Raw genomic sequence first — 142,906 nt, 5'->3', positions numbered from 1 at the left:
ATGCTGCCAGCCAGGGACACCCAGACCTGCCCTTGGCTGCACATGAATGTAAGGGAGCAGAAGGAGTCAGAAAGAAACAGCTGTGACCTGGTGTTAACATCACAAAAGAAGAAGCAGGATCCTCACATTCATTTCTGCTTTGCTGGACAAAAGCCATCGCCCTTGGCCACTTCACCTTAGGCAGTAGTGATGCATTTTTCTAAGATCAGCTTATCTGAAATATCAAAATTTAAAAAAAAATCCTACAATGGTAAGATCCAAACCACTTACTGTCAAATGTACACTACTTTATTACCTCCACTCCTGTATTTTAGTATCCTAGAAATAATGTCAGAACACAGTTTTAAAGAAAATTTAAAAGCTGATAAATTTAGTTAACAAACCTGATAGCAAACCGATTATGATACAGGTTATTTCATACTCTCATTATTCATCCAGCTGAATACAATTATTTTTCCAAGCAGAGGGGCATGCAATTCATGCCACAACTTTTCATCTTTTATAGGTACTTCTAAAATTTTAAAATAAACAGATTAATATTAATTAGTGTATTAAGTTTTATAAAATTATTATTTTGATGCTATATTTTTACTATCTGTACAGAATGTGTAAAAAAAAATTACACATATACCATGCATGCACAGTTTACTTTATGGTGTTATTGAAAAAATGATACATTAGCAGCTCTTGAAAATGAATTTATTTCTTTTTTTTCCCCTTGAAAATACCACCCACTTAGGAATACAAACTTTATTTGACACTGTTATGTGTTGTCTTTCTCATATTCTCATTTTCTCATAGTCATAGAATCCTAGAATCATAGCATAGTTAGAGTTGGACCTTAAGGAAGGGACCTTAAAGATCACCTAGTTCCAACTCCCCTGCCATGGGCAGGGACATCCCACTAGATCAGGTTACCCAAGGTCCCATCCAACCTGGCCTTAAACACCTCCAGGGATGGGGCAGCCACAACTTCTCTGGGCAACCTGTGCCAGTGTCTCACCACTCTCATGGTGAAGAAATTCTTCCTCATGTCTGGTCTAAATCTACCCCTCTCCATTTTATACCCATTCTCCATTGTCCTATCACCACAAGCCTTTATGAATAGTCCCTCTCCACCTTTCTTGTATGCTCCTTTCAGGCACTGGAAGGTTGTTAAAAGTTGTCCTCAGAGCCTTCTCCTGTCCTGGCTGAACAACCCCAACTGTCTCAGCCTGTCCTCGTAGGGAAGGTGCTCCAGCCCTCTGATTATCTTTGTAACCCTCCTCTGGACTCATTCCAACAGCTCTATATCCTTCTTATGTTGAGGATTCCAGAACTGGGCACAATACTCCAGATAAGGTCTCACAAGAGAGGAATAGAGGGGCACGTCCTTCTGGTGTGGCAACTGCACCACACAGCTTGGTGTCATCTGCAAACTTGCTGAGGCTGCACTCAGTCTCACTGTCAATATCATTGATGAAGATACCAAACAACAACAGTCCCAGTATGGACCCCTGAGGGTCAACACTTGTCACAGATCTCCATCTGGACTTTGAGCCATTGACCACTACTCTTTGAATACAACCCTCCAATCAGTTTCTTATCCACCATGCCATCCACCCATCAAATCCATATTTCTCCAATTTAGAGAGGAGGATGTTGTGGGGGAACTGTGTCAAACGATTTACTGAAGTCCACATAGATCCCATCTGTTGGTTTACCCATGTCCACTGCTGCAGTTGCCCCATCACAGAAAGCTACTAAGCTGGTCATACAGAATTTGCCCCTGGTGAAGCCGTGCTGGCTGCCATTAATCACCTCCCTGTCCTCCATGTGCTTTAGCACAGCTTCTCGGAGGATCTGTTCCATGATCTTCCCAGGCACAGAGGTGAGGCCGACAGGTCAGTAGTTCTCAGGGTCATCTTTCCTACCCTTTTCAGAAATGGGCACAATGTTACCCTTCCTCCATGACTGCCATGACTTTTCAAATTAGTGACTCGGCTGCTGGATGAGGGGAAGGCTGTGGATGTATCTTCCTGGACTTCAGTAAAGCCTTTGACACAGTTTCTCACAGCATTCTGCTTGAGAAACTGTCAGCCTCTGGCCTGGACAGGCGCACACTCTCCTGGGTGGAAAACTGGTTGGACGGCCGGGCCCAGAGAGTGGTGGGAAATGGTGTGAAATCCAGCTGGAGGCCAGTGACAAGTGGGGTTCCCCAGGGTTCAGTGCTGGGTCCAGCCCTGTTCAATGACTTTATCAATGACCTGGATGAAGGCATCGAGTGCTCCCTTAGCAAGTTTGCGGACGACACTAAGCTGGGTGGAAGTGTCGATCTGCTGGAGGGTCGGGAGGCTCTGCAAAGGGATCTGAACAGGCTGGACCGCTGGGCAGAGTCCAATGGCATGAGGTTTAACAAGGCCAAATGCCGGGTCCTGCACTTGGGGCACAACAACCCTATGCAGTGCTGCAGACTGGGAGAAGTCTGTCTAGAAAGCTGCCTGGAGGAGAGGGACCTGGGGGTGTTGGTTGACAGCGACTGAACATGAGCCAGCAGTGGCCCAGGTGGCCAAGAAGGCCAATGGCATCTTGGCTTGTATCAGAAACAGTGTGACCAGCAGGTCCAGGGAGGTTATCCTCCCTCTGTACTCGGCACTGGTGAGACCGCTCCTCGAATCCTGTGTTCAGTTCTGGGCCCCTCACCATAAGAAGGATGTTGAGGCTCTGGAGCGAGTCCAGAGAAGAGCAACAAAGCTGGTGAGGGGGCTGGAGAACAGGCCTTATGAGGAGCGGCTAAGAGAGCTGGGGTTGTTTAGCCTGGAGAAGAGGAGGCTGAGGGGAGACCTCATTGCTCTCTACAACTACCTGAAAGGAGGTTGTAGAGAGGAGGGTGCTGGCCTCTTCTCCCAAGTGACAGGGGACAGGACAAGAGGGAATGGCCTCAAGCTCCACCAGGGGAGATTTAGGCTGGACATTAGGAAGGAATTTTTCACAGAAAGGGTCATTGGGCACTGGAACAGGCTGCCCAGGGAGGGGGTTGATTCACCTTCCCTGGAGGTGTTTAAGGCACGGGTGGACGAGGTACTAAGGGTCATGGTTTAGTGTTTGATAGGAATGGTTGGACTCGATGATCCGCTGGGTCTCTTCCAACCTGGTTATTCTATGATTCTATGATTCTATGATTCTGTGAAGAGAGATTTTGACAGGAACACCAAGGCAGCATAAATTCCTATGAAGATAATATCAATGATGTGTTTTGAGTGAGTTGTAGGGAGGGTCAAAAGCAGCAAGTCCCCAGGAACTCAGCAGGGTAGTGGAGGTAGATAGCATCTACCAAAGAAGAAAATATGTACAGAGGGATGGTTTTTACTGGATGATTGTATGTTTTTGCTAGACTTTATACTCTTCCCACTCTCTTACCAAGGTATTGGTTGCCACCCATCAGCTCTCAGTAGCCATGTCCCTCAGCAGCTTTAGTGTCCAAGCTGACCATTGCAATTAGATATGAATAAGATGTAAATCATACAACAAGGCTCTGTCAAACCTCCTTCACCTGCAGCTTGGGAGGATGATGAGACACTACACAGATAACTGAATCCTGCAAAAGAACAGAGTACCTCATGGAAACAGTACATCAGCAAGCCCTATTGCCAAATCAGACCTGTTGCCAAAGAAACATGAAAGAGCAACAAAGAATCTATTCTGCTCTATGAAATTACGAATAAGAAAAGAGTTGCCTTATTTAGAAATAAGATGTGGGATTCTCAATGGACGTAAACATCTACAGTGTGGATGCCTCCGCTAGAAATAATCCCTGTGGGCTCCCTTTAGAGCTGCAAAGAGAGACAATATGACGACAACAGGGAGAAACAGATACCTTCACATGAACATGTCCCTAAAAATACCCATTCATCTCTACTGACTACAGGAGGCATGATCCCCATCTGGATGAGTCTTAGGACTTCAGTCGCTTTTTTAGGCTTTAGTAGGCTAAAACCAGTGATGCTGAATTAGAATTAGTTTTCAGTAATATGGGCAAATTTTAAGAGAACATGAGTAATCAAATTATGTGCTGTCTGGTCCTCATTTTCTCATTTGCTAAATTGACTCAGATTAATAGAAAAGAGAATAGCAGGAAAAATGCAAGTGAGAGACGTCAGAAGTGAGACAAGAGCCAGGGTTTTCTAGATGCATGAGTAGAGAAAGACGCTTTACAGCAAACAACAGACTAAGTATAGCTGTTTCTCTGATGTAGGAGGAGAAAGTTTTGCATCAGTGATGGGATGTAAAGAAGATCTCCCCTTGGAGGAGGTTCTCCTCTTGTGAACTTATTTTCAAGCTGTTTACCACCTGTCTGTGACCTCCAACTTTCATATAATACTTTTCCTTGGACACGTAGGTGATTTACAGAATCACTGAATTGTTTAGATTGGAAAAAACCTCTAAAATCATTGAATCCAACCATAAACCTAACACTGCCAAGTTTGCCATTAAACCATGTCCTTAAGAACCACGCCCACGCACCTTTTAAATACCTTCTGGGATGGTGACTCAACTACTTCCCTGGGCAGCCTGTTCCAATGCTTAACAAACCTTTTGGTGAAGTAGTTTTTCTTAATATTCAATCTAAACCTCCCCTGGCACAACGTGGGGCCATTTCATCTTGTCCTATCAGTCATGACTTGGGAGAAGAGACCAACACCCACCTTGCTACAATCTCCTTTCAGGTAATTGTAAAGAGTGAAAAGGTCTCCCATCAGCTTCCTTTTCTCCAAACTAAACAGCTCCCATTTCCTCAGCTGCACCTCATAAGACTTGTGTTCCAGATTCTTCACCAGCTTTGTTACCCTTCTCTGGACACACTCCAGCACTTTGTTTTTCTTGTAGTGAGAGGCCCAAAATTGAAAACAGGGTTTAAGTTGTGGCCTCACCAGTTCCAGATATAGGGGGATGATCACTTCCCTAGTCCTGCTGACCACACAATTTCTGATACAAGCCAAGATGCTATTGGCCTTCTTGGTCACCTGAGCACACTGACAGCTCATATTCATCCAGCTGTCAACCAACACACCCAGGTACTTTTCCACCAGGCAGCTTTCCAGCCATTCATCCCCAGTCCTGTAGTGTTGCATGGGGTTGTTGTGGCCCAAGTGCAGGACCTGACACTTGGCCTTTTTGAACCCCACACAATTGGCCTCAGCAAATCAATTCAGCTTCTCCAGATCCCTCTGCAGAGCCTCACTCACCTCAAGCCGGTCAACACTCTCATTCAATTTCATGTCATTTGCAAACTCACTGAAGGAGCACTCAAACCCCATGTCCAGACCACTGAAAAAGATATTAAACAAAACCAGCCCCAAAACTGATCCCTGGGTAACACCATTTGAGAATGGCCACCAACTGGATTTAACACCATTCATAGAATCATAGAATCATAGAATCATAGAATAATAGAATAACCAGGTTGGAAGAGACCCACCGGATCATTGAGTCCAACCATTCCTATCAAACACTAAACCATGCCCCTCAGCACCTCATCCATCCATGCCTTAAACACCTCCAGGGAAGGTGAATCAACCACCTCCCTGGGCAGCCTCCGCCAGTGCCCAATGACCCTTTATGTGAAAAATTCTTTCCTAATGTCCAGCCTAAACCTCCCCTGGCAGAGCTTGAGGCCATTCCCTCTTGTCCTGTCCCCTGTCACTTGGGAGAAGAGGCCAGCACCCTCCTCTCCACAACCTCCTTTCAGGTAGTTGTAGAGAGCAATGAGGTCTCCCCTCAGCCTCCTCTTCTCCAGGCTAAACAACCCCAGCTCTCTCAGCCGTTCCTCATAAGGCCTGTTCTCCAGCCCCTTCACCAGCTTTGTTGCTCTTCTCTGGACTCGCTCCAGAGCCTCAACATCCTTGTGGTGAGGGGCCCAGAACTGAACACAGGATTCATGGAGCAGTCTCACCAGTGCCGAGTACAGAGGGAGAATAACCTCCCTGCACCTGCTGGTCACGCCGTTTCTGATACAAGCCAAGATGCCATTGGCCTTCTTGGCCACCTGGGCACACTGCTGGCTCATGTTCAGTCGCTGTCAACCAACACCCCCAGGTCCCTCTCCTCCAGGCACCTTTCTAGACAGACTTCTCCTAGTCTGTAGCACTGCACAGGGTTGTTGTGCCCCAAGTGCAGGACCCGGAATTTGGCCTTGTTAAACCTCATGCCATTGGACTCTGCCCAGCAGTCCAGCCTGTTCAGATCCCTGAACCACAACTGTCTGGACCTGGACATATAGTCAGTTTTCTACCCAACAAAGAGTATGCCCATCCAAGTCATATGCAGCAAGTTTTTTTCAGAATGCTGTGGGAAATGGTGTAAAAAGCTTCACTAGAGTCTAGGTAGATAACATCCACAGGTTTTCCCTGATCTACTAAGCAGGTCACCTTTTTATAGAAGGAGATCAGGTCAGTCATCCAGGACCTGTCTTTCCTAAACCCATTCTGACTGAGCCTGACCACCTGGTTATCCTGCATGTGCCATGTGATGGAACTCAAGCTGATGTGCTCTACAACCTTTCCCAGGACCAAGGTTGGCCTGGATCCTCTTTCCATCCTTTCTTATAGATACTAAAGAATACCAATTCTTTCAATTGTACTACTTCCATATTTTTTTTAGATCTCATGTTTTATGTGATTCGTTTTGAGATTTTTTTTTTTTGATCAGTAGATCCACAGGCTCCTTGAATTTCATCATCCAGAACTGTACCAAATACTACAGCTAAGACTAAGAAAAATGCTGAGGAGAAGCATAGCTGGAAGGTTGCACTTTTGTTTATGCATTTGAGTACAATTCCTGCCATTTTTACCACAGTCTGACACTACTGTCACATACTTACATTATGATCCACCACATTCAGAATTGCTACAGAGGATCCCTGCCCTTTTGCTTTACACAAAACTAATTTCAGTATTCCTTGCTGTCCACCATGCCCAAAAGAACCAAAACCACATGAAAAGTCCACTTGTCTTGTGATTTCCACCTGCGTAGGATGGTCAGTAAGCAAATCAAAATTCTTAAGAAACCAGTTGAGAAGAAACAAGCAGAGACCATGGCTAATAATGAAGAAATTGTTTTGCTCGTGTCTCATGATTGATTACGCTCTTTACACAAAGACATTCATTTCTTTTCTTCAAGGTTGTGGTAGGGACCATAATCAGCAGGAAAGAAAGTTCATGCATAAAGGACAGAGAACAGAAGCTGAAAAAGTTGGAGTATCTGCTCAGGCAGGATTGTGCAAGGGCAGCAGGGGATGGAGAGCCAGATCTGCAGCCCAGATGTGCCGGATGGAGGTGGAGGGAAGCTATGAAGAGAGCAGTTGGGACCTGCAGATAAGGCCATAGCAGACAACTCAGTTATTTCTGCTCAGGATACATGGCATCATCAGTTGACAACAGAAATCAAGACGTTGTCTCATTTGGCACTGGGACTTTACTATTTCTCAAGGTTTGACCCTGCATACTATTTTCCAGACCTCTCATGATTTTTGCTGATCTCTTCTGGACTGTGCTCAGCTGGTCGCACCTGTTTTGAACAGCATGTCAACAGAGACCTTGCCATTGCAGCATAGTACTGGAAAGATGGACGCTCTCTACTTGTTTATTTAGTTAAAAGGCCCAATTAGTTAGCAAGAGTGGGACCAGCATCTCTCTTCCTGTAGAACTGCATTTCACCAGTCCCTCTCACTGAACTCTCTTTGAAGGTAGCTGTTCTCATGTCAGTTTAACACTTTGCACCTGTGCTTATTTTAAACTCTATCTCCATCCTCTAGTGTCTTCAGCATCTCCCAGGTTGATGCCATCTATAAATCTAATAAGCAAACTATTGACTGTGCAATTCATTAGTAAAAATATTGAGTAATTCCAGTCTGAGAACAGTCTCCCGTGTAACATATCTAGATATACGCTTCTAGAATTGGATTGGGCTTTTGACATTTTTTACCATTGATTCAAATTGCAAATTAACAAAAAATAGAGACAGACATTCCCATAGTGCAGATTTACTGACAGCCAGAGACCAAATGTCAATTTACACTCACCGCAAATCTATTACTCCATCTTCAAGTAAAGATCTCTTCACGTATGAAAACTCTAGCAACTTATTCTGAAAATGCTTTGGGAGAAGATCTCAGTCTTAGCCTTAAGCACAGCCACAAGGCAGTTCTGTTCCCTGAACGTGTGTGTTGTGATATGTCCAGCATGGTGAAAGTGATCCATCCCCATGATCCACCAGAGTCATAGAATCATAGAATCACCAAGTTGGAAAAGACCCACCGGATCATCGAGCCAACCACCTCCCTGGGCAGCCTGTTCCAGTGCCCAATGACCCTTTCCGTGAAGAATTTTTTCCTAATGTCCAGCCTAAACCTCCCCTGGTGGAGCTTGAGGCCATTCCCTCTCATTCTGTCCCCTGTCACTTGGGAGAAGAGGCCAGCACCCTCCTCTCCACAACCTCCCTTCAGGTAGTTGTAGAGAGCAATGAGGTCTCCCCTCAGAATCCTCTTCTCCAGGCTAAACACCCCCAGCTCTCTCAGACGCTCCTCATAAGGCCTGTTCTCCAGCCCCTTCACCAGCTTTGTTGCTCTTCTCTGGACTCATTCCAGAGCCTCAACATCCTTCTTGTGGTGAGGGGCCCAGAACTGAACACAGGATTCGAGGAGCGGTCTCACCAGTGCCGAGTACAGAGGGAGGATAACCTCCCTGGACCTGCTGGTCACGCTGTTTCTGATTCAAGCCCAGATGCCATTGGCCTTCTTGGCCACCTGGGCCACTGCTGGCTCATGTTCAGTCGCTGTCAACCAACACCCCCAGGTCTTTCTCCTCCAGGCAGCTTTCTAGACAGACTTCTCCTAGTCTGTAAGTCCTACTCCACTGGCTGGATATACTGCATGCACACTGTTGCATACTTGAGCTTTCTGCTCCTGTAAAAACCATGTGGTTCACTTGGAGACAGACCGCCTCCAAATACAGCTTATTCTGCACTGGGATGCAGATCGATTAATACCAAGGAGTACCAGTCACCACAACTTGAATGTGGAAAGCTGTTCAGTGCCAACAGCTATGCCAGCAAGGGCTCTTCAGTCCCAGAGTGTGCCCTGCAGCAAGATGGGACCTTACAACTGCTCTTATCACTGACGCCACCTTCCTCAGACTCTTATTGGTGGATCTTGACCATCCTCCCTAGTTCCTTTCCTTGTTCTTTAACTTCCCTGTGAAAAAGGCAGCGTGTGCTGTGGGTGCATATTGGCCGTGCCTGCAGTGGCAAGGTGGATGTATGTGCTAGCTTAGTAATGCCAAGCCAAAAAGAGCAGATTGAGGTCTGCTCAGGGTTGGGGGAGGGAAGAAGGAGGAAAGGAACTGTGCACCTTTGTTTTAAAAGAAGACTTTACTAATATAAATTAAGCCAAGGGGAAGGAGAGGATAAAAAGAAAGGAGAGGGCATGACTCTGACATCAAAATGCCTAGAAGTTTTTAATAAATGTAAAGAACATTCTCCTTGTGTCAAAATTTTGTATCTTTTAAAGTGATTGAGGTGATAATAGATTTAGGCACCACTCTGAGATGCATGCTCATAAACAGAGCAGATTACACCCTGGCTTGTGCCTAGAGCCAGGAAACACCATGGTCTCTACTCACTGCATGTTTTGACAAAGAACTTTGAGACTATGACCTTAGTATGGAGACTCATGGGAGACAGACTATGTTCTTACAGAAAACTTTCATGTGGAATTACAATCCTCTTCCCCCGTTTAAGGGACAAGTGGACGAGGTGCTGAGGAACATGGTTTAGTATTTGATAGGAATGGTTGGACTCAATGATCCAATGGGTCTTTTCCAACCTGGTGATTCTATAATTCTATGACTCCACTCTGGAGCACGGCAGAAATACTTGATGGACATTGGGAGTTACCATGGAGATTTACCTCTGGCCACTGCAGCCCAGAAATTTCCACTGATTTGACAACTTAAGCAAAAGTTTTCTCAATCCCAGTTGTTCACAAACAATTGTACTGAAACAAAGAATTTACTGTGAAACAGACCCTGTTATCTACAGTGAACCATCCACCTCTGGAATTGATGCTGCAAGGTATATTGAACCAGTAAGGCCTTTAAGCACAGAATTAATCTTCTGGGCTTCATTTATATTCTTAAAGTTCAGCAAGTGCTAAAGGGCTTTGCTGTACTTGAGCTTGCTCAGACCTTCAGTTGACATCTTTCAAATCACAGTCCCAAGGCTCTCTCCACTGACCAGTAGATTGCTGACCGGAGAGGCAGCCCCGATCATGACAATGTTTCAGTTATTTGTCACAAAATGGTGTGAACCACAATGGTCCGGACCCAACAGCTTTGTTTAGGGGTCTGGATTCACACCATATGGGAGGATCTGGACTAACCAGAAGATAAATCATGCACGATCAGCAACCTTTCTGGTGAGCTATTGGTGTCTTTGTCAGGAACAGATAACTACAGGAGAAATGCCGGTCAGGCACATATTAACTTGAAGTATCCTCTACCTAGGTGTATTTCAGAGGACATCTGAATCATGAAAGCTGTTCCTTCTGAGTTATGAATAGGTATTTCTTCTATGGGTTTGAACCTGTCATCTGCTTGGCTTCAACTCTGCAAACACATTGACCTAAGCCTCCATCTATTGCCTCATCTCTTGTCATAAATGTCAGGACCAAGACATGGTCACTGCCTACAAACAATGATAGGTGTTTGGGGTATGATCTATTTATTGTTTGCACTCTGTTAAAACCCTGATCTGGAAAAGTCCAGCTATTTGCTTTGGGGTTTTGCGTAGTGTTCTTCACCAAGGTAGCCAAGGGCTCCACAAACATTAGTGTCTCTTGTGAAATTGGTGAGTGACATTTCTTCATGTAATAGTCCAGATGATGAGGTACATGGACTAAAACCAAATCCCATTCACTAACTGCCGGATTTCCTTCACTATATTTCAGGGTTTCAGGCATACAACATAATAAATTCAAGGCAGAGCTATAAGTGCTTGTAGAAAATTCTGTTCTGCGGTTGAGACTCTAATGTCTCTGTGCAAATAACTCAGAAAACAACCAGAGATTAGGAAATTATCTGTGAATAGCTGAAGTAATCTACTTGGACCACCAAGGGAGGCATAGAAGAGGTGCTCTAGGAAGAAAGGGCTCAGAATCCCATCCACAGTCATCTCAGAATGACCAGATGGAGAGGAGAGGAGAGGAGAGGAGAGGAGAGGAGAGGAGAGGAGAGGAGAGGAGAGGAGAGGAGAGGAGAGGAGAGGAGAGGAGAGGAGAGGAGAGGAGAGGAGAGGAGAGGAGAGGAGAGGAGAGGAGAGGAGAGGAGAGGAGAGGAGAGGAGAGGAGAGGAGAGGAGAGGAGAGGAGAGGAGAGGAGAGGAGAGGAGAGGAGAGGAGAGGAGAGGAGAGGAGAGGAGAGGAGAGGAGAGGAGAGGAGAGGAGAGGAGAGGAGAGGAGAGGAGAGGAGAGGAGAGGAGAGGAGAGGAGAGGAGAGGAGAGGAGAGGAGAGGAGAGGAGAGGAGAGGAGAGGAGAGGAGAGGAGAGGAGAGGAGAGGAGAGGAGAGGAGAGGAGAGGAGAGAAACTTGAAAGAGAAACTTGGGCAGTCTGGTCAGTACAGCCATTCTTCTTACCCTCTGAGTTTCCTTTGTGTCCTCTACTATTTCTGTAAGTCTCAGACAGCCTCTTTTACTTTAGCAGAGGCCACTTACCCATATAATTATGCACTATAAGCTGCACTGGACCAGTGCTGGTTTGCATCACTCCTCCTGGCTAAAGCCGATGGACAGAAGCTTCCTAATCCCCTCTTTTCCAGAATCACTGTAGAACAGAGATACACCCCAAACTAATAGGAACTTCCATAAAGAAAATTTCTACATGGGTATGAATGAAAATCACCTGTCCTGAGATCTTCTCACAGAGAGCCTAGGTGTTGTATGCATGCATTAAGAAAAGAGTTAAATGTTCCAACAAGTATAAGTGTTTTAAGTCCCCACCAAAGCCTGTCAGTGAAGCTGCCAAAGAAGCATTAACAGAGAACTGGTGACCTGAACAGGGTCTTGCCCACAGATAGTCTCCTACAGCAGCCCTACAGGAAACCCACTTAACTCTTCCCATTTGCTTCTGCATTCAAGTTTTGGACAGCCCCAAGAGATTCTTCTCATGAAAGACTCATTGTGACCATGCCAGGTTCTGCTTATTTATCTTACTGCTCTAACCTGAAAGAGTTTGCCTCTATGTACTTGCCCATCGTGCTGCTTTTGGCATGTCCTCAAAACCTTGGCACTGATGCCTCCATTCCTTCCCACAGTGTTCATCCCTTGTAACATAGTCACACTAGACATGGGGGATACCCCATGTTCAGCTCAGGAACAAAAGACTTATCAGAGAAAGTGCCTGTTGGGTGGTCTGTAGGTCCCACCATGCAGGAGCAGCTATGGAGATGTAGGAGGAAGAGTCTCAGGACCAGCAATGTGGGAGAAAAAACAGCCCTCCTTTTTCCTTTTTATGGCATCACCTCCAGGTCTAAACCCTTCCTCAGGGACTCTCCTCCCTCCTTTAGATTTGTGGGGGCTACAGCCGAAGGGCAGGTCTGGGTGCCCCTGGTTGCCATGGTGTGACCCTGCCTGAATAAACACACCTGGCACTTCAGCTACTCTCTTGGCTTCTTTCATGGTTTCTTATTTCAGGGAAAGAGGGCAAGTGCCTTGGAGAAAAATCTCCCTGTCTCAGCTATTTGCTATTCCATGGTCCCTTTTTTTGCACTCACAGAAAACTCCCACGTCCAGGTCCTCTTGGAGTCAGTCTTTGTGCCAGTCCTGCCACTCTTGGTCCCTTCAAAGCATTTTCTTGCATCACTGTGTCGAGCCCAACTTGGCCTTAGTATTAAATTAATTACGTATAAATACCAAGTCAAATGAATAATTGGTTACTCATGCTACACTAGTTCTTGAGTTTCCAATTTACCTCTTAGAGTGTCTAATTTTCTAGGTTATTTTAAAAAGGAGATGAACCTCTCAAGCAATGCACACTGTGGCATCAGTAGAATTGGAATTTGAAAATCTACTGCACAAACTTCCACCTTGTGACTGAGGATCACTGCTGTAAGAGAAATATGTTGCCATTTTTAGTTCATACATTTTTCTGTGCATCTCCTTCAAGCCATACCCTTATAATCCTTCCATAAAATCTTTTGCATTGAGTCAGGCACTGCAATCCCAAATGGAAAATGTCAACAAAAATAGTTATAGATTGAAAAAGCAACAGGCAACTAAATTCAGTCTGAAAGAAGCTAACAGTAGGAAATCTCAACCAGCGTTGCTAGCAGACCTGTACACAGCAACAATGCATATAACTCTTCCTAGAAGAAAATGTTAGCAACATGCTGGGTCCAAATATGTTCCAGTTTCTCTTAAAAACTGAAAATTATTTTGAGTGGGACCTCAAAAGAGAATTTTAGAAAAAAAAAGAAAGGTAATGTGTTCAATGAGGCCTCTAACAGGTGTCAGTGTACACAGTGTACACATAGGCATAAAGGCTGTGCATGCAACAAGGAGAGAATGCATGACAAAGTTAGGAAAAATAAGTACGCTCTATAAATTAACAAGTAAAGCCTTTTATTCATATCATTCTTCTGTCCCATGGCAGATTTAGGGTGAGGTTATGTTTAGGGTCAAGATCCCAAGATCCTCAGGGGTGGTAATGTCTGAGCATCCTGATTAGTGGAAGAGTTTAAAAAAGATGAAACACTATGATCTAGATAACCATTGCCTAGACAGGAGATAGAATAGCTGGAAATCCATGAACTTGTTGTGATATATGGTGAATTATTAGAAGCAATATTTAAAAGAAAGGTTTGAAACTAAGAAAATATATGCCTGGAACAAGTCTTAAATATTGGCCAAGACCAGTAAATTAGGCATCATATGTCCCCTACCAAAACTAGATGTGCTTCTGGGCTTGCAAAAAGTAGATGCAATTTTAACAGGGAAAAAGTGCTATCACAGGGACTGCTTAATTCTCCAAAGTGAGTAAAACGCAGGCAAGAACTGTTTACTGCAAAACTGCACTTCCTTTGGCACCAGGACCTGCCTGTGTGCACCACTCCAGGGTTTGCAACCACAGAGATGTTCCTTGGAGGAAGGTTTCATTCACCAAGTACTTCATTCTCTGTTCATTTGAGTTCACTCTACCTTTCACCACTCTCTTCATAACTGCAGGAAGCCTACCCCAGGGCTCCCCATGGGGACAGCAGGGCAGTGGGGTAAGTAGAAGAAGGCTGCTAATGGAAAACACTGATATAGGAACTGCCCAACCTTCCACAGCCTTGTCTCAGTGACAGCGAGCACGGATCAGTGACGACCTGCTCAGGCTACATGTCAAGGACCAATGACAGTGCTATCTCCAGGCTGGAGTTCAAACTCAGATATTTACCAGGTTCCTCAAGGAGGGGCTTGGTCTCTTTTTCTCCTGCTGCTTCCAGAGAGCAATAGTACAAAAACATTCTTTTGCCCTCCTTGTGCTTAATGAGGAGGTTCTTGGGGCAACTGGTGAAACCTCTACTGTTGCTTCAGTGGATACATCATTGGATTTTCACTGAAAGTTGAAGTCTTCTTCACTCACAACAGTGTCCCCTTCCCACATGTCATTAACTCCCCCTGAAAGCTCTCCTTGATCCTAGAACATGATTTTCCACAGGTACTACTGTTGCAGTGACAGCAGTACTTCAGTTTCCCAGGTTACATGCAAAAAATAATCTCCTATCTGTTTTTTCCCCTGCATGTCTACTTTTTTAGTAGTTTTAAGCATCTGGAATGTGAATTTTCTCCATTTCTTGAAAATTTATGGGCAATTCCCCAGAAAGTCTTTCACAAAAATAAGGCAACTCTGTCCATAAAGGCACGAAGCATCTTTCCTTTCCATACAAATGCCCTAGCTGTCAGTGTCTCAAACGCTCTCTTCCCTTCATAGAATCACAGAATCACAGAATAGTTTGGGTTGAAAGAGACCTTAAAGATCATCCCATGGGCAGGGACATCCCACTAGACCAGGCTGCCCAAGGCCCAAACCAACCTGGCCTTGAACGCCTTCAGGGATGGGGCAGCCACAACTTCCCTGGTTGTTTGAAGTCCATTGAACACTACCAATATTGTCTCTACATTTCACTTGAGTAACACTTGGTTTAGGTATTATCCTCAGTGTTTTGATCCTTTTGCCCTTTCCTCACCCTTGAGTACATATAGAAAGGCAAAGTCCCTGCATTTCTTGAAATAAAGGTCCGAATATCTTGGCCATAATAGCTTCATCATCAAGTCTAAGATATTCTTTTTAACTATATGCCTACATGAGATGTAGTCATACAAGATAAAGAAAAAAATAGGAAAGAGTTTATTTTTTTCTCTGTAAACTGGGACAATCCACTGTGGAAAAATACTCTGTTGAGAGTGTGCATCTCTTCTATGGCCGCATCTGCACAATTTCATCATATAATTAGACCTTGGCTCCTGCCAATGAGGGGTCTATTAGCTGAAAGCTCCTCAGACAAAGGGAAGCCGTAGTGCATAAATTAATGCAAATCAAGACTGGGCTCTCCCCTCCCATGCTGCCTGGAGCTGTTATGATCTCTGTGTTGCAGCAAGAAATGAATGTAGTGCTGGAGCTGGACAATGAGCTGATGAGAGGGGAGACAAGGGCAAGACACCTCCTTCATTTTTTTTCCAGACAAAGTCCAGGACCTCAGCTTTACAGCCTGGATGACAAGGAAATACACAGAAAATAGTCAGATTTGAGGAAGAGCATTGAATCCATGCAGTGTGTCAATTTCAATTTTAATGGAAATTTTTAAGAGGTTCATGTAAATCAAAAGATGCACAGAATTTTATCAAACCCTCCAATAAACCAGAGGTGACATATTTCTTGTCTTCCAGCCTTATCCCCCATCATTAGATCTTTGCTTCCTCCAGGGTGAAGTCTGTCAAAAGTAGAGGTTATTACATGGGTCTGAAGAGCACCTGTCTTCATGCACAGGTATCAAAGTCACTGAATCATTGCTATGAGCTGCAATTTGTTTTCTCCTCACCTGCCGTGCATCAGCTCAAACACATTCAAGGGCACTTTCATGCTAGTGGCGCCACCTCTCCGCAAAGGCGGCCAACCTTCACCTCTCCAGGGGAGGAATGGAGGTTGGGTTCTTCAAGGAAGCAATGGAGAAAAAGCAAGACAAGAGTTTACACTAGAAAATAAGTAGGTTGGATTACCAGGAGGACCAGGAATTCACTTTGTGAGCATGCTACAGGAGTGCAAGACTGAGGAAAATGGGAAAAAGTACCTAGCATAGTTCTGGGGTAAGTGGTGTTTGCCAACCGGTGCTGTCTCTCCTCCCTTACTTTAACCTCCAGCCTGAAAGACTTTGTCTGCACCACCAGGATTTATCCATGGAGGAAGCTGTTGTCTTAATGCAGCAGAAGACAGCTGCCAAGGCAGAGCTGTCAATGTACTCGGTGTTGGAAGGATGTCAAGGAAAATCATGTCTGAAGAGGCTCCAAAGAACACCTCTCGTGGGAGGTAACGCATGGCTCATACCACATCAAGAAGGCTGTGGTGCAGCACCTCATGGGATTGCTGAGGAGAAGGGAATGGGGACAGACGGGTGCAGGAGGAACATCTGACCCTTCGAGGTCAACCAGAGTATCACAGAATCGTAGAACCAATAAGTTTGGAAAAGGCTGGAAAAGACCTTCAAGATCATCAAATCCAACTGCCAGCTCAACACCTCCATACCTACCAAGCCATGTCACAAAATACCACGTCTACACTTTTTTTGAATGCCTCCAGTGATGGTGATTCCACCATTTCACTGGCCAACTTGTTCCAGTGCTTCACCACTCTTTCTGTAAAGGAATTTTTCCTAATATCCAGCCTAGACTTCCCTTGATGCAGCTTGAGGCCATTTGCTCTCCTCATATCATTAGTCACCTGGGAGAAGAGACCAATACCCTATGCAGGGTAGATGGAAACTACACATTCTACAGCATTTGGTTTCACTTGGAGATAACACAGAACTCAAATGTTAGCCCCTGAAAATACTTTCTTCAGATATGTTAAGAGTAATAAAAAATGGAAGAAGAGGGAAAGAAAGAAAAGACAAGCATGGCCACAGCCAGACTTCAACTGCTGTAATGCTTGGTCTGATACTTTAAAGAACTTGGGTTTGGAAATCTTCTTCCTGGTTTTAGAAGCACCATTTCTAGGCAGGTTGTGATAATAAACCTGGAGTTTAATAATAAACATCATCATCCTTGATTTTTATCATTTTTCAAGACATGAACATGTAATAAAACAAATCAGAGATGGCTCTAATCTCCTTAGCAGCATAGCTAAGTTCAACTAGTGCCTGTTGATATTCATCATAGCAAAAGAAGACTAGCAGGAAGAGGCAGAGCTGGGCCAGAGAAATAGATGGAGGTTTGTTGTTCTTGCTGGTGCCAAGGCAGATGGATGCTTGGAAGCATTAACTGCGGCCACACTTCTCCCCACACTAATTGTCACTTCTTCATACACAGCTGCTAGCAAAGCGATGACATAGGGCAGCACAGCTCTCCTCTTGCTGCCACAGGGGATGGGAAAGATGCAGGCAGCAACTGTGGGAAGACTTGTCCCCAGCAACGGCCACCATCCAGCCATCCCACTCTTCCCTCTGCAACAGCCACTATGCTCCCAGCTTGGTTTTCCAGACTGGGGCTACAGAAGTTTTACTCATCATGGTTTATTTTACATTTGCCTGTCATGCCATGCAACCAATTCCTGTGCAGGTAGCTATGGATAGAAACTAAATTGTTCAAAGTACTAGCAAACCCCTTGTTCTTCCCTACAAGGTCTGAAGAAGGTTTCACCTGGAGCAGCCTCACAAAATGTCCAAGTAAGCCCTCACAGTCAGTGGCAGAGGAAGGATTTTCCAGGAGGCGCTCTGTTACTTGGCACTTTCCTCACACAGTCCTAACCAGAAAATGCTGCTCCTCTGCATAGGAGAGCAGTGCCGATGAGTCAGCCAGACACTGGCACAACACTGACTGCTACTGATGCTCTGGAGACCTGCTGCCCCTGCTCCCATGCTGGTTGTCACTGCTGCTGCACCACGAGGGACCCAGAGTGGGGAGGATTCCAGTCCCACATAAAAGTGATTTTCCAGGATGCACAAGCAGTGTGAGTCCTGCTTCTTCGCTTAAATAATTACTCCAGGGTCTGCCAATGGCAGAGAAACTCAGCCTGTGTAAACCACTGTTTCTACTCCCTTCCCCTTTCCCTGTTTGACCCAAAAAGATGTCCTTGCACCCCCCATCCCTGCTTTAGAAGATGCTGGTCTAAGAGAGTGCTTCCTAATCACAACTCAAGCCAGACCTGTGCCAGAGCTCAGGCAGGCACACGTGAGCTCACTCAGCTCAGCAAACAATTCTCTAGCTAGAAGGAAGTGCCGAGTACCCCTAGAAAATTGTCTCTGTGGTATTTCTTGCATGTCTTTACTCGGCAGGATTTATTTCCTTGTTTGTTTTCTTCACTGCTACTTGGGGGATATTTACCCTACACTAAGCTCACATTCCTGGTCAGGAAAAGGACTCCTCAGACAGCAGGAATTTGATGTCCAAATGTTTCTTATCTGCAACTCTAGTCCAGTTTGTATTAATAAAATTCCAAGATTATTTAGAACTTCCATTCTTCTGGCCAGTTACAGAGGAGCTGGGAAATTCAGTATAGGCTTACGATCACAATAAAACAAAATGCATGTAATAATAAGCAATCTAATAAATATTTTCATATATTTAATCTAATTAATGCAGCACACATTGCAATGTATATATGACCCTGGTTACTTACATTCTCCATCAACAGTCTGTGTAAGAAGTTAGATCCCAGCTGTCCAACTGCCTTTGCTCATCTTCTCATTTTTTTCCCCAATTTTACCCTGAAAGTATAAAGAAAAGAAACACATTGTAATGATGCTTTTGGCAGCACCCTTCACCCATTTGCTGGCGTGAAGCTCCCATCAATGCCTGTCACTTGCCATTTCACACTCCCATCTTTGCAGCACCGATGGAGGTTTTACTCCCTGGGAGCAGCATGATGCGAGGGCCAAGGTAAGCAGCCAGGGAAAGCTGTGCCCCTAGCCAGCTTACAGACAAATATATCTATATAATACAGCTCCCAGGGGCTCTGCCTCTGCTCATCAGCTGAAGGTCAGGGTGGATTCCTTGTTTTGAACACCCGGCTTGCACAAAGAATCATTCAATTAGAGCAAACAGGGCTGGAAGGATGCTCAGGAGTTATTCTAGTGCATTCCTGCTTTATTTCTCCTCAGTCATTGCCCACTAATCATCCCAATGCACATTTTTTCAAACGTTGCCAAAAGAACTCCAGTGATGGAGATCTCCAAACCTCCCTGGGCATAACTGTTGTTACCAAGCATTGTCCAGTCTCAGTCTGCAGCAGTGCTCATCCATCTCTCTTTGTCTCAGACAGACAGAGACCAGGTTATTCCCTTTCTCTTTTCAGCAGTACCTTGCAGAGTTGCAGGCTCTTATCCTGTCCCACACCCCCGTAGTGGCCATGAGCTGTTTGTAATGCAGGACTCGTCGATCTCCTCGTTCCCTACAGACCCCAGGTAACAGCACTCCTACTATAACAACAAACTCCTCATGTCTCCCTCTTGAACATGGGTTTCTGTACAGCCACCCTAGACCCCACCCCACTGGAGTCTCCTTACAGCCCACCTTAACAGCTGCCTGCCAGCCTGGCTCTACATGGCACAGAGGCAGCCCGTCCAGGAAGGAGATGGGAAAATCTGGGATGTATTTTCTCCCCTGTGTTCCCTGTGTTTCCTCCCCACATCCTCCCACAGCAGCACTAGCTGCAGAGCCCTAATTGAACTGCTCTTCCCATGACCCCTTTTCCCCAGTCCTTCCCTCTCTCCGTTTTATGGTCCCAGCTCTCACGCTCGTTCCTCACAGGTCATGTTTTCCAGACCGCTGACCATTTTTCTTGCTTTCCGTTGGACTCAGTCCAACTGGGCCACATCCTTATGGAAGTTCCGTGCTCTCAGCTGAGGAGAGCACCCCTGCTGGGGGCTCACACATGCTGAGAAAAAAAATCACTCCATTTGTCTTGCAAGCTGTAATTTGGTTCATATATCTTGGCATGGAGACGACCTGACGCCGCTGACTCATGCCTTGCCTTTGATCCATTATGACCCCCAGAGCTTTCTCTGCAGAGTGATGTTAATGCAGGCATTTCTCCTCATGCAGCTGCTTATTTCTGTGTAAGGTGGGAGCTCATACTTGTCCCTGCAGAACCGCATCCAATTTTTCTCAAACTATTTCTCCAGTTTGACAAGACCATTTGTCAAGATCAGGCTGTGTCCTCCAAAGTACTTGCAGCCTATTTCAGCTTACTGTGGTCTGCAAAGTTAATAAGCTTATTGTTTATTTTATAGGCAACCAGTAGTAATGACTCGGCCTGGCATTCTCCTGCTATGGACTCTTTCTCCAGAAGCCACCTTGTTCATTCTTCATGAAGATTTCTGAGGAAATTTGATTTGGTCAGGACAAGAGGATTCACGATGACAACAGAATATAAAAGGTTTGATAAGAAACAAGGCAAAGCAAGAGCTACAAGGAAACAAAGATGTTTGAAAAAAGAAAAAGTTGATGAAAAAAGAAAAGCTCCCTGGCTGCAGCTTTGCTTGGCCAGATGAGGACCTACTTGACACTCAGTCCGAAGTCCACTTCTCCTATCAATGAACTTTAAGGAGTTGCCCGGCTCATTCTCAGCAAACACAGCCAGTTTTCCTGTCTTGATGCTGTACTGAGTAGTGGTTCTCCTCACCCTGACAGCTGCATTCAGAGAACACAGGAGGGAATCACCACAATGGTTATAGAGGTTGGATTAGACTATATTGTTGGAGTACAAATTCTCCCATATGTAAAGCTGGGAGTCACCTAGCAATTGCTCTTTCATTAGGCTCAGGATGAATCGTCCTCATGAAATCCTGCCTGCTCTTTTCCAGCCCTGCTCAGCACAAAGGAGCTCAACAGTGCAGCTCTGTCCCTGCTGTGCCCGTGGAGGCTCCTCGGGTAATCAAAGGATTATGCATTTTTCCTGTGCTGATGCCAAGGGATTTGCATTGACAATAGAAAACATCTCCTTTTCCATGGTCTCTCTTCTGCCCTTGTACTTTCAGAATCCAGTCTCATAAGCAGTATTCCTTCATGCTCAAGGTGTTTTCATTGTTCAAGGGCTTTTTATCTTCCCTTTCATTTGCAACCAGCAAACAGGCCCTTGGTGGATATTAGCTTAAAGAACACCTGAAACTCAGACTTCAGACCAGAGGGATATTACTAAACAATGATTTTAGAGACTTTGCAGACAATGCTTATGGGTGTTTAACTCTTCAGACGTCTAAATTTCCCAGGCAACACAAACAAATACCAGAAGGCAGTGTAAAGGAAGAGCTCACAGGACTAACTTGTGAGGCTTAGGAAAGAGAAGGAGTGAGATAGTGTTTGGAAACCAATTAAAGTAGAGAATTGTCTGTGGAAACCGGAAGGAAGTGCATAAATCGGGAAGGAAATGTGTTCAGAATTAGCTCAGAGGATAAGACTGGAGAAGAATTTTGCTGTCAATAACAGCAAACAGTCAATAACTTACATCAATAACAGTGTCGTCTATCTTAAGTTCAGTCCCAGACAACATTTCAGCAGACATGACTTCTTCACAGAACCTGAGCATCCTGCTCGAAGGATGGCCAGCTTCAAAGAAAGATCAGGTTTCTCATGTCTTATCCAACCAGGTTTTGAAGGTTTTTCCCTCAGGAAAAATTCTTTTGTCAAATACATTTTCACTCTTCAAAGTGAAGAAGAGCTGGCAGCAATACGTTGTGCCGGGATAGCTATGGCTTCTAGAAGGATCTGGTCCATGATCTTCCCTGGCACAAAGGTGAGGCTAATGAGTTGGTAGTTCCCAGGGTCCTCCTTTCTATCTTTTTTAAAAATGGATGCAGTGTTTCTCTTTTTTTCAGTCACCAGGGACTTCTCCTGACTGCCATGACTTTTCAAATGTCATGGAGAGTGGCTCAGCAACCACATCAGCCAATTCCCTCAGGACTCTGCTTTCCCCCTTCAAGTCTATTTTAAAGCTTTGTTGATGGGTCCTGCTAACTCATGAGCAAAGATCCTCTTTAAGAAAGGTGAATCCTATCTGATGCCAGCAAGCCTGGTGCCACATAGGCCATCTCATTATTTAAAAAAAAGTTGTGGTGGTGGCACCGGCCGTGGAGCCGCATATTGATAACCTAGGTCCATTTGTTTCTTCCAGTGTTGCTGCCCACAATGGGAAGGTAAGAGTTAAAAATAACCTGTGCTTCAGATTCCCTTACCAGCTGTTCTAAGCCTCTTTTGATTGCCCTTGGACTGTGCATTGTAGCTTCTTAACCACCCACATGAAAGAGCAGTAATGGATAATGGTCTGAGGGCTGTACCAGGCTAGGAAGTTTCCTAGTGTTGTCCTTAACCCAGGTCCCATGGAGGTAGGAGGCTTCTTTAAGAGGAGGGTCTGTCTGGCATATTGCAGCCTCTGTTCCCCTCTCAGAAGGGAGTTGCCTACAACAACAATCCATCTTTGCTTCCTTGTAGAAGTGGTCATGGTACAGGCGGTGGGTTTTCTGACCCTGGCGACACCTCTGGTGTAGCTGGGCCATCATCTACATCATCAGTTGACTGGCCTTCCATACCCAGAGCCTGGATATCTCTTGTATAGAGGGACTGTGAAGGCGATGTCTGCAAGGAGAGAGTTCGCCTGCTGTCCTGAAGATGGATTTACCTCCATTCTCTCTTTTCCTTTAAGCTATTTCCTCCAGCTTGGCAGAAGAAGGATGTAGAAGGATACAGGATCCTTTTGATCTTTATTTTTCAGCTAGTGGCTGTTCCTGTTTCTGTCTCGGGGAGGACAGAGCATGGTTCCACTAGTCTGCCTCTTTCTCAGAATCCCTGATGCTCCTTAATCTTTCTACTTTCTCCTGCAGCCCTGCCACCAGGCTGAGAAGATCATCCACTTGGTCACACCTCATACAGCTGCTCTCACTACTACCATCTCTGGCACTGCCTGTAGCTTGAGACCTGAATGTTTTGGTGGGAAAATTATCATTATTATTATTTATTATTTCTCACTATCATACTCTGTTATTACTTAGCAATAAATTAAATTACCTTTCCCAAGTCAAATCTCTTTTGCTCCTGACTGTAAATGGAGAGTGATCTACCTGTCCTTAGCTTGAACCATGAGCTCTCAATCTTCTGTTCTCACCCTCTGCTGCTGAGAAAGGAGAGAGAGAGAGACAGAGAGAGAGGGAGAGAGTGGCTGGGCGGACACATGGTAGCCAGCTATGGCTAACCAACCAAAAATGTGATAAGCTTGCTATCTGTTTCACATGCAACTTTTAATAATGACTAACCACTGCCAACATTTCCCTGTTATAGATTCTATACAGAAACAACCTGATTTGTCCTCACAAAGACTCTCCACAGAAACTGGATTCAGCTGAGACGAAAAGATCTATGACAAGTTATTATCATGAAATATGAAAGATATAACCTTAGGGAAAGACAAATTAGAAGGAAGATCCCAATTTCTTATTATCAGGCCTGAAAAAGCCCAGGAACTTTCTGGTTTGGTAAGCAGATGCAAGATGGGATGACCTATGGAGTCTTCCATGGCACTAGACATCTAACCCAGCAGCACAAATTCAACTGCTGAAACTTGCGGCATTTTCATTCCAATTCATTCCTTATTCCTACAACTGGGAAGATTTCTTGTAGGGGTGGAAAAAAAAAAACAAAACCAAAAAACAAACAAACCACAACTATCTTTTAGTCAAGAAGGATGTTCATCACACTGGAAGGGTTAAAAATGAATGAGAGACAAGAGAGGGAAACATAAAACTGAGATTAGTTCCTTGTTTGTTTTCTAGCTCCCCACTCTGAACTTACAGAAAAGCATACGGTGTCTGCTTTCACCCACAGGCAGAGTTAATTACTAGTGCGAATTGTTTTCACTGCTTCCTGCTGGAATATCATAGAATCACTGACCCGGTACATTTGTCTCTGGCCACCTCTTCCACAGGCACTCACAAGGGAACAACAAATAATCAGCAAATATATTTAGCAGGGTCTTTTCCCAGTCAAAATCCCCCTTTCTCCTACCTGCAGTAGCAGGACTATTGGGGCTGGAGGTCAGATTGATCAACAGAGAGGAAACAGCAAAAATTGTGTGGAAGTGGAAGACAAAGAAAGCAGACCCTGTCAATGAGAGAGTCTGAAACAGAGGAAGATTCAGCTCTGTGGGTATGACTACAAACTGTAAAATATCTCTAGTCTTCAGGCATCAGCCGGTTTGGGGCCACCTTCCACGTTGCTGCTCTTCACAGTTTCTCCTTAAGATCCCTTTTCAGTTCTAGGCTGTCTCTGCCACTACTCCACCCCAAAGCCATAACTTTCCACATATCCAGAAAGTCTCACCATGCAGTCAGCATGGTTAACGAAGGGGGATGATCATATTGTTGATTCACCAGTCTTTACTGGGTATGGATCTGGCAATGGCCCATTGCTATTGCCATGGTTGCTGCCACTCTTATGAGGAAATCCAGTCGGTTTTTGAGGAATCAACACTTCAGCTTAGACAGTCCTCGCTCACCAGGAGTGGCAAAATATCCATGAACATTCTCAAGACCAGGACCCTGACCACACAGCTTTTCACAGAATCATAGAACAACCAGGTTGGAAGAGACCCACCGGATCATCGAGTCCAACCATTCCTATCAAACACTAAACCATGCCCCTTAGCACCTCGTCCACCCGTGCGTTAAACACCTCCAGGGAAGGTGAATCAACCACCTCCCTGGGCAGCCTCTGCCAGTGCCCAATGACCCTTTCAGTGAAGAATTTTTTCCTAATGTCCAGCCTAAACCTCCCCTGGTGGAGCTTGAGGCCATTCCCTCTTCTCGTCCTGCCCCCTGTCACTTGGGAGAAGAGGCCAGCACCCTCCTTTTCATGCCTGTTGTCTTCTTTCTGCTGGGTTCCTGCTGCCTATGAGGTACAAAGACCCAAAATGACATCTTTGTCCTCATTGTCTCCAGTGGGATACTGTGAGTAACTGAGGATCTTTACAATTTTACCAAAGGGGGATCATCAGAGAATTTCAAGTGAAAGCAACTCTTCTTTCTTCATGTGTGTGAGGTGGCTGTTATAGAAGCAGGCTATTCCATTTTTCAGTAATTGAAGCCTGGAAGAACTCTTTCTCCCTGTGTTGGCTGTTTACAGCGTAGGATATACTGCTGGTATTGACATCACAGGATGACTGTCCCAGGTGGCATCAATGCTGACTTTTTAATGGGACTGTGAGCAGCTTATCCTCCTACTCTGGAACGGCTCACCGGATATTGACCTCATTGCTCTCTACAACTACCTGAAAGGAGGTTGTAGAGAGGAGGGTGCTGGCCTCTTCTCCCAAGTGACGGGGGACAGGACAAGAGGGAATGGCCTCAAGCTCCGCCAGGGGAGGTTTAGGCTGGACATTAGGAAAAAATTCTTCACATAAAGGGTCATTGGGCACTGGAACAGGCTGCTCAGGGAGGTGGTTGAGTCACCTTCCCTGGAGGTGTTTAAGGGATGGGTGGACGAGGTGCTGAGGGGCATGGTTTAGTGTTTGATAGGAATGGTTGGACTCGATGATCCAGTGGGTCTCTTCCAACCTGGTGATTCTATGATTCTATGATTCGATATCCATGAATATCAGTGTCAGCAGAGGCTACTTCTCTGACAGACCCTCTGGAGGAACAGGGCATACAACAGATACATTTGAGAGTAGAACAACAGCGAGGGTAGGAGCCTGGTTTTGTCAGAAATCTGCACACTGCCTGTATGTTCACATCTCCTGAAAATACACCTGAGCAGCTGGAGCATTGTCTGCGCAAAGAGCATGGAGTCAGAGGGATGATAGGACTGCATATGGTTTTGCTCCGGTTCCCCTGTTCCCAGTAAAAGAAAGACATGAATAAAGTGGAGTGAGTTCAGCAGAACACATGTGAGATGATGGGCAGCTAGAACACTTGCCTTGTGAGGAGAGGTTTCTACCTTTTACATAGTCATCTGCACTTAACACGTCCCAGAGCAAAATGCAATAGCTTCCAGTGAAGGCAGTTTTCTCAACCCCAGTGGGACACCAAAGAGGGAAAGAAAGTGAGGACTTCCACAGGGCAAAGGACTTTGAGACACTTCCACTTCCATTTTGCCTCAGCCCCTTCAGAGGTTTCTTCCCCTTCTCCTACCTTCCTCTCTCCAACACCCTCATAGCATTGCCAATACTCTCCTCAAAACAACAGCACCTCCCTGGGGAGTGGTCCTAGATCTGTTCCTTTCTTTTTCCACCACATGTTTTCAGAGCCCTACAAGCCCCCCAAGCCAACATGAGCTGGTGACACTCCTTCTGCATGGCAAGAGGGACAGGTAGTCAACAGGACTAGTACATAGCAACAACCGGCGCACCCCATGGTGTTTGTTGACACTCCCCGAGGACTCCCACCCACTCTCCTGTTTTATAAATTCCTACGTGCTATCACCTCCATGCAGTGAGGTGCCAAGCAGATCTCCCACAATGCAGCTGCTCATCCTGGCCGTCCTCTGCTTGCTGAGCTCCTGCTGCCTTCAAGGCACGGGGGCACGCAAGTGTGAGCCCCCCCTCACAGTGCCCAACGGGGGCCCGTGGGGCTCTTGGGGACAAGAACAATTTTGCCCCAGTGGCTACGCTAAGGGATTTCAACTGAAGGTAAGTTTTCATACCTTCTTTGGGATGGGGAAAAAACCCTGCAGTGAAAGCTGGCCACAACAGCTCGTCTCGTCGCAGCATTTTGCATTGTATCTGCAGTGCTCACACAGGTTTATCAGCAAGAAATCTCCAATGCAGAGGAGCTCTCAAGGCTCTCTGCCAATGAGCAATTTCTTAACAGAGGAGTCCATGGGGTAGAAGACCTGAAGTCGGTACTACAATTCCCATTCTCAAGGGTCTGCGACAACCCCCAGCTGCCAGCATTTCAGCTCTAGGTGTCACAGCATACGGTGAGAGGGTGGGCAGGAGCTGGGACAGCAGCCACCACAGGTTCCTGTGTCCAGAGCTTCCATTCCACGGTTTGGAGAAGAAGCAGAGGTGTGCAACAGCAGCACCACCCACATCTGGCTCTGTCCCTGAAGTCTCCCACCACCCCTCAACACAAGGGCTCATCCCAGGTCTTCTTTTAAATGGAGAGAGTGCTGATAACTCCCATTTTCATTCCCTTTCCTAAGGTGGAGCACTACCAAGGATTTTGGATGTTTGCTGACGATACAGCTTTGAATGGTATTCGCTTGCTCTGCACAGATGGCACAGTCATCGAGTCTTCCGTGGGGCAGTGAGTAGCCTTCACTTCCTTGTCCTCCTTCAGAGCAGCAGTTCTGGAGAGCATGAAACAAAACCAGTATAACAGTTTCTCCATAGGCACCCACACCCCCTGTAAAGGTGGGTCCTCACCCTGCTTGAGGAGAGGGATGATGTTCTCCTAGCCACAAAGTGTGAAGGTCTTAGGGTAGAGATCTGGTCCCAGGGAAGAGATTTTGAAAGATGAAGGAGAGTTAAAAAGAATGCAGACCTTCAACCTGTACTTTCTCCTTTTCCTCAAATGCTTTCTTTAAAAAGGACATAGATATTGACAAGTACAAAGCAGGCAGATGAAATTTCCAAGGCGTCCTGCAGCATCGGGGCATCCCAGGGCTGATGGTGGCCAAGCATCTAGAGGGTAATGGGGAAGCAGAGTGAAACAGGTGGTCATAGACACCAAACATCCCTGTGTAGGTGCCCTACTCTAGCCCTACCAAGATCCCAAGCAAGTTGTAGTGTTGATTGCAGCACAGCAGAGGCTGAACGTATCTTGAAGCATTGTTTTCTTCTCTGGCAGGTGGGGAAACTGGACCAAGACCCAGGTCTGCCCCAGCAACAAGCTGGTTTCCTTCTCGCTCCGTGTGGAAAAGAAGCAGTACCTGCTTGATGACACAGCAGCCAACAATGTGAAGTTCACTTGCTCAGATGGGAATATCCTGGAGGGCTGGGGACTTTCAGGGGGTCACTTTGGTCCATGGAGCAGAAGATGCAACTCTGGAGCCATCTGTGGGCTCCAGACGAAAGTGGACGGGCCCCAGGGAATATTGGATGACACAGCTCTTAATGACGTGAGAGTCTTCTGCTGTGAATCATAGAATCATGGAATCACTTGGTTGGAAAAGACCCTTGAGATCATCGAGCCCAACAGTATCTGTCCACTGCTAAATCACAAGTAAGCTAGATCTCCATGCCAGCGTCTACAAAGTGATCCACCATTAAACCTTGAATCTGCACTTACACAAGGACCAGTGTGCATTTTTCTTCATCACATTTTGTAGAGGGTAGCCAGTTCCTGTGGCCACAGCACTCGGTATGTTTCCTTCTGCCCCAGTCCAGTAGATGTGAGGTTCATGTAATCATAGAATCATAGAATAACCAGGTTGAAAAAGACCCACCAGATCATCGAGTCCAAACATTCCTATCAAACACTAAACCATGCCCCTTAGCACCTCGTCCACCCGTGCCTTAAACACCTCCAGGGAAGGTGAATCAACCACCTCCCTGGGCAGCCTGTTCCAGTGCCCAGTGACACTTTCTGTGAAAAATTTGCTGTAGGTGCTTGCTCCCCGGTCCAGACTGCAGTGAGACTCACAACAGGTGAGCAGGAGATGCATTTGCACACACACACAGAGCTAACTGCTGATAATAACAGAGAGCAGTGACTTTACTGCCACCTGGGTAGACTCAGATACACACAGGTCTCACATACACGTGAATAGCTCAGGTAGCAGATATTCCTCTCCAGCTGATCAAGATTGGTGTCCACTAGTGAAATATATACACACATATGGAAAAAGGGTTGCTGGTAGCTGGCAGTAGATGCTCAGTCTGCCCCAGACCTGACCTCAGGCTCTGGTTTCCCAGGGTGCTGGCACCAGCATCCTCCAGTCCCTGAGGTTCATGGTCCTGCTCCAGTTGCCAGCAGCTCTCATGCTGCTGTCCACCAGTCTGACTTGAAGGTTGCTGGAGTTGTCTCAACAGGGCTCAGAATAGCATGCGTGCCCCCACAGAACGTAGATGGAAAGAATGTAAAAGTAATTAGTATTATTAATAGTTGTTATTATTAATAGTTGTGATGATGATGATGATGATGATGGTGGTGGTGGTGTAAGAATATTTAGGAAGACAGAAGGACAGACTGTGATAACAAGGTGCAGGGCTTGGTCATCATAATGACCAGCAAGCTGCTACTCAGGGCCAACCCCTGTCACACCTTTTTCCCTCCCACTGTCTCCCCCCTGCAGAACCACCTATGATCCTTCCCCTAAACATCCTTCAATAATTCTTGCATATTCCGCAACCCCTTAAACGACTTCATAATAAGTTTTACAGCATCCTCAAATGCTTTTCCCCTGCAGCCCTCACTTGAATCCCTGAACTCCTGTTGGTGCTCATCCCCACTGGCCTTCAGGGCTTCTCGGGAGGCAGTGACCTCACTTACTCATCAGTGGGGTTCTCTGAGGGGCTGGGGATGATCACTCTCCTCCAACAAGCACAGGGAACAGGTCTGGGGCTCTGTTGGTACTGTTGATGTTACTGGTTGCTCTAGCTGGTATCGCCACTTTGATCCTGGCTAGCTCTTTCTGTTCATTGTGGTTAGGCTTTAGAACAAATTTATAACCTAAAAACCTCTTGGGAGTGAGTACAGAAGATCCCCACACCTGTAGGTATGTCAGGATACTGGACTGTAAGAACTGGACAGTAAAGGAGAAGAAAAGTGATCATCTACCCTGGAAGAAATTGTGGGTTGGTGACCCAACGACCTCTCCGGGCAGCCTCTGCCAGTGCCTGAGAAACCCTTCAGGGAAGAAATTTTTCCTAATGTCCAATGTGAACCTCTCCTGGCACAACTTGAGGCCACTTCCTCTCGTCCTTTCACCTGTCACTTGGGAGAAGAGACCAGCACCCACCTTGCTACAACCTCCTTTCAGGTAGTTGTAGATAGTGATAAGGTCTCCCCTCAGCCTCCTTTTCTCTAGGCTAAACAACCCCAGTTCCCTCAGCTGCATCCCATAACCCTTGTGCTCCAGCCCCTTCACCAGCTTCGTTGACCTTCTCTGGACATGGTCCAGCACCTCAATGTCTTTCTTGTAATAAGAGGCCCAAAATCACAGGAACATGTTGGCTGGAGGGTTGTATGGTCCAGATGCACAGGGAGAACTTGGGAACAAAGAGCAAGGATGAGGAGAGCTCCAGAATGGACTGCAAAGTTTTCAACAATAAACTCTTTCCTCACTACCAAGAGCAGAAAGAGGAGGCAGAAATCTGAGAAAGACATGGGAGGCAGGGAGAACATCCTTAATTCTGGAAATTTCATAGCCGTTTCCCACACTCATATATTTTAAATCTGCTTGCGGTGGTGTTTTCTTTGATAGTAACTCATGCCTAGGAGGACTGTGAATGGCCCTCAGTAACACCTGTGAGCTGAGAGTTTCTCTGCGCACATTGAACACAGCTAATTCAGTGCTGACCTTTGTTTAATCCCTGCTGGGAGTCCAGCTGTTTCAGTGCTCTCTGAAACATTAACAGTACCATAGTCTGCCCTTTTGCCTCCAGATTACCTTCCACTTTGTGTTAGAACAGGAGAAGCCTTGCAACAGGTACCTTTACAAGCATATTAACCCTTTCCACTCAAGCATTGAAATCTTGGGTTTGAAACTCCAAGTGGTCATATTTTTTTTGCCCATTTGTCTGGTCACCAAGTACTTATATTAGTCCACACCTATACAGCTAAACTCCACAGAGCCACCTGTTCTCTCAAAGGGGCACAAGATCAAAAAACATAGAATTATAGAATGGTTTGGTTTGGAAGGGACATTAAAGATCTTCTGTTTCCAATGTTCTTGTCATGGGCAGGGACACCTCCCACCAGACCAGGCTGCTCAATGCCCATCCAACCTGGCCTTCAACAAGGAGGAGGCAGGTACAACTTCCCTGGGCAACCTGTTCCAGTGCCTCACCGCCCTTGTGGTGAAGAACTTCTTCTTAACGTCTAGTCTAAATCTTTCCTCTTCCAATTTAAAGCCGTTACCCCTCGTCCTATCACTACAGGCCCTTGTAAAAGGTCCCTTTCCAGCTATCTTGTAGCCCCCTTCAGGTACTGGAGGGCTGCTCTAAGGTCTCCTCAGAGTCTTTTCTCCAGGCTGAACAACCTCAGCTCAGCCTGTCCTCATAGCTGAAGTGCTCCAGCCTTCTGATCATCTTCATATTCCTCCTCTCGACCCATCCAGCAGTTCCATATCCTTGTTATGTTGAGAATTTCAGAAATGGACACAATACTCCAGGTAAGGTCTGCAGGTGGGATCTCACAAGAGTAGAGTAGAAGGGCCAGAATCACCTCCCTCAAGTTCCTCACTCTCTCAAAAGAGAACCACGAACCACTGAGAACGACTGAGCTGACAGCAAGGTCACACATCCTTGTGGATGGGTATCCAGCTTTAAGAGACAAAAGCCCTCCTGAGGTAGCTCAGTTTTCTGGTATGGGAATCTGTTACAATTAAGTATAATAGGAAAATTCATAGCTCAGATTTTCTCCTGGAAGAAAAAAGATTCCCCTAAGGCACTTGAAAATACACTGAGACAAAAAAAGAAAGGATTCTTGTCATGAGCACCTCAAGAGGTTTTTATATTACCTTTGTATTATTATAACACTTTCATATTATGTATTCAATTAAGCAAATTACTGTACACAGCACTTTATATGGCATTGAATGTGGAAGAGTTGTTATGTCTACACAGACAGTTCCTGCAAGAAAATTAATCTTAGCAGTCATTTTGTGGTCTTCCTGCTTAGCTCTTAGCCCTACCCATTGTAACAAATTGCTTGATTGGGTTGAATTCAAAGGCAATGATGAGTCCTCTTGAATAATAAATTTCCCAGTTTCTGGGCTGAAAAGACCAAATAGTGAAATGATGAAGAGAGATCTCTGTCCACTGATCTTTCAAATTCATTCTTTGATTAATGTCAGATTTTGCACTGTGTGTGCCACTACTCTACAGTAGTGAACTCCAGGGCTTGCCGCAGTCCTCTACTAAGTGACAAGACAGATGTCAAGTGCTCACTCCCTGTCCATTCCCAGCAGATGGCCCCTCTCATCTCAGGAAAACCTGAACGAAATACCAGATAGAAGCCAAGGCTTTTCAATAATGTTCCTGCTTCTTGTACAGCTTGTACCTTGATGAACAGCAAGGGATGGTTGAGATATTTGATCTTAAGCTCTTTATGCATATTTTGCCTTTAGGCACTGTAGATGTAAGGCAGTATCTACTCTTCCCCCATTTACTGGGCAGAGCATGGATGGTACTCAAAATTTTATGTGAAGATATTCACAGCAACACTTCCTGAAAACATGTAGATTATGTGTAAAAACCACTGTTAATGTAGTAATGATGTCAGTTGTTCACACATAAATGGTTTTGAACACCTGGAGGATGGGGGCTTAGACTAAAATACTATGCCTAGGGTTCACCTCTGTAAACAATATGTTGTAGCTGTGGAGGGATGTGCCCTTGTTCTACTCAAGGTTGGCACTGGAACAGGTTGCCCAGGGAAGCTGTGGCTGCCCCATCCCTGGAGCTGTTCAAGGCCAGGTTGGATGGGGCCTTGGGCAGCCTGACCCAGTGGGACGTTTCCCTGCCTATCGCAGGGGGGTTGGAACTAGATGACCTTTAAGGTCCCTTCAAAGCCAAACTATTCTATGATTCTATGATTAAGCAATCAATCAGCTTCCCCTCTCAAAAAGTTTTAGTTACTTGCCCAATCTGAACTGATTCTTGCAGAGATGAGCCAAAGGAGTCACATTACAGGAAAGAAGTACAACAGGGAATAGTCTCAACTAAATATTTTGCTAAGGAAATGGATAGTAAAGGCAATGCAATGTCATTTACTGTCCAGCAAGCAAACCACAAAGGTCAATACACAGCTTAGACGTGCATCCAACAGGAACATTTCCTTGGATGTACTGCTGTGTTGTACACAGAAGTTGTCAACAAGCTCTGCTGTTGTGGTTAGCAGAGCTATGATCCTGCAGCCACAGCCATCGCCTCACGCCCGTGCTACCAGTCCCACACAAAGCTTATCACAGATATCGAATATCCAGCCTAGAGCAGAGGCAGCTCCATGTTCCTGTCTGTTCAGAGCAAGTCTGCAAAGATGGACCCTCCTTTACCCTCAGACCTCTCTTGCCAGGGCTCAGCAATGCTTTTCCTCTGCTCCAATGCTTCCTTCTCTGCCAGATTTTTGTGCACAACCTTCTACTCAATCCTTTTTCCATGCTAGACACAGGATAACACAAGCTCTGTGTCAAGTCCCTCTTCATTCACAAAATGCAGGGCCATGTGGGGAACAGGAGCACGGATGTGACAGCTGCTCAGAGCAGTGTTCACATTTTTGTTCTGTATTATCAGAGGAGCTGTGTCTCATTTTAACTGTCTATTCTGCTGACAGACCTAATATTTAAAAACCCTAGTAACAAACCAGGACCCTTGTGGCACTAGGCACCCTGCAACCAAGGAGCAGAAGGATGGTGCATGCTCTGATCTTTGTTTCGACCTGAACACATACATTTGTATGTGTCCTCTTCATGTGCTAGAGAGGTGACAGTGCATTTCTGAGAAGTCATACAGGCCCCTGTCCCAGCTGTCACAAGACCTGGGACACCGTTCGTGGAATGAGAGAACAAATGAGGATAGAAAATTACTTGGAAATTTTGCTACTGTTTCTCCTAGGAGTACCTAAGGAAGACACATAAAATTTTGATCTTCTTCATTTCCTTTCCAAGGTTTGGTTACTGCAGTGTACAAGCAGCTTTTGAACATCAATGCCACATGATACAAGTGATACAGACCACTTTGCAGACTCTGAAATGAGTGGATTGAAATCTGCCTATAGATCCTGTGAGCTGAAATAATTAATGCTAAATCTGGAAAACAGTTGTCTTCAAAGACTTGCAAAATGCTCACATCGGACAGCATAAATTTACCTGTAAGCACTGGGTATTTCAAGCAGTCTACCTTCACGACAGCAATCTGTTCCAAAAATGCTCCATGAATTTTCTTGTTTCCTCTCTAAATGCTGCAGGTCTTGAGGTCCAGCCTAAACTAGAAAATAAACTGCACTGGGAGACATTGCAGCCTAGAAGTTATCTTATACTTGCCAGCATTCCCATCCTCTGAACCCACAACATTCCCTTCAGAAAAAAAAACATATCCAGCACTGCAAAGTTTGAACTTGGCTCCACATTGAGCAAATGCCCTTGAAGTTCAGAACTCTTCCAAGCCAGCTTATTTCCTCTGAGAACATCTTTAAAGAAGCACATATTTATATTTTCCTTGAATTAGAAATAGAGTAGCTGATGCTATCGGTTATTTTTTATTTGAGTAGGAGATTTTATTTTGCTTCCACAATTGTGCCTTTGACCTGTAATAAAATCCTTATTGAAGTAATAGCTAATTCTGAATAAGCAAGTAATTATTCCAGTAAATCCAAGGGAGGGTATAGATACATCCCTCTGACCTTTCTGTGTTCCTTTTCAAAAATGAACACGTACTTTGAGCAATAGAACTCAATTTCTCATGTTGTGGTTCTGCAGGGTCATAGCAGAGCGCTACAATCACATAACTATAAGGGAGGTTAATGAATTGTTAAAGCTCGTGTTTCCAGCAGACAAAGCAGATAGAAAGCATATTTAAGTGGGCTGAACAGTTTATTAAACGAGATTATAATAGACAATTTGCCCCTTGTCAAGTGTTATTTCAAGACGAATTGATGTAATTTCTTAACTTGGGCAAGTCCATTAGTTAAAGAAGGGCTGTACTTTTTGCTTATGCAAATCAGTATTGTTCCTTATTTTTTCAGCCTGAATATCTTCTCCTTCTTTCTTTTATATCCTTTAACTGTTCACATTTTTGTCATTGAACTTTCTGACAAAAATAAAGATCAGCTTCAACCGTGACTCCAGGCAGATGCTTCCTAGCGCTCATTGCTGTGTTTGAGATTTCTTTGTTTCACTCAGCTTCACCACAGTGTTTGCAGGCACATTTCCATGGAGTGCAGCTGCCTTCCCCATGCAGGTTTCAGAAGCTGATTGAGGAATAGTCAATCTCTTTCTGCTTATCTTTCTGCTCTCCCTAGGAGAGGGACATCACAACACACGTGCCAGTTTGCCAATACCTGAGGTAGGTTCCTTTGCACATCTACAAAGGGGCTGATCTGCTGCCAAGGTCTGGAGGAGGCCTTGCTGAAGAGGGGGAAAGGACAGATTCTAGCGAGGTTACCCCCTCCCTGGCTTGTAGAGGGACCAGCTTAAGCGCTGCTGCTCTTTACAGCCATCTGGAGCTTTTGTAACCATTTCAGTAACACACTTTAACCAAAACATTTTAGGAAAAGTGGTTAGAGATTTTCTCAATAAGTTATGATGTCTATGCACCCAGTTTTGTTGAGGGAGGTTTTGTTTATCCTCTTTTTCAGTGGATAAGGACAACAGGCTGCCCAGGGAGGTGGTTGAGTCACCTTACCTGGAGGTGTTTAAGGCACGGGTGGATGAGGTGCTGAGGGACATGGCTTAGTGTTCGATAGGAATGGTTGGACTCGATGATCCAGTAGGTCTCTTCCAACCTGGTGATTCTATGATTCTTTTTAAAGCCTCCCGGTACCAAGCTGCACTGTGATACTGTTGGGGGAGAGTCAGAAGGAAAAAGCACCACCTCTTCTTCTCTTTGGCATAATATTGAAGTATATCATTAAAAAAAAAAAAAAAAGAGAGAGAGAAAATTGATTGTATCAAGAAAGCAGACAGCACCATTTGTTGTTTTCACTGTGCTCCCAAACTTCAAATTTGTGCAAGCAACATCTGGTTTCACAAGAACAAATTCTAAGAAAGTCTTATCATTTCAACATCTTGCTAGAATCTGTGTCTGGATTGTCATTGTAGTACATATTCCAAAGTCTCATTATGCAGCTATTATTTTCCTGGTTTATCACAAAAGGCTGTCAAAAAACACCTACTGTCTAAGCAGCCAGTTCTCCTTCTCTAAATATTGCTTGTCTGCTCATACAGAATTGTCTAAATGCACCTCTGTCATCTGTAATAAGGTAATAGGCCTAAAAATTACTTAGTGTCATCTTGCATCTTCCACTTAGGTACAGAAGATATTTTAAACCTAAATTGATGTCTTTATTACACCTCTTTCTGCTCCTGATAGCACTTTCAGATATCATCTCCCAATAACTGCAACAGGAAGAAAGAACGTAAAACTGTTCTGGTATTAGCATTATTTTCCTGGGCTGAAAAATCCCCATGCAAAATTTAGGTTCAATATTGCCACTTAATTTGTCATTTTTATTTGTTATATTAATTAAACAACCCACAGGAATTCCACGTGATGTGATCTGGTAGGAGCTGCTGTCCAGGCTTGATTACCTGGAGCCCAGATAATGAAGCAGCCCTGCTGGCATGACACATTCATTAATAGCTTGTATGCTGTAGCTAAGTGAAAAAAACAATAAAATCATGGCCTGACAGGACAGAAAAAGAGGATAAATTACAGGTATCGGTGTTACTAATGCAATCCACTGCCCTGAGCAAGAACACAAGGGTACCCGGTGCTGCTCTGGTGTGGCCAACCACAGTCTACTTGTATCTGCCCAGGGTTGGAAAGCCTCTACTGGGCTCTTCCTCCAGCATTTCTCTGCTCAGAAGAACATGAATATGATATCCGTGGAGTCATTTAATTTTTCTTACCTAAAGAAACTTGCTAGCAAATCCCGAGGTTCTAATGAGCTTGTCACCTGTCCCACCTTACACTGGACTGCCAGGCTGTTGCTTGTGTAAATGGATGTTGACTTACTTAAGTCAATTTTTCATACACAAAAAAAATCCAGAATTCACACAGATTTTGCTGTTCAGCAAGCATGAAACACCAAGTCAGCTTGGTGAGCACATTTCTTACAGATAAATTCAGTTTGAAAAATAAAGAACAGTTGTTCACTATTCACTAACCTCAAACTGTGCTAATCCTGCTTAAACCTCTTAGGATCACTTGTACCAAGCCTTTCTTCTAATGGAAATTAAGGACATTAGTTCTCTGTACACCGGCAAAAAGATACAAACACCTGGAATTGCTTCAGGTTCTGAAGATTCTGCAGTTGTGCAGGGAGCATTTCAGCTGGTGTGCACAAAATTCACATTCCCCAAACTCTTTCATCTCTCCATGCCTCTCCTCAGAATCATAGAATCCCTAGACTGGAAAAGAACTTTGGGGTCATCTAGTTCTGTGTTCTTTGGGTTGTAAGCTGTTCAGGCCAGGCACAATCTTACTATGGATATAAGGTGTCCAGGAGTTTACCTAGAGCCCCAAACTATACTGAACAGCTGTGGGACTTCTGCTTTTTTTTTCCTCCCTTCCCAAGGCTTTTCATGTGAACTCCAGCAGCTCTGAGAACAAAAGTTACATCTCGGGAGAGCTTACCTTTGACTAAGGAATCTGCACTTTTTTAAAGTCCTGGATAATTTTTCTAACCAACATCCTGAATCAGGAACATTAGGTTGATGCGCTTTTCAATGACTGAAATGCAACTATCTCAAAATTACAAGATTTATAATAGGAGTGAGCTGAAGTCCACAAAATAGTTGCAGAGCAGCCATTATGGGGTTATGTGCCTCCAGCATTAATTTTCAAGCAAAGCGAGTAATAGACTTGAAGTCAGCCACAACAGCTACAAGAACCTCAGTCATTCCTTTGCACAGGAGTAATGAATGCCACTAGGGAACAAAATGTGCTGAGGCTTCTCAATGTAAAAACATAATTGACTGATAGATTAGTGCAAAACCTTGTTAGTGATGCTGTCCTGAGGAGCACAGAAAAAAAACAAGTTGAGAGTTAGTATTGCCATGGACTTGCTGGGAAATCTTTATTGCTGGGTTGCAGCCTCTGTGCCCACTGGCTTGGGCAAAAGGCTGGTAGAAAAGAGGCATCTCCAGCTCAGGGGGTTAGTTACTTCTTTATGCAATCTTTACTTAAGCATCTGAAGAAATTCCTTTTAGTATAGTTTCACAAAGAATCATAGGATCACAGAATGGTTTGGGCTGGAAGGGACCTGATTAATAAGTTCCAAACCTTCCACTAAATCGGGTTGCTCAAAGCCCCATCCAACCTGTCCTTGAACACCTCCAGGGATGGAGCATGCCCAGCTTCTCTGGGCAACCTGTTCCAGTGCCTCACCACCCTTAGAGTAAATAATTTCTTTCTAATATCTAATCTAAATCAACCCTCTTTTGGCTTAAAGCTGTTATTCCTCATCCTGTCACTGTACTCCCTGACAAAGGGCCCCTCCCTAGCTTTCCTGTAAGCCCCAAATGATTTTCCAAATGAAGATTAAAAAAAAAAAAAAGAAAAGAAGATGTGTATTTCTTTTGGAAATTCACATTAGAAGAAAAATTCCCCTCCAAGGGACAGGCAGCCTTTGTTGTGCCTAACCACACTGTTAAAATCAGTGATTAATGGAGAAAAAATATTTCAAAGACAATATGATCTGTAGGTCCAGGATAATTAGGACAATACTTTCATGATTCAGTGGTAAGATGTGCCACCTTTGGAACCAAAATCATTAAAAGTGGATGTCTGCAAGCTCAGCAACTGCCCCAAAAACATTTTCCTCTGGTTGTATTAAGGCAGCAAGTAGAGTTTATACAACCGCAATTTCCTCTGCAACAGCCAGACTGAGTCCCACAAACATGCCATGAAGAGGAGAATGAACTCTGCAGAAGAATATTTCACCCCTATCCATTAGAAGAGATGACTCAGACCTGTTCAAAACTCTTTGTCTCTCTTAATCCTTGTACTGTGAAACCAAGAGGGAAAGTATTCACTCTCAGCCTTTTCCCTCAATTGCTCTTTCAATTTTCCTTTCCCTTCGTATTTTCAAACACTATTTTTGTTCTTTCTCTGAATAGCCTCAGCAAGCTCATCCAGTATATTTTCAGGGCCATCAGACCTGCTCTTTCATCCTGTTTGATTGACTTTCCCAACATTCCTATAGCATCTTCACCTTGTGTGCCATGCCTCTCTTTGGGATTAACTTCTTTTTGGGTTGGCAGGGTCTCCTATCACAGAAGCAATATCATCACCAAAACTATAAATCATGGCTCTGCCACAGGCAGGAGCACACATCAGGCTTTAACTAGAAGCAGACAGAAAAACAAGGTTAATTTATTAGCAGGTTTCAGCTAAAGGCTTGGACATCATTCAACTGCATAATTACAGCAATTACTTCTGGCTTACAAATTGCACTGAATAAGAAAGAATTTTCATAGAATCATAGAATCATAGAATCACCAGGTTGGAAGAGACCCACCAGATCATCGAGTCCAACCATTCCTATCAAACACTAAACCATGCCCCTCAGCACCTCGTCCACCCGTGCCTTAAACACCTCCAGGGAAGGTGACTCAACCACCTCCCTGGGCAGCCTGTTCCAGTGACCAATGACCCTTTCTGTGAAGAATTTTTTCCTAATGTCCAGCCTAAACCTCCCCTGGTGGAGCTTGAGCCAATTCCCTTTTGTCCTGTCCCCTGTCACTTGGGAGAAGAGGCCAGCATCCTCCTCTCCACAACCTCCTTTCAGGTAGTTGTAGAGAGCAATGAGGCCTCCCCTCAGCCTCCTCTTCTCCAGGCTAAACAACCCCAGCTCTCTCAGCCGCTCCTCATAAGGCCTGTTCTCCAGCCCCTTCACCAGCTTTGTTGCTCTTCTCTGGACTCGCTCCAGAGCCTCAACATCCTTCTTGTGGTGAGGGGCCCACAACTGAACACAGGATTCGAGGAGCGGTCTCACCAGTGCCGAGTACAGAGGGAGAAGAACCTCCCTGGACCTGCTGGTCACGCCGTTTCTGATACAAGCCAAGATGCCATTGGCCTTCTTGGCCACCTGGGCACACTGCTGGCTCATGTTCAGTCGCTGTCAACCAACACCCCCAGGTCCCTCTCCTCCAGGCAGCTTTCTAGACAGACTTCTCCTAGTCTGTAGCTCTGCACAGGGTTGTTGTGCCCCAAGTGCAGGACCCGGCATTTGGCCTTGTTAAACCTCATGCCATTGGACTCTGCCCAGCGGTCCAGCCTGTTCAGATCCCTTTGCAGAGCCTCCCGACCCTCCAGCAGATCGACACTTCCACCCAGCTTAGTGTCGTCCGCAAACTTGCTAAGGGTGCACTCGATGCCTTCATCCAGGTCATTGATAAAGACACTGAACAGGGCTGGACCCAGCACTGAGCCCTGGGGAACCCCACTTGTCACTGCCCTCCAGCTGGATTTCACACCATTTCCCACCACTCTCTGGGCCCAGCCAGCCAACCAGTTTTCCACCCAGGAGAGTGTGCGCCTGTCCAGGTCAGAGGTGACAGTTTCTGAAGCAGAACGCTGTGAGAAACCGTGTCAAAGGCTTTACTGAAGTCCAGCAAGATACATCCACAGCCTTTCCCTCATCCAGCAGCCGAGTCACTTTGTCATAGAAGGCGATCAGGTTAGTTTGGCAAGAGGCTGTGTCCAGCAGCACCATGGAGAAGCACATTATGATGGAATACGTACCTGGAAGTGGCCTTTTGCTTTACATGATTCTGGCTGTACCACAATAAGCATCACCTGGTTCTACCTTTAACCTTGTAGAATGAATCATAGAATGGCTTTAATTGGAAGGGACCTAAGATCATCTAATTCTAACCCCGTGCCATGGGCAGGGACACTTCCCACAGGCTATTCAAGGCTCCATGCAACCTGGCCTTGAATGCTTCCAGGGATGGTGCAGCCACAACCTTCAGAAAGAGGAGCCCTCTGTTCTCCTAGCAGTCCCCATCTCTTATTAGAACATCAACCGATATTGACAAACATTAAGCATTCACTACACGAAATATATAAAACTTCCCCATCTTTAATAAGCCACAATTTGGCTAATTTCTTAAGACTAGGAAATTCAGTGCTGTTCTGATGGGTGCTGCAAGACTTACAGTAGACAAGTTACTTTCTGTAGGATGTAACTCATATATATGGGAGAGAAAATGCATGACAATAGTTTTCTACATAGAAATACAGGCTACAATCCAGTCTTCCTGGACGTGTGGGTTTCTACAATGTTGTCTCACATGCCCACATGCAAGGCAGGTGTCTGAGCTCCCATTACAGCTCATGGAGACCCAGTTAGACCAGATGTAAGGAAGAATTTCTTCACTATGAGGGTGGTGAGGCACTGGCACAGGTTGCCCGGGGAAGTTGCGGCTGCCCCATCCCTGGAGATGTTCAAAGCCAGGTTGGATGGGGTCTTGGGTAACCTGATCTAGTGGGAGGTGTCCCTGCCCATGGCAGTGGGGTAGGAACTAGATGACCTTTAAGGTTCCTTCTAAACCAAACCATTCTATGATTCTATGATTCCCAGAAGAGGAATCGTTCAATGTAAAAACTGGAATCAAGATACATAAAGGGTTCTGGTTGAAATGCATCCATAACCCACAATTGCATATTATGTTCTCTCCTAGAGGATGCTGATGGACATTTGATAGGAGTTTCTTTCCACATCTGGATGGCACATGTACAAATTTCAGGCAGTTCTGTGATTCATTTGGGAAGAAATATAGACAAGTACTGACATATTCAAACCTTCTCTACATCTCACAGATGCCTGCCTTGGAGAGAATATGCAAATTGTTTCAGTATTGAAGCAATTTCTCCTCTCAGAGACCTTGTCCCAACAGAAGCAGGAAAGATTTTTGAAGATGCAGACGCAGAAGCACAGCTCTACTTTAATTCCCAAGGGTCATTTTTGTGTGATACTACAAAGCTTGTCAAAGGTGACAAGAAAATACTGCAGGACCACTGTCTGCCTACAGTAGCTGTTATATATAAACTGTCACAGATGGGGTTTTTAATTTCTTTTTTTCCAGCAGTGTGGAGGGGAATGGAAAACTTACAAAAAAAAAAAATACAATTATTTGAATACATGCTTTTGGAAACAGAAGTGAATTACTTGATTATAGGCAGAGGGCACACAGGTGACTTTCAGGATCTGAACATTTTGCTTCTTGCAGCGATGTGTTTTATATGCTTCAGGGAATTTGGGACTAAAAAGGAGCCTCATGGCCACAAGAGTGTGCAGAGCTGCCTGGCACAAAGAGCAGGTTTCATGGACTTCAAAACAACCTTTCTGCTGCAGAAATCACCAAGAGGATAGTGAAAATTATATTCCTTTTCCTGGGCATTAAAGCTCTATCTGAAAGAACTTCACAGATGAATTTTATTTGGACTGCATAATGACAGAAAACTCAAAGTAGAAATAGTGCAAGGTTTGCTTGGAGAGAAATGTAAGTTTTTAAAGAAGTGTAAATATTGCCATGTAGAGGACTTTGAAAAAAAATGTCTCTTTTTGAAAGTTTGCTTAATACCTTTTTTTTTATAAAGGTCCTTGACAAAAGGAACAAAGCTATGGACCATAGGTCTCGGTGACTTTACACATACTGGAACATTATACTTGAAAGTCTCTGTAAGTATTTATTAGTCTGCACTAATAAAATTTTCACATTTCCTCCAAACACTCCAAACCATACAGATAATTTCTTGCTGTTTCTTCAGAGGCTGGCATGCATGCAAGTTATCAAACATTTTGTTCTATCTCTTGCTTCCTTATTCCCAACTTGCCTATTTTCTCCTTCGAAAACTGTGTTCAGATTCTGGTCAAAATCAGTCTTTTTTTGCAACATTAAAGCCAAAATTACTTCACCTATCATTCGTACCATCAATTATTGGCTGTTCTTCCTAATTCATCAAGGATGCCACACTTTCACTGCCTTCCTCTTACTGTAGATGTAGAGGAAGGTCTTCTAGCTCCTGGTCTTTTATGACCCTACAGTTCACTAGATCCACCTCACAGCTTAGTCCTTCTGATTTTATCCCTGAATATTCCTGCTATGCCCTTCAATGTATTTCTAAGAATTTGCCTTCTCATAATTCAGAAGTGGATTATCAACCCTCCCATTAAACACTGCCCTGCACTGACCGTATCAGAGCAGGAGGGACTGCACGGTGTTAAGTGGCATCTCCCACAAGCTCTGCAGGTCATTCCTTATTAGCAAAATGTGAGTGAAATGTATAAATTTTCCTCTGCTCTGGCAGATTCTGGCTAGAGCTTGAAATCTTTACCAGATGGGTGGCCCCGTTATGTGACTGTACAATAGCCAGCACAACAGCGCGAAAACAGCAATACAATGGTCAAATCCTAAATCATGATGTATTTGTTGTATTTGAGAAACAGTTTCAAATGTCAATGCTAATACTATTCCTTTCCCATGATAATGAATAAAAAATCATTTCAGAGGCCTACAAGAGTATTTTTCTGTTAACAGTTCTCACTTTTCACTAGAGACTGCTGATATCTAACCTGTCTAAGCAACCAAATATTCTGTTCAAACACTATGAATATTTGCTAACTTCAAGAGCAGCTTGTTCAAATCTAAAAAGGTTCTTCCCCATCTCTAAACTGTGTAAGCATCTTTGCATTCCTCAGACTAGGAGAAGTCTGCTACAGACTAGGGGAAGTCTGCTACAGACTAGGGGAAGTCTGTCTAGAAAGCTGCCTGGAGGAGAGGGACCTGGGGGTGTTGGTTGACAGCAAATGAACATGAGCCAGCAGTGGCCCAGGTGGCCAAGAAGGCCAATGGCATCTTGGCTTGGATCAGAAATGGTGTGACCAGCAGGTCCAGGGAGGTTCTTCTCCCTCTGTACTCGGCACTGGTGAGACCGCTCCTCGAATCCTGTGTTCAGTTCTGGGCCCCTCACCACAAGAAGGATGTTGAGGCTCTGGAGCGAGTCCAAAGAAGAGCAACGAAGCTGGTGAAGGGGCTGGAGAACAGGCCTTATGAGGAACGGCTGAGAGAGCTGGGGGTGTTTAGCCTGGAGAAGAGGAGGCTGAGGGGAGACCTCATTGCTCTCTACAACTACCTGAAAGGAGGTTGTAGAGAGGAGGGTGCTGGCCTCTTCTCCCAAGTGACAGGGGACAGGACAAAAGGGAATGGCCTCAAGCTCTGCCAGGGGAGGTTCAGGCTCGACATAAGGAAAAAATTCTTCACTGAAAGGGTCATTGGTCACTGGAACAGGCTGCCCAGGGAGGTGGTTGAGTCACCTTCCCTGGAGGTGTTTAAGGCACGGGTGGACGAGGTGCTAAGGGGCATGGTTTAGTGTTTGATAGGGATGGTTGGACTCGATGATCTGGTGAGTCTCTTCCAACATGGTGATTCTATGATTCTATGATTTTAAGTTATACTCCATCTGGAAGCCATCCTTCATAAGGATCAGCCCCCTCTTTATGACCACTTGCTGCATTGGCCATTTATAAATGCTAAAGAAAAATACAGTCCACTTCTGAACAAGCAATAGGCTGGAAGTAGGTCTTCAGACATAGATGAGACCAGAGATCTGAGCCCCAGCATAGCAGTAAGAAGGATATTTCCCAGAAGCATGACTGCTCGTTACCTTTACCACAAAAGGGATCTCTTCATCTTCAAAAGGCTGGAGAGAGAATGAATGCCACCAATGACTACAAGTGGGGACTACGAATCAGTGGGAGATTCAGACCTCTCTGTCTCCAAACAAAATGAAACTCTGAATTAATTCATTTCTTTAATCAAAGAAGTGAAAGGAATCGAAATTTTCTGCCAGGCATGCTGTCAAACAGACAAAGTGACTCAGCAAGCAAAATAATTGGTCTGTAATGTGATTATATTTGGGGATTCAGGTTGGGGTTTAGACATGCTGTTAAAGACTAAACTGAAATAACAGATTTAACACAAAGTTGTCAGGCCTACAGTTTTAAAAGGTCCTGCTGTCTGTCATTATACAAGTGACAACTCAATGCAAAAAATAATTGGCTGCTGTATGATCACACTAGGGCTTAGTTAGTAAACATACTTAATAAGCTGATCTAGATGTGGAACATGGTCCCTGAGAAGGTAAGGGTGATTATTCCCCAAGACCTGTCCTCTTCCTTTAGAACAGGGAGACAATCAATAACCACATACCCCATCTCCAATAAACAGCCCCCTGACCCCAGGACCCCTCCTGTTAGGAAAGGGAACAGGATGGGTTTCCAAGGACTCCCCAGCATCAAGCTGCGTGAGTGAACTTAACTAAGAGAAATTCACATACAGATAAATTCACATGATACCTTGCAGTGTTCTCCCTGGCACCCTCAAATTAGGAGATGTACTACAGGCAAGGTCTTATAGAAAAGAAAACATACAATGAGAACTGGGTAGGCAGAAATCTTCTGTGAGTCTGTAACATATTAATCAGAAGTTGTCCAAAGATGACTGATTGAATCAAGCAGCATGTATAGGCTAATTTAAGAAAATGAAACATCATAATTTTATTGCCCTAAATAATGCAGCCATATGTGCAAAACACTCCAGGACTGGTAGTGACAGAACTGAGGAATCACCTGATTATAAAAGCAAAGAAAAATATATGAGAAGCAGAGAAAACAAGATTTCTTTTAAGAAAAGCATGTATTAAGAAATGTATTGGTATTAGAAAAAACAATGGAATGATTTTTCATGTATGGGACCTTAAACTAGAGTTTTCTAGTTAAAAGGAATTCATTGCTGTATGTGTAAGGTTACTGACAATTTTTTCCCCCAAAGTAATCATGCTGAATTTGGCCTCCTTTGGTGTAAAACTGATCCTTGGATTATTTCTTTAATTTTCCATGAAACAGAGCCAGGAAGAGATGTGATGTTCTGTGTCTGTGACACTAGAAACACTTCCAAATACTTTTTTGCCTCCACGTTCACGGCTAGCTGTTGCCTGACTTCTTGCTTCCTTGTATCACAAGTCAGATTCTATTCCCAAGCAGCATGAGTTCCTGCTATTGAGAAAAAATTGATGCCACTTATTTTCTCTTGCTTATTTCCTGTAAAATTGCAATCGTTACAGTCTTCCTGGATCTCTGCTGATCATTTTTTGTTTAGACTTTCAAATCACAGAACCATAGAATAGTTTGGGTTGGAAGGGACCTTAAAGATCACGCAGTTCCAACCCCTCTGCCATGGGCAGGGACACCTCCCAGTAGATCAGGCTGCCCAAGGTCCCATCCAGCCTGGCCTTGAACACCTCCAGGATGGGGCAGCCACAGCTTCCCTGGGCAACCTGCGCCAGTGCCTCACCACTCTCACAGTGAAGGAACTCTTCCTTACGTCTAGTCTAAATCTTCCCCTCTCCAGCTTATAGCCACTGCCCCTCATCCTATCACTACAAGCCTTTGTAATCAGCCCCTCCTCAGCTTTCTTGTAGCCCCTTTCAGTAATGGAAGGTCGCTATAAGATCTCCTTGGAGCCTTCTCTTCTCCAGGCTGAACAAGCCCAACTCTCTCAGCCTGTCCTCATGTATGGGACGTGCTCCAACCCTCTGATCATCCTTGTAGCCCTCCTCTGGACCCATTCCAACAGTTCCATATCCTTCTTATGTTGAGGATTCCAGAACTGGACACAGTACTCCAGATAGGTCTCACAAGAGAGGAAGAGGTGGCAGAATCACCTCCAAAATCTGTATTAGCGGCTTGTAATAACAGACAGTCAAGACTGATGCTTGTGCATTACATACTGGTTCCCCTGGAATGGGTGACAAAAACATCCCTTTCCCAATCCTACACTCCAGTAACAAGAGCAACAAAGCTTGTTTAAGAGCAACAAAGCTGGTGTAAGAGCAACAAAGCTGGTGAAAGGGCTGGAGAACAGGCCTTATGAGGAGCGGCTGAGAGAGCTGGGGTTTTTTAGCCTGGAGAAGAGGAGGCTGAGGGGTGACCTCATTGCTCTCTACAACTCCCTGAAAGGAGGTTGTAGAGAGGAGGGTGCTGGCCTCTTCTCCCAGGTGACAGGGGACAGGACAAGAGGGAATGGCCTCAAGCTCCACCAGGGGAGGTTTAGGCTAGACGTTAGGAAAAAATTCTTCACAGAAAGGGTCATTGGGCACTGGAACAGGCTGCCCAGGGAGGTGGTTGAGTCACCTTCCCTGGAGGTGTTTAAGGCACGGGTGGACGAGGTGCTGAGGGATATGGTTTAGTGTTTGATAGGAACGGTTGGACTCGATGACCCGGCGGGTCTCTTCCAACCTGGTTATTCTGTGATTCTGTGATTCTGTGAAATAACTGAACTGCCAAGCAAAGGAGGTGCACAAATTCCCTAGAAACCACGAGCTATGGGCAAATGCTCTTCAGCCTGTTCTCTAAAGATCCAGACTCCAGAGCTCAGCCTGGAGAACACCCATCACATGTTCATGTATCCTGATATAAAGTATTCTAAGCAAATTAAGGAAGCTGCAACTATTTTTAGCTTTACCTGTCTGGGTTATAACAGGTCAATTTGTAACATGGATGTGTTTTTTTTCTTCTTTCCGCATCTTGCTTTCAGCCCCTGTAAGGTGTTTTTTCAGAGGAAAAAAAAAGTCTTATTCAGAGTCCTGAGTTTCATTGTGTTTGTGCCCTTTGTGCTTCTCCATGTAGAGCTCTTGCAGCCAAAGGTTGCAGGTGCCTGTGGGAAGGAAACCTTGCAACAGAAGTCTGGTCTCTGATGCAAATGTAGCCAGCATCATGCCATCAGATGGCCAAACTCACAAAGTAACCTCTTCCTTCTTAGTTTTAAACAAACACCATCTTCTTTTATTTTCACATGCCTGATACCTTAAAAATAAGTATTAATGCTTAAATCATAGCAGTTCACTGAAACCAAATAGGATAAACAGGTTCAAAGATGTTGGGAGAAGTGAGCAACCTCACTGCACACCAAAATCACTTTCTAGGGAAGCTGTGCAAGAGCAAGAAAATGGTGGAGTCCTCACAACCTGTTTGCTTGTGCTCTCTTCCCATCATTAAAAGACAATCCAGGCTTTCTACCACTGTTGTTCCATTAGGTAAGGACTCATTAACCTTTTTAAAGTTAATTATTTAATACACCAGAATCACATTACTGTTCTCATCTACATGTATTCCTGTTTGATTTGTATTAAAATGTACTAAGGAAGACAACCGAACCGCTTAACTGCAAGACTGAGCTTGTTTTTCATTAGTGGAGAGGAAGACAAAATTATCACAGACAGCAGTTCCCACCAAGATTTGATTTGGAAGTTTTGCACAGAAGCTAAAAATAGAAGACTGCGCAGTCATTCATAAATCATTTAAAACAGTGCTCATGGACACTATAAAGGTGGATGCAATCAACAGAAGTGAATGGAATCTCAGGGAGGCACACGGAGCTAAGATCTGAGAAGACCTTCTGGGCACCCTCAGCAACCCAAAGCCCCAGTGCTGGGTTGGGGCAGGGGATACGCTGAGACATGGGGGCAAATTCACTCAATCCAAAGGGACAGCAGCTACACAGCTGTCAGAGGGAGTCATGTTGGTCAAAACCTTCAGACATATGAAGTTAATGTTTGTAGACAGCTGTGACAATTAAATTCTTGATGATTAAGAGTTCCTTGGAGAGTTTCATTCTTTTTTTTTCCAGTTTTAAACAAAGTTTTTAAAAGTTTTCGCATCCAGTAGGAAATATAAATGCTGTTTATCCCCAGTCTTCCAGACAGCCATATACAGAGACAAGAACTACTTACACAGATGTGAGGTGAATTCCATATCATCTATTTCTGTTCCAATAGTGGCCAAAATATTTTTCTCTAGAAAGAAAATAAGCCAGAAGTTTCCCACAAAAGGCAACACATCAGGAAAAGCAGAGAGCTGCTTCACAGCTTGAGAAGCATCTCCTGCTTGTATGAAGAGATAATAGCCAAGTTCTCCATCCACTCTCCGCCTTCAAAAGCCTATTAAGCTGTTTAGGGCTTTTAAAATCCTGCATCTATGTTGTAATTGCAGGCATTTCCCCCGGAGTTCTCAGAAACTGCCAGCAGTACATAGCTCTTCAAGTCAAGCAACCAGTTTGGAAATTGCTGCAAGTACACATGGCACATAATTTCAACCAAGTCTCTCAAAACTTCTGCTGAGTGGTGTTCCTCTCCCCATCTGCTGACAGTGAAGAGCAAAGAACATAGGTAACCTGCTCCAAGACCAAGAATAGGCCAAACTGGGGCATCAGGAAGGGTTACGATGCTTGTAGTTAAGGATGCCCTGCAATTATACCATCCTTTTGAAACACAGATATAGTACTTCAGAGCTTCAGATTGGACATCAGGAAAAATTTCTTTGTGGAAAGGTTTATCAAGCACTGGCAGAGGCTGCCCAGGGAGGTGGCTGAGTCACCATCCCTGGAGGTGTTTGAAACATGGGTAGATGAAGTGCTCAGGGATATGGTTTAGTAATGGACAGGTACAGTTGGAATTGATAATCTCAAACGTCTTTTCCAAACTAGGGATTCTATGATTCACAGATACTTTATCGAAGTCTCAGAACAGACAGGCAGCTGGACAGTTGTGCAAGACACATCACCGAGAAGGATACAAGGATTAAATCTACGAATTCATCAGCTTCTACAATGATAGAGAACTTTTTCCCCAAAGATTTCCCTGTGACAATCTGTGATTGTAATATTAGCTTTGAAATATGGGATAAAAGGAAAGCTTAAATCTCCTTTTGGAACCAATTTCCAGTGGTTCTTAACTTCGAGGTAAAACTTACACCAACTTCCCTGTAAATGGTGTAGCAGCACAACTTTCTTGAAGGAAGCACGTTACCCTTCCTTCTAACTACATAAATAAAGTCAGCATTTAGAAAAATAACATTACCACACAGCTACATCAATATGCACGTGAAAATGGCAATGTTAGTCAGCTTGGATTTCTCAAGCCTGTTCCTTCATGCTGGATTAGGCTGCCTTAATTTGTAATGGCTAAAAAAGGCACTTTTTGCTAAGATATTAAGGATCTTGTTTCCAAAATACCTACAGGTACACTTAAAGTAAGAGTGCCATAACCTGTCTCTCCACATCTTTCCATCCAACAGTCAAGCTGAAAGTAGAATCATAGAATCATAGAATCATAGAATAACCAGGTTGGAAGAGACCCACCGGATCATCGAGTCCAACCGTTCCTATCAAACACTAAACCATGCCCCTTAGCACCTCGTCCACCCGTGCCTTAAACACCTCCAGGGAAGGTGACTCAACCACCTCCCTGGGCAGCCTGTTCCAGTGACCAATGACCCTTTCTGGGAAAAATTTTTTCCTAACGTCCAGCCTGAACATCCCCTGGCGGAGCTTGAGGCCATTCCCTCTTGTCCTGTCCCCTGTCACTTGGGAGAAGAGGCCAGCACCTTCCTCTCTACAACCTCCTTTCAGGTAGTTACAGAGAGCAATGAGGTCTCCCCTCAGCCTCCTCTTCTCCAGGCTAAACACCCCCAGCTCTCTCAGCCGCTCCTCATAAGGCCTGTTCTCCAGCCCCTTCACCAGCTTCGTTGCTCTTCTCTGGACTCGCTCCAGAGCCTCAACATCCTTCTTGTGGTGAGGGGCCCACAACTGAACACAGGATTCGAGGAGCGGTCTCACCAGTGCCGAGTACAGAGGGAGAATAACCTCCCTGGACCTGCTGGTCACGCCGTTTCTGATACAAGCCAAGATGCCATTAGCCTTCTTGGCCACCTGGGCCACTGCTGGCTCATGTTCAGTCGCTGTCAACCAGCACCCCCAGGTCCCTCTCCTCCAGGCAGCTTTCTAGACAGACTTCTCCTAGTCTGTAGCACTGCACAGGGTTGTTGTGCCCCAAGTGCAGGACCCGGCATTTGGCCTTGTTAAACCTCATGCCATTGGACTCTGCCCAGCGGTCCAGCCTGTTCAGATCCCTTTGCAGAACCTCCCTACTCTCCAGCAGATCGACACTTCCACCCAGCTTAGTGTCGTCCGCAAACTTGCTAAAGGTGCACTCGATGCCTTCATCCAGGTCATTGATGAAGACATTGAACAGGGCTGGACCCAGCACTGAGCCCTGGGGAACCCCACTTGTCACTGGCCTCCAGCTGGATTTCACACCATTTACCACCACTCTCTGGGCCCGGCCATCCAACCAGTTTTCCACCCAGGAGAGTGTGCGCCTGTCCAGCCCAGAGGCTGACAGTTTCTCAAGCAGAATGCTGTCAGAAACTGTGTCAAAGGCTTTACTGAAGTCCACGAAGACCACATCCACAGCCTTTCCCTCATCCAGCAGCCGAGTCACTTTCTCATAGAAGGCGATCAGGTTAGTCTGGCAAGACCTGCCTTTTGTGAACCCATGTTGACTGGGCCTGATCACCCGGTTCTCTTGCATGTGCTTCATGATAGCACTCAAGATCACCTGCTCCATGACTTTCCCTGGCACTGAGGTCAGACTGACAGGCCTGTAGTTCCCTGGGTCCTCCCTGCGACCCTTCTTGTAGATGGGCACGACATCAGCCAGCCTCCAGTCCAGTGGGACTTCCCCAGTCTTCCAGGACTGTTGGAAGATGATGGAAAGGGGTTTGGCCAGCACATCCGCCAGCTCCTTCAATACCCTTGGGTGAATCCCTTCTGGCCCCATAGACTTGTGAGTGTCTAATTGGCCAAGCAAGTCTCTTAACCACCTCCTCTTGGATCATGGGAGCTTTGTCCTGCTCTTCTACCTCATGGGGAAGCACACAGAGAACAACTTTCCTTACTATTAAATAGTGAAGCAAAGAAGGCATTAAGTACCTCAGTCTTGTCCTTATCCTTTGTCACAGTTGCTCCCTTTGCACCGAGTAAGGGTTGAATATTCTCCCTAGTTCTCCTTTTACTACCGATGTATTTGTAGAAACTTTTTACTTTCACAGAATTGGCCAGTCTGAGCTCGTTAGGCTTTAGCCCTCCTGATTTCTCCTCTGCATGATCTCACTTCCTCCCTATATTCCACCCAAGATGCCTGTCCTTTGTTCCAAAGTTCATACACATTCCTCTTCTTTTTGACGTCCCCCCAGATCTTCCTGCCTAAGCAAGCTGGTTTTTTTCACTGACAGCTTTTTCCAGCACATGGGGACAGCTTGCTCCTGCGCTGCCAGGATTTCCTTCTTGAAGAGTACCCAGCCCTCTTGGGCTCCCTCAGCCTTAGGGACTGTCTCCCATGGGACTTTATCAACTAGCCTCCTAAACAGTCCAAAGTCTGCCTTCTGGAAGTTTAAGGTGGCTGTTCTGCTAATTCCCCTCACTTCACCTAGAACTGAGAATTCTACCTTCACATGATTGCTTTGCCTCAGGTATCCTCCAACTGCCACATCTCCCCACCAGGCCTTTTAACAAGTACAAAGCAACAACCCACCACTGTTACACCAACACTGCACTAAATGCATTATCTCACCGTCTTACTCCAAAGGAAAAAAAAAGAAAAAGGGAGAGGAGGGGAAAAAGCAAATGGAATGTGGACATATATGAGAACTACTTATCTGGAAGAATACCAGTAACCAGCAGAAAGCCTTGCTTTCCATTTCATCCAAGTTTACTTCAGCTTATACCAACCTCATTTTACATTACCTCATCAACCAACTGCAGGTTATGTATAAAGATAATGACACCATGGTAGCTTTAGCACTTTGGTGCTAATGGCGTGGTACAAATTAATGGTGTTTTCCTTCAATGTGAGCAAAATAACAACCTCAAAATGCGAGTCCTCATTATGAAGACAACTGCCTCATGCTTCAGGTAGCTTTCTACAGCAGCTGCATGGGCCTGAGGAACACCAGGCTGAATAGGTCAGTCTGAGAAAAAGCAAAGTCAGAAGTGAGCATCTCACAGGAGCCTGTTCACTGAGACAGACCCAGGCTGGGAATCTTCAAGGTATCAAGGTGATCTGCTTCAGTATAGCTTTCATACCAGTTCTCTCTGGAGAGCTTAGTGGCAAGCACAACTGAATAAAAAGCTCTTGGTTCTGAATTCCTGCTCAGACATCACCTAGGGATTGATCCAGCAGCAGCAATGGTGCAGTGCTGCCACTGAACACCTTCCCTGAAACCACTGAAAGACCTGGAACGCAGGTGAGAGGACACAATTCTTTCAGCAGAGTAAGTTCAAAAGAGCTAACTTGACAGCAGAGAAACACTGCATTTTATGCCAGCCACTAAGCAGAAGAGTAGCAGCACCTAGGAATCTTCCTCTCTGACAGGGCAGGACACGGCTATGTTCTAACACCTGTTGAAACATATACAGAGATTCACTTGAAGAGAGAAGTTCCTTTTCCTCCCCGGTTAGGCCAAAGAGCATGTAGGAGCATATTTATACCAACGTAAGAAATCCAGCTTCCAATCCCTCTTCTCCCTAAAGACACATGAATTTACATTTTCCCCCTCTTAGCATCAAAATAATTTAGGTATTGGGTATTCTTCCAGATGAAGGAGGTCTATTTAAAATATTTTAATATTTATAAGAGTAAGGACTGAAGCTTAAGCATACTACGCCTTCAACTTAAGTGCCCTAACAAGCCATGTTCTCCCTCATGGCCTCATGAATATTTAGAAATACTTATGAAGAGGAAAAGCTTAACCTGAAGATATGCATGTCTGGCCTGTAACCAGTTACAACAAGATGCTACTCTCAGCGCATGTGCTAAACACGATCTCCTATTCTGAAAACTTCTAATAGGGTGAGACACGCTTCTTTCCTGTTTCACGAGCTTGAGAAACAGGAAACATGACTCCGTATTTCGTGGTCCTTTCTAGTCCAAAGAATATCAGTAGATCAGCTGAAAGCAGAACAATAAAATGTGCACAGACAATGAGTCAGAGAGGAAGGCTTTGCTATGTACAAGTGAGAAATCCTTCATGAAACACCACATTCCTTGCGGAATACAAATTTCCAGGAGACGTGATATCATATAGAAAAACTGCATCTCCAACACAGCACTGAATAAAGACTTTCCTGTGGCCTTAAAAGACAAGCCACCACTGCTGCTTCATGGCTATTCTCCAGGAGGGCAGATGAGACCAAAGGCAACATATGCTTTCAAAGAAAATAATCTTTAATCATGCCTTACACCATCAAAACTGCACTTTATCTAAACTTGCTTCAGCATTGCCACCTTCTAAGCAACAACTAGAATCTATTACTTTATGTCCTATTTACTCTGTAATCTCTCCAGTAGCCTAAGAAAGATCAAAATTTTCCTGAGAAGAGTAAAACTGGCCCTTTTATTCATGGTTTGCAGTACAAGGCAACAGAGCCGGAAAGATGCTGAGAAATGATGCCTTAACCTCTGCTATGCTAAGGGCCTCCCACTTGTCACCCTGTAGCACTGCATTTTGCTGTCTGCAAGCTTGCACCCTTTCCAATATCCACTGGGAGGATGCTGTGACAATGTTTTCATCCTTGTCCTGTTCTCCCAGCTCCTCACCTGCAAAGCCTGAGCGTGCTCTAGCAGGTTTCCCCTGGAAAGTGATTGACATTGATGCAAGAATCTCCCTTTTGCCCCCTCTATCTTTCCTACCCCCATTTTGTAACTTTGACACGCGAGAAAAAACAAAACCTAGTGAATAACAAGGTAGACAGTAGTTCTTTAAACAGGGAACAGGCATTTTCCAGTGACATCCATGGGAAAAGCTTAACAACCAATTAACGTTCAACTCTTGCCTTTGATCAGAGTGTGCTCCAATCACAAGCAGAAACAACCAGAGGGGAGTTTTCAGATGGAAACTGTATTGTTATTACCAAAAAGGTACTATGGTGGACCACGTGCCACACCAGAGAGGATGCCCAGGAGAGAGGATTTACCTGGGGAGATCCCCTGAGATTGTTTTCTTCTTTCACCAGAGAGTGTTCTCACCTTAAGGTTCTTCACCACTCAGCAGCAGGTTTATCGATCACATCATACTTGAACATTCGTGTTTCTACAATGACCTCAACTTTAAGAACACAGGGACTCAAAACCAGAAAATAATTTTCTGTACAGCTTCCTTCTGCAGATGTATTTGCATTAATCAAAGTTTTCTTAAAATTTACACCATTTTCTACAAAAATTCACCGAGATAACTGAGCACCGGCTTTATGCCAAATACAATACAAAAAAAATCAGTTGCCTCAAAGGTCATAAAAACTCTAAAAGCACAAGCTAAATTTTGAAGCAGTCCAATAGCCATATCGATATTATTCCTTTGGCTCAGCTAAAACATAAAAAATTAAAAACACTGTACGTTTCTGGTTTGTCAGGCTAAAAGGTTCATGTGATCCATAGGTAATCAGCAATTAAAAAACATCCTTGGTTTTGAAATATACATAAACCACTGGTGTTATTCTTAACTTATGAAATATCCTTTAATGTAATTTATGGCTTATATAGTTCTTGACTGCAGGGATGTGTTCATTCTTTCTTTTTGGTAAAGTCATATGGTTTCCACCACTGTGCAAACTGCAACACCTTCTTTCTCTGTTCCTCAAAATTTTGTCTGACTCCTTTTCTCCAGAGCCGTGGTTCCAAGTCCAGCATGCCACCAATGATTTCCTTTGCAAGGAGAACAAAGAAAGATAATGATAAATGCAAAATTACCATATCATTGAACATTATTTTACTCTAGAATATAGGAATATACATTCTCAAACAATGAGATTATTTGTCATTGTTTTCTTCCAGTATTCTGAAGAAATTCTTCATGGAAATTCTCATATTAATTCAGCAATTAGAACTGCAGTTGTTAGATAGTTGCCTTAGCAAAATTCTTTTAAGTACAGCATAGTACTGCATGGCATAAATATCCTAAAATTACAAGACTTAATATATTTGTACATTTGTGATCACAAAGAGAAAAGTTCAGAAAAAAGAAAGTTGTCCTCTTTACTCTTAGCTCTTCTTGAAATAAGTTACATTTCTGCCCAATCACTCTAAGTTTTCGCATTAGTGACTCTTACAATAAATGACTGCTGTAACATAAAAACCCAAAGACTTTATTGTAGCTCTTCCTGTATATACTATAATCTCTATTTTACATGGAGTAATTTAACTACACACATATTACACTAGAAATCGTCCGTGAGTTTGTATGTGTATGCACCCTAATTAGAAAAGCAGAAGGCAGTACAGCTTATATGAGAATATTTTGGTGATGAAAAACCTATTTTAATTTACTACTTCTTAAACAGATGCAAGGATTTTCCACCTACTAGACTATACGTTGAATATATAGTTTCCATTAATTCAAATGAAACACAGACCTAGAATCATATTCAGTACCAGCGACTGAAGAAAGCAATCAGTCCTTTATTCAACAAGCTAAGTTATGATGATTCACCAAGAAAAGCCAGCTAATAAATTGGGATAAAGTACATCAAAGTAACTCTTCTGACAGAATCTGGTTTAATTACTTAAATTTTACAAAATAGAGTATAATTGGTAAATTGATCTTCTACACAACAATACCTTTCCAAAGTAATGAGGGAACTTGTGTTGGTCTTCAATGACATGAGCAAATCCTCCTTGAAGGCCAAAGTCCACAGAAAAGTATGGTAATCCTTTAGGAACCTATACACAAAACCAAATTTTTAGGCTTTTAACAAACTGTAGGCATTTTGTTGGCTTCCCCACAACTTAATGAATTTGAAAGTGCTTTTACAGTTGGCAGTATCGCAGTTCATTTTAAACCACCTCTTAAACCAAGCGTGTGTAGTATAAAATCACAGAATCACAGAATAACCAGGTTGGAAGAGACCCACCAGATCATCGAGTCCAACCATTCTTATCAAACACTAAACCATATCCCTCAGCACCTCGTCCGCCCGTGCCTTAAACACCTCCAGGGAAGGGGACTCAACCACCTCCCTGGGCAGCCTGTTCCAGTGCCCAATGACCCTTTCTGTAAAGAATTTTTTCCTAATGTCCAGCCTAAACCTCCCCTGGCGGAGCTTGAGGCCATTCCCTCTTGTCCTGTCCCCTGTCACTTGGGAGAAGAGGCCAGCACCCTCCTCTCTACAACCTCCTTTAATCGTGACAGAGGAATAGTAAAACAAGTAGAAATTTTAACACGACCACCAGCAAGTTTCATTTATTAAAGATAAGGTGTTGTGTAATAACAGGAAATATTTACTCAGAGGAAACACTAACATTTGCAGGGAAGAGGAAACACCTTTATGGAGAATATTCTACCAGGAAAACCCACTACATGACTGGAAGTATTAATTAACTTGCCAAATCAGATAATTTAATAATTCAGTTGGCCTAAAGAGGGGAAGCCGGTTGTCCTGCCACAAGTAAAGACCCTTCAGTCTGACAGAGCGAGAAGTGGATTCATTTATCACTACAGTATTGTAAGTAATTTCTGCTGTTTCAATGCAACAAGTTATTTTCCACCGTCTTAAGTGCTGAGGATGTTACTGTAGAGGTGTCATTTACAAAGGCTCAAATTCATAAGCATTTTTTCTGCTACATTTCAGAGTCAGGATTAATTTCACAAAGGAAGTTTCATACATCTCTTGAAAACACACTCCAAAACTAAATAAGATTTAATACAGATGGGCAACATAGCACAGCAAGAAACACAAACCATTTTAAATTAACTAAAAAAGCAATTAAATAAGGAAAAAAAATGAGTGAACAAGTGGCATCTTAAGGAAAATTTCAACTTTATTTTATTTGTGTCCAGCGATGTATTGGCTTTGGCTGGAGCAGAGTTCATTTTCTCCACAGCAGCCCATATGGTGCTGAGTTTTGGATTGGTGACTAAAGCAGCGCTGATGTTTTGGCTGCCGCTGAACAGTGCTTGCTGCTGGGTCAGCTCTCATGCCTGTGTTCACTCCTCGCATACTGTCCACCCCCAGCTCTGGATGTCTGTTTACATCCATCTTAAGTTCTAAGTGTTCCCTAAGTCCTTGCTACAAACTAATTTAATTCCTTCTTATCTGCACCCAACAGTGCTAGTGAACAACTAAGCAGTATCTCCCTTAAAACAGCCTCCTACATAGAGAAAACTACTATCACATCCCATTTCAGTTTTGTCTTTCCCAGACTGCACAACCCCTAAACCACTAAACTGACTCCCACTACATTTATATGACATTTCAGCTTACAAGGTAGAATAAATTTTCTCTTTTTGCTACATTTGCTACCACTGTTGATTTAGTTCAAGAATGATAATAATATATAAAATCTCTCCTACTATACAGCCACCCTTACTTTTCTGCATTTATCTCTTTGTCATATCAGACTTCACATTTCATTATTAAAACCCATCCCCCCCATCTCCTAAACCAGGATTTTTTTAGGTGCTGTATTTACTAAAGACACTTTCAGAAATTAAGTACTATTGCTACATAGGTATAAACTACTTGTGGTGAAGTCTATATAGCAAATATCTTTCACTTTAACATTAAAGAAGTTGGAACAATCTTTGAACCTAACATTATTCAGCATTATTCCTTAAAGATTTGTATATACAAAGATGTTTCAGTTTAGTATCCAGGAGACAGAGTACTGTTCCCTTGTTTTACAAGGAAAAAGAAGAAAAAAAGAAGAAAAAGAAAGATTTATAATGCTATTTATACCTTTGGTTCATAAACTTAGCAACACAAAAGGCTGTTCTAAGTCAATGAAAAAGACACGTCATTTATTTTGCCAGGAAAGTAATTCACGAATCTTTGATCTACTTTAATTCTTAAAGCTAATCAAGAAAATTATGCTGGTACATGTCCTCAAAGTGCCAGCTTTGTTCTCAACCAATATATGCAGCTCAGTCCACCTATTGTTGAAATAAATGGGAACCTTTTCCCTAATCTCAGTTAGGAGTTCAGTCAGACTCTTAATTCTCACCATGCCCATGCCATCTCCTGATCCACTAATCTAATTGTGTTCCCTTTCTTCTCTCTTTGAAACAGCTAATAACAAAAAAAGATGAGAATAATTTGCTGAGGAATTCAGTATTCAACAAATTGCAGTACTTACAGATTTCCGAACATCTTTTGAAGAAAGATCAATTAACTTCTTGTTCACAGACCACTCTTCATCAGACTCCATTATAGCTTTCTGTAAAATCATGGTATCTAAATGTGAAAATAGTCCTTCATGCAGCAAGCAAAGAACTAACTTCTCAATGTAGTGAAGTGTGTTGCACTGCAGCTACCAATTATTTCTTAACAAAGTAACTTCATCTTTGGCAACCTTTCTGACTTCCAGAACTTACATACTTTATAAAAACATGACATAATACTCTCAAACTCACTTGATTCTATTCCTCTCTCTCCTTTTTTTAATTTCTTTTTTAATTTAACTTTTGCCTGACATAAATTACCTCTAACAAGTCTCAACTTAAAGGTCACACTCTCTTTTTACTAAGCTCATACAAACCATCTTATGAATGCATTAGTCTCTAAATGCCTTTTTTTTTCTTTTTTAAACACTACAAAAAAATCCAGTTTAGAAGGTTTATAGTGCTTAAAAACCTTTAAAGCTGCCTGTGTATTCTCCATAGAATGGAAGTAGGTATAGTGTAGGTACCTCTTAAATTTCATTTGCTGTGTATTTTAATGGTGGAAACTTCTGAAAAAAAGTTTTATGCACATGATGTTGCACTAAATCATGTACTTCGTCCTTCCTTTAGCATTCAGACAAAACTGAAGTTTTAACAGCAGCTGAAGCACAGCAGTGAGACCAACCAGGCAATAATCAAATGTGGTAAGAAGTTACTGCATTGCTGCTTATCATACTGACTGCCCCAGTTAATGAAAAAATAATCTCATTATTTATTTCGAGAAAATAAAAATAATATTTCAAAGAACAAGTAAAATAATTTACTTAAAGACAAATCATTATCCAGCTGCTGAAAGCCAAAAGGCCTCATTTTCAGTCAGAAGGTTCAATGGATGATCTTTAAGGTCCCTTCCAATCCAAACAATTCTATGATTCTTAAAACAGTTGCCATTATTTTCTTATTCTATGCTTGCCAAGGCACATGTATGGGGTTTTCAGTTTATACTATAGGACTTAAGCGAGAAGCATTACAATCCTTACAGCACTTCAAGACACTATAGTTGCCTCACCTTCTTCCAGTATTTGTCACTGCAGTCAGACACGAGGCAACTGCAGTGACACACAGCTCTTCCACTAACTACTTGAAAAATAGAATTATCTCTCAGGTCTTGTGTTATGATCAAGAAACAGGATCAAAGAACAGATCAAAGAATCCATCTTTTCAAAAATAGTAGTTGGATATCAAAAAAGTTTTCCCGGAATAGATGAGCTATGATAAATACATTCAAATGACCTACAAAGAAAATCCACGCCTGTGTACCTTAAAGTAGATTGGAGCCATATCTCCTACTTCTTTGGGAAGAGGAATGCACTCATATACCATGTGATACCGTTTCTTCATACTCATATTCATTTCTAGGAAAACACAGTCCAAGTCTTTAGCTTCAAACATTTTCACCAACGCATTTCGGAACATCTGTTTAAAGAAGAAGCAATAATGTACAATTTAAATTAACCTTTAAAAGATTTCACTTACAACATTTTATATTTTTTTCAGTAACATTATATACATACTAAACTCATAATAAATTGGATAACAGCAGCAATCATTCTAGGAGAATTCTGTATTATTCAACAATTTAATATGGACTACATTTGTGACAATAAAAACATAGGAAGTCTAGTAAACTATTGGAAAGGTTCACATTATAATTAATGATACAAACTCACTTTTAATGAATACCAAAATATCTTACAGTTGAAATTAAAATTATGTTGGAATTCATAACTGTGATGCAGTGTAAGACAACATCACTTTAAAAGCAGGTCCCAAGCTTGCAGTATCTAGGAAGGTAATGTCTTGTTTGTATTGAATACAGATACCATTATCCACTAAGCATGCTTGACCTTTAATGCAAATATTAACATCGCCTCAAAAGAAAGCCATGGCTGTAACCACAAATCACTTTCCTGCAAAGAAATGTTTAAACTGTCTATGAACATATTCACAGGATCAATGGATAATGGTTTTACCAACTAGTTGCATTTCCCAGCATGGAAAAAAAGTAGCGTTGAATACAGGAACTGCTTTTGCTTATCTTTTCTTTATCCTATTTTCCTTGTCATACATATTTAGAAAAAATATCATCTCTTTAGTTAAAAGAGGTTAAGGCAAACAGCAGATACATAATAGACATGCTTATCACTTTTCCCCATGCTCCATTGTTCCTCCTGATCCTTGCTTGTTGCACTTATTTGCTTCTTATCCAACTTTCTCAGGCATTTCTCTCATATATAAAAGAACTCCTTTTCCTTCTTGCTTGGGAGCAGCATAATTTACTAGGGAACACTGGATAAAAATTACATCAGCCATGAGAATCAATGTGGACAGCAAATGTGGAAAGTCAGAGAATTCATCTGTCAGGCTTGAGGCAAGATCAACATTACTTAAACCATTTCAAACTCATGACTTAACCTGCTTTTAAGTCTAAGCAACTGCAAGCGAAAAAAGCCCTTCTCTAGTCTGAAAGAGCATCCAATATTTTGATCAAAGAGGTTGCAAGCTGGTTTCTCCTTGTAATAAACCTGATGGCAGGCAGGGAAGTCTTGTCAATCTCTCAGGCAGAACCTTGTTACATTCCTCCCTTGAATTCCTTTTTCCAAAGACAACAGAACTTAAAACCTTCGAAATGTCTTCTCAAGGGATTTGGAAAGCATGACCCGCCATGCTTGGCACTTTATTCCAGTAATTCTTTACAAAAACGTAGGAAATTGCATTCTAACAGGGACCTCACTGATTTGAAGAAACATGAAATGGTTCTCCCTCAATTGACATCCACCCAAAAGCCAGATTAGCTTTAAAAAAATGAAGATATGTAGACAACACATCTTTAGCCTATGTTTCATTATAAGTGATTTTTCCCCCCGACAATCCTTTTCTTTTCCTTGGCACTCCCAGGGAAATCCTAACTGCCAAGCCAGTTATTGCACTTTCTGTAAAGGATCAGCTCTACTTATGTCAGCCCTGAGAGACATTCCTCTAACATGGTTTCACAGGCCTCTAGCACAAAGGCTTTGCAGCATTCCAGGCAACATTTTTAGTGCTTATGAACGAGAAGTTTTCTTCAGTGTTTACCTTGCATCTCCTTTTTCAATTATTGACCACTAACTTTCACCCATAACCTGAGAACGTTCTGCCCCTTAGAGGAATCAGAAAAGAGCTGCCAGACTGGAAACTATGAAAACAGGGTAATTATGACCCCCTCTACTCCACTCTCATGAGATCCAACCTGGATTATTGTATCTAGTTCTGGAATCCCCAACGTAAGGATATAGAACTGTTGGAACGGGTGAGAGAAGGCCTACAAAATGGAGCACCTCCCATACAAGGACAGGCTGAGAGAGTTGAGGTTGTTCAGCCTGGAGAAGAGAAAACGCCGAGGAGATCTTAGAGCAGCCATCCAATACCTGAAGGAGGCCTACAAGAAAGCTGGGGAGGGACTTTTGACAAGGGCATGGAGTGATAGGACGAAGGGGTAATGGCTTTAAATTGGAAGGGGGAAGACTTAGATTAGACATTAGAAAGAAATGCTTCATGATGAAGGTGGCGAGGCAGTAGAACAGGTTGTGCAGAGAAGCTGTGCATGTCCCATCCCTGGAAGTGTTGAAAGCCAGGTTGGATGGGGTAGCCTGGTCTAGTGGGAGGTGTCCCTGCCCATGGCAGCAGGGTTGGAACTGGATGATCTTTACCCTTCCAAGCCAAAACATTCTAGGATTCTGTTATTCTATGTTCAAAACAACATTACTGTACAAAAATGTTCAAATATGAGACAGTTTCTCAGCTGACCTGGATTTCTTCCCAGACGTCTTCATCCAAAAGAGTGGCTGCAGTATGGTGCTGCATAGGGGCTATCAGGCAGTGACCTTCCGTAAGGGACTGGTTGCTTGGCAGAGACAAGTATACCTGTAAAAACCAATCAGAAACTGAAGTGCCTATTTTTCTTAAAAACATTCCCATTGCTAAGGTTAAACAGTCCCATTTCTTAAAATTCAAACCAATAGAAGCCATTACCTTCTAATTACAGCATGGTACTGTTAATTTTAGTGGTTTTAAAAAGACCTCATTACCCATCAGTAGCTCCAATGAGCCAGTGGGATCCAGACAGCAGCTTGACCAAACAAGGCAGTGATATCAGTCTCATAGACCAACCGGTATGCTAACTATTTAGTCCATTATAGTGTTTCTTTTTAGACAGAGATATCTGTATGCATTTTTAATAAAATGTAAAACTCAGGGGTCCATACTGGGACTGGAGCTGTTTAACGTTTTCATCAATGATATTGACAGCAACATTGAGCGCACCCTCAGCAAGTTTGCAGATAACACAAAGCTAAGCATTGCAGTTGCTGCACCAGAATGATGAGATGTCATCTAGAGGGACCTGGACAAGCTAGAGAAGTGGGGCTGTGTGAGCCTCACAAGGTTCAACAAGGTCAACTGCAAGGTACTACACCTGGATCGGGGCAATCTGCAGTTTCAATACAGGCTGGAGGATGACATGTTTGAAAGCAGCCCTGCAGAGAAGGACTGGCTGATGAGAAGCTCAACATGAGCTGGGAATGAGCGCTCACGGCCCAAAAGTCTAACCATATGCTGGGCTACGTTAAAAGAAGTGCGGCCAGCAGGTCAGGGGAGGTGATTCTGCCCTTCTACTCCACTCTCGGGAGATCCCACCATGAGTGCTGTGTCCAGTTCTGGAATCCCCAACATAATAAGGATATGGAACTGTTGAAATGGGTCCAGAGGAGGCTATGAAGGTGAACAGAGGACTGAACTCCCTGGAAGTGTTCAAGGACACGTTGGATGGGGCCTTGAGCAGCCTGGTCTAGTGGGAGGTGTCCCTGCCCATGGCAGGAGGGTTGGAACTGGATGATCTTTTAAGTTCCCTTCCAACTCAAACCATTCTTTGATTCTAGGATATAAAAATGCATACAGATATAGATATATCTCTGCATATATATCATTAGATATATAAACACACATATACACCAATATACATACAGACGCCTATCTGTTTTCATTTTTTATATATATGTTATCTATGCATATAAAAATGAAATGCCATGTTCCATATCACATATCTATGCATTTAATTCCTTGACCTATAAAAAGTTTCAAATTAAACAAAACCATCAATAACAAATAAAAGTCTAAGAGAAAGAATGACAAAAGGCCTAAGCTGAAGTATTTTCTAGGTTATAAATCCAAATATTCACGCAACTCTTAAAAGTATTAACAGAAACAAGAAGGCTCCCCATACCAAACCTCTGCCTACTCCAAAGGATTTTAGGCATAAAACTGAATTTTCCTCTTAATTTTCTTTGATATCCTTGAGATATAATTTCCTCCATTGCAGTGTTTTAGTCTTCCACAAATTCACCTGCCGTCTACCTCTGCACTCAGATCTTTCATTATTGTTCCCATCCTCCACAAATCTGAAGTTCTGATATCAAACATTAGCTTCATAATTCGTGACGGATTTATACCTTTTTCTCCTTTGCCCTTGAAGAATTTGTGAAATGAGTTGGAAGGGCAAGGAAAACAAGATGCAGAATAATAAATAATTTCATAGCAGCAATGCTTTTCTTAATCTTAGGCGCTCTAACATTAACAGTGCCTTCCCTTATTTCTTTTATATTTTTTTATATTTGTGTTAAATTGCTATTTTCCTACCTTTGTGCCAATTGCAATAATTAGATGTTTCGAAAGTTCACTGCTATCAAAGCAGTATGGGCACTTTTCCATGCGTGCAGCAAGCTGCTGGTGCTCACGTATTGCTTTCCTTCTTTGTATTTCCTCCTCTTCCCCACTGCGCGCTCTTTTGGCTGCTTTGGAAACAAACATGTCATCCAGAGTGTAGTACTCCCTGTCAGTTTTTTCCATGAGCTGAAAAGATACGTAGAAAAATTGCATATGTAAATAAGCAAGAAAAAATACTTAGCTCTTTGTATTATAGTATCCTTTATTGAGAAAAGAATAGAATAGGTAAGCAGTAGCACTGCTTCCTTCCATATCACATCTGCAGCACTTGCAATCATCAGGTACATCTCCTGCAAGCAGCAATATACAATCTTGGACAGCATAGGTATTAAAACACAGAGCAGAGAGAAGAGTATATTACTATATTCCCTCTCAAGTTAAGCTTTAGGTATTTCAACATTATCCTGACATATCTTCAGCTTTAAATAGAAACACAATTTTTTAAATCATATATTATCATATGTTATTTCAGTCTTCCCCTTCCTCCTCCTCCTCTTGTATTACAACTATCACTATCCATTAAATCTCCTCTTGTGAAACAACCAGACCGTGACTCTGCACCTCATTCCTCTCCTGTGAAAACATGCCAGCAGTTAATTCCTACCAAGCGAAAAGTACTAAGCCATTCTGTGAAGAAAACAGTCTTTGTCTTTGATACTTAGTTTTTCTTGAGTGCACCTGCTGCTAGATACAGATAATGAACACAACTAGCACATTTCCAGAAACAAGGCTGAGTGATCCACAGGTTTTTGTTTGCTCATTAATTGCTACATTTTAGTTAAACATGCCACATTTAAAAGGAAATTCTGAAAACATTGTACTTTTTATGATGACATGCTTGAGAGTCAGTGATAACTTCCAGGATCTTAATAGTGGAAACCCACACCAAATGGATGCATTTTGCATAGATGACATTTGGAAGAGATGAAGTCTGTAGACAGGAACTAGAGGAACTGAAGGTGATGCAAGGTGACAGAGGACATGGTATGAAGATGGGCTTACGACAAAAGCAGCAAGAGACAACAAATGGAAAGAAAGCAAGAAAAGCATGGGGTCAAATCACAGTTGATTTCACTAAGGTCCATAACTCACAGGATACTTTACATATATATACACACACATATTAGTATCATAGAATCACTAGGTTGGAAAAGACCTTTGAGATCATCAAGCCCAACTGTACCTGTCCACTACTAAATTATATCCCCAAGCACCTCACCTACCTGTCTTTTAAATATCTCCAGGGATGGTGACTCACCAACTCCCTGGGCAGCCTCTGCCAGTGCCTGATAAACCTTTCCATGAAGAAATTTGTCTGATGTCTACTCTGAACCTCCCCTGGTGCAACTTGAGGCCATTTCCTCTCATCCTATCGCCGGTCACTGGGAGAAGAGACCAACATCCACCTAGCTACAACGCCCTTCCAGGTAGTTGTAGACAGTGATAAGGTCTCCACTTTCAGCAATCAGGCCTTAACAATCTTTTTCTTTATTTTGATGACAAACAAATTCCATGACATCTTGCCTAAATCAAGGCTTAGCAAATAATCTTTGTAAAGATTAACTTCCTAAAGGACTTACAAAAGTTTTTCTCCATTTTCTACTCTGGCTGTTCCACACGACTTTAAAATGATGTGCCATTAATACCCTAAACATTCAAAACGTCTATCTAAAGCAAATATAAAAAGCAGTCAAAGAATTTTTTTCCTGTTTTTCTCTTTAAGTGAAATCCCAGTGCTGCAATACCTTTATGCTATACTTGACCGCAATTTTACCTTGAATAGTTTCAGTAGTTGGCCTATTTATGTAGGAGTAGTTTTGCCCCAAGAACTGCTAAATAAATGGTTGAAGTGTCTTCACAACAAGTCCTAATACGTTTTAGAATACTGACTCTGGTAGCCCTTGCAAAGGACTGATGTTTGTTGAAGGCATTTTGAAGGCTTACTGTCACAATTGAAACAGTCTCCAAATAAAAGAAAATCTTTCAAATATCCTAGGTGTAGTTTGTACAGATAATCTGATATGAAAAGAAATTAAAACTTCATTTTGTAATGTAGATAAGTAACTTACCCCCACAAAGAAACCCACAGAAGATAGCACTTGCCTTTCCTGAACACTGCAATTCTCTAACACAGACCAATAATTTGTTTTATATATGCTCAGTACTCATTACAAAATCATGCAGGAGCAGCCTCCTTTATATTACTTTATTTAGCTATAATACATTTAACTGCTTATGTGCATTTCCTACTGGAAGTCGCTGCAGACTAAAATCAACAGTTCAATAGTTCATCTCTGTTCTTATTCTGGTTTACTACAATGCAGTAATCTTTTCAAATATACAGGAGATTCCTGCACTGTATAAAAAAATATTTAGTGGTTTGGGTGTCAAAAATCAAGTCTCTGTTCTTCTGTCATAACGGAAGGTAAAACTGGAGCTTCAGTAGAAGAAACACCAACAAGCAATACGTACAGCACAGCATCTTTAAGGTCCCTTCCAAACCTAACTATTCTACAATTCTATGATTCTATGTATACAAGAGTTCTTCATACAGCTATAAGCCATGGGAGCCAGACAACACTGCACTTTTGCTTTGAGATATAATATACATTGGTTAACAGAATTAGGTGAGGTACATTGGGGAAGGAAATAAAATAAATATAAGATACCTTGGAGAAGTAAAGGAACACAAAAGGTAGGTAGCAACACCACATTTAGGGGAGAGAAGTCATAGTAAAGGGCTATTTAGAGCAAGAGTATTCATACATCAGGTTGAGATTAGCTCTATCACTAAGCCTCTACCAGCAACAAAATTAGAGACCCTATTACAATACTAACAAAACCCAGAAGATAATAAGGAACGCAACGCAGTTGAAGAAACCAGCAACCCAGCTTCATTAAACCAACATCCCAGCTTCAAAGACATCAAATAAATACTTGAGATAAGCAGGGTCTAAGAAAAAAAGTTATGTTAAAAATTTCAACCTGTTTGTGTCCTGAAAAAAATAGCCTAGTCATCAATAACTCATGTCCACGTGGATGCTCTTCAAGCGCCATTCCCTTCCCTTACTGAAGAAAAGGAGACAACGATAATGTGGAAAAATGAGGGGTTATTTTTTATTTCATTTTCACACTTTTAAGGAGATGTTTACAAGACCTTTATTCAAGTTGTAGGTCTAGCACATCAATGCACAGTGCCATTATACTGCGGTTCTGAGACAAAGATCAAGTTACAGTTACCCTATCCCTTAATCTTAATTTCTTGCCATGTTTTATCACATCCTTTAGATGGCTTGAAAACAGTGTTAAAACAGGATGTATTTTTACCTCTAAAAACAAAAGTCACAAAAGGAGTAAGAATTTTGTGCAACTCCCCTATTACCACAGTCCTTCCAATGTACTTCAAAGCAGCTCAGGAAGTACAGAAATCTTAAAGCAGGCAAAAATATCATCCAAGAAGAACTGTACATTCCTACTAAAATGAGATATGAACTTCAGTGGGAAAATCCATTCAGCAATGTTTTCTGCCTTAATAACAAACAAAAAAAACCACTAAATACATTTAGTTTGCAATCTTAGTACTGCAGCAATGAGCACCACTAAAACATTTCCTTGCCAGCAGCAATAAAAAAAAAGCCAAAAGCCATGCATATTTCTTTAAGGGCATAATTCCTTAAATAAGATTATTCCTTGAATCCTCCACATGCCAAACATCAATGTGTCAGAACTGAAATAAAATAAAATGTAGCTACTACCATGGCAGACTAGTGAGTACTCTTCAACTGCTACTCCAAATAGTGGCCTTTTTGAAAAGGTATTCAGGAAGAAAATAGGAATTTTCTTTCAAAAATTTATACTCTTATTTTTCAACGAGGTGCCCAGTGTGCTCTGCCAAATGCATTATTTGGCTATAACAAAATCTCTCCAAATAAGTTCAAAGGGAAGTGAAAGAACAAGCAGAGTGTGTTCTCCAAAATGCCAGAAGGCAAGCAAGTAATAATTTAAAACCTGATTTCTCTCACATATATTCTTTTCCACACAAAACATGGAGCTAGGACAAATCCAAAGAAAGAACTATATTGATGTGTTAGATTCACTGGAAAGCTGCTGTTCTGCATCAGCTGAAGCACCACATCTGATAAATGTGGAAGTCAAGGCATTCTCTAAGTTAGACTAGAATCACAGAACCATAGAATGGTTTGGGTTGGAAAGGACCTTAAAGATCATCCAGTTCCAACCCCCCTGCTGTGGGCAGGGACACCTCCCACTGGACCAGGTTGCCCAAGGCCCCATCCAATCTGGCCTTGAACACCTCCAGGGATGGGGCAGCCACAACTTCCCTGGGCAACCTGAGACAGTGCCTCACAACCCACATCATGAAGAATTTCTTCCTAATGCCTAATTTAAATCTTCCCCCTTCCAATTTAAAGCCATTCCTCCTCATCCTATCACTCCATGCCCTTGTCTAAAGTCCCTCCCCAGCTTTCTTCTAGCCCTCTTCAGGGCTACACACTGGTGAAAGACAACACTCTCCTTTATTAGACACTGGTAAAACCCAAGAACTAAGCTAAATGGATTTTCTCATAAAACAGATAATCCTCACATTCCCTTGTCTTCTTTTTCCCATTGCTCTTTTTTGTTCTGGGCTCATCTACCATATTCTTCCTTCGTTCTTCTCTACCTTCCAACTTTCCCTTCTCTTTTGGCAAGCACCAGCTAACTAGAGAGTATACATGTGGCTTCAAGACCTCAGGCAGAATGACAGCCTCCTACACCTCGCAGTGTAATTGTACAAATGTGGAATTTCTACCATCCATCTGATAAGAGACCCATTTTCCACATCCAGGATGCAGTTTTGGTTTAACCATCAGGGACAGCAGCACCGTTTTGCTTGTCCTGGCCAAGAAAAGCTCATAACACAAACATTTAAACAGCAGTCAAGGAAGGCATCCTTCAAGAGCAGACAAAAACCATCCTTAGGGCTCTCATTTAGACAGATCTGATGTGTGCAAATGTGGTCAAAACCCAAACCAAGGAGAGAGATCATTAACCATTCAGGACAGAAATTCAGAAAGAGTTCAGGGTAAATAGGCATTAATGAGAATGATTTGAGAGGAGGGAAAAATTACAGTGTTGTATTTGCTGATGAAATCCTTAACATAATTAGCATGAATAATATGAATATATTAGATGAATAATTTCATTCTATAACATTCTTTTCATAAAATAACTTATGTCATTTTTCATTTTTCACATTACTGAAGTCAAGGCACCTTGGGAAGCGGCTACCTCTTAAAGTAACCCTTGTAGATCCACGTCAGGTACACTCCAGGGCAGCCTCATTTTTCTGTCAAGCATTCAGATTGATGGAACTGTATCTCACAGCTTAATTTTAAACTGATCCTGTTTTTCTTATTGCTGCAGTAAAACCTCTGGAGTCTTAGATGCTGCTGGCTGCCTACACCCTCCATCTGAAGTGAGATGCATGTTGTATTGCCTGTCTCGCCCTCTGCTGCTACAACTTGCTCTTGGGGTGCACACTTTGAAAGAAAGTCCTACTAAACAATTTAATATCATTGTGATACTCAAAGGAAACCTCACGAGACAGAACTCCTAATCACCAGGGATTTTTCCTATGTGACACACCAAGTACACTTTTTCCCTTCTTCAAATTTCCTTTGAAATTTGGGGATGAAACAGGAAATTCCATTAAACGCAATTAGCACAGTAACAAAACAGATCAGCACCTTTCTAGTGTGGGTTATTTTCAGCTTTTTTGTACGCATACTTTTCTGCTTATTTTTTCATTCTATTTTGTATTCAGCCATTGAACTTGTGCTTATCCTGTTCTCTCACTAACGCAATCACAGTTAGAGTTACTTCCATATAAGCTAATAAAAGTGCATCTGCTTGGAAAATCTGTGAAAAAAAAGGCTATATATTGTATAAAACATATCAGTTTGGGTTTAAATTGTCATGGCAACACTGACGTCTTCAACTTTAAATGACAGAGTTAATATTTGTGGAATGCTGTACTCACAATATATTTTGGGAAGCTGCAATAAAGAAGAATAAACCATTATTTTAGAATATTAACCTGACTGACATATGAATACATCTCATCACATTTAAATTTATTCAACATCTTATTTTTTACAACAAAATCACCTCAGAAAATGCTCTTTCTGATCTCAAACAGCATTTGCACAGTCAGGATCAAGGCAGAATTTTACCATGTTAGTTTTATTACGATTCTGATCTCTCTATAACCACAGACAGCTGAATTTATAGGTTTAATTCAACATATAATTCAGCATATAAGCATTTCCCAAACCTATCATCCCAGCAAAGCAAATAATATTTTAAACACATAGTATCAAAGAATTTAACATATCAACACACAGAGTGTTTTTAAGCCCTGCAGCACCAACAGGAAAATATTATGAATCATGTTGATGAGCAAGGTAGTTAAGGATTACTTTGAGCAGCAGAAGTCAAGCAACAGGCAAGCAGCAGAGCAGCGCTCACTGGTTTGGGACCACAGTCCTTTTTGCTCTGAAATAAAAACTGTAGATTTTGCTATAATTAATTAATAGGACAGATTAAACTTTATACGCAAGTTAATGAAACGAAATGTAAGCCAAACAAAAGATCTTCAGCGACAGAACTCTGCCGTTGAAAGTGTCATTAGGAATTTATTTTACAGTTACCCCTGGCCATAATTAAATACCTAGATAAGACAGTCCTGTACAAGTCCTCATGTCACAGAATTATAGAATTGTTTGTTTGGAAAAGACCTTTGAGATCATTGAATCCAACATATCTGTCCACTACTAAATGATACTCCCGAGCATCTCATCTATCCATGATTTAATTACCTCCAGGGATGGGGACTCAACCACCTCCCTGGTGGCCTGGGCAGCCTCTGCCAGTGCCCGAGAACCCTCTTGGTGAAGAAATTTTTCCTAGCGTCTAATCTGAACCTCTCCAGGTACAATTTGAGACCGTTCCCTCTCATCCTATCACCTGTCACTTGGGAGAAGAGACCAACCTCCTTTCAGGGAGTTGTAAACAGTGATAAGGTCTCCCCAGGTCTTCTTTCCTAATCCAGCTGTCACAGCTGTTGATTTGTTTCCATGTCCAGGAACAGCTTTAGCTTTGTGCCTACACAACATACACTGAAAATGGTTTAGTGCATTGAATTGAAAGGCAGTGTAAGGCAAAACAAGGTATTTGAGTTTATTTTCCCTTGGGTTTTCATATTAATTTTTTTACAGCACATGCACAGATCCTTAAGTAAACATAAAAAACAGCACACCAGAGCTTTGTTAGCGTTTTATCTTATCTATTAAACAATGTGCCAGAATGTTTTTACCAGATTAAGAAAGAGAGGAAAAGGGTTAATAACATGATAGCAGCGGCAGCATTCTGCTTCTGTCATTTCAGCTTTTAAAATGTTTCTAGACTTATTTTGGTTTATGGTGATGGAAATGCAACGATGTACAACAGGCAGGTTTGCACAGCCAGTAAAAATGATAAGGCTGAAAGCAATTCTCCATTTTACAGACCTAAGAGCCAAGGAAAGGCAGTACATGCATTCCCTTTCTGCAAACCTGTAATACCAGCATATCTCTTTACTAAATCCATAAATGAAGGTTGGCATTACTAACACAGTGCTGTATTTTTCACTGCTTCAATTCACGTTATGGATTGCTGCAGAGATTTTTAAATAAAATGAGTTTATGGCCCCAATTTAAATGGTGTGATGAACAGCATTAATTAATCCTTCTCACATTCTTTTAGCAAAATGTAATAAAAAAATAAATTAAAAAAACCAACTTAGTAGAATTTCTGTGTACAAATAGAAAACAAGTTCTATTGAGGTAATGTTCTGGAAATCCATCTCTATACAGCCAAGAACATCTACTGGCACAAATGAAAGAATTTCATCAATTTTAACAGCATTAATTTGGAAGAATCAAACTACTCACAACAGTGAAGGACAGAAGGAACTACAAACCGGTTACTTTAAGCTATTAGTAGTGAAAACCTAAGACTTCATATGTATTTTTTTCTCTAAAACTGGCAGGTAAAAAAAAAAATCTCAATTTTCAAATATTTTGTTGATGTTTTTGTATCCTATAGTCACAGCAGTGAGATCTCAATCTGCTTTCCAAGCTTAAGAAAGTAAAAAGCAGAAATACGGTAAATTCAAAGAGGTTGGAGTTTATTTAGACATAACAGTGAACTATGAAAAATAGGACTTTAAGGCCTGCTCTTTTCCATACATAAAAATGTTTACTGTTGAATTTTTAATATTTGTTTCAAAGAAGCTTTTTCATCACTTTAACGTAATAGATCTGGGGCTTTTTCATGATGTTGATAAGTTTGACGTAATACCACGCATGGGATGGCTGTAGGAGAAGCCGTATTTCAAACTTTTTGAGATAACTGATGGCCTCAGCCAAAAAGTAATAGGAGATACGAGCCTCAAATACAACAGGGTTGTATTAGAACCATGATTAATGAAAGAGGAATGGGCAAGAGGAGAACAATCATTCGGAATTTGCTTTTCATCCAGATTTAAAATATAGGCTCAACAGGCAAACAAATATCAAGGAGATAGCATGTTGCCTCCACCTGATTTGGTGGAGCTCTTCAGAAAACAAAACTATACAGGTGGAAGAGAGACTTGCAAGGACAAGTATGGCTTGACACAACAGTGGTTTGTGAATCCGAGTGGGAGCCAAGCATAACAATTTTACACAGACCTTCATTTGCCAACTTACCAAATTACGTTGGCATCAGGTTTGACATTGCAACTTATGGAAGTAAAACCAACATTGCAATGAGAAATTGCGCATCAGAAATCCTTAAAGGAAGGCTTCTGGTTAAAAATGCCTATCTGTCATTCTTCAAAAGGAATTGCTTTGTCTGCAGTGGATAACTTCTTCTGTCCCAGTAGCCACACCTAAGAAATCACGACAATCATTCAATAAAAGCAGTTGAGACTGATAAAATGAATGAAACTATTCAACAGAATTTAATGGTTAGGATCTTCCTTCTCCCATCCTAGCTAGGATATCATTTACAAGCTTGCAGCAGTTTCCTTCCACTGCTCTTCTGAAAGATAATAGATTCATTTTTGTGGATACTTTTTTCCACTTCTCTAAGGAAGGCATAAAGAGAAAGTAATTCATATGTGTCTAATCCATGTACTATGTTAAAAAACTAAAACTGACAAAGGAGGTTTTGTTGATAGACTTCCTGCTGGATATCAAAAATCTTGCATCGCTCTGAAGCAGATTCAGCAAGGTGTTTTTAAGATTGTCTTGCTGAACCCCCAAATCATAACAATCTTTATGGAATAGGTTTATAAAGTATATAATGAAACCATCTAAAATATCTGTGGTCATACCCAAATTTTTCAGACTGCTGCCAGCAATCTAGGGCTAATACGAATCTTGTAAAGCTGTGAACAAGAATGCAATCTACAGACACAGTATCACAGAATCACAGAATTGTTTGGTTGGAAAAGACCTTTGAGATCATTGAGTTCAACCATACCTGTCCCTACTACTAAATCATATCCCTGAGCACCTTATCCACTCGTCTTTTAAATACCTCCAGGAATGGTGACTCAACCACTTCCCTGGGCAGCTTCTTCCAGTGCCCAAGAACCCTTTCAGTGAACGGTTTCTTGATATCTAACCTGAACCTCTCCTGGTGGAACTTGAGGCTGTTTCCTCTCATCCTAATACCTGTCAATTGAGAAAAGAGACCAGCATACACCTCGCTACAACCTCCAAAAGTATTTCAGATTTTAACAGAGAAGAATAACTGCATCTACAATTGCTTCTTTTCACAAGAGTTAAACAAAAATACCTTCAAAACCTAAATGTGACACTGCATGGGACTGGAGGATTTTGGTACCATGAATTGAAATATTGACAACTAAAAATCTACTGTAATAAACTCCTTGTACAGTCAAAATAGAACAACTTCATCCTGAATAGTAATTGACAAAAAACATCTACTTTGAGCACATACTTCAGCACTCTTAGCTAATAAATAAATAGTATGGCTTACTCTTAAAAGATTAGTCCAGAGCTAGGTGTTCATTCAGGAAGCTTGTTCTAACAAAATAATGTGATGTAGTGCATCCCTGCCTAGTAAAATAAAAAAGAAACTTAGTACATATCGTTTGACTTCAAGCTTATCCAAGCCAGTAGGAACTTCATAGCCTTCCTAAACCAAAATAAAGCAGTTGCATAAGCCAGGAAACACAACACATTCTTGTAAAGTTATTTAAAATAATTATAATCTCTAAACACAACAAAACCAAAACAAAAAATGAAGAAACCTTTAGAATGAAACATGGTAAGCACACCTACTTGTTCTAAACCAGTGCAACTGTTTTATGTTGCAAAATCAATCTACAGCTAAAATGTACAGGGAAAAGCTTAAACAAGGCCTGTAGAACTGACACTTCTGCTACACACCTGCAGCTCTCAGCATTTCACTGTGGAAATCCTAGGCCAAAATCCTACCTAGATGTCCCTATTTAATATTTACCAATGAAACCGCACTTCACAAAGGCTCTGTATCCTTTGTCCTCCCACTCACAATAAGGGCCTCCACAGCATCTCATGCTCTACAGCGCAAGTTCCAGAATTTCCTTCTCCCCTGAAAAACAACCAACCAAAAATCCCCTTCTTGTTACACTCTGCTCTGTAACCACTTCATGTATGAGAAACAAAACCAGTTGTTTTCTATTTGACTTTAATGCTAATTGTGTGTTCTAGTCTGCCAAATGCCCCCCCAAAGAAATTTTGACTTACTCAGGTTTTCTTCAAATGGCCAGCGTTCCGTACATCTGAAGGGTATAGCTTTATGAGTGTGGGTAGCATTCAAGCTACGGGTGCACTACAATAGCCTTATATGTTTTAAATTGGTCCTAAATTCCCTTTTTTCACAACCCCACCAGCACTTAGACGCTGTCTGCAAATTCACAGCCACTCTCAAATCAAGCAGTAACTGCCTGTTGTGGTATACCCGCAGTTCACTCAGCTTCACAATTACCATCATCAACCCTGACTTTCATCTGCATTTACTGCCTCAATACCTATGGTGGGATCTCTTTCTCCTCATTTAAGATGTCTATAGTTTAATCTCCTGTGTCTGAGCTAGACACATTAATTCCTTTTACACTCATAATGTCTGTCAGACAGCATTCAAAACAGGATCGATGACTCACTCCACTAAAACACGTATGTCTCTCCAGCAACTCTGTAAAGTGAATCTTTAAAAACAGCTCAGATACAAGTTCTGCAATGTTAGAAATTCTAGAATTTACAATTACAGTGACCTCTGGTTTTGACAGTCAGGAACAATTATGTAACAAAAACAAATTGTCAGGTCACAGGATCATAGAATCATAGAATCGTTTGGATTGGAGTGGACCTTAATGATCATCTAGTTCCGACCTCCCTGCCATGGGCAGGGACACCTCCCACTAGGTCAGGCTGCCCAAGGTCCATCCAACCTGGCCTTGAACACCTCCAGGGATGGGACATCCACAACTTCCCTGGGCAACCTGTGCCAGTGCCTCACCACTCTTATGGTAAAGAAGTTCCTCCTAATGTCTACTCTAAATCTGCCCTTCTCCAGTTTATACCCACTGCCCCTTGTCCTATCGCTACAAGCCTTTGTGAACAGGGATTACAGAATTATAGAATGGTTTGGATTGGAACGGACCTTAAAGATCATCCAGTTCCACCCCTGCTGCCATGGGCAGGGACACCTCCCACAGACCAGGCTGCTCAAGGCCCCATGCAACTTGGCCTTGAACACTTCCAGAGCGAGGGCATCCACAACCTCCCTGAAAAGGGAATGCATCCCTTTCTCCAGATGATGTGTGTATGTGTGGAACAGAAGAGACTCCCAACCAATCCACTGGTAACCTCCTTTTGTGATAAAACATAACCATGTACTTCTGCCCTCAGTTTTCTTTTTAAAGCTTGCCATTATACTTGCCATCTTCTGTTCCTCAGGATGAATAAAGATTACATTCAGCAGTTCACAGTTGATCATGACACACTTGACTTTCAGACCGCTTAAGTGAGGACCATTTGGTCTCAGCCATTTGTTATTATTAATCTCAAATTCAAGTTTCTTTTTAAATTAACAGATTTCTATAAACTTGAGCTAAAAGACATTTTAGAGACACTTATCTTGAGAGTTTTGCTTTTATTCCCTGTAAATAATGGCTTATGAAAAGAATCGCTCTGACCTCGTATCTAAAGGATATTAATGCAAATAGTTCATTAGTCCTCCTGGCATGCCCTTATCTTTCCTAAATGCTCTAATTACCCCTTGTTCAGTTTTTTTCAACACCACATTTCTGCAGGGCTCTTGCTTCCAATGAGTTTAACTCTTAGGCTTATGCTTTTAGCAAACTTACTTAAAAGTAATTCCCTCAAGATAATTTTTCAATCTTTCTTATCAAAGCTTTCTTCTAAGCCTGCTAGGCTCAAGCTCTTTTCCATTCTCCTTACTTGAATATGACAAGTACTTTTTAAATAATGATATGGCTCCGAATTTGATTTTTCTTTAAACCTCCAGAAGCTCTTTATTCTTCTGTTCACTCACCCTTGGATTTCTTTTTAAATAAAAACAATTAGAGAAGGTTTCATCCCATTCTGGGAGTGTGTTCATTCCCTAAGAGTATTTTTATCGTGGCATTCATGTGGAATTAGCACCGAGTACTAGAGACTCTCACATAATCTGCAAGCATTTTCATTTTCCATGCTCATTTTAAACTCCCACTAAATAGACTCCACATTCCTTCATAATTACCTCTTTATAAAAGTTAAACACTATATTGCATTGCCTCTACTATATGGGTGCAGCAGTTCAGTAGCCAAAGTTCACCCTCATTTGTAGCAAGTCTTTATTTTTAAAACAGCTACATACTGAGACAGGCCATTTCTGCATTATTCCTAAAGGGATCACATTGTCCCAGAAATCCTTACTATGCAACTAACTAAAATCTTTGAGAAACTGGCTGCAGGCACAACACCACTAACCACAAATGTTATGCATACAAGATTTGGGTTTCTATTTTCTTCAAATTCAATAATTACAGCTCATATCTTTTAGCAATAGGAACAGATGATGGAATGGGAGATAAGTCATAAAATCATAGAGTCATTTGGTTGGAAAAGACCTTTGAGATCAAGTCCAACTATACCTGTCCACAACTATATCATATCTCTAAGCACCTTACCCACCTGAGCCACAGAAAGGAAGTAACGGGAAATATTCAGTTCAATCCCCCATTAACATAACTATAAATCAAAAGCAGAGAGAAATACCAGGTAAGGAGGCATCATAAATCTTCCAAATTGCCCAAGGCCATAAAGGCCACATTAGAAATGTGACCTGTTCTTATACTCTTCCTCCCTAGCCATCACTGTTGGACATAGAATACTGGGCTGAGTGAATCTCCCATACAGTTGCTCTTTTCACTAAGCGTCTCAGTCATCAAAAACTTGGAAAACTCACAGCATTTCAAAATTGAATAGAAAAAAAACCAGAAAAAGTACTTTGGAGAAAAATTATCAGACCTTTCCATAAGTCTTGAGACATTAAATAATATACAAACCTTTGATCTCTCTTCAAATTCGCTAGTCTTTGCATCACTAATTACTTAGTATAATACCCAAAATACAAAAACTAAACCAAGGACAACTGAAAAATGCTCTAGAAATCAAACGTTACTTCCAGTTTGAAATGAAGAAACTTGGAATCAATTAATATATGAACACCAACAATATATATACACAATATATGCATATACAATACATATAAAACAATATATATATACACAAACAATACCTCTCTCAAAGTTTAGGAATTTCAGGGGCACTGCTGTATAAATGCACGTTTCTTATAAACCTCTGAATGATTCATTTGAGTTTGGAAATATCCAAGCAAAGAAAAATCTCTCTTTTTGAGAGCACTTTCCACTATGTCTTCATAGGGGCACTGCAAACATTTTCTACTACCAAAATCAGGAAGGTCAAATTAGCCTGGTTTTATTTTCATATTTCTGAAAAGAATCGGAGCACAAAAAGCAATCCCCTAAACTGTTCTGTGGAAGCATGCACATGAAAACATTGGACTAAACACAGGACAAATTGAGCACATTGATAAAAATTTCAGAAAGATGTGTTAATATTAGTTTAAAAACTCACCTTCAATGCCTAGATTTGAGTTAAAAGATTTTTTCAAAATTCTATTCCACTTAAGTTTTCACACAGACATTCATAAACACACCCCCAGCCTCCATCCTTCACAAAAATTATCTCTTCCAAATCAAATACTTACTGGAGACAGGACAATAAATGTTTAATAAGGTCCTTGAGGAAATGGAAACTATTTCTCTTTGTTATGCTTATTATCATACGATGCAGACAGTACAAAGTTTTATTGTATCCTTACAATTTTAATTTATTTGTAATTGCATGACAGATATGCTAGCTAATTCTAGTTAACAGTTTGCACTGTTACAAAGGTTTTGAAGCAATGTTTTATGTATTAGGGGTTTTTTTTTGGAAGGGAAGGTAATGAAGAAAATCAAATACTGGACCCCAAGGGCATAACTTTTTGAGTATGCCAGTGGGAAAGAATGAGAACTACCAGAAACAACTGAATGAGAAGATAAGTAAACCACAGTACTTTCTAAAGTTCTGATAATACCTTCCCAGAAGAGCTTTCTGCCAAACGGTTTATAGCACCAGGTTAAATATTCTCTACTGGGTGCTATCATGGCTTTTCCAGTTCTTTCAAGTATCACCCGAAGTAGGAGAACTTTAAAAAGAAAAAGGAAACAACCAAAACCTACCCTCCCTGTCTGCCTTCTAGATAAATGGAAAAACGGATTTTGTCTGTAATAATCTATAAATCTGTGTGGTCTGTGAGCATGGATTACAACACCTCATTATCCAGAACATCCTGACAGAATTTCAGGTAGTTTGCTTCAAATCTCATTGCTTCTTGTAATTTCTAGATGGAAAACACATTCTAAACACTAAGAAAATGCTACTTAATGCTAATTAATCTCTGCTTTGTTGGGCATAAGTAACCTATTAATACACAACATGCTCTATAAGTGTTCATCTCAAAAGGGTTAAATTAAACACTCGGAGGAACAGCACAATCACCTCTGTGAAGGAACTGAATGCACCACATTTCCTGCAAGCATGCAGGTTTCCATCACTTTGAGAACATTTACCAGGATCATCTTACAATAGACTTGATTATTACAGAATTCTCAACCAAAAGCAACATACTTGGAGCACTGAGGCCTCATGTCCTCCCTAATATTTCTAATAATAAGATGCTAGATTAAAAAGTCACGCATATAAGACCTTACCTTTGATGCCATACGCATGAACAATGAGTTTTGATCCTCTGCTGTTCTCATCTTCTCATTTCTGACCAAATCCTCCAGGTTCATACTATCATCATCCTGAAAATACCTTACTCTTTCTTTGTCTACATGAGTAGGGACCTGGCAAGAAATACATTGAAAATAAATATTAACCAAGTGAGAAAGATCAGCTATAAAACTCTGATTCTAATAATTTTGACAAGTTTAAAGAGTCATGAATCAAGCTAAGTGCATCGTAAACAATTGGCCCTGCTGCTTCATTTGACTTAAGGAAAACATCTTCCCCTTTATTCAATTGCATCGCTAGGTCTAAATAAAAATATAGCCTCTTCCCACAACCACTATATCCTTTGTACCCTTAAGCTACATTACCACTCAGAAAAGATGTACACTAATTAACTGAAACAGTTAATCAGTTCACAATAATTCCAAAAAGTAATCTTCATTACTTACAGAAGCTTTTGAATTGCTAAGTCACAGCCAGTACTGAAACACAGCAACCACAGACAATAAATAAAACTTGTATAGATACAGTACATCTGCTGGAAAAAGTTGCTATCTTAGACAGACTGCACAAGAGAACAGAATTTGTCCTTTAGGGCAAGACTAAACTAAATTTTGAAGGAGCACACAGAACGGTCATTAACATGAAGTAGAGATGGCATTTTCTAAAATGGAAGCAATAGGAAGATGACAACCAATTCCTCAACCCCCTGTGCCTTTCAGTGCTCCACGGAAGGGTTACAAACTGAGCTGTCCTACTAATCAAGAACACACTCACCGGAAATATGAGGTGGTGTCATCCCCTCTTATCCCCAGATTGAAATATTAGTTTATTTACTGTTGCAAGCAAATATCCTAAGAATAAAACACTGTTGCAGCCTCCAAGTTTCACATTGTTCCCCAAAGCACTTTTTGTTACAAAGATTAGGTAATAATTTTTATTAGCAGTAGTAGCAGCATTTTTTATCACAAGAAAAGGAAAATTAGCCCCCAAGACCTGAGTATCTCAGTAAAATCTTTCCTACTTTGGAAAATAAGCTTCATTATTTACATAACTTCATGTAATACAAACTACTTGACTAAGGGACTGTAATAATTTGAAAAACTAACTTTTCCTTGAATGTGCATTTAAATAAGCCCGAAGATGATCCCTAGGGAAAAACAGTCTGAAAATAAACTTAATATATGCTTAACAAAAATGTACTCTAACACTTAATGACAATCATTTTCTGAAAGGAACTTTTTAACTACCTATTGACATTCTGATAAGACACTCGTTAATTATGACATCATAAAAGAAAAAACACAAAATCATTTTGGATTTACACTTTAATTCCCACACTTTTAAAACTTACCATCTGTCGCTTTCTCCGTCCTCCTTTCGGTTCCTGTGGTTCAGCTGATGCGGTCACAGGCCATGACCTTCCACTTTGATCTGTTCTGACAAGGACCACTTGTTCATCTTCTTGATGGCTTGAAGCCTGTGTCAAGTTTTAATACACATTTTAAAACAAGTGATACAGACAAAACCAAAAGAAACACCCAATCCGCACTAAATAAATGGTTTAAGTCTTAAAGGTTAAATAATAGATTTTTTTTTTTGAGCATTCATTACGTATTACCTTACACAAGGTATTATTTTCCACATTCAAAAAGCACAGAATATTAAAAACATATCATTGAGTTAAGTGAAAATTTAACAAATCCTTTCCAAAAAGAATGAAGTTTGTATTCTTGTTCTTTCTCATAAAGCCTTATCCCCAGAAGAAATACAATGCTTCCAACGACTTAAATAGGTAACACTGAATTAATATACACCACCACCTTTATAAACGTGTATTCCTAAAAACCATCTGAAGAGCTACAGCACGCTAATGCTTCTGGGCTTTTTGTTGATTGTGTGTATGGGGGGTTTCTAAAGGAAACAACCTAGCCAAAATATAAGCCATTGCTTTTCAACACATTCCACCAGATCAGACTTTTCTTTCCTACACTGCATCTACCACCAGTATAGATCACTTTCATCATAATGTCTTAATCCTGAGTCTAGGATTCAAGTGAGGTCATTCCCCTCCTCTACTCCACTCTCAGGAGACCCAACCTGGAGTACTGTGTCCAGTTCTGGAATCCCCAACGAAAGAAGAATATGGAACTGATGGAACGAGTCCTGAGGAGGGCTACAAAGATGATCAGAGGGCTGGAGCACCTCCCATACAAGGACAGGCTGAGAGAATCGTGGTTGTTCAGACCGGAGAAGAGAAGGCTCCAGGAAGAACTTATAGCAACCTGCCAGTACTTGAGTGGGGCTACAAGAAAGCTGGGGTGGGACTATTCACAAAGGCTTGTAGTCATAGGACTAGAGGCAATGGATATAAACTGGAGAGGGGAAGATTTAGATTAGATGTAAGGAAGAATTTCTTCACAATGAGGATGGTGAGGCACTGGAATAGGTTGCCCAGAGAAGATGTGGGCATCTCATCCCTAGAGGTGTTCAAAGCCAGGTTGGATGGGGCCTTGGGCAGCCTGATCTACTGGGAGGTGTCCCTGCCCATGGCAGGGGGCTTGGAACTATCTTTAAGGTCCCTTCCAACCCAAACGATTCTATGATTCTAATTCCTCTACCCATAAAGCAGAGCAGAGGAAGACCAGAATACCTGTACAGCAAGACTGAGGAATAGTCATGAAGGACTCACAAGCCAGAGAGAATTTATCAGCATGTCTGAAAATGAAACATCACTGTATAGCTCAGTGAAGAAGGCACTCCCATGGATTCCAGTCCTTCAGAAAAAGTACAAGGGAACAGAATAAATACAGCCCTTTCCCAACTGAGTGCTCAAATACTTCATCACATCTCAGCTACTGCAAACTTCATTTCTAGGTACTTGCAGTTGCAGCTTATGCAATTGTTGCCAGCTCCAAGTAAACGATGGGAGTGCTAAGTGCTGTTCCATATCACTCCCTTTATGCACCCAGCCCTCAGTCTTCACCTGCTCCCACCAATTTGGAATTGAAGCTACAGCTTTTTCATCTGACAGACATTCAGATGATGGATGCCCTACCAAGATCAGCTCAGCTCCCTCCAAAACAGGGACAACAGTGCATTTCCACTTCACAGGGGCGTTCTCAGATTTAAATAAACATATATACACGCACACAAAAAATTAAAAAGAAGAGGGAAAAATTTTTCACCAGAAAAAGTAAGTATTTAATTTTCTGAAAAGATTAAGAACTAAACCAAAAAAATTTCAAAACACTTGAGAGCTTCTTGATGACACTGCAAAGATGTTTAGTTAAGTTAGTTGATTAAATTAGAGCAAATAATAGGGACATCACTAAAACTGGCGATATTAGGACAGCCTTTGTCAAATCTTATAAACAACCTTATTAATCTCAATTTGAAGCTATTTTCCACCAAACTGATGTCTGCTTTACATCTGCCATCCATGCTTAATGAAAGCTTGTCCCAGAAACCCCAATAAAGTCTGAAAAGTCTGTAGACACTGAAGGCCTTGGGGTGCTGATTGATGAGAAAGTAAAACGAAACCAAGAAGAGCTAGGAAACTACAAAGAACCATAGATCTGTTCAATGAAACTAGAGAGGAAGACAGTAAAGCAGTAGTAAGTTCTAATGAGAAATATTAGCAGGCTCTCATTTACACCATGTGAAATGATGCAGAGGACAAACATTTAAATATAATACATACTGAGTTCTTTGAGCCAGAACCCTACAGCTGGCAGGGTTTTGTGGGTCGTAGGAGTTTCTTCTCCTAATTTCAAAGAGTCCAGACAAAAGGCATATGAGACAGATCATAACATATTTCGGTTTAGTACTCCAGAAAAAAAGAAAATACAAAAAAATTATAGCAATATTTGGCTTTAGAAGACAAAGTACAAAAAAAGAAGGGGTCTTCAAAAGGAGCAGATAAAAGGATGAAATAATTACAGACAACATGAAGAATAATGTGAAGTTATGTTAAGGACTCAAAAGTTTAAGCATACTATGAACCAAGATGAAACCAATGGATCAAAGAGGCCAGGCACGCTTTTTCAGAAGAGTAAAGATGTTATTAGAGGTAAAGACATCTTTCAGAAGTCAAAACCCTGTGTAAATAGAACTGAGTGAAAAATACAGCACAAATATAGAAAGGTAATTGTATTGACATTAAAAGGCAATGCAAACATCATTTTTGAGGAGGATCTTACTAACAATAAATATTAAAGCTATTTCTGAACACATCAGAAGCAGAAAGCTTTCTGAAAGTAAAAAAAAAGGATGATCAAATGGTTCTATCAGTACTAGAAGATGGCATTTGAATAATAAATTATTTTCGTTCTAAATATAAGATTTTTCCTATTCAACAGCCTTTTTTTTTCTCTTTATAAATGGAATAAACTTTAAGGAATCATAGCATGGCTTGGATTGGAAAGGACCTTAAAGATCCTCTACTCCCATCCCCGCTGCCATGGGCAGGGACACTTTCCACTAAATCCGGTTGCTCAAAGACCTGTCCAGCCCAGCCTTGAAAACTTCCAGGGACAGGACATCCACAGCTTCTCTGGGCAAACTGTTCCAGTGCCTCACCACCCTCAGAGTAAAAAATTTCTTCCTATTATCTCATCCAAATGTCCCCTCTTTGAGCTTAAAGCCCTCTTGTCCTGTCACTGCACTTCCTGATAAAGAGTCACTGTCTAGACTAAGCAGCCCAACTCTCTCAGCCTGTCCTCGTACGGGTGGCACTCCAGTCTTCTGATCTTCTTTATGGCCTCCTCTGGACTCATTCATCTTTAAACTGAAATATCAAGTAAAAGGAATTTTCAAGCAAGTTGCCTTGAAGACATGGTTTTAACTAGAGGTCCCCAAAAGAATCCCGAAACATAATGTACACATCCTTCAGCATGCGCTATAGCATTTAAATACGTCTCAGTACAAAAATAACAGTGGGTAGCAATCTTTAAGATGTGCCAAAGGCTGAATTTGTGGGAATTATGGGGTGATGCATCTAACACTTGTAATGAATAAACTCATACAAGTAATAAAGTACAGGATTCCTCTACACTTGAAAAAAAGCAGCATTCTGCGAAACAACCTTTTGAGGGTAAAGGTATTAAGACTCTCCAAAGGATTTAAAGGAGTGTGGATACCAATCTTACAGAAGGAGTGTATTTAATATTCATTTTATCTGTTGATATTTTCCTTATGCATTTGTAGACTTCCTTTGACTATGTGACATGGTATACAGTAACACCTATTTGCCATCCAGCATAGCACAAGAAGGGTTTAAATCCTTACTTTTCTATTTACAAACTGTGAAATCAACCAAGAAACCTTTACAAATACTCTCAGGATCTGCTACTGTCTTTCATAAGGAGGCAATCATTATCTTCTTGAGCTTTATGTAGAGATTCACTTAAGCCTGACTTCTTTCTTCTGCTTTAAGTTGCTTTTAATAGCTGAAGAATGTATTATTTTTTCATGCACTGGAATGGCATTACATAGCTTACCTTAAACTTCCCAAGTTTCTGAATTAATGACTCAGTAAATAATATTATTTAACACAGGAAGCTATACTATAAACAGAAATCTTGGTGACAGTAATATATTTTTTATTAATAATTATAATCCAATAAATATTACCACTATTTATATAAGTACAATATAGATTAGTAAAGTATATATTCAAGTACCTTTAACACTATACTCATTCTTTAACGTTCATGTTGAAACTGGAGAAGCTCAGTCACTATCCCTGAATTTTATGATGACTGCTAAGTAGAATCGTAGAACGGTTTGGGTTGGAAGGGACCTTAAAGATCATCCAGTTTTAGCCCTCTGCTGGAGGGACACGTCCCACCAGACCAGGCTGCTCAAGGCCCCATCCAGCCTGGCCTTGAACACTTCCAGGGATGGGGAAGCCACAGCTTCCCTGGGCAACCTATGCCAGTGCCTCACCACCCTCATCATGAAGAATTTCTTCCTAATGTCCAATCTAAATCTTTCCCCTTCCAATTTAAAGTCATTCCCCCTCATCCTGTCACTCCATGCCCTTGTCAAAAGTCCCTCTCCAGCTTTCTTGTAGCCCCCTTCAGGTACTGGAAGGCTGCTCTAAGGCGTCCCTGGAGCCTTCTCTTCTCCAGGCTGAGCAACCCCAACTCTCTCAGCCTGTCCTCATCACAGAGGTGCTCCAGCCCTCTGATCATCTTTGTGGTCCTCCTCTGTAACCATTCCAACAGTTCCATATCCTTCTTACATTGGGGATAGAAGGATCCTCATAAGCAACATAATTTACAGTCTGAAATTAACAAAGATAGAGTGTATTTATAGAATGAGAGGGGAATTGTTTGTTGACAGCAATTAAGAAGTATGAATTTTTACTTCAGGTCAATTAAATATGCAAAGAACACAGTTGTTCTCACCAAATGTACAAATCGCTCTACAGGGATTAACACCTAACTGAACAAAGCAAAGCACACAAGTCTGGTTTCAAAAGATAAATACTTTAAATTAAATACATAAATAAATAAAATGCAGTCCTAAAAAAAAAAAGACTTTCGAACTCCCCAGATCTGTTCCATAATCCATCAGGAGGAAATGGAAAAGCAGTGCCGCAGGTGCACAGCTTAATTTGAGGACCAGATACTGGAGTAGCAGAACAAAGGGAGGAAACAAGCCAAGCATTTGAGATGGAACTACTCAAATGTGACTGGTTTTCAACGTTAATAGCTAAAGAGAAAAAAATATATTTTAACTGTCAGTATAGTGTGGGATAGGGAGCAATGTCAGCTAGGGAAAACAAACATTTTTTATTTTTTTTTAATTACTGAGCAAACAAAAAGCTGCAGGCAGTGTGAATTGAGAGCTGTGTGCAAATGTTTACCAAGAGCTACACTAAAGCAGTACAAGAACAGTGTAATGAAGGAATAACACAGTTCAGCCACAGTCTTCAGCAAGGAACCAACCTCTACAACCAAACTATGAACAAATTTGATGGTGGACTATGCATACAGCCAGTTTCCTTTCTCTTACAGTCCACAGCCAATGCAAGCACCTTATTCCTCTATTGGAAAAGTCTGTCCTTACATAATAAGTGTCTGGAAGACATCTAGCACCTGTCAGCATGCTGCAGAAAGCTATTTCTCCCATCCACTACCTCCTGTTCTCTTCAATTACTCTTTCCTCTCTTATTTCAGTTGGCCTTTTGCTCAGTTTTCAGGCTGCCTTTACACACGATCACTACAGTTATTGGAAGTATGAGTCAATTCCACTTAGAAGGAGCAGTCCACCTCCTGAAGTGTGGGCTACTTCTAAGAGTACATCTCATCAGTACGGAGTTCAGCGTAGTCATCACCTGGAGAATCCGTGTAACACGTTTCAAAGCACCTCAGCTACTCTTCAGGGTCTGCCATTTGGTGTGAATAATGGAACTGTAAACTTCAAGGTAATGCCTGTAAAACCAGCAGGTAGCTCATTCTCCATGCCAAGACCAAGGCTTGAACCTCACAGCAGAGTGAAACTAAAACAGTCACAGATCTGTAACACTGACAGTATAAAACTTGTGTGTTGGATTTGGATGTCTTATAGTGGAAAAAAATAAGATTAAGGGAAATAGCAGCATGGGGAAGGGAAGCAAGAGCAAACTTAAACCTTGGTTAAAAATTCAGTATTTCAAGACAGATTCAGTAAACACAGTAATAAGCATCACTATTAAAACTTCAAAAGGGATTAAAAGCTAATACAGAAATGGGATTAAAAAAGGTTTTACAAGATCAAAAAATTTGGTCTGCCATAATTGGGACTTTGCACATTATAAAACCTAATGCAGGCTGTAACAAAGACATGAACCAGCCTACAGAAGAGTAGCTGCAGCAGGTAATGCTAAGTTTATGTATAAAACATGAGACTAAAAAAAAAAAAAAAAAGACAAACCACAACAACAAAAAACCTTATGGCTCCTATTTACAAATGAAAACATTCATCATAACGGGATTGGGTATTTAGAACCACAGACAATGATTGGACAACCACTAATTGTTTAGTCTCCATCCTTTCTTTTCCCCAGTCAGCAAGTGACACAGGTTAATAACATGTTATGTAAAAATGTGATTTCATCTTATTGATTATAAAAACGGTTGCCCTTTAAATTCAACTATTCTTTGTTCTTTTATTATGAAAAAGGGCATTTTAGCTAAACTCTTTATTACTCAGAATAACTAACCTGACATTCTTACTCATCTCCTCTTTACACTGAATGCTTCCAATCACCCTAGCACTCAAAAATCTTTCTACTCGCTCTCAGTACTTAATTTCTTAAAGCATCTCTGAGATAGGGTGATCAGAATAATATCTCGTTAGTAGAATGGACATGCATACAAACTTCAAATCAAATTCCGTAAGAGTCGTTCCACCAGCCCATAGAAGCAAGACTGGAACTAGTAATGTGTAATTCACAGAAGCTTGTCATGTGTCCAGTGGTGTGTCTTGTAATGGGGAAAACTGAAGTGATCAAACCTAACGTACCAATAATACTGGATGTCAGGAAGCCATATAACCTTGCAAACACAATTTTTAAAGAAGGTCTGAAGATACAGATGGATATTTTAAAATGGTTGCTTTGAAAGGATTCATCAAGACCCACTATAGGAAAAACGCAGTCATCAGACATATAACTAAATAAAAAGAAAAGATACTGCATTATGATCACTCTTAATGTAAAACAATAATTTGTGGATTTAGAGACAAACGTAATATACAGACAAGAAGGTGATAAGAAGAAATTCAGCAAATATAAAAACATTTACTTAAGTTACTATAACAATTCAGAAAAGGTAAATATAAAATTCCAGTAAAAATACTTCAATAAGTTCTAAAAATGTTCAGGTCTCAACATTCACTATTTAGAAAAGAGATTTACCCAAGCTCTGGTATATGAGGTATTTTCAGAGTGTAGTATCAATAAAGATAATTTTATAAACTGAAAGCAACAGATTAACCCAACCAAATTGTAATTCAGGCATGAGGGAGCTTAATAAGGCAGTTGTATTAGGAAGAGAAACAGTTGGATTTGAAAAATTATTGTTAAAGGAGTATATATAGAAAAGGATCTTCACAAAAACGTAGAGGAAGAGTGTGGACAATTAGATGTTGCAGAAAAAAAGATTCAGCTCTGCGCACTTTTAAGCTTCTGCTCATGTAAACCCATATCCTCAAGCCATTATCGCTGCTGCTACTTTGGGAGACATCAGAAGAAAGTCAAAGACTTGAAAAAACAATGAGTCTGTAACAGCACCTTACAGAGAATCAGTTCCTCTGGGCTCATAGGCAGAATAGAATCAGAAAGCTAATACTGACAGGAGTGGTGGCGCATCCACTCCAGACACAGATGGTAGCGCAGTGTCCGTGAAGAACCTCTGCAAAATCCCCACGTGCAAAAATACTGCTAGCTCAAAGTATGTCATTATCCAGATGCGCTGGCCAAAAGCCAAACGTCTTAATTCAGTTTAGAAGGATGGGTGCATAGTTTAATTGCTCCTCCTAAATCTATAAAATGTTTCTGCTTCACGCGCAGCAACAGCTAATGAGACCTAACCTGTGATTACATCAAAGACCGGGTGGTTCCAACAGTCATTGACGGATCAAATTCTCCTTTCAAAACCTCATGTTGTGCTTCATTACTTAAACATACAAACACACATCATTGCTTAATTGTGCTTCATTGCTTAAACATACAAAATACATTATTGATTCATGGTTTACCTATTTATAATAGGGTTTATATGTAAATTATTTGAAATACAAAAAGGTGTAAAACCACATGTTTACTACGGCTGTGCAGGGATCCAGAAAAGAATCAGTGAGGTTCTACCTTACCATTTCAAACTGAAAGTATCTACTGCATCACAAAGGACTTCCAGGATTGGGTTGGCTTATGTTTTTTTCTTGGTGTATGGGTGTAAAATTTGTTAAGAAAAACAGAATTCACTTTAAGAAAACAGAGTGACAGGGCAGATACAGCAGTAAAACCATGCAGAAGTTCTACTTAGTGTTAGGAAAAAAAACAGAGCCAGAAAAACTGGCACTCTCGACTACAAACGCTGCATGGTGCTTGGAAACTGTTTTTGCTTCCAGTGTCAAAACATACTCTACAGCCTTTGTATTATCAGTTTAAACTGAAGTTTTATCCGCTCTGTCCTTTCATGCCTGTTATCATGTACAGAAACTAGAAAGATATTTTATACCATTTATTTGCTGATACAATTTCTTCAATACTTTTCAATTGCAAAAACTAATTTCCTATAAATTACATTCAGGAACTTAAGACAGTTTGCCTTAATATGTTTTTGTCTCATGAATAATTATGTAATCTGCTCTTACTGGCATCAACAAGAGTGTTCAGGAAATACACTCACCAGAAACTGCATACATCTATTATTTTTAAAAAATATGCCCTAATGATATTAAAGCTGTTCTGCAAAAGCATGTCCGCTCTATTATTCCTTGTTCTAGTTAGAGACAGTCAACTCTTTGCATGGAAAACATCAACTTCAGCTGAAAAAAGAATGGCACAGCCATCCTGCAGACAAGAGGCAAGTGTGATGGAACAGCAGGAATTCAAAATGATGATGAGCTGAAAACATCAGAGAGTAAACAGGCCAAGAGCCATCTGTTGCTGTATCTCACCATCATCTATAGTTCCAAATGAAATCACAGATTTTTATTGTGCATTTAGCAAGAATCATTAAACCCCAGCATTCTAGCTTTTACACAGATGTCTCAGCTATATTTTTCTGAGAAGTAGTTTTAAATAATTTCTTTAATGATTCTGTATATTTAAGTCAAATACAGTTGTGGTAATGCTTTTAAAGCGCTGCATCAGGTATGTCACAATGAAAGGCCACTCAACCATGAGTTACTAAAACATACTACAGGTAACTTCTGACAATCAAATATTTTTATAGCAGAAAAATATTTGTGTTTATACTCTCAATTCCCAAACCTAAAATTAAACATGCTGCTACACCTGCAATTTTGCATGTTATTTCCTGGGTGATAGGGGGTTTTTCTGGTTTGGTGTTGAATTCGGTTATTTTAAAATTAAAAAAAAACAAACACGACATCGGAAGCACAGATTATTTTTCTTCCTTCTGATCAGAGGCCTGGAACACTTCCCCTATGAAGAGAGACCGAGAGAGTTGGGGCTGTTCTGCTTGGAGAAAAGATGACTCTGAGGAGACCTTATTGAGGTCTTTCAATAATTAAAGGAGACTTGTAAGAAAGATAGTGAAAATCTTCTCAGTAGGGACTGTAGTAATAGGACACGGAGTAACTGTTACAGTAGACATCAGGAAAAACTTACCACGCTGAGAGTGGTAAAACACTGGAACAGGTTGCACAGAGAGATAGTAGATGCCCCATCCCTGGAAACTGTCAAGGTCAGGCGGGATAGGGCTCTGAGCAACCTGACTGAGTCGAATATGTTCCTGCTCACTCCAGGGGGGTTGGACTGGATGACCTATCTCTTCCAGTGCAAACCATTCAATGATTCTATTTAAATTTTACATGAATACACGTGCATACACACACACGCGCATCACAACTTATTTAACTGGGTCTTTTTCCAAGGGACTACTGTAAATTTTAAGCCATTTTTTAAAAGGCTAACCTTGAAAACACAAAAATAAAGAAACATTCAGATTTTTCCCTGTCATCATTATTGGAACCAATTGAATATTATTTATGGTTTGTTCCACAAGTGATTCTTCAGCTACTTTTAATATTACATGGTTTATATGTCTTGGGATAACAATTATGCTGCAAATAATTTCTCTGAATAAAGGTCCACATGTTGCATCCCATCTCTCTTAATGCAGAATGACGTGTAATGATAAGAATTTGACGGTATTTTAATCACAAATACAATCTGAAGTATAAGCCAAGCTGCCTATTCAGTTCACTTTCCGAATAAGTGCTAATTCTTCAAAAAGAAGACAAAAAAAATACATCTATACTGCGTTAGGTTCCCCACAATTCTCTCCCAGTCCAGACTCTAATGCACCTTGGGAACCCAAGTTAAACAACAGACTTTCAGTACATCAAAATTGGCTCTCAGATGCAGTCTGTAAGATGAGGCGTTTAGAAATGTAATCATCCTCTTTCTTTATACTTGGGAAGAATAATTAAATAATAAAAAAAAACCCCAACCTGAAACATTTGAAATACATGAAGCTCTAGATAGTATGAAGGTTTTCACTAAAAGATGACTTCTATTTAAAAGATGAGTTCTATTTATGGCATAAACCCAGCTAAATTACCTTTTCCTTGCACTACAAACCTTCTCCACCAGAGATGCACAAGCAATGGACTGGCAAGTACTACTCTCACAGAGCCAACAGCTAGCTTAGAAAAAGTTTTCTCCTTTAAAGCAGCACTACGTCAGCTAGATGCCTAATGTAAAGTGAAATACACTGCCTGCCAAAATCAAAGACTACTGCTCTGCAGGTACCTTTCATGCCCAAGAGGCTCCACAAAAAGCTCTTAATACCATTCATAAAAAAAACCTTAGGCCATTTTTTTCTGAGTTTTTTGCTGTATCTTGAGGAATATATATAAAACTCGCAGAATATTGATATATATATTTACACATTTTATGTTTGTATATCTATATATATATATCTATATATATATATCAATCACTGTTTTATTTCTTACACTTTAAAGATATTAAAGGAATCCTACTAGACTGAAGGCTGATGGACTTTTGAGAAAATTCAGTTATTGAATTGAAGATTTGCTATGCTGAAATCTTTTGTGCTTTCCTTACAATTTCTCAAAGGCATGGCAGAAAGCTTGTGTCAGTTCCTCTCTACTTTTTCAGAACTTCACATTCTTTGCATAGAATTGCTTGGTAGAAGAAGATCTTTGAGATCATCAAGTCCAACCATACCTGCCCACTACTAAATCACATCCCTGAGCACCTCATCTACCCGTCTTCTGAATACTTCCAGGAACAGTGACTCCATCACCTTCCCCGGGCAGCCTCTGCCAACATCTGATAAAACTTTCTGTGAAGAAATTTTTTCTGATGTCTAAACTGAACCTCCCCTGGCACGACTTGAGGCCATTCCCACTCATCCTATCACCTGTCACTTGGACAAAGAGACCAACACCCACCTTGCTACAACCTCCTTTCAGGCAGTTGTAGACAGTGATAAAGTCTCTCTTCACCCTCCTTTTCTCCAGGCTAAACAACCCCAGTTCCCTCAGCTGCTCTTCATAAAACTTGTGCTCCAGCCCCCTCACCAGCTTCATTGCCCTTCTCTGGATGTGTTCCAGGACCTCAATGTCAAGTACAGGAGCACAATCACCTCCCTGGTCCTGCTGGCCATGCCGTTTCTTATACAGAACAAGATGTTGAGGAACGAAGCTGGTGAAGGGGCTGGAGAACAAGTCTTACGAGGAGCAGCTAAGAGAGCTGGGGTTATTTAGCCTGGAGAAGAGGAGGCTGAGGGGAGACTTTACTGCTCTCTACAACTACCTGAAAGGAGGTTGTGGAGGGGAGGGTGCTGGGCTCTTCTCCCAAGTGTCAGGGGAAAGAACGAGAAGGAATGGCCTCAAGCTCCGCCAGGGGAGGTTCAGGCTTGACATCAGGAAAAAATTTGTCACGGAAAGGGTCATTGGGCACTGGAACAGGCTGCCCAGGGAGCTGGTGGAGTTACCTTCCCTGAAGGTGTTTAAAAGACAAGTGGATGAGGTGCTGAGGGGCATGGTTTGGTGATTGATAGGAATGGTTGGACTCAATGATCCTGTGGGTCTTTTCCAACCTAGTGATTCTGTGATGTCATTGGCCTCCTTGGCCACTTGGGCACACAGCTGGTTCATATTCAGTGCATTTTACACACTATGACATATCCTCTACCATGTTATTTTCCTTAAAGTAATGCCTTCTACTTTTTATCCAGTTTTATATTGATCTTGTACTTTAGGCAGAATTCATCATTATTAAGAACTGCCTCTAGCAATTGCTCAGCAGCGAGTACTTTGTTTCGTGTATACTGATTAAGTGCTATAGAGCACAATAATAGGCTTAGCATTGAGAAGGTTTTTTCCTATAGACCATACTTAGATTGGAATTGAAAATCATTTTAAAAGATTCATACACTTGTACCTCGTTCATCCACCGCCATGAACTGACTCTCAGTTTAGCTTATTTTGTATCATGTCAATATATTTCCTTATTAAAACCCATAAACGCAATTAAGTCAGTCTGTAGCAACACAAAAGCAAACTGCTTTTCATTTAGCAGTTTTCACTCTAATTCTTATGCAGGGATTGTATCGATGGAAGTATGATAACAGACAGGAAAAAATCTGAAAATAAAAAAGAAAAGGCAAAGCACACAAATAATGCACATCATAAATTATTTAGAATCGTCATAAAGAACACTTTTGATGTGTAGAATGAAAATTAAAAGCAGCTATCGAACTGTTTGGATCGACCTACAGCTCAACGTGCCTCCTCCAAAAGTGAATGCTTAATGAAAAGTACAAAAAGAATGGATGCCTCTGAGCATTTGTGTCTCCACCATTAAGAGCCAGACATCATTTCTGTCCAGTCCACAAGGGATTTATTTTTCATGAACTTGTACAGTTTCTCTTTGAATCTACTCAAGCTTCCAATATCCACAACACCCTGGAGCAACCATTCTGTGAAGAATCACCTTATTTTTGTCCACTAGTTTTCAATCTGCCTTTGCTCATTTAACTTTCTACCTCCCCTTTCCTGTGCCGTCAAAGCCCACTGCAAACAATGTGCCTCCATGGACTAATGTTCCAGATATATTTTGTAAGGCAAAAATACAGAATAAAGCATAAATTGCATCAGTTATCCCTTTTACTGACAACAGCAGAGGTAACATCCTCATAACCAATGCACTCAAATCAAGAGCTGTGAGGCACTTTCAGATAACAAATATAAACTCTATCTAGATGGAAACCATGAACACATGGAAGCTGTTTTTCAAATGCTCAAGTCACCGCAATTTTCTGCTGTCTCCTTACATTCAATAAGTACTCATTCTCATCTCAACTCAAATTCAATGGTCCAGCAGCCTTCTTTTACACTGTTTCACTAGAGCTCTAAGTGTAACTGTTTTTCTCTAAATGCCCATGATAATTTAGATGTAAACACCTGAAATAAAGTATTGTTTAATTCTATCACAAATTAAATTATTTAATTTGGGGTTAAGCCCTTCATAAAGCCCAAACTCCACTTTTGCAAATTCACCTGTTTATTTTGATTTAAGAGACTTTGAAGGCCACCTCCCGCTCAAAGGCAGATCAAACAAGCACAAACTACATTTGTATTCATCCTTTTAGAAAGGGTCTTTTATGCATTCATTGTAGTTGTACACATGTGATCGAAGTATTTAAGCACGATAACGTTTACGGCCTCAGTTTTTGCTTAACTCTGTTAAGTGCCCTAGTTCAACTGCTATCCTACTACAATTTATAGGAGTACATGCTTAAGGTAACCTGCAGTGAACAACAGAAGGGCTCTACCCAAGCTGAGGCATCCACAGAGTGTGCAGCAGCCACACCACTCTGGTACGCAGACTTGCAGGGTGCTACATTCAGAAAAGTCAACATCTCTCTTCCTGAAGCTGAACACACAAAACCAGATGAGACAGCTACAAGTTTTGTGCCTTTAGGCATTTTGTGCTTTTAGGCACAGACTCCATTTAAAACACACACAAAAGTCTCTACTCCATGAGAGCTGTCTAATCCCATGTGGCAAAAGTCAGGCTTGTTCAGTGTCTAGAGTAAGCTTAAACTGTTCTTCTGATCTCATTTTATAGCATCAGAGAATGGTTTGGGTTGGAAGGGACCTTGAAAATCATCCAGTTCCAAACCCCCTGGCATGGGCAGGGACACCTCTCACCAGACCAGGCTGCTCAAGGCCCCATCCAATTTGGCCTTCAACACTTCAAGGAAGGGGGCATTCACAGCTTCCCTGGGCAACCTGCCAGTGCCTCACTACCCTCAGCGTGAAGAATTGCTTCCTAATGTCTAATCTAAATCTTCCCCCTTCCAGGTAGAAGACATCCCCCCTCATCCTCCCTTCTCCAGGCTGAGCAATCCCAAATCTCTCAGCCTGTCCTCATAGCAGAGGTGCTCCAGCCCTCTGATCATCATCATGGCCCTCCTCATGCTTCACCTTTCAAACTAGAAAAAATTAGGATCAGAATATTTGTTTAATATTACAGATGACATCACTAATGTTCTGTGATGCACTTAAGGATATCAGATATTGAAGTATTCAGAGGTGCAAAGAAAAGGAATTTTATTAAATCTACCTTTTACCTTTAATTATCTTCCTATCTAGTCTGGTGGTCTCTTTCCCAAACCCTTATTATGAGGAGCCTTCCCAGCTTACGGCAGCCTGATACATGGTGATGTCCTTCCACAGTCCCCTTCTGCTTACTGTATAGCAGAATATTTGTCTCTTCTTAACTACACAGGCAGGCATTAAGCCTGGAAATCACAATGACTCTTAGCTCTCCTGGAACAACTAACTAGGAAAACACTACAACACATCAGTTAAAAAGCTAGTAAAAAAAGCCTTATCCTCTATTTAGGTTTCACATGTGTGTGTTTTATATAGGTATGCATATATTTTTAGTTAGCTAGATATAAATATTTTATTAACTACCAAAAAGAAGTAGGAAGAAGTGCAATTGAGAAATGAAACATTTAAGATTACGTGGAAATTATGCAATGGAGAAACACACAATTTAAGTTGATCAACATGCTCAAACAATATTCCCTAGTATTCCCTCTGAAGTATCAAAAAAGCAAGATAACAGCTACTCATGCCTTCCAGAAGAATCTGTATAAAAATTAATCTCTTCAGCTAGACAAATTTTCTTGAAAAAGATCATATCCAAACTGAGGCAAAAGATTTCCATTTATAAAGCTACTCAAAAGCCACAAACAATTTAAGAACTGCTCAGCTAATAAATTTTCATCTTTTCTGAGATTCGGACACACAGAAGTCCAGCAATTAAAACCAAATCAAGACAAGCAAAATGAGAGCTGGTAGTGCACAAAAGAATCACTTCAATACTTTCTTAAAACATTTTTCAGTAAAGTTACTATTTTTCCTTTTTCCAGTAACAGGAGAATTCAAACATGTTTTCAGCTGTACTGAATTTTAATCTGGGATATCTTCCTGCACAGAAAACTTAATAGTTGTGGTTGTTCACCTGATTTAATAGAAACATCACACTAACTACCAAGAACAAAGGAAAAAAAGAAAGCAACAATCCTCTTCAAGACAAATTTTGGCTATAAAATTACCCAAGTGGCCTTGGCCAGGACTTTTCTTCTTCAGTATCTCGTACCATTTACTTCCCATTACATTTTTCTTGCTATTCTATACCTAGAATAGGTAATATATATACATGAATATCATATATACATGAAGCTGTATATATTCGTGCTTCATGGCTTCTTTCAGATGAAAATGTTTACTTGCAATGTCTAAATGCATTAGAAACAGCAGGTCTTAAAACTACACATGACTTATGCCAAGAGGAAAAGCAGCTGCAAATCAGTCTCACCAGGACATTGATGCTTAGTGAAATACATGAACTGATACATGTAAGGTTCTTAAAACTCCAAACATCAGTGTTTGAAAACTGTACTTCAAAATCATAATTCTGGGATTTCTTCGGGTAGAATTCTTGACCAAATCAAACAAACTATAAAAGCTAGGTTTACCTCTATTCTCACTTACAAACAAATACATAAAACCAGGATTTAAGCTACCACTTCACAGTCCCTTCAGCCTGTAGTTTCTTCATCACTTTAATGCATAATAAACTAGCACTACTGTCAAAAATATTGATCTTGGCCTCTATACAAACCCCAGCCACCCATACACATCCCCTTACACTAGCATGAGTCTTCATTCAGTCACACAGTGAAATGAATTGGGAAATTGATCCATGTTCAATTAACTAAAAAGAAAAAAAACCCGAACCTTCCTAGGGAGATACATTCAGAATTGCCCTCGTTGCTTCCTGACCTATCTCCCCAGTTCTCCCAACAGAAGTGAAAATAAGGCAAAGCCATGTTTCAGGACCTTTCAGCATGACGTTGGCCATGCTGCTCCAAGGAACCAGAGACAGACCAGCCTGAAACAAAATGCTTCATGTTTGTTACTGGTAGCAGAGGCAAGGCATATTCATAAACACCAGACAGAAAGTCTCTAAAAACATACAGAAAGACTTTTACTCTCTGGAAACCAAGTCCTGCCAGTAATTTAAACCCAAGTGATTTCAAGAAAATCTCAAGGTTTTCACTGCAGTTTGGAGAGTCTGCCAATCTACTTCAAACATAAGATGTCAAGCAACTTTACAGCATGTTGTAAAGAGGTCAATATTATTCTGGCATAACGCAGTGTAAGAACTAATCATTTCCAGAATTACTGACGCCAGCCCTGTTATACCTGTAAGGGACAACTCGCATTGGCAAACCATGGCAACTTCAAAACAGCAGGATTGTAAACACTCGTGGTTTCCACAAACTAAAGATCATTTCTGCAAGACAAATTGACCCTAACATAAAAATAAGCACTCTGAAATGAATAGACCTAAAACACCAAGCTCTTGCATCTGGAATTATGCAAGAAGCTGATCCTGAGCTTCAGAGCAAGCCAACAAGGATCTCACAAGAGCTGGCATTTTGCATCCAAGAGGAACTTCAGAGAGGAAAGGACCCTGTTTTTAAATCCCTTCAGTCTTCCAAAGAAGCTTGTATAAATCGCAACACTACAGCTGACAATGGAGGCTTAGTGAAACTCCCACAGCAGATGAAGAAAAAAGAGAGGGGAGACTAGGGGTATTCACAACTTTCGTCCCATCACATTTAAAGGGAATGCAGGACAAGGAGTGGACATGTCCTGGAAGTCCCCAGACTCATCCTGAGTAAATATGCACACAAAGAGTGCAAAGCTGAAATGAACAGGCACACAAAAGAGAGAAGAAAAACTGTAACTATCTTAGAGCACATTCATGAATAGAAAATACTAAGTTGACACCTTTGATGCTTTAGGACAGCAAGATGGTATTTCCAAGTCAATAACACACCTTTCTTTTACAGTAAGGCTCCTCCTAGACTACTCATTCATTTTTCAGATGCCAGCCCAGAGACAGATTAGGACCTATGTCACGTCAGAAGGATGCAGAAGGATGCACTATTTATTCTTTGTCAGTTTAACCTTCTGAATCTCCAAACTCTTGCATCACCAAGCTTGGTGTTTCTACATGTAAGGAGGAATCTCCCTGTTGCAGAGCAGCCTATCACTTCATAAAAGCGCAAGCTGTGAAATCAATTGCCCTCAGGATGAAGAGAGACAGAGAGGAATATCTCATGCTTAATATATGTTTTCACCTTTTTTTCATAAATTATTTTTCCTTTCTGGAAATTCCAGTAGCATTTACATTTGCTGCTTCTGCAATGACCACATGCTGTTAGTTCTAAAAATCCTTTAATTAAAATTTAATATACAAGTCAGACTATGGCTAAGACTAAGGCTGACCAAAATTGTTATTCATATTCACAATTCAATTTAGGGAACAGGTTTCCATCAACAGTTTTGAGGACAAAATATAACAGATCCTCTACTTCCCAATTTTAAAATCTGAATTAATTTCTTCCTATGCTGGAAATCAGGACTTAGAGTCAAACTGGACAAGAACATTTTTTTTGCCCAAAAGTCTCCTCTCCATCATGAGGACAGAGCTCATAAATTAAGATACTGACCCTGTTTCTTCATAGTTCTATAAAAGTTGACACGGAAGAAGAGTACTATCCACACCACACCACTCTAAGAACAACAACATTGGAAGTGCCAGCTTCTACGGAGTTACGTAACAGCCAGCACTAAGTCCTGGCAAGCCAAACAGAATAGAGATCACCTGCTTCAGCGGCAATAGTAGTCACTGCAGAGCTTGTAAGGCAAGACAGCCTAGGTTCCAGATCAGAAGGTTTAGGCCTCTTGGGCAAACAGGACAGCAAATGATGCATATTGGTTTTATTTTAATGGAAGATATATATAACTGCTGACAAAACATTACCAGTAAAAATATCTTATGGAAGTTGCTAAAGGACAAATTGATGTTTACCAACAAAAAGTACAATTTAATTTGAACAATAACTCTTCTAACGTCACAACTTGTAATTTTCCCAAGTACATTTCATGTTCTCTGTAATTCAGCTGCTACCTGTATTATACCATTACATTAGAACAAAGAAAAGATTATTGTCCCCTTACCTCTCTACCAGATTTTGCTGAAATCTGCCCTTGAGCCTCTTTCAATTTGCGTGCATCCTCAAGTTCTGCTTGAAGTTTTGAAGCTAACTCCTTCAAAGAAAGCAGTGGTAATCCATTAGTTTAACCATTTTAAACTTTTAGAGACCTTTATATCAGAACTAACTATTCATTACATTTCTTCATCTTTTGATGTATTTTTTTAAAACTCTAATGACACTAAAAAAAAAGAAAACACATCAATACAATTCACACAATTCTTCACCAGAGATAAAACAACAAAAAAATTGTTGAGAATAAGGCACCTAAAGTATAGAAACATATGTTTTCCTAAGAACACACAAAAAATTATGCTTACACATTATTCAGTTATACTAATAAATGTTTTGCATGGCTAAGCACATACACTACTTTATGACAGGAAGCTAAATAAGAAAGTCTGAACACATCAAGCTATGTCCAACACATCAACTATTTCCAGGCTATGCCACCTATCCTTTTATTTAGCCATATATAAACACACGTGCATGCAATGGGTTTAGACAAGTTCTTCTCAGATATTTTTGCTACGCAGTTTCTCATTTCTCTACACCACATGTCCAACTTTGGCACTTAAGACCTTACTTGAGATATTAAAATAGACAAGAGGTAGAAATTTAGAACTGTTTAGACTTGTGTAAATTGGTTTTTATGCTCCTGCTCTCTAATCCACCTGTTTATTAAATATGAGCATTTTAGAATATCTTGGTTTGCTAAGAATTGCCAGGGGACAACTTATCAACCTATAAGAAATACAACTATTTATACTCTGACCACTTGGCCAGCTTCATCAACTGGACTCCCAACGATCAAGCCAAGACTTGCTGCCCCCAAATTAAGTCATTTCATCAACACTAAGCAGCAAGGCATTAACAAAAATAGATTCAGAGTTTATCTGTCCCACATGGTCAAACTTGGGCACCAGGACATGCTGTTCAAAACCATCTGTTCTGGTGTCTGAGGATGAACCTGTTTAAAAAAGCCTTATGTTCAATCTGATCAGAGAAAGTCCATGGGAAAACATTTGAAAAGCAACAAAAGAAGATTTGTTACTTTATTATTTATACTGTAGTCATTTTTTTTTTAAACAGGCAAATTCAGAACACATATGTGAAAAATATATAAAAAATTAACAATAAAATTATAATGTTGGCTTCTGCTACATAATTTTGGTCAAAACAAAGCAGTAGCAGAAACAAAGATTCACTCTCCCTACAGAATATCTGTACATTTTTATTCAAACTACTCTTATTTGGTTACTTTCAGGTTGAAAAGAAAAAAAACCACACACTTGTGCTCAAACTTTTATTTGGACAATGCCACTGAAGCTGAGCAGTAGGAAAAGAAAAAAGTTTTAAATTTTTACTGCTTTCCATGAGAGACTTTGGAAAACTTTCCCTTTTAAAGCAAGCAGTGTATTAGGTAGCTTCAATCATTTTCCCCTGTAGGAAAATGTCTTCAACTAATATCTTCAGTGACTAAATATCAGTCCCTCACAAACCTATTATATAATTACTTTCAGAAACATTTGTTCCTCACTAGTGTATTTTTTGTACATTAATTAGGAAAACTACAGATTAAAACTTGGAGGTATTATTAACACTCGCTATATCTTAGTAGAAAACACAATGCTTGAAGTTACTTTTAATTGACTTCTGAAGCTAATAAGATTTCAAATGGCCACAATTTCTACAAAAGGTGTATTCGTTCAAATTTCGTAAAGCTATATATACACATTTGTGTCTAAATCTGCGGAAAAAGAATCCATAATGTAAAATCGGTTTGAAAAGAAAAGGTTTATAAAATGGATGCTTTCTCCTAACAAAATTTAAATTATGTGATAGGTGTTTGACAAAGACCAACACCATGCCCTACTCCAGCAATGAATTAATATGCCAAGTATCCTTACACTTCCCACAAATCCAAGAATCAATAGCTTTCACGAAATACCAATTTGTCTCTTGATGTCTTATTTATTACTTCTTAGTGATGCAGGTTTTGGTGCAAATACTCTGTCACAAAAAGCAAGGTAAACAACTGCACTAAAAAATAATCTTAAAGAAAGATACAAAGGCCCATAGTGACAGGATTGACCTTCAACAAATGTTATTATATCCTTCAAAAAATGTCAGCAATACTGCCTTAAGAGCAGCTGCTCAGAGTAAGCACTTGTAAAACACAGCTTAAAAACTAACAGACTCTGACCTTGTTATAATTTAAACTTCCAGGCAACACTACTGAATACAATTAACTCGCTACTGTCATACTTTAAGTAATAGAGATCAGAGTGTTCCAAAAGAATGAAATTTGATCCTCCTTGCTGCTGTCTGAAGCCTTCTAAACCAATGCTAAACATGCAGCTGTTTATCTCAGCTCCACGGACCCAGTCTCATTCAGGGCAAACCACAAAGCATCACACAGTTCTCACTGCAGAGTTGGATGCAATGGCCAACACTGTTCCTTTCAGTTTTACATTTCCATATCATAATCAATAAATTATGTTTATACAGCAGAGCTACAGACCACAAGCATCCACCTGTGGCAAAGTTGATGAAATAACAAAAGCTCCAGACACTGTCTGCCTTGTAACAGACTGGGAGCTTCGCAGTTTTCGCCTGCTGTCTTTTTAATAAGAAGATATTAAATCCTACAAAAAAGGCAGAGAAAACTGGTCTGGGATATAATGCCCAGCCTACAAAACCTGAGAACGTTAATCCTCTATTCTAATCTATGAACCAATGCATTTAAAACAGAAGCTACAATAAAAGCAGAATCTTCAAATTCTACCTAATAAAATTTTGCCAGACTTCATAAATACCTTTTTTTAAAAGAAATAAATCACTGTGAGCTTTAAAGAGAAATTGCAGTAAATCATAACATTTTTTCAAAGACGTTACCATGTCTCCCATGAGTTCTGCTTTCACGATCCTCGCTCCCAGTCTGTTCATCTCTTCTTCACTAAGGACCCGAGGTGGCTCATCCTTTGACGTATGTCTGTAAAACACCACCAGAACTAAACCCGTGGAAAAACAATGTAGAATTCACCTGTATAACTAAGTATTATACACCTACTCTACTGGTACATATGCTCCTATTCTCAAAATAACTGGTAACAACACATTCTAAAAATATATTTGTAGTCAAAAGTGGCCAAGGACTCTGAACCCAAAAGGCTTGAATAAAATTTTTTATACGGTACATTTCCTTTTACTTTTGAGAACAATTAAAATGCCAAGTGCTATCTGTGAATGCTTTCTAAGCATGACAGAAGAGTCAAGAACCAACAGCAGGTATAAGCAGAAGAAAAAAAGGAGCAGAAAGAGTAATGTAAACCCAGTTTGTAACCATCCTTTCTGGCTTTGGTCATGCTTTTACTTCTCAGTTTCAGCAAAACCACCCCTTTCCCAGCTAATCTCCTGTATATCAAGTGGCCTTCCATTTCTTGAAAACTACTTACACGCCCATTCTTATCTGCTCACAGTACAATCTTCACTTCTAAAGATGTTATGGTTGATAGAGTAGAGTTTCCATGGAAGATTATCTAGTACTGTTTTCAAAATATGAAGTATCCCTAGAGAAGCTATAACTATTAACAAATAGTATTGCATCTTAATTTTAATATTGAAAGGTCAGTGTATGATTCTTATGATAATAAGGTCCTTAAGAATTATTGCAAAATGGAATCAAACAAGCTTGACTCTTTTTCTCTAACTCTAGGAAAGATTAAAACCAGCTAATTCTGAAAGTACAATAGCTAACACAAGAGAGACATAAGAATGTAGTTATGACAATGGTCCCAGTTCTTAAAAGAGAGAGCTAGAATTCGCCCACTACTTAATATGGTTAAACCAGTAAGATTTGAAGGACAGGAGAACTCTGAAGATGGTGTCCTCTTTAACTGCCAGATCTCCCCAGTCCTGAGAAAATAATCAAAGTACTTTTGTTTCAAATATGCCCAATCTGAGACCCAAAAACTCAGCAGCAACATTCACATCAACTTCACCTGTAACAAAACCTTCAAAGATTACGTTCTTACTTCTCTTTAACCCATATTTCTCAAAACAGGGCAGACTATTTCAGTAACAGGAACAAGAGACGTTTATTGCTTCATACGTGCTTTTTTTTAAGCAGCGTTACAGCTTGAATCATCATCTGAACTTTTTGAGACTAGAGACTTTGTTTTGTTTTGCTTTTTATCTTGTCTCAAATTAAACTCCAAAGCAGTCACATTATTAAGTGTGAGTTTCAGCAAGCAATAGCTGGATGGACCTTTCCTCTGGGGAGATCCCTTGGACATCCAATCAGCACTTTTAATTAACCTGTGTCATAACTGTCCAAATCACTTTGATTTATAGGCTGAAGAAACTCTCACTGAGTTTTAGAAAGGATTAAACTTAAAAGGTACATTGTCAGCATGAGAGACGAGGAACTGAACCAGCAACACCTATTAATCCGAGCTCTCACGTCAATGAAGATCTACTTTTTGTGACTGACTGAACACCATTAAAAATTACATCTATTGCAAGACTTGAAACTTCAGGAAAAAGAAGAAAAGTAGCAGCATATAAATTATACCCAACAGAAAACGACCCCACATATCCAACCCTGATGTGTTCTAAGAGAATTTTCAACAAAATTCTGAAAAAAAGAAAAGAAAAAAGGCAATTCCCACAGAAGGAAACAGGTACAGAGGTTGTACCTGATCTCAAACATACAGAAGCTCAGGAGTTAAGAATCAGCTTAAAAGAACTTGGAAACACATGAGTCAAGAAGCAGAGGCCACATAGTTTTCCAGGCCAAAGTAATCTCTACTTTACTAATAAATCAGCTCAGTAATTGTATTGGCTAACAAATATCATTAAAATATCAAAGAAGATGCAGAATTTGGTTTAATAGTACTAAAATAGAAAATGCATCCAAAAGAAAATATCAGCCAAATCGTTTCTATACTTAGTTCTCTTCTATGAAAAGAAGAAAAGAATTATCTTTGCTATCATAATAATTGAATTCTTTAAGCAAACCACTTCCAAACACAATCTAGTTTCTCTGTCCACTTACAATCAGCATTGTTCTTACTACACGCGGTAACCAGAAGCTAAAAGGTAGGGGTTTTGTACTTGCAATAAAAAAAAAAATTGTGATTCACCTTTATTTAACAAAACAACTGCAAAGGAGTAGCTGCTCTTTTCAAATAACAATAAGGCAATGTTCTACTCAGTAATTACATGTTCTACTAAGTCTGGCTGAGATAGTTTATGTTCTTCATAGCAGCTCCTACAGTGCTGTGCTTAGGACATAACTGGTGACAGTGCTGGTAACACAGCAGTGTTTGGGCTGTTGCTGAACAGAGCTTACACAGCTTCAAGGCTTTCTCTGTTTCTCACTTTGCACCCCCAGCAAGAAGGCCGGGATGGGCAAGAGGCTGGGAGGGGACACAACTAGGACAGACAATATAAACTGGGCAAAGGGCTATTCCATGCCCCATAACGCCACGCTCACCATAAGAAGGATGTTGAGGCTCTGGAGCGAGTCCAGAGAAGAGCAACAAAGCTGGTGAAGGGGCTGGAGAACAGGCCTTAGGAAGAGCGGCTTAGAGAGCTGGGAGTGTTTAGCCTGGAGAAGAGGAGGCTGAGGGGAGACCTCATTGCTCTCTACAACTACCTGAATGGAGGTTGTGGAGAGGAGGGAGCTGGCCTCTTCTCCCAAGTGACAGGGGACAGGACAAGAGGGAATGGCCTCAAGCACCACCAGGGGAGGTTCAGGCTGGACATTAGGAAAAAAAATTTCATGGAAAGGGTCATTGGACACTGGAACAGGCTGCCCAGGGAGGTGGTTGAGTCACCTTAAGGCACAGGTGGACGAGGTGCTGGGGGGAATGGTTTAGTGATTGATAGGAATGGTTGGACTCGATGATACGGTGGGCCTCTTCCAACCTGGTTATTCTATGGTTTTATGAAAGCTGGGACTTGCAGTCCTTCCAAAGTAGCTGCTGCTCAGAGTGGTTGGGCATCAGTCGGCCCATGGGAGGTGGTGTGTGGCTGACTGCCTGTGCGCCACTTGTTTTTGTCTCCTCCCTTCATTTCTCAAGCTGCCTATCTGATACATGAATTTTTCCCTCTTTTGATTCCCTCTGCAGGAGGAGAAATGAGAGAGCAGCTAGGTACACAGTTTATTGATGGGGTCAACCCGACACACATGCAAAGCAACCACCAGCTCTCTCTATCCCTGAAATAGAAGCAGCAAAATCAATCAAATAAGAACAAGGTGCAGGGTCTTCACACGGGGTCTTTTCACTCAGGCTCAGTGTTCTGGAGAATCACCAAAAATAAAGGTAAATAAAGTATGCTGGATGTCAGAACTCCTACTTGCCATGAGTTGTACGACACAGCTGTTAATCTTGCCTTCTCCTTGTGGAAATCATGGAGTAAACAAAACTGAGAAGGAAGGCAGATTTAATAAACAGTTATATAACATTTACACAGATTATTTGCTGCTAATCAGTGAAGTATTTTGGGGTTTTTTTTTTAGGCTTAGACCCTAACCATGCAGAGCCATGCTTTTTTACGTGTGTGGGAAAGTTTATTAATAAACTTATAATAAGGTGGGTTTTTTTCAGACATATAGTTCCAAGTGCAGATTTTCATTTTGATGGAGCCTGTGCCCAAACTGCAGAGCAGATGCACTCTACCAGATGCTCCCAGTGCAGCATCTCTCCTTATGTGAATACCTAAGTTTCCTTATGGAAGCTAAAGACCTACCCAAGCCAGACAGAAAACAACTATGGATTGTGCAGATCTCATACTTAAATGAAGTTATGAACGAGCCAGGACTGAGGAGGATGAGGCAGTCTCACAGGCTCCAGCTGAGACATATCATGAATCATTCTAAATGAAGTTTACAAATTGCTTTTAAGTGGTAAACCTCAGGCATTTCAAGGCAATAACTGTTCAGGCAATATCTGGAAAAATGAAAAGGATAACCAAATTTGAAGGCCCAATTATGTCTCATACATCGCAAGTTTAATGCTACAAGACTTTTTTTTTCAGAGTAACTAAAACAGCTATAAAGACATATTTCTCATTTCCCAGCAAAGCGACACTGAGGCAAATACTAAAATTAACAATAAAACAAGGCACGAAAAACACAATGGGATTTCCCATAGCGCATACAAATTATCTGTGCCAAAATTGGGAACCACTCCTGCCACAATGTATATTCAAATTCATGCTATAAGAAAAATAAGTACATTAGGTTGAATGAGCATGATATAAACAATTTATCTTCCTGTTGTTAAAGAAAATATGGCAAGTAAAAATCTGTAAAGAACACCCAACCAGCTGAGTACAAAGAATCATGTAGAATCGGTTGCCTGGTTTTGGTCAGTCATGCAGTAGTCATCTCATGTACATTTTTCCTTTGCAGATATCTCACTGTCTGTTTGCAAGTACTACAAGTAGGTACCATTACAAATAAAACAAATACTTCTAAGGTATTTCTTTGTTATTAGAATCCAACAATTAAATATTAAAAAGTAAATTCATAATCTTGCTGTAGGAAGGGGTTTTTTTCTGCAAATATCTCACAAAAGCACGTAAGAAACAAGGAATTACACTTGATCATATTTCATCAAGCGCTGTCTCTAACAAAACCATAGCATCCTTCTTACATACAAGAACATTTAGTTGTCCAGCTTTCCCAAGCAATAAAATAACACCACTGACTCTAAAACACTTTTTCACATGCTTACCTATTATTGGGAAGATCTGAAGGAAACCATTCATAGCAATAATCACACTACTCACTTCACTTCCAGAAGCAGCAAGCTGGTTGAAGCCGGTGACCTCAAGTACAGTAAAATCTCAGTTGTCTACAACTGATTTTTCTGACCACCTCTCCGTAGCACTTTACATTGTCTTGCATTAAAGCAAGTCTGACAAAGTGAAATTCCTACTGCAAATTACTTTGCAATTTTCTTCTCATGCCTGTTCATATTTTCTCATTTTCACAGAAAATATACAACCAATAATGTCAACTATTTTTCATATGCTAAAACCTTTTAGAAGAGTTCGCAGGTGGCAAACCCATCTCTGTTGTAATTATTATTCATTTTTAGTCAGCATTTTCTAATATTTAAAGTTTGTCTCTTCTAAACTGCACAACTGATTAGATACTGGTTTGCAATTTTTTTTTGCCTGGGGGCCAATTTTACTGCAGTGTGAACTAATACTGGAAAGAAGCACCAAAATAATCTATCATCAGCAATTCTCAAATATGCAGAAGGGACAGAAGAAGTAGGTGGTACTCATTACTTCCATGGTGGTTTGTTTCAGCTGCTCCTACCTGGGAGGCTTGTCTCCTCCTAACTAAAGAGATCTGATTTTATTAAATACTATCACAGAGTTTCCAGTAACAATACAGCAAATAAAAGACAAGTAAAAATGTTCAAAAATACCTAGAACATGATGTTTTACTTTCAGATAATGTTTGTTTCTCCTCAGGGATATTGCTTGGGTACTCTTGTTGCAACTTCTTTTTTTTATCACTTAGAGTTCTTTCCGAACTACTGTCATCAATGTGTTCCTTAGCATCAGATGATTTTTGATCAGATATTAATTTTTCATTGTAATCTTCTGTGTGTGCTTTGGTCCACAGTGCAGTATTCTCACTAGGTTTTTGGAAACGGCTGCTCAAAGAACTATTAGCCAGCAGTCCAGAAGAGGACTGATGTGACTTGTAGTCTCTAGGTGCACTGTAAGATGATGAATCATCTTCAGAGGGTTTCAGAAATTTGTGTTTCATGTTGCTTAGAGATGAACTCTTTCCCTGACTTCGTTTTTCATCAGAGTGTTTTTCTGCTTTGGAGCTGTATCCTCTCAATTCTGAGTCCATGCTGCTGTGTCCACATTCTTGGTCTTCTCTTGACTTATCTCTTTTGTAACCTTTGTCTTCTTTTGTCCATCCTTTGCCATACTTCTCCCTAGTACAGCCCCCAGACATGTTCCCATTTCTATCATCTTCATCTCGTGTCTCCTTTTTCATATATTGCTCTTTCTTCTCTTTCTCACTTTCTAAATAGTCAGTTTTCTTCCATTTTCCACTTCTATGATAATTTTCCTTTCTGGATGCAACTTTTTCAGCTTCTTCTAATCGTGACTGAAATACTTCCATTGACTATAAGAAAGAATAAAAAAAGTCATTCTGTTTTTAAGCTTATGGGGTCTTATGAAGCTCCCTACAAAGTAATACAAGAAAGGCACCATCCTATGAAAATGAGTTACTGTGCAAAGGGCAAGGCATGAGCCATGGAGTGGAAAAGAAAACCAGTACAAAAAAGGGAGCACAGAGCCTCGTGTCTAAGATGCTCTGTTGGGAAGGTCTTCTGATCTCTTCTCTCGGACTACTTCTGACTTTAATCCAGTGGCTCTAAAGTGCTAAAGCACTCCTGGTAACAGGGACTAGGAGCCTCAGAGCTGTCTCCTCCTGGCCACCTGAAGATTCAGGGCTTGAGCAAGGGAGAAAGGCTTCTTCACTCTTCCTCATTAATTTAACATTTATGTTCATCAGGTGCTCAGCTTCTATAGAACCAATGAATGTTCCCACTAAATCATTTTACAATCTAGGTAAACTCTTAAAAACACAGGAGAGTGGGTTCAAAAGTCTTTAGCTTTAAACAGGCTTTGAACCCGTGTCTGGCTTTCTGGACAAATACTTTATCCATCAGGCAATTATGCAAAATATGGACTGTCCTTCTTACCTCTTTTGAGCTGAATCAAAAGTCATCAATTTATTTTTTTACTTGCTCAAAATATTATATACTGAAGCAAATCAGTAAGGGATCTCTTTCAACAACTGCCCTGCACGTCAGCAGCCAGAGTAGTTCATGCTGTTTAAAGTTCTATTTTTTTTTTTTGCAGATTCTTAAAGATAATATTCCATAGAATCACTGTCACTGAATAATTCCTACCAGTGCGGACCACATTGGTTTCATCTCTCAGGAGTGACTACAATTCAGTTCAAAAACAACAGCATGAAGTCTTTCCAAGACCTCCACAAACAAACCAATCTAATCAAAAAAACCCACAGAAAACTCAAATGTAACACTATGGCCAAGATTCAACACCCCACACATCTGACCAAAGCTTTTCAAGACAATAATACAACACGCAGGGAGGACAGACTTTAAACAGCCAATATGGTCACAGAAAACTTCTATTAAAAATAAGTTTTGAAGATTTTCAAACCCTACATAAGCAAACAGTTTCCTAAATGTATTTGGACTGAGCAGAGCACAAGTAGCCAGAATATTCATATTTGGTTAAATTTGATGCAGCTCTCCAAATTATCTTGGCATTATTATTGTTCACAATGTGCATTATTATCTACTACGTGCAAGAGAACAAAATACATTTACTAGTGTACACCATAATTTTAGAAGTACTCAGGTACTGGGATCATTTGAACCTCCTGATGCAGGACAGAAGAATAAAATTTGCACTAGGATCCCATATAGTAAAAAACGTTGAACAAAAAAATATAAAAAGCTGCATAGCTCTAAATTCTTCATTACTTGAGAAAAGCTGCAGAGGCTGCTTTTTCCTGCTTCTTTCCTTATGTCTTACACCACATATTATGTATTTGTGCCTTTACATGAAAGTAATCTTTTCCAAGCATGTATTTGTATGAATAGAACTTAATCGAAGACCCTTACCCCATATCTCTCAGCGACAATGTCTTCAAAATTTCGTTTCTCTCTCTCAGCCTGCTCCTTCATCCTTTGGTATGATTTTCGTAACCAACTTAATCCAGCATCTTCTACCACTGAAACTAAAGCAGCAAACAATGAGAAAGTGCAGTTTTGTATCTTATTTGTTATTCCTATTTAACCTTCCTCTGTATATGACATTAAACCTTCACTTAAACTTAATGTAAAAACTGAAGGGATGTAGAAGAAAAATTGTAAGAATGTAATAATACAATTGCATGTTTTTATAATTTAATGTTGGATATATCTCAGTAATATCACTGATTAAATTTAAGCTTCTCCATCCTATCACAGAACAAAACAAGCAGTTTCCAAGACAGGCGTGGCATATGAGAAGCTGTGGGGGGTTTTATGAAATTAAAGAACCTTATTGTTTCCACACACTATGTCCATTCTTTGGCATACCCCTCACAGGAAAACAAGCACGTTCCCCTTGCCAGAAAACTTACAAGTGACCCAGTGCTTTCCATTTGAAAAGCAAGCAGAGGTCTTAACATACAGGACACGTGCTCGCTGATGCCTGTCACGTCTTATCGACTGCTAATATCTGTGACTGCTAAAAGCGGGCATGAAGCTAATAGTCTGCAGCATGGAGTGTCCACAGGGAAAGGCACCCAAAAAGAAAAGCCAAGGACTCTAATGTTCCCTGTTCACAGAATACAAAGACCCTTCTTATCAAATAATAAACATTTTATGACATTATGAACAATGTTTTTCTAACTGCTCTTGCTGGAAATAGACAGGATAACCCTAGGGTAAGGAGAGAAGTGAAAAGGTTACAGAAATAATATTTTTCACAAACTGCATCTGTAATGTATTTCATCTTAATGTGACTCAGATTTCAGTGGTTGAATATTTTAAAACTATAATTTGTGTAATGGAATGAAAGGAACCAAATGAGATGACAACAATTTATCTTGTCTTGGTTAAATCATGCTTTCCTTTAATTAGTTCAAAAGGGAAAATTTCTGTAAAGGTACTGAAGGTCAAACTACTCAAGATTAAAAACCAATAGAGATAAATTCTGCAAAAATCATACTCTGATATTAATCCAATATTCACTATTAAGTTCTCATCCAAATTTTACATTATTACATATTATTCATAATCCCTTTACATTAAAATTAGTAGTAACTTGTTAGCAACACAGAGACCAGAAACTAGAAACAAAAGTTTAAGATTATTACTAGAAGTTGTCGTTTACCTTTCTTTACTGAAGCTGCTTCATCCTTTTCTGGTGGCAAACCTGTACCACCATCTTTCCAGTAAGGATTGAGTTCTCTCTCAGACAGCATGGCCTGAAACAGGAATAACTTTATTGTGTACATAGGACACGGTCCGTATTTTTCAGAATATCTGATAAATTTTGCAAGACACATGCAGGAACAGCACAGCTTACTCATAACTTGCGCTATCTAAAGACAGGTAGAAATAAACATAACGCTCCATCCTGACTCATAGAATCACAGAATCATTTAGAACCTTTAAGATCATCAGGTCCAATCATAAACCTAACACTGTCAACTTCACCACTAAACCATGTCCCTAAGCACCAAATCTACCCATCTTTTAAATACCTCCAGGGATTGTGACTCAACCACTTTCCCAGGCAGCCTGTTCCAGTTCTTGATAGCCCTTTCAGTGAAGTAATATTCCCTAATTTCTGTGATTCTGTGAATGAAGGGATGTTCCTCTAAGAAGGTGACACAGCTGACAGCCAGCTGAAGTGCTTCTACAGCAACACAGCCAGCACGGACAGAGTCAAAGCTCTCAAACATGTGCTTAATTGGCACCTTTATTATACAGAAGCAGTTTTGCTGTATGACTTCATTGCCATGTGCACTCACATCTGAAGCACTGCTGTTATGGAGGCTCTTCATTTTACTTCAAGCTATTGCTGTTTACCCTCAAACTAGTAAGTTACTGTGATTCTGTTAAGTGACTTGTCTGGAAGCAGGCAAGGAAGTCCACTGCAGAAAAGGGTTGATTAGGCATCCCAGAACTGACAAAATTTTGATTTTGTGTTGCATCATCAACTCATCGCCACCACTGTCATGCTGTATGAATCTACTGTACATATAGTTTTGAGTATCAAAGAAAGGGCAGACATCTGATGTTGACAACTGAGAAGTATAAACCTGCATGGAGAGCAAGTGGCTGGGTAGAAGAGTCTATAAAAATCATATTCTTCTAGGATAAAGAATACAAATAAATCGTTGTGAACCATATAATACATGCAGACATTCTGACAATTCACAAGCTCCATCTGAAGCAGTCCTTAAACAGCCCAGAAAAAGTGTTCAGCAAAAAATTATGTGAGGAAAAAATCAAAAATATTAATCCCTTTTAAAAAACAATAACAAAAGCACTGCATACTACACAAAAACAACACTCAGGGTTTATCTAGTTCCCACCACAACACAACTAACTGGAAATCAACAGCAACAAATGGCCTACTCTAAGAAGTGAGGACAAGTAAGTATGAGATAGTGATCAGCAACTATGTTTTCAGAGCAGATTACATTGCATTTAAGGAGCTGAATGAAAAAATGAAGCAGCCAGCAACTATATGTAAACAGAACTAATTTAATAACAGCAACCCTTTCCCAAGCTGGACCCTAATCACCCATGTGCTCATGCACAATTGCAGCATGAGAGGCACAGCCACTGCTCTGAATTTTTTCTTCAGGAAAAAACAAGCCTCAGCACCCCTACACTTCAACACAGTAACTTTGGTAAGCTTTTTCACATTAACAGTGGTGCTCCTCTCACACAGACACACTGTAGGGCAGAAAGCCAGACCAACAGCCTGACGCTGTTATTAAGCAAAATATCTCAGAAGCACTTCAGATTTTACAGAACTTAGTACAAACAAAACTGGCTTTTTCCTTGCCTAGAAGACAATTTAAAGGCTTTTTCCCCACAAGATAAGCCTGATGTGTGAACCCCTCCCATCCCGAACAGAACAAATAACTGACCAATCAAGTTAAAATCACTATCACACAACACATCAGGCATGAGATTAAAAACCATACAGCCACGTATTTGAACCAATTAATTGATTCATTCAACACGCTAAATTTAGTATGATGCAGAAAAACGTTGATACATTAATTCCTTCTACCTGTTCCATTTCTTGAGCTTTCTGTCGTTCCAGTATTTTATCTTTGTGTCTTTCACCTTTGACAGCTGCTACTGATGTGGTTTTCAATGTCAAGAAGTCTAAATTCATCCATTCTTCTCTCTAAAATAAACAAAGAATCCGTGTTCATACTTCCAGCAGAAACATGGCTTAGGCGTACAAATGAAACCAGTGCAACTACTGACAAATGCTACTTTCAATAAAAAGCACAGGGTTTTTTATGAACACATATGAAATGCTTCAATGAAAAGCAAATACAATTAAGAACTCCATCTTTCAATATTTTAATATTCACTTACACAAATAGATTTCACAAGTCTTTCTGTGATTTTAAATACATCTTCACAATGGATTTAAGACACTAGTAATGTGACTCATTCTGACTTGATGAGCTCTGACATCACTTCTAGGGCACACAAAATCTGCAGTCTCTAACTAAGCATAGTTCATACCTTGGCTATCCAGGCAATAACTCCACCCTCATACTAAACACTTGCACATCTAAGTTTTGCGAACAGTACCCACAATGACAGGTAGAAAACTGCATTTCCTAAACCTAAGATGGATCAAGGACATTTTAAAAATGAGCACCACTCTCTAAAGACAAGCAGGATATAAAAAAATCTACATATACCTAGGCTTCAACATTACATCTATTTTGAAACATGTCCTTGCAGAAAAGTCTTCTTATCTACAGTAGGGTTCAAGTCTGAGTTGTCAATCTGAATAAATGCCATAGGTCACATTTCCTCTGTTATTTAAAAATTATACCAGGCAAGGCACCAGAGAATTTCAGAGGGGAAACAAAATTCCTGTTCTCATATCTCCTCTAAGAAAAAGAAGGAATTGAAAAATAATGCATCTTCAAGTGATTCAATGGTATCTATGCCCACATTAGAAAGCAACGTGGATCAGCAGAAATGTATGTACATTGCAACCTCTGGAGGTCATCTGGTCCAAGCCCTCTGCTCAAGCAGAGCAACGTGTTGCCCACGACCACATGCAGAAGTCTTGTAAATGCATCCACGGTGGCAATTCCACAACATCTCTGGGCAACCTGTCCCACTACCTGGTCACTCTCACAGTAAAACATTATTTCCTGATGTTCAAATAGAAAGTCATGTTTAAATTCACGCCCATTGCCTCTGATCTCGTTCCTGGGCACCACTGAAAAAAAACTGTCTCTGTCTTCCGCAGCTTCAGAACTGCAGTTTGGGAATTTCTTTTGTTTGTCTGTCTTTTTTTTCTCTAATTAAGTACTCTGGACTAGTCCAAGACTGGTATAATGGAGTACCTTAGGTGCGCTTTGAGAACATACTTTCTAATTTGGTTTAATCCAACAGGAAAGGGTTTACATTGTCCAAAATTACTTCATAACGTGAGGCAAAATACCAAAAAGTAGGGATATCCAGGAAATTCCTTTCAAAGCACACTCCTCATCCACAAACAAGACAAGACCAGGGTGCACATTATACAAGAAATGCTTGGAAAAACTGTTTTTTCAGTTTTAATTATTGTGATATATGTAAGGATTTATATCTCATTACTTTATATTTTTTCAAGAACATAGATATGATTCAGAGATCCTTTTTATTTCTGTTAACAAAATGCACCAATCCAGAAAGAGAAACAGGGACTTTTTCAGGAGTGGAATTAAACCATTAAAAAACATCACTTAAGTTACTAAAATCAGTTTATTTCAGAATGATTCTATTTTCCAGAATACACGCTGCTTACTGAGTACAGAATTCACCTTGAAGATCAACAGGCATTGACTCCATAAATATTGTGGTCGGAAAGCTCTACACCTCTCCCTTTTATATCTGTTTAAGCACCACAGAAGTAAAAATTCAACTATGGAACAGCCACCAAAATTACGCCTAAAAAATAACAAGTCTAATCAAGATATTTAAGTTGACCTTCAAGAAAACCAAGCTAAATTGCTAAGGTCTCAAAATATGATGAAAGGAATTGGTGCTAAGTAACTTCAAAGTGTAGTGCGTTGTTAAACACCAAGCAAATATCAGACAGTGAAGTCTCCCGATGAATGAAATCTCATCTTTACCTACCTAGACAGAAACATTAGCGTGTAAAAGAGGTTTTGTTCCAACACACTGCAAGAGAACCATCGAGAAACCAAAGCACGTTTCACATTTGGTCCTGCTGAATTTATTTCTGGAGTAGTTATCAGACTGCTCACCTGCAGGGAGGGTTCTTTCACAGCATCTGATTGCTCGTTGACCTTCCAAGCCTTTTCTGTGTCATCTGACTGTGACACATTTGACTCAACCCACTCAACTGAAGAATCCTACAAAATAGAGTTGAATGTAAAAAGTAATAATAACATCTTAACTGTTATATGTTCATAAAATGCAGTAGTTACGAAGTATCTTGATAATCAAAATTTATGCTGAATGCTAAGCACCACAATATAATACTGCTCATTATTTAAAAATACTAATAAAAATAGAATATCGATATTCCCATAGGGGATTGTTCCTTCAGAATCAAAACATCTCACCATACTTTATGAGTACACCCCAGTATTTGGGATGTATGATGCCAGGTTGTACTGGCAGTTTACTACGGTAACAGTGCTAAAGTTAAAGTTGTCCGAATAAAGCCAAAACCAATTGGTTTTATGGCATTACAAAACCAAAATAAAAAAAAAAATCTAAATTCATTATTAATTCTGTTTTACATTAAAAAAGTAAAACCAGTAACAGTATAACATAAAGCACTACACATGCTATCTCCTCCTATTTTCATATTTGACTTCCTCCACTAGCCTTTCCAAAAAACGCACTGAGATTTTACATCTGAAGCAAACAGGACCCCATTGAACAGATTTTCTTTGCTATTCACATGAACATGTGATGAAAATAACAGATTTTGGATCAAAGTTATCAGCCAAGGCTGTGCTGTATCACCAGGACTCACTGATACGATTCGAGGGGTTTTGATGGCTCACATGGGAACCGTGGGACATTTGTGGCTTAGGCTACTTCCCATACTGAAAAGGATAGTTCACTCCTGATAGCAGTCCCTGGAAGATAAATCTCATAATGCTGCATATTCCTTCACTCAATAAAGGAGGCTCTCAGAAAAGAAAAAAATCACAGTGCTACCTCACTTGCTTCAAAATGCTGGGAGGATGTTTTAAACGATGTGGCCAGAAAGCAGCACCCAGATTTCTAATGCAGCCTCTGTACTGTTCTGGCAGTGCTCCTCAACATAAAGGCATCTGTCTACAGATTCAAATGCACAAGTTTGAGCCTTCCTTCAGACTCACATACAACTCCCATGTGGCTCAGTTTCCACGGCTGAACATTCATGGAAAAAGGCAGCAGTAACTCATGCTTAAAATCAGTCAAGTATTTGCAGTTTTAGACACGTCCTTCTATCACACACCACTGACAACAGGGAACTTATGAATTTTTCCACTGTATCCTAGAATGAGGGTTTTCTTCAGATTTTCTTCTGCTGATAAACTATAAATCCCTCAGTTCCTAATGAGAAGAGTTCAGTGTTATAAAATTGATAAGCACTCACGTAGCAGTATCTTTTACATTGATTAAATATGCTGTATATTAAAAAGACAGATTTTGCCATGTTTTTTTCCAACAGAAAACAGTAAAATAAGTCTGAATTTTACTAACCACGTGTACTCACGCAGTCTAAAATGGTGCAGGTTATTTTGAAACATTTTAGTTTCTTACTCACCGAAGAACTATCAGATAAGTGATCCTTCTTTTCAGATTTATGCTGCTTATTTTTCTTCTTCTCTTTCTTAGCTTTTTTTGAATGCTTATGCTTTTTCTTTTTTTTCTGCACAGAATGTTCCTACAAGTAAACGAGAACCAGCAAATCAGATCACCCACATACAAGAAACACAATCAGAACCTACCTACCAAACCTCACTGAAAAAGGAAAAACACACACAGCTGGACACAACCACATTTTACTTCTACTACCCTCTCTCTCTTCTCTTGTTCTCTATCGATGTTCTCCAACATCCATAGCTGACTATTCCTTCCCCGATTAGTAGCTTTTTCCACTAGAATTAAGGTACTATAACTATACATTTAATATCTTCCACACTACATTTATTTTGGTCAAATCTCTTCCTTTGGGAATCACTGCATCCATCAACACACATCTGTCCTTTGTTGAAATATCTGCAATGGTTTCTACACTAATAGTAAATGATGGGACATTCAGAGGTTCCGTTAAGGTTTCTCCTGTGAATGACCACAAAGGGGATTGCTATGAAGCTTTGGATCCTCCAGATTTCTTGCCATGGGACTATTCTTGTCTGGCAGCATTTGCTCTTCTGCATTTGGTAGAAATTCAAGACAGTATTGAATAATCAAAATTTTTCCTCTTTGTAAGTAAAAAGTTATTTTCACTTAAAAAAAAAATGCTAATATTGAAGCACAAAGAAATCAAAAATTGGAGAGGTTTTAAAGACCATCTTAAAGCCCTCAAAGCCTTCTTTTCATACAAATATGCTGCAAAGTTAACACCACAACTGGATGATTTACAGGTCCATCACCTTTTCCAGTTGTTCAACATGCTCATTCACATCATCAAGCACCCAAGTGTCATCACCTTGTAGATGCTTTAGCAGATCACGCCTCTGTTCCTTTTTATACCTAAGTGTGGCCTCAGACAGAGAAGAAAAATAAGCAGATGGAGTTCGGTAGCATTTACTTAGAGCACAACTTTGTAAGCCTCACTGACAGAACCAGAAACAATTTTGAGACCTGTGCTTGAGAACTTTTCCTTTTAGAGGACTGCAGTAAATACACTTCCGAACTGCATCTTAAGGAGGAGATTCAGCTAAAACATATTCTGCACCTTCTTTGCTCAAGCTACTGTTTTGCAGCTCTTCTAGCACCGATTTCATTCCATCATAGAATGGTTTGAGTTAGAAGGGACCTTAAAGATCATCCAGTTCCAGCCCCCCTGCCACAGACAGGGACATCTGCCACCAGACCAGGCTGCCCAAGGCCCCATCCAAACTGGCCTTGAACACCTCCAGGGTTGGGGCAGCCAAAACTTCCCTGGGCAACCTGTGCCAGTGCCTCACCACCCTCATCATGAAGAATTTCCTCCTTATGCCTAGTCTAAATCTGCCCCTCTCCAATTTGTAGCTGTTCCCTCTCGTCCTATCACCCCATGCCTTTGTAAAAAGTCCATCCCCAGCTTTTTGGAGGCCTCCTTCAGGTACTGCAAGGTTGCTATAAGATCTCCTCGGAGCCTTCTCTTCTCTAGGCTGAACAACCCCAACTCTCTCAGCCTGTCATAGAATCATCAAGTTGGAAAAGACCTCTGTATGTCCTCATGGGGAAACTGCTCTGGCATTCTGATCACCTTTATAGCCCTCCTCTAGACCCACATTCCAACAACTCCATATCCTTCTTAAATTAAGGATTCCAAAACTGGACACAATACCGCAGGTGAGGTCTCACGAGAGAAACAGAGGGGCAGAATCACCTCCCTTGACCTGCTGGCCACGCTTCTTTTGATGCAGCCCAGGATACGGTTGGCCTTCTGGGCTAGGAGCGCACATTGCCGGCTCGTGTCAAGCTTCTCATCAATCAGCACCCCCAAATCCTTCTCTGCAGGGCTGCTCTCAATCACATCACCCCCCATGCTATATTGAAACTGCGGATTGCCCCAGTCCTGGCGTTGGTCCTTGCAAGTTTATTATGATCCTAATTTTGTGTGCGATCAATCTTGCAAGTTTGAGTTCTGGGATTTTGTTTGTTTGGGGGGTGAGGTGGCTGGTTAAATAACTAAAGCCAAATGCTAAAAACGTAAAAGGATTTTTTTTTAAAAAAAAACAGCACTAACCCTCTACTCTACCCTTCTGAAGCCGCATCTGGAATACTGTCCAGTTCTAGGTTCCCCAGCTCAAGAAAGACAAGGAACAACTGCAGGGAGTTCAGTGGAATGCCACAAAGATCATGAGGAGACTGGAGCATCTCTTATGAGGAAAGACTGAGAGACCTGGCTCCATTTAGCCTGGAAAAGAGAAGACTGGGAGGGGACCGTATCAAGGCTTATCAGCAGCCCTTGAGCACAAGAATCTATAAATACATAAAATAGAAGCCAACTAAGATCAGCTTGTCACTATGTCTTCATTTAATTTTCTTTTTGTCTGTAGTAAGAGGTTAAATCTTCCCCTTCTCTATAACAAAAGGTATATTTTAAATAAAATTCCTATTTCCTTCATTTTATCCAAGTTATAAATACATATAGCATAGAATGAAGTTAATATTATAAATAAGGCACAAAAGCAGCTTCTCTACTTATTAATTCTAATAAATTAAAAAAAACAGGCAAGTATTCAGGTAATTCAGATACATGATCTTAATAAAAGAGGTGGATTATTGTTTTGGCTGAAGTATAGAAATACGTATTCAGAACACAGAATGACTAGAAGTCATCATCAAGCTGCAGACTGTTGTCTCCTGAATACTAAATGAAACAGGGCTGGGCAAGATGAATCTGTAGTGGCAATGCCACCAGACTCTTAAAAAAAGAGAGAGACAGACACAAAAACACCAGGTGAAAGTTCCTTTCTTCTCGGATAAAGATACAAAATACAGAAGATTCTTAAGATCCATATGTGAAATTAATAGATTTAGAATATGAAAGAAGTAGTATTTTCACTTCAATTATGATTTTAACATGAGTTAGGAAGCAGTGATACCCTTTGATCCTTTTTATCTCAAAACTATATAGCTCCCCCTACCATCAAATTACAACATTCATTTTTATTTTCAGGGAACAGTTTCCCTTCACACACACACAATTATTTGAAGAGGGGTGGAATCTATCTGCACCATTTCATTAGCTTCAAATCTTACCTTTCTATTTTACTTGACTTTTGTGACTCAGGGCTTACTAGCACCTAACTATTCTTTCTTACTAGTTTTTCCAACCCCTATAGCAGAGATTTGGAACTGGATGACTTTTAAGGTCCCTTCTAACCCCGACTATTCTATGATTCTATCCTTCCAGTACTTAAACACAGCCTACAGGAAAGCTGGCGAGGGGCTCTTCACCAGGGATTGCGGTGATAGGACAAGGGGTAACAGTTTTAAGCTCAAGAGGAGAGATGTAGATTAGATACTAGGAAGAATTTTTTTACTGTGTGGGCGGGGAGGCACTGGAAAAGGTTGTTCAGAGATATCACAGATGTCCCACCCCTGGCACTGTTCAAGACCAGGTTAGATGAAGCTTTGAGCAACCTGATCTAGTGGGAGCTGTCCCTGTTCACGGCAGTGGGGTTGGAACTGGATGATCTTTGATTCTTCCAATTCTGTATTTTATAATCAAGTCCCTTGTCAGACTCCAATAGTCTCTTGCCAGCTCTAACAGTTTCACATCTGTTGATCCACAGGAATTAAGCATTTAATTCCCATTAAAGTTCACTACTTCTTTACAATACCACAAAAATATCCAAGAATTTATCTTTTCCCTTTTACAGATGAGTACTTAATGCTAGGTACATTCTGAGTCACTGCTGCAATATTTTTATGGGTTTTTTCCTCCATTAGTACATTTGGAAATACCTCTATTTCAAAGCAATGCGTTAATTACACATAATGCATGCTACACACAAACACAGAGGAAGGACCATTACAAGCAACAACCTGCCAAGAAGGGGAACAAAGCATCACGCTACATGATGTACTTCTACACCTTAATAAAGCTGCTCATAGTCTCCTTTGCACCAAGCATGAGGTGAACCACTCCAAAACTTCTGTTGATACAGTGTATAAAAGCTATAACTACTCCACAGCACTACATCAGCAATGTTTGCCAAGGTGAACAGTAACAAACTCTTCAGTCATTACCACAGGTGGGCCACAGGGTCATGGATTTCACATCCCCATCTGAATGAGGAAGGAAACCAAGTGTAGGGAAAACGCTTTTTGGTATTCATTAGGCAGGTCTCTTAAAAGCAGCCTGCACGGCTGCTGACAACAGTATCTGCTAAATGAAAAACAAAACTTGCTCCAAACAGCTCGCGTGCAGTAATACACCTCAGTGCTGACACTAACACCAAAAGCCGTAAAAACCACACAATGCCACCCCAGGAAGAAGTAGAAAAAGATCAAAGACACTTCCAACAGCCTGGGTCTTGGTTGCACAATAAATGGAGGTTGCTACATGACAGTTCCCCAAAGATGTCCAGAAATGGACATGCCAAACCTAAAGATGGAGGCTAACACATTCCCTCCCCAGCCCACAGAAACCCTCGCCAATGCTCTTTCCTGACTCTAGCTCTATGTACTATTTCAGCTGTCAGCAAGGCCAGAGAAAATTTTCCATATCACTGCCACACAGTTTCCCATCTTTAATTGTGGTCAACCTCTAGCTCCTCAGACAATAATCATCACTACTCAAAAGCAAAACACTCTCGTTTTCTCCAAAAATGAATTGGAAAAAAACCACAGCACACCATCAGATCAAGACAGTGTAAGAAAGACATCCAACACAGAGAGCAAGTGCTAAACTGCTCTAATGGCTCCTGGCCACTGAAGGGCACAGTTGTTTTCCCATAGCTCTTCTCTCTGCACTCCCACTTGCATGTTTCCACCACCTCTTCCCCTGCACAGGCATGTCCCTGCACTCTTGCCTCAATGGACTTCAAAGACTACCCTCACACAAAATGCATCCCAAAAAACAGCAAGGTGCAGCTTCCTGCAGATAAAGCTTCCAAGGTCATCAAGGATACCAGTTTAAGCATAAGGAATGAGCTAAAACAATGTGTACCTTGGAGAGGAAGGGAGCAGGAGGAAGAAGCATGCAAAAACTGCTCTTGGCAACAGCTTTCTGTCAGATAAATTCAAAAGATGTAACGCCTAACTCAGTCCTTCAGACATTAACATAGGAGGTCCAACCCAAAGAAAACCAGATTGTGCCTGTAACTCTTTTTATTTAACAAATCAAGAAAACCTATTATAGTCACTTTCAAAATAGTTCCCTTCTGAGTTGACACAGAGCTGCATACAATGCTGCCAACATACAAAGCAATTCTGTAGGTCATTGTCATAGAATCATTACATTGGAAAAGACCTTTGAGAACATCAACACCAACCTATTCAGAAAGGCTGTTGAGAATCTCCATTTTTGCTTTCAGATCTCCTACTAACAAAAAGTGGGTTCCTTTGAGTACCGACTTGTTCTTTGGGAAGATGTAGTTATTAGCTAAAAATTGCTTCACAAACAAAGCACTGAGGACCGGTGCACACCCACATTTTCCAACCAAGCGTAAGGAAACATCTATATCTGAACATACATCCAGTTGTACTGAGTGAAGGGATCTAGTTGAGCCTTGTCTCACTGCAACAGGTTAGAATATGTTCTATAGTTTCTTTTTCTCTCCCCTCCTACTCTTGATTCCCAAGTTACAGGGTCACATCTCAGTTTTTTTGTGTCAGACCTCGTAAGGCACACAAAATGTAAAATATAAGCTTTTATTTCTAATGTCAAGTCCATCATCCATCCTATCACACAATCCACTCCACTCACTTACCAACTCCAATATTCAGCTCTTGGAAAGGCTGCCTGCATTATCCTCCCAGCTCCCAACACCTCAAAGCTCAAGGAACCTGAACATACCCTTCCACGCAGTTGTAATGCTCTTATACCAATTCTCAACCTGGATAACACATTTTTATGAATGCTTAGACTGGTTTTTATATAATCAATATTCTAATTATTGTTACATCCACAAAGCTTTCGCAAGGAGGGAAGCGGAAACACAGGAGAGGGCTTAACTTCCACCCCAACTTGCAAATCACAAGTGAGTCAGAGCGATGCCTCTTGCTCCACCTCCTCCTGACAAAGCTGTGGAAACACCACTGTCTTTGTCAAAAGGCACAGAAAATGGGTCAGTGAAAGGACCATCAATAAGCATTTCAGAACAGTCAGGCATGCGATTTAAAAAGCAAACTGTAGATGTCAACTTTCAGTCAGAACCATCTGGGAAGCAGTAACTGTTTCTGCTGGTAAAACTGCAGGCACAACAGATAAACAGATGCACGATGGTAGACACTGCTGCTAGGGAACTGCAGGCAGATACTTCATAGGAATGCAGGGCCTCTCCACTCCTGTGGCACGAGCTCTAGAGGAAAGACTTACAGAATACAACAGCGAAGACATCCGTCTTCATCACTCACCTTCTAAAATGACCTGCCTGTTAAATCTAAAATGTTGCTTGCAAAAATGCAGAGGTTCTTCGCCCGAAGTTTGAAAACCTTTTGTGAAAAGGCATTACTCATTTCTCACTGTCACTACTCTCCTAATATCACTCAAAGATTCAAGTAAATATAGTAATGCTGACATGTTTATTTCCTTTGACAGAGAGCATCAGGTCTCCACACTTCATAGAAGACTTCAAAAGAAAAAATGACAAGGAGGTGCTTAGCATTACAGTACTGAAGCAACTTCCAATAAATAACAGCTCTACAACCCCTAACAGCAATATCTTTTGCTACTGACTTCTGTCTAAGGAGACATTTCAGTAATGTTTTACTTAATATAGAAGTCAAAAATTCTGCCAAAGCATTCCATAGCCTCAGCAAATACTAACCACTGCAACAATCCAGTGGCTCAGCTTTTATAAGGAAATACCTGATCAAACTTCACCAGGGAAACCTGCTGACTTCACAGCTTGTTTACAGCTCAAATACAGTGAAACTAATGAAACTGTTACAGGTTGGGGTATTTTTTCTAATCTTAGGTTGCATTTTCAATGAAAATTAAAAAAAAAAGTAAACAAAAAATAGAGGTCTAAGTCAAAAACATCAAACAAGATGTTTCCAAAAATAATGCCTTAACATCTCAAAAAATTTTTAGAACACTAAATAGTAAAACTAAACAAAAAAATTCTTGTTTGTGCAATGACCTTGTTTCAAGGGACCATTTACGTTATTTCAAGAACATCACTTATTGGTTTGAAACACTGGAACAGGTCTTATTTACCTACACTCAACATTTAGATTGTGGGATGGAAGAATTGAAGACAAAGAATAGAGCTATAAGAATGTTAAACAGTTTCATAATACCTGAATCATAGAATCACCAGGTTGGAAGAGACCCACCAGATCATCGAGTCCAACGATTCCTATCAAACACTAAACCATGCCCCTCAGCGCCTCGTCCAACCGTGCCTTAAACACCTCCAGGGAAGGGGACTCAACCACCTCCCTGGGCAGCCTGTTCCAGTGCCCAATGACCCTTTCTGTGAAAAATTCTTTCCTAATGTTCAGCCTAAAGCTCCCCTGGTGGAGCTTGAGGCCATTCCCTCTTGTCCTGTCCCGTGTCACTTGGGAGAAGAGGCCAGCACCCTCCTCTCTACAACCTCCTTTCAGGTTGTTGTAGAGAGCAATGAGGTCTCCCCTCAGCCTCTAGCCTTCTGATCACCTTCATAGCCCTCCTCTGAACCTGTTCCAACAGTTCCATTTCCTTCTTATGTTGAGGATTCCAAAACTGGACATAAAACTCCAGATGAGGTCCCACAAGAGAGGAATAGAGGGGCAGAATCACCTCCCTTAACATGCTGGCCATACTTTTTGATGCTTCCCAGGATATGGTTGGCCTTCTGGGCTGCAAGCGCACATTGCCAGCTAATGTCAAGCTTCTCATCGACCAGCACACCCAAGTCCTTTTCACCACAGTGCTCCAGCCCTCTGATCAACCCTTTACATATCATTTAAGGAATGGCTGAGAGCTGGGACTGTTGAACCTAAGGAAGAGAGAGGGGATGGTGCCACTTTATCATTGCATGTATCGGAAGGAAGCATGCAAAGAATACTGACCCTGGTTCTTTCCACACGTGGAAACACTGAAACATGTAATAAGTGAAACACCAAGTGGACCAATTGTACAGTTGCCACACTGGAAGAATGGGATGTCATCCAGAGGGGCCTGGACAGGCTGGAGATGTGAGCCTTTGAGAACCTCATGAGATTCAAAAAGGTCAAGTGAAAAGTCCTACACCTGGGTCGGGGCAATTCCCAGTTTCAATGCAGCTTGGGGGATGATGTGATTGAGAGCAGCCCTACGAAGAAAGACTTGGGGGGGGCTGGTCGATGAGACACTTGACGTGAGCCAGCAACATGCACTTGCAGCCCAGAAGGCCAACTGTATCCTGGGTCGCATCAAAAGACGCGTGGCCAGCATGTTGAGGGAGGTGATTCTGCCCCTCTATTCCTCTCTTGTGAGACCTCATCTGGAGTATTGTGTCCAGTTCTGGAATCCTCAACATCAGAAGGAGATGGAGCTGTTGGAACGAGTCCAGAGAAGGGCTACAAAGATTATCAGAGGGCTGGAGCACCTTCCGTATGAGGACAGGCCAAGAGAGTTGGAACTGTTCAACCTGGAGAGAAAAAAAGGCTCTGAGCAGACCTTACAGCGAGCTTCCAGTACCTGAAGAAAGCTGTTCACAAAGGCTTGTAGTGATAGGACTAGGGGCAATGGCTATAAACTGGAGAGGGGCAGATTTAGACTAGACATACGGAAGAATTTGTTCACCATGACAGCGGTGAGGCACCGGCACAGGCTGCCCAGGGGAGTTGTGGCTGCCCCATCCCTGGAGGTGTTCAAGGCCAGGCTGGATGGGCCTTGGCCAGCCTGATCTAGTCGGAGGAGGGGGCAGGGGAGTTGGAACTGGATGGGCTTTAAGGTCCCTTCCAACCCGAAGCACTTAAAGATTCTACGAAAACGCAGGGCCCCCGGGCGCTGCTGCCCGAACCCAATTCCCGGCTCCTTTCCGCCGGCTCCCCTCGGGCTCACGGGGTTCCCGGTCCCCGCTCCGCCCTCGGGGCCGCTCGGGCTCCTCGGGCCCCACCTGCGCCAGCATCGCCGGCCGCTCCCGCCGCTCCCCGCGCTCCGTCAGGCTCCGCTCGCTCCCCAACCCCGACGCCTTCACGGCCCTGCCGGAAACCGGCCGCGCAGCAGCTGTGCCGTACGGCGAGGCCATGACACTGTCGTAAACGGCATACTAAGAGACGTCGAGAGGGGCGGGAGCGCAGGGGGTGGGGCCGGAAGGGGGCGGGGCTATGAGCGGGAGGGGCCAGGCTGGGGGGGCGGTGCCAGGAGGAAGTAGGGGCGGGGCAGCAGCGGAAGGGGCGGGGCGACCGCTTAGGGGGCGGGGCTAAGTGAAGAGGGCGGGGCGAATAGCAGGGGCGGGGCTGTTCATGGGGCGGGGCTAAGAACGACGGTTAAGGGTGGGGGCTAAGAGCAAGGGGCGGGGTTAAGAGTAAAGGGGCGGGGCTAAGAGTAGAGCAGGGCTAGGAACGGTGGGGTGGGTTAAGGAAAGGGGCGGGGCTAAGGACAGGGGGCGGGGCTAAGAGCAGATAATTCTTGGCGTGAGGTTTGACAAGGCTAAATGCCGGGTCCTGCACTTGGGGCACAACAACCCTGTGCAGTGCTACAGACTAGGAGAAGTCTGTCTAGAAAGCTGCCTGGAGGAGAGGGACCTGGGGGTGTTGGTTGACAGCGACTGAACATGAGCCAGCAGTGGCCCAGGTGGCCAAGAAGGCCAATGGCATCTTGGCTTGGATCAGAAACGGCGTGACCAGCAGGTCCAGGGAGGTTCTTCTCCCTCTGGACTCGGCACTGGTGAGACCGCTCCTCGAATCCTGTGTTCAGTTCTGGGCCCCTCACCACAAGAAGGATGTTGAGGCTCTGGAGTGAGTCCAGAGAAAAGCAAAGCTGGTGAAGGGGCTGGAGAACAGGCCTTATGAGAAGCGGCTGAGAGAGCTGGGGTTGTTTAGCCTGGAGAAGAGGAGGCTGAGGGGAGACCTCATTGCTCTCTACAACTACCTGAAAGGAGGTTGTAGAGAGGAGGGTGCTGGCCTCTTCTTCCAAGTGACAGGGGAGAGGAAAAGAGAGAATGGCCTCAAGCTCCGCCAGGGGAGGTTTAAGCTGGACATTAGGAAAAAATTCTTCACTGAAAGCGTCGTTGGGAACTAGAACAGGCTACCCAGGGAGGTGGTTGATTCACCCACCTTCCCTGGAGGTGTTTAAGGCACGGGTGGACAAGGTGCTAAGGGGCATGGTTTAGTGTTTGACAGGAATGGTTGGACTCGATGATCCTGTGGGTCTCTTCCAACCTGGTTATTCTATAATTCTATGATTCTCTTGTTCTCCAGCCCCTTCACCAGCTTTGTTCCCTTTCTCTGGACACAGAATCGCAGAATCACTAGGCTGGAAAAGGCCCACTGGATCATCAAGTCCAACCATTCCTATCAGTCACTAAACCATGCCCCTCAGTACCTCATCCACCCGTCCTTTAAACACCTCCAGGGAAGGAGGACACACTCCAGGATCTCAGCGTCCTTCTTGTAGTGAGGGGCCCAGAACTGGATGCATTCACTTCCCTGGTTCTGCTTGCCATGTCGTTTCTGCTACAAGCCAAGATGCCATCGGCCTTCTTGGCCACCTGAGCACACTGCCGGCTCACCTTCAGCCAGCTGTCAACCAACTCCCCTAAGTCCTTCTCTGACAGGCAATTTTCCAGCTACTCTTTCCCAAGGAAGGGACCTTTAAAAAGCATCCAGTCCAACCCCCTGCAGGAGCAGGGACATCTGTAACTCCACCAGGTTGCTCAGACCCCATCCAACCTGCTCTTGAGTGTTTCCAGCGATGGCGCCTCCGCTACCTCCCTGGGCAACCTGTTCAGTTGTTTCGTCAACCTCACTTTAAAAAAATTCTTCCTTATATCCAGTCTAAATCTACCCTCCTTTAGTTATGTAATATTCCATACCATAACACCATGCTCAGTATCAAAGTGGGAACTGCCTGGGGTGGGTGGCCGGGAATCTGGGTTCCATGTCTGGTGCTCTGCTATCTCTGCGCTCGCTGCTGTCTCTGCGCTCATAAAATCACTGCTCAGGGTTAATTATCAGGCAGTGTACAGTTGTATTTTAATATCATAGGATCATAGAATCATAGAATAACCAGGTTGGAAGAGACCCACCGGATCATCGAGTCCAAGTATATTAGAATCATTGAATAGTTTGAGTTGTAAGGAACCTTAAAGATAAACTAGTTCAAAATCCCTGTGATGGGACACGTCCCAGTAGACCAGGCTGCCCAAGGCCCATCCAACCCAGCCTTGAACACCTCCAGGGATGGGGCAGCCACAGCTTCCCTGGGCAGTCTATTCCAGTGCCTCACTGCTCTCCTCTTATTGTTTTATTGAAACTGTTTTTACCTCAACCCATGATATTTCCTTCCCTTCTCCAATTCTCCCCCCTATCCCACTGGTGGAGAAGGGTGTAGAGCAGCCACAAACCCTTTAGCTGTCAGCTAAGGGCTAAACGACAACACCAACGTTATTGAGAAGTGGACAAACGAAGCATGGACTACCAGACTCTCACATGCTCCCATGCCACGCAGCTCCCAGTGCTCTGCGTTGCCCCAACCAACCTGCAGAATGGTCTCACAGCCACTTACTGCCCTGTTTGCAGCCAGTTTGGTGTGTCTGTGCTAACCTCTGGTTTCTGTAAGGGCAGGATGCCAGCTGCTCGGGATGTGCCTGGCTGGGAGGAGGGAAATTAGGAAATACGCACATTCCAGCACTTAGAAATAGCAGTTGGCCAACAGGGTTTGACAGAGCTGCTGTAGCTGAGGTGAAGCAAATGTTTGTCTGAGACATAAATTCTTTGGGATGAGATCAGAGCATTATTAATGTGTCTGACACCAAATGTGTTCACAGTTGCCAAGTAATAATATGATTTAGGTAAAGGTCTGAGTAAAGTTCTTGAGTAATTTGTTATCTATTTCATAGAATCATAGAATCATAGAATCATAGAATCATAGAATAACCAGGTTGGAAGAGACCCACCAGATCATCAAGTCCAACTATTCCTATCAAACACTGAACCATTTTTGTTTGGGAGAGTATGTTTTCAAAGTGATAACAATTATTTAATCATCATCTTCATGGTGACATCAAATGTGTAAATTGCATTTGCATCTTTGTTCAATTTATACAATGACAGTTAACAACATCTCAACAAAAACCTGCTGTAGATCACCACTAGTTATAGAATGATAAGTGATGGAGCTGCATAGGCACTATTTGGAAAAAGCAGCACATGAACCCCCTTTGGGGAGCCATTTACAAAGCCAACAGATGGATACAAAGGCTGTTCCAGCAGGATTGACTGATGCTGTGCTCAGTCCTTACCTATATGCAGTGAAGTACACTGGTTGAGAAGGGAGAAGCAAGGAAAGTATATGTTTGTCCTGGTAAGGAAAGCCTCTTCGCCAATCATGATGTGCCCTTCTTATCCACGAACTGTTTTCTGTCCATCTTAGTGTTACCACTTGCTCCAGGTGGCCAGCAGCTCATCTCAGATGGGTGCTCCCTAATTTGCTCAGCTCGCAGCCAGGCAGATTGGCTTAATAGATTTACATGAAATCTAAACTGCAAACTGATAGTCCATGAGGTGACCTGAGTAGTGCTGATTGCATCAGTTTAGGCAGCGTTTGGAAGAGCTGCACGAGAACAGAAAGCCTGGTGACTGTGTCAGAGCACGGATAGCGACAGTTGTAGACAATTTCTTCTTCAAATACAGGAATGAGAACAGTGAATGTGGTTTTTACAGCAGAAAGTTACAGGAAAAGAAGAGAACTCAAAGCAAGGTGTGAGCTTTTGCTGTATATGGTGTTATTCTTAATATCTGTGACCCATCAGCAATAAGGGAGTACTGTAAATTTTTATTTAGCAAATACACTCTATAATCTTAAAAACTGAAAAACAATAAATACTGGAAAGCTATTTTATGAATATGATCATCGCCTGGAGAAGAGGAGGCTGAGGGGAGACCTCATTGCTCTCTACAACTACCTGAAAGGAGGTTGTAGAGAGGAGGGTGCTGGCCTCTTCTCCCAAGTGACAGGGGACAGGACAAGAGGGAATGGCCTCAAGCTCCGCCAGGGGAGATTTAGGCTCAATGATCTGGTGGGTCTTTTCCAACCTGGTGATTCTATGATTCTGCGATTCTGCCATTAAGTGTTTTTGAGAGCTGTGTTTAATAACGGTTGGACTCGATGATCCGGTGGGTCTCTTCCAACCTGGTTATTCTGTGATTCTGTGATTCTGTAATTCTGAAGTCAGTAGTTAGGGAAAAGATGGCATAATTTAAGCTTATTTCCTCTGTTCATCCAAGCAAAGGGTTTTCTCAGATGAAGTAGGCAAAACTAGAAGTTTAGTCTTATTTTTCTCAAGATATTAGCATGTCTAAGAGCTGCTCACATGCTTAGAAATCTCCAGAGAGCCTAGAGAACAAGTCCTTGCTCTGTGGCTTTTAATTGTCAGCTGGGCACCTCTGTTCAGTTGTCTCATTTTCAATGCCAAAATTAAACACACTAATCAAAAAATAATGCTTCGGAGATACTGATCTTGACTGAACTCCTACAGGGAGGCACTGACCTTGAAGAGTGAATTATTGTTTCCCATTTAATGGCACATTTTACACTTTCTCTGAAAGAAGCTGGTAACTCTCCAACTGACCTGTGTTATAAACTTCTATGCTGCTAACCTTCACCACATGCCTTCAGTATTCTGTTTGATGTTTTATTTTTACGTGAAAAAAGGTTGGAAAAAAATTCTCTCCACTCAGTGTGACCCTGTGGATTTTTCTTTAAGCAAAAGGCAATGTTTCACTGGGGAAAAAGTTGGGTTTTTTTATTCTGAGAATATGAAACTTTTTCCACAGTGCTGCTGGAGAGAGTTTATTACATCAGTTTTAACTATGCATCCCAAAGTCTTCATACTAAAGAAGCACAGTATTGAGCAAGATGCTGGGGAGAGGACAGAGAGGAGGTACATCCAAGTCAAAATGTACTTAGCTTCAGTTAATTCTCATTCTGTTCATTTTTAAAACCACCCGTTTTAAAGTTGCCATTGGTACTGCTGAGCAATCCTTTACATTGGATTCGGAGGAATTTCAAGGCCAGGTTGAATGGGGCCTTGGGAAGCCTGATCTAGTGGGAGGTGTCCCTGCCCATTGCTGAGGGGTTGAAACTGGATGATCTTTAAAATCCCTTCCAACCCAAACTATTCTATGATTCTTTGAATTACTCAGACTGGTATGGTAATGTTCAATGACTTGTCCAAGAAATAACATCAGTCCTTGGAGAAATTGTGGGGTGGGGAGGGTGGGAGGGTGGATTGTGGAACCCAAAGAATGATGAAATTATGGGGAAAAGCATATTTCTTTCATAAAAATTCCACTATGTTTCCTTGGGAGAAAATTAAAGCAACTGTGTCTAAACCCAGTGCCATAAAATGACAGAACACCTCTCCCGAAAATCAATGCAGTAGCAATGCCTGAGTTATTAGTTGCTCATGCCTGAATTGTATAGTGAGCATCTGAATTGAAAAAACAGACAACTTTCTAACGTCCATCAAAAAAAGTGCTCCTGGCAGCAAAAAAAGATCTCCTGTGACATTGAATATCTTGACCTCCTGCCTGGGAAAAAAGAGCTCAGCTTGCAATAAGAACGAACAAGGAGACCGGTAGATGGAAGAATGCTTCACCCATTGTTCCGTATTCAAGAGCGAACAGAGTGTTGTCTGCCCCTGAGCAATAGTTATTTTGCTAATTTGCTCAGCTATTTTGAAAAAAGTGATCTCTCCAGCTGTGGTTCAACAGACCAAGGGGACGGGATTTAAAAACATCCATTTTTCCTCTCCCCATCCCACCTTCATAAGTACAATAATGAGAATCATTCATCTGGGAAATTCTCTAGTGACAACTACTAATAATAAAGGTTTTGTGAGGAATCTGTTACATATGTGAAATGATAACTCATTCAGTTCATTTCTTGTGGAACTTTGACATGATTTTTTAGCCTTTGAGAAAGTGGAAATAAAGGTTTTAATCAGACAAGAAGCACACCGTAGTGATACCACCCCCACTGTCCTTGCTTTCCTGAGTCTGGTAACAAACCTTTTCAGAAATTATTTGAGATAAATTAGTAACTTTTTTCTGATGCCTGGTCAGTTTAAAGAGGTCCAGAGGTGCACGTCAGAGAGCTTCAAATCAGTTGCTTCCAAATCAAGACAAAAGTACTGACTCAGATCACCTGTCTGGGGCAGGGATTATTAATAAAACCCCAAAACTTTAGTTTATCAGTCCTTATGCATCAAATCAGTGCAATAATAATTCAAACAATCTTATAGAATCATAGAATCATAGAATAACCAGGTTGGAAGAGACCCACCGGATCATCGAGTCCAACCATTCCTATCAAACTCTAAACCATGCCCCTTAGCACCTTGTCCAACCGTGCCTTAAACACCTCCAGGGAAGGTGACTCAACCACCTCCCTGGGCAGCCTGTTCCAGTGCCCAATGACCCTTTTGTGAAGAATTTTTTCCTAATGTCCAGCCTAAACCTCCCCTGGTGGAGCTTGAGGCCATTCCCTCTTGTCCTGTCCTCTCTCACTTGGGAGAAGAGGCCAGCACCCTCCTCTCCAAAACCTCCTTTCAGGTAGTTGTAGAGAGCAATGAGGTCTCCCCTCAGCCTCCTCTTCTCCAGGCTAAACACCCCCAGCTCTCTCAGCCGTTCCTCATAAGGCCTGTTCTCCAGCCCCCTCACCAGCTTCGTTGCTCTTCTCTGGACTCGTTCCAGAGCCTCAACATCCTTCTTGTGGTGAGGGGCCCAGAACTGAACACAGGATTTGAGGAGCGGTCTCACCAGTGCCGAGTACAGAGGGAGAATAACCTCCCTGGACCTGCTGGTCACACCGTTTCTGATCCAAGCCAAGATGCCATTGGCCTTCTTGGCCACCTGGGCCACTGCTGGCTCATGTTCAGTCTCTGTCAACCAACACCCCCAGGTCCCTCTCCTCCAGGCAGCTTTCTAGACAGACTTCTCCTAGTCTGTAGCACTGCACAGGGTTGTTGTGCCCCAAGTGCAGGACCCGGCATTTGGCCTTGTTAAACCTCATGCCATTGGACTCTGCCCAGTGGTCCAGCCTGTTCAGATCCCTTTGCAGAGCCTCCCTACCCTCCAGCAGATCCACACTTCCACCCAGCTTAGTGTCGTCCACAAACTTGCTAAGGGTGCACTCGATGCCTTCATCCAGGTCATTGATAAAGACATTGAACAGTCAAAGCTTCAATGCAGTTCAATGGGTTGGGTTTGTCTTTAAGATGAGATTAAAGCATATCTTTGCTTTAGTTAGGCTGGTTCCATAAACCAGGCTGCAGCCTAGTCCCACAGGCAGTTGCATCAACCTGTTACAAGAGCAGCAATGCCACAAGCTGACAATGCAGTCACTCTGAACAGAGAAACCACAGCCCTTGGCTGCTCCAGAGACCTTAGGGCTGTCTTTTCCCTTTTCTCTGGCTGTGCTGTTTCTCAATCCAAAGCGCACACACGTGGACAGCACTCAGCAATCTAAAGGAAGCTGCTGCAACACTCCCAGCTGGACTCCACGTGTGGAATATTGTAGGAAAGTCTCCTGTTTCCGTTGTAATAGGGAATCAAAAAACACATGGGGACAGGAGTGTGTCTCTCTAATAAAGTGGTGAACATTCATAGAAAAAAATTGTTGAGACGTGTGAAATCTTGCACCATGGAAAGGCTTCTAAGTCACTTCAGCAGTGTAGTGATAATTGTAAAGAGAATTTAACTGCCACAGAGAGTGTCTATAATTGTCTCTTTTGGCAGCAACTTGACCAATCTACTTCTCTCCAATTTTCACCCCACAATTCCTGAAATTGCTTTTCATTTTTCTTTATTTTATAGTATTTTGTTAAGAGGGAAGGATAGTTTCATATCCAACTCTTGTCTCAGCTATAAATACTGCCTTAGTATTGTGCCTGACCATCCCAAGCAACCATCTGTGTCACTGCTCTGGACAGCAAACCCTCTCAGGAATGTGACACTACCAGCTTGTCTTGCCACTCGACTCATTTTCAAGCACAAATGCCCCTCTGGGCCCCTGTTACTGCAAACACAGAGGTAACACCACGCAAGCATATCTCAAAGCATATGTCATGGTGCTGGATACTACCGAGTTGGAAAGGAGACCATATAGTGGGAGGACCCTGGATTTCTTTTAGTGTCTGCTTTGGCCTCTTCTGTCCTAGGAGTTTCAGAGTGGGTAAAACCAAACATAGTATTTTTCAGAGGCAAGAACCACTCGTTATTTCTCCATGATGTGGTTTCAAGCTCTCACTCTGACTTCCAGAAGCATCCTAGGGAACTGCTGACATTGGCACAGACAAACACATCCCTGCTCCTGCCTGGGTGGGGGATTCATAAAGGAATTGGTCACAAAGGAATAATGCCTTGTTATAATGCCTTTAGGCCTTATAAAGCCTAGCACATACTAAATATGTGCTCTGGAGGTGTTTAAGGCACGGATGGACAAGGTGCTAAGGGACATGGTTTAGTGTTTGATAGGAACGGTTGGACTCGATGATCCGGTGGGTCTCTTCCAACCTGGTTATTCTATGATTCTATGATTCTAAGTAGTGCTGAGAAAAGCAAGATGTGATTTCTGCCCCTGCATTTACTTCAGCTTGTTCTCCCAGGAGCTTGCCCGGCATACTGGGCTGGCCAAGTGGATTGTCACAACTGAGAGGATTCTTTGGGAAGAAAATAGATGAGGCAAGGCCTCTGGCCATCCTAACAACACTCCTCCTAGGGATTCTGATGTGGTAAATTTAAGTGGCCTGCAAGCTGCCTTCACGTCTTTCTGGTTGTGTAATGTAAAATGAGGGAGAACAAGAATAGTGTCATAGATTGCCAGACTCTGTGTTTTTTTAATCTGTTAGATATCAACAGAAAGAGCTGGAACTAATCACAGTAATTCCTCTAAATCAAAGCATACAAATAAGCTTAATCCTCATAATCAGCAATGCTTCATTAAAAGGAATCAGTGTGAATGTGTTTCACTGTAGATCACCTTCTAATTTACATGCTTGCCACATACAGCCTGAGATTCCCAGAAGCGCACAATAAATAAACATGCTTATTTTAGTTCCTTCTTAAAAGCACTGCCTCAGAAAGAAGGGTTAGAGATATTTTCTAATAAAAATAAGAAACAAAACTCAAGCCCATGTTCAAAAATGTGCCTCTTCTGCACCAACACAAGAACCACTCGTGAGGAAACGTTCAGCTCTAATGAATAGTGTGGTAAATCACCGGTTTCACTGAAAATGCTTGCAATGCAGAATAAAGCGATATGGGCTGGAGATGGCTTTGTATGCAACTCAGTCTCTTTTCATCTCATTTTAATTGAATACAGACAATGTGATTCTCTTGCTCCCTTAGAAACTTTGTTTCTTTCTCTAAGGCTTACCTTAATCTAGATGAGAAGGAGACCACATTACTTTGTGCAGAAGCAGGGGGAAGTAGTGTCACTGATGTTTTTCTCTGGTCTATATGACCAAGAAACTGAGTCAAGCCCAGAGGCAGGATTGCTGCATCCCTCTCTCATCTTAGATGCCACTGCAAGTGCTGGGTACATTTAGCCCGAAGCAGTAACCATCTACTTTCCAACAGGGATCTCATATCGTGACCAGGCTTCCTATGGCCTCCACCGTGGAGGCTTGAAATAGGCACTGCCTTTAGCCCATGTGCAGTGCTAAAAGTTGCAGGAGTCAGCCCTGTCTTGCCAGTGCCGAAGAAAGCCTTAAACCCAACCACCTATCACAGACAGAAAACTTCTAATGCATCATCTAAGGCTCTCTCTGCAAATCCCAGTTCAAAAAGCCCAGAGTAGAGAGTGTCAATAATGCCGGCAAGTCTAATTAATTTCTCTTTAATTACAAAAGATATTAGACCATTTGGAGATCTCAACAAATGTTTCTTATGCTCTGAATATAAATGCTAGTTTCCAGTTTCTCTGCAGTAATTCATCTTCAAGGCAATTTCAGAGGAAGATGGAGAAACAAACAGTTGGGGCAGATGGAATATATCCTCTCATTCCTGTGTCCTGGTGAGGGAATGATGAACTCTATAAGGTTTTCTTAGCCTTCAGACTATGGGATGCAGAGTGAGGAAAGCAAGATGTGAAGTGAGTACACCAGCAGAAATCATTAGAGCAACCATTAAAAAATGAGATAGGAAGCATTCCTTAAAGAAACCATGCTCTCTTAAAGAGTGTAATACTTCAAGAAAAGGTTCATGCTAAAAACTGCTAGAGACCAGTTCTTATGGTAAATTAAAAACAAAATTAGCCCAGTTGTCAGACAGGCTATTTACTAAAGGGTTTTATGTGAAAATTTCCCAGCATGGGATAACTAAAAAGAATCTGTTTTTTCAGGAACCAAAGACCGGTCTCTGAAAATTCATGCAGACTTAAAGCCTAATCATTGCATTCAAAGAGTAATCCCTTTAAGGTTTGTGGAATTTAGATCATGTTTACTCCTTTGTGGGTACCCAAGACAGTGAGAGGGTCCAAGAGCTCATCCAACAAGTAAGCAACTTTTGATGAAGTCCAAAAATAAAATGCTTAGACCACCTTATTTACTGGAAGCAAAGAGAAGAAGAAACAGACAGGACAAGCGATCCTACTGGATTGCCTCTATCTTCCCCCTTGTGTTATCCTCAGCTCTTCAAAGCCACAGTTATTGTTGGCAGGAAGAATGTCTAATTTTGAGAATCAACTCACACAATATTACATATATGATAATATGACCAAGTCACACGTTAGGCTAATTTTAAAAAGGCATTGCTGAGGCTGAAGTCAAAAAAGTGTTGTAGCAAGCAAGCCATAAAAACCTACAGTTGGAGAAAGGCTAACAAACATCATTTTAGCCTCAGTGAGTTGGGTCTGCCAGATAGCCAAGGGAAAGAACTGTGATTAGTCTGCTGTAAGGAAACAATTCTGGAATGGAGAGTTTGACTTGCAGCTTGTCTGAATATCAACGATAATTAACTTTGTATTTGTGGATGAGACTACATCAAGATAAGCAGAAGAGAGCAACAAGGGCAGAGCCTTATGGAGTCTATCAGGAGGGAGGGAGGGGGGAAGGAGGAAGGGAAAGAGAGAGGCAAGGAGGGAAAGAAAAAGGCAAGGAGGGAAGGAGGGAAAACTCACTCAAGGACATGCGCAAAGTGATTAGAAATGCAAGAAACACAGAAAGGAAAAGCATCACAGCAGCAAGGGGAAGACAAGATTGCCAAAGAGGAATAGCTGGCATTCTCAAAGGTAAAGTGAATGTCAGTGAAGATGAGGCTTCAAAATCTTGTCTAGGAAAAAAAATCTTAATTTTGTAACCATCTGACAGGAGACGTATTGAATATTTTGTACAAAATGAAGTTAGTCAAATAAATAACACTATAAAGTCCCTCTTTGATAACTATTCAGAGAGTTGTGCTGTTGACCTGAGATGCAGGCAACCACATCAATGTCTTTTAAAGCTCGGTGAGGTGGCTTAGTCTAGAAATCTGTATCCAGCTTGTGGAGGAGAGCATCAACAGACACAGGAACAAGCTCTCTTCACTCAGCAAGCAACTTTATAGCAAATATCTGGTGAGGAGACAGGCAATAGAAGGCAAGTGATTCATTGTTGGCCACTTGAGATGTCAGGTACAGCCTTTCAGAGCAGTCTAGACAAAGCAGTTCTGGTTCTGCCCCAGGAAGACATATTCATTAATACAGGGCAAGTTATTTGCATAATAAATTAGGGTCCAAATGCTGCTGTTGTCAGTGTAATCACTTCATATAAAGCACATTAACACATACAAAACAGATCTGCAATGATGAATGAAATGTCTTTCCCCCTTTTCTCCCCAATAAATTATAGAAAACCATAGTGACACACAGAAAGCAACAATGACAAGAAATTCTTAATTGTAGCAGCAGGAAGAATAAACAAAAAAATCCCTGCTCACTGGAGACAGCAACTATTCATCTTTAGTATTTCTAGACAAATCTTTACCATTTTCCCTTTGCAAATGGAAATGGTTTCTGTGGTATTTGCAGGTATAATGTATCTGAACTGGAATTTTGAGACTAAAACTCATCTAGACTCTGGTAAACGTGAATATCTTGTATGGAAAATGTTATCACTCTAAACCTCTCATAATGTAAGTGTTCAGGATAGCTCCCCATCCACCTAGTATTTCCTATGCTATGTCAGGGGAATACTTTGTCTAATTCAGAATGTTTGCTGTATGCAGTGACAGCTGTATGACATTCATTTCTGGCATGTGGTTCCCCAAACCACTTATTGCCGTTCACTTTACATGGAACATGCCTGAGCACTGTTCAGGAGAGACTTACCTACAGAGCTGACTTTCTGTGTTGTTCTTCAGAAGTTCTCTTCATCCTGTATGCAGACCAGCAACCCACTGTCACTCACACTGATTGCTGTTTTTCCAGCCTGTCTCTGATAGACATTTATTTTAGTTGTTCCCACTGGGATCGTGCCATTTAACTGATCACTATTAGTTTCCACACTCTGTTTTCATGCTCTATTGATATTAAGTTGTAGTTTCTATTCACCAATTATTTTCCCTAGCCCCGGCATAAGAACAGGACATCACCGTTTCCCAAGGCATGAAAAAAGACAGAGGAACAAATTAAAAGCCAAGGAAACAAAAGGGATAAAAGTTCAGTGAACATGAAGTGATTGAGTTGACAGATTAGAACATGCTCTATAACCATCTCTTTGTCTCTCCCATCCCACTCTTGGTTCCTGAGCTCTTGGGTTTCTTATGTCAGACCTCGAATAGCAATGAAACAGAACATGCTTCCTTTGACTGCATGGATTACTTCAGGAACTGGTAATACAAAGACCTCCAGAGAAGAAATTTATTACTGATAATCAGCACTAGCAAAAAAAAACCCCTCTCCTCAACCTCCTTCAAGATTAGTGGAGAAATACTCACAGAAGTCTTAATATCACAATCTTTGAAAAACAAAAAAATAAGTTATTTTCACAAAGTCATGAGCATCTTGTTCTAACTTTGAAATTAAACCTGTTTTGAGCTGTAGGCTGGACTACAAGGCTCCAGAGGTCCCTTGCAACCTGATTCTTTCTATGATTCCATGTTTGACGCTCCAACATTTTGTAATATCCCTCCCCTATCACCCATTTCCATTGTTTTGATGTTTCTACTTTCCCAGCTTCACAAGTTTTGTCCCTGCCTGTGACTCAGAGTTTTCATACCTATTTATTCCAGTGCTCACGAATTTTTGAGGTAGCCCCTGCAGCTACCTTCTTTAAACACACTTGCCTACTCTTAATGTCCTTCTTGTCATTGTTTGTCCTACCCAGGCTTATTTTGCTCTTTCATATTCTCCCAGCACAGAAACCTCACTACTAAGAGCATATGAAAGAGTTTTTCCACTGGTTCCTCTTCCAAAAGTTTTTTTGTAGGGCTCTCAAACAACGCCCTCCTTCCCCATTTTTCTTTGCTTTACCTAGTGCCCCTCATGGATAACTTCTCAAGCAGCAGCCAACCTTTACAAGTTTACTGTATTATACTGGAAACACCCTGAACTGGACATGCCTTGTGACACATCAAGGATCTAAGGGGAGGGTCAGCTGCGAGGGATACTGCAACATCATCATTGTCAAGCTGCTGAGAAGAAACCCCCTCTTTTTGACCAGAACCATGATTTCTCTACACCCAGTTGTCTAGGCACGTGGCAGTGGTGCCGGTGGTGGAAACACACCTAGTCAATGTCCTAGGCAGCATCAGGACATGTTGTTGGCAGGAAGACATAGACTTTTCTGTGTTAAGTAGCACAGATCTCCAACTCCCACTGAAGCTGTATTACAGTGGTACTGAGAAACCATAGAATCATAGAATCACTAGGTTGGAAGAGACCCACCAGATCATCGAGTCCAACCATTCCTATCAAACACTAAACCATGCCCCTTAGCACCTCGTCCACCCGTGCCTTAAACACCTCCAGGGAAGGTGACTCAACCACCTCCCTGGGCAGCCTGTTCCAGTGCCCAATGACCCTTTCTGTGAAGAATTTTTTCCTAAAAAAATCCCAAGCCCTAACTGCATAAATAGTCCAGAGTTGCAGCAGCAGAGTAGAATCCTTGGTTGTCCTATCAGTTTCAGTAGGGCAGGGATGTGGCAGAGTTCAGAGGGTTAGGCTGCACTTTTTGCTTACTAAAGCTCCTGCTAACCAGCACAATTTAGCACTAACTCCCCCCCGCTGGGGCTTTGCAGGCAGAACAGGGCAGCCACAGGATTGTGCAGACCAGTTCGCAGGCAGAAAACCCCACAGTCACTGCAGTCTAAGCTGGCCAAGGAAGAAAAGCGAGGTATAGTTTAGTCTGCAACAAATTACTTATTCATTTTTCAGCCGATAAGGCAGTGACATTTGGAGACCATGTCTTTGAGGCAACCTTGTGATTGTTTGATTAAAATACCCCTTTAAGTACAAAGAAAGGTTGATGGAAAGGGCAGAGCAGTAATACGGCATAAAACTACCTTCTTTTGCCTCTTTCACCTTCAGGTTGCAGCAACACAGTCTGCTACTGCATTTTAGAAACTAAAACTAAGTCAGACTAGCAGAATCTTTGCCTGTTCCTTATTCTCCCAGCCTCTATTGAAAGACATCTTTAAAAATAAAACATGTCCTCAGTGGGGATTAGTGCAAGAAAATGAACAGCAGCAGCCTGAATAATTTTATAAAAGGAACTAAAACCACATGCCTAAGTAAAAATCTAAGCACATAGTTGAGCTATTTCATTTCAGCCTGATCTAGTGGGAGGTGTCCCTGCCCATGGCAGGAGGGGTGGAACTGGATGATCTTAAAGGTCCCTTCCATCCCAAACTATTCTATGATTGTATTTCTTTTTTGAATCCTCCTGAAACTGTGCTGGGACCGGGGCACCACTGAAGCAAGAAGCTACTTGAAGTGCTAAATCTAGTTCAGTTGACAGCATCCAGATGTGGCAGTAAATTTTGATATTGCACCTTGTAAACACATCTGGTAAGAGCTGCCAGGCATGTCTTCTCTAACCGCTTAAGAAACAGATAAACACAAACACCCACTGAAAGTTTGTTTATAAAACCTTAGTTTATAAAACCTTAGTCTGTATTATATAAGATAAACACTGAGTTCTTTGCTGTCTCTCTGGAAATAGCAGGGAGGGTCTGGGGAACGTGACACCACATGGATTCATATCTCTTTTTATAAACCAGTTGTATGTTCAACCATACTCCTGGTG

At 41.5% G+C, this 142,906-nt stretch overlaps 2 protein-coding genes across 3 annotated transcripts; one reads left to right on the top strand and one right to left on the bottom strand.

The window, feature by feature from the left end:
- The first annotated feature begins 26,710 nt into the window (after positions 1–26,710).
- On the top strand, positions 26,711–28,356 carry LOC138716869 (vitelline membrane outer layer protein 1-like). Its single transcript, XM_069850040.1, has 3 exons — positions 26,711–26,896; positions 27,412–27,515; positions 28,059–28,356. The coding sequence occupies exons 1-3, from the start codon at positions 26,726–26,728 to the stop codon at positions 28,354–28,356; spliced, it is 573 nt and encodes a 190-aa protein (XP_069706141.1). The 5' UTR covers positions 26,711–26,725.
- A 26,782-nt stretch (positions 28,357–55,138) lies between these two features.
- CWF19L2 (CWF19 like cell cycle control factor 2) lies at positions 55,139–127,705 on the bottom strand. Of its 2 annotated transcripts, none has more exons than XM_069883487.1 (17): positions 127,574–127,705; positions 118,423–118,542; positions 116,900–117,007; positions 114,682–114,801; positions 112,762–112,855; positions 111,504–111,619; positions 109,248–109,966; positions 103,693–103,789; positions 100,760–100,849; positions 81,786–81,911; positions 80,410–80,547; positions 64,884–65,096; positions 62,997–63,113; positions 60,471–60,626; positions 59,126–59,206; positions 56,612–56,713; positions 55,139–55,699 (listed from the first exon to the last, which is right to left on the bottom strand). In XM_069883487.1, the coding sequence occupies exons 1-17, from the start codon at positions 127,703–127,705 to the stop codon at positions 55,559–55,561; spliced, it is 2,670 nt and encodes an 889-aa protein (XP_069739588.1). In that variant the 3' UTR covers positions 55,139–55,558. The 2 variants fall into 2 exon arrangements, with proteins under 2 accessions (XP_069739588.1, XP_069739589.1); XM_069883488.1 differs by lacking the exon at positions 127,574–127,705 and adding an exon at positions 119,255–119,361.
- Positions 127,706–142,906: the final 15,201 nt, after the last annotated feature.

Source organism: Phaenicophaeus curvirostris, chromosome 1 (genome assembly GCF_032191515.1).
Source record: "Phaenicophaeus curvirostris isolate KB17595 chromosome 1, BPBGC_Pcur_1.0, whole genome shotgun sequence".
Taxonomy (NCBI): domain Eukaryota; kingdom Metazoa; phylum Chordata; class Aves; order Cuculiformes; family Cuculidae; genus Phaenicophaeus; species Phaenicophaeus curvirostris.
The sequence above is the reverse complement of the archived record's forward strand: the minus strand, read 5'-3'. Positions and strand labels throughout refer to the sequence as shown.

What these genes read in the sequence shown, in the direction of transcription:
- LOC138716869 (XM_069850040.1), top strand. Translation starts at nt 26,726, where the DNA reads ATGCAGCTGCTCATCCTGGCCGTCCTCTGCTTGCTGAGCTCCTGCTGC. An exon ending in CTAAGGGATTTCAACTGAAG is followed by an intron (nt 26,897 to 27,411) that starts GTAAGTTTTCAT and finishes CCCTTTCCTAAG; the next exon opens with GTGGAGCACTACCAAGGATT. An exon ending in ATCGAGTCTTCCGTGGGGCA is followed by an intron (nt 27,516 to 28,058) that starts GTGAGTAGCCTT and finishes CTTCTCTGGCAG; the next exon opens with GTGGGGAAACTGGACCAAGA.
- CWF19L2 (XM_069883487.1), bottom strand. Translation starts at nt 127,705, where the DNA reads ATGGCCTCGCCGTACGGCACAGCTGCTGCGCGGCCGGTTTCCGGCAGG. An exon ending in CAGAACTCATGGGAGACATG is followed by an intron (nt 100,850 to 103,692) that starts GTAACGTCTTTG and finishes CTTTCTTTGAAG; the next exon opens with GAGTTAGCTTCAAAACTTCA. An exon ending in TGGCTCCAATCTACTTTAAG is followed by an intron (nt 59,207 to 60,470) that starts GTACACAGGCGT and finishes ATGATTTTACAG; the next exon opens with AAAGCTATAATGGAGTCTGA.